Source organism: Oncorhynchus tshawytscha, linkage group LG30 (assembly GCF_018296145.1).
Source record: "Oncorhynchus tshawytscha isolate Ot180627B linkage group LG30, Otsh_v2.0, whole genome shotgun sequence".
In the NCBI taxonomy this organism is placed as follows: domain Eukaryota; kingdom Metazoa; phylum Chordata; class Actinopteri; order Salmoniformes; family Salmonidae; genus Oncorhynchus; species Oncorhynchus tshawytscha.
In genome coordinates this window covers 4,076,778-4,178,366 of record NC_056458.1, presented here as the reverse complement: position 1 = coordinate 4,178,366, position 101,589 = coordinate 4,076,778, and the positions used below count along the sequence as shown (strand labels likewise).

Here is a 101,589-nt window from a genome sequence, read left to right as displayed (position 1 = left end):
AACTACATGGATAGAGGTTACAATACTGATGTCTAAACACTACGGGACCATGCAGCGGTCATTCCGCTCAGGAAGGAGATGCGTTCAGTCTCCTAGAGATGAGTGAAAATCAATCCTAGAACAGCAAAAGACCTTGTGAAGATGCTGGAGGAAACGGGTACAAAAGTATCTATATCCACAGTAAAACAAGTCCTATATCGACATAACCTGAAAGGTCGCTCAGCAAGGAAGAAGCCACTGCTCCAAAACCGCCATAAAAAAAAGCCAGACTACGGTTTGCAACTGCACATGGGGACAAAGATCGTAGTTTTTGGACAAATGTCCTCTGGTCTGATGAAACAAAAATAAAACTGTTTGGCCATATTGACCATCGTTATGTTTGGAGGAAAAAGGGGGAGGCTTGCAAGCCGAAGAACCCCATCCCAACCGTGAAGCACGGGGGTGGCAGCATCATGTTGTGGGGTTGCTTTGCTGCAGGAGGGACTGGTGCACTTCACAAAATAGATGGCATCATGAGGCAGGAAAATTATGTGGATATATTGAAGCAACATCTCAAGGCATCAGTCAGGAAGTTAAAGCTTGGTCGCAAATGGGTCTTCCAAATGGACAATGACCCCAAGCATACTTCCAAAGTTTTGGCAAAATGGCTTAAAGACAACAGAGTCAAGGTATTGGAGTGGCCATCACAAAGCTCTGACCTCAATCCTATAGAATATTGGTGGGCAGAACTGAAAAAGCGTGTGTGAGCATGGAGGCCTTACAAACCTGACTCAGTTACACCAGCTCTGTCAGGAGGAATGGGCCACAATTCACCCATCTTATTGTAGGATGCTTGTGGAAGGATAGCCCAAAAATTTGACCCAAGTTAAACAATTTAAAGGCAATGCTACCAAATACTAATTGAGTGTATGTAAACTTCTGATCAACTGGGAATGTGATGAAAGAAATAAAAGCTGAAATAATTCATTCTCTTTACTATTATTCTGACATTTCACATTCTTAAAATAAAGTGGTGATCCTAACTGACCTAAGACATGGAATTTTTATTTGGATTAAATGTCAGGAATTGTGAAAAACTGAGTTTAGATGTATTTGGCTAAGGTGTATGCAAACTTCTGGCTTAAACTGTATATACAGTGGGGAGAACAAGTATTTGATAACTTGCAAAATCGGCAGTGTTTCCTACTTACAAAGCATGTAGACGTCTGTCATTTTTATTATAGGTACACTTCAACTGTGAGAGACGGAATCTAAAACAAAAATCCAGAAAATCACATTGTATGATTTTTAAGTAATTTGCATTTTATTGCATGACATAAGTATTTGATACATCAGAAAAGCAGAACTTTATATTTGGTATAGAAACCTTTGTTTGCAATTACAGAGATCATACGTTTCCTGTAGTTCTTGACCAGGTTTGCACACACTGCAGCAGGGATTTTGGCCCACTCCTCCATACAGACCTTCTCCAGATCCTTCAGGTTTCGGGGCTGTCGCTGGGCAATACGGGCTTTCAGCTCCCTCCAAAGATTTTCTATTGGGTTCAGGTCTGGAGACTGGCTAGGCCACTCCAGGACCTTGAGATGCTTCTTACGGAGCCACTCCTTAGTTGCCCTGGCTGTGTGTTTCGGGTCGTTGTCATGCTGGAAGACCCAGCCACAACCCATCTTCAATGCTCTTACTGAGGGAAGGAGGTTGTTGGCCAAGATCTCGCGATACATGGCCCCATCCATCCTCCCCTCAATATGGTGCAGTCGTCCTGTCCCCTTTGCAGAAAAGCATCCCCAAAGAATGATGTTTCCACCGCCATGCTTCACGGTTAGGATGGTGTTCTTGGGGTTGTACTCATCCTTCTTCTTCCTCCAAACTCGGCGAGTGGAGTTTAGACCAAAAAGCTCTATTTTTGTCTCATCAGACCACATGACCTTCTCCCATTCCTCTTCTGGATCATCCAAATGGTCATTGGCAAACTTCAGACGGGGCTGGACATGTGCTGGCATTATTTTAATCCATGACAGCGTAGTGTGTTACTAATGGATTGCTTTGAGACTGTGATCCCAGCTCTCTTCAGGTCATTGACCAGGTCCTGCCGTGTAGTTCTGGGCTGATCCCTCACCTTCCTCATGATCATTGATGCCCCACGATGTGAGATCTTGCATGGAGCCCCAGACCGAGGGTGATTGACCGTTATCTTGAACTTCTTCCATTTTCTAATAATTGCGCCAACAGTTGTTGCCTTCTCACCAAGCTGCTTGCCTATTGTCCTGTAGTCCGTCCCAGCCTTGTGCAGGTCTACAATTTTATCCCTGATGTCCTTACACCCTCTCTGGTCTTGGCCATTGTGGAGAGGTTGGAGTCTGTTTGATTTAGTGTGTGGACAGGTGTCTTTTATACAGGTAACGAGTTCAAACAGGTGCAGTTAATACAGGTAATGAGTGGAGAACAGGAGGGCTTCTTAAAGAAAAACTAACAGGTCTGTGAGAGACGGAATTCTTACTGGTTGGTAGGTGATCAAATACTTATGTCATGCAATAAAATGCTAATTAATTACTTAAAAATCATACAATGTGATTTTCTGGATTTTTGTTTTAGATTCCGTCTCTCACAGTTGAAGTGTACCTATGATAAAAATTACAGACCTCTACATGCTTTGTAAGTAGGAAAACCTGCAAAATCGGCAGTGTATCAAATACTTGTTCTTCCCACTGTAAATGCTTGGGTCATTTTCAGTCACTCACAGGGCAGATATGCCATCAGTTTCCTCCTCCACCTGTAGCGATACAAGATCAATTAGATGTGATAATTTATTAAAGAATAATAAATACATAGGCTACAGTACAATTTCCTAAGGACATGTTCTCTCACCGTAGCCTCTACAGCAGTAAAGGGACTCTGGCTCTGTCCGAGCTTGTTGTACCCACTCTTCTCCACAACCAGAAGAGAAAGAGAATGTCCTCCCTCCTGAACCAGAACCATCACATCCTCCAGACAGTTCTCCTCCATGTTCTGTCCGTTCACCTCCCTCACCACGTCCCCTACCAAAAGTCCTGCTCTACTCCCAGAGCCCCCCAGCACCACCTAGAGGACCCAAAACATCTAGGTAATTTTCATATTAGAAAGCCAACTGTATCATTTCACCTCTTTAAAGGCCCAATGCAATCAAAATCGTGATTGTCCTGTGTTTTATATATATTTCCACACTAAGAGATTGGAATAATACTGGGAAATTGTGAAAATTATGATAATGCAGTTTTGGTGTAAGAAAAGGCCACCCTGAATTTCTGCCTGTTTTGGTGGGATGGAGTTTTGGCCTGCCTGGCCATCACCAGGCAGTATAAGTTAATAGACCAATAACAAAGAGAGTTTTAAACCTCTCTGCCATTAACAGCTAGTTTTCAGGTTACATATCCCTCCCATTAGTATTGTCCAATTTAGGACCCTCACTCAGACCACTCCCAGACAGTCCTAGCAAAATTGTTGCTTGAGAAATTGTTCTTTGCTAAGAAGCTATTTTCTATCCAGAAATTATTTGATATTGACATCAAAACAGCTGCATTGGCCCTTTTTACCTTACATTGGGCCTTTTTTACCTTACATTTAATGAGAAATATAATTATTCTCAGCTCTTTGTAAGTAGAATAATTCAGTGCAATCTCTGGTTTGAGAGAAAAATGTCAAATTCACTTGTGATCCTTGAGCTGCCTTGAAGTATCACAGCACAGCTGAAAGATATATGGCAAATGGAAATACAAAATGGATGATGTTGAGAGATAGATGGGAGGGGTTGAAAGGAGCTGAAGGGTAGGACTAATAACAAGATAACCAATGTAAAACATACAGGGTATGTAAAATGTATATAGGTTCAGAAATGTTGTGAAATAGCAGTTACAAATAGAAATCAAACTGGATGGACATCAGAAATAGAGGAAGGACTAAAAACAAAACAAATATAACTAATGTAAAATAGATTGTGTCTGTAAAATGTGTATAAGATATATAAATTGAAGGTAGAAGCCTAAGTGTTTATTAGTTTACTCCAATTGGGGGAAGGGTGGTAGGGTTTGCGGGGAATAATAAAGGTATATTCTTTAAAAAGTATGTATAGAGGTATGTGTATGTATATATGTGTATATGCATGCATACGTGTATGTATGTGGATATATCATTGACTACAGCTCGGCATTCAACACCATAGTACCCTCCAAGCTCGTCATCAAGCTCGAGACCCTGGGTCTCGAACCCGCCCTGTGCAACTGGGTACTGGACTTCCTGACGGGCCGCCCCCAGGTGGTGAGGGTAGGCAACAACATCTCCTCCCCGCTGATCCTCAACACTGGGGCCCCACAAGGGTGCGTTCTGTAAATGTAATGATGTAAATATATCACTAGCCACTTTAAACAATGCTACCTTATATAATGTTACTTACCCTACATTATTCATCTCATATGCATACGTATATACTGTACTCTATATCATCGACTGCATCCTTATGTAATACATGTATCACTAGCCACTTTAACTATGCCACTTGGTTTACATACTCATCTCATATGTATATACTGTACTCGATATCATCTACTGTATCTTGCCTATGCTGCTCTGTACCATCACTCATTCATATATCCTTATGTACATATTCTTTATCCCCTTACACTGTGTATAAGACAGTAGTTTTTTTGGAATTGTTAGTTAGATTACTTGTTCGTTATTACTGCATTGTCGGAACTAGAAGCACAAGCATTTCGCTACACTCGCATTAACATCTGCTAACCATGTGTATGTGACAAATAAAATTTGATTTGATTTGATTTGATATATATATTTGCCCAAAAAATATATGGGGGATTGGAAATGATGCAGACAATTACATTGATGGAAGCATGAATCTTTTGGCAATTTTAAGCTGATCCACCCCTTAAATTATTATTATTTTAATTTTAAAAAGAGCTTTGCACACCTGGATTGTTTTTAAAATTCTTAATGCTCTGTCAAGGTGTTAGGGATCATGGCTAGACAGCAATTTTCAAGTCTTGCCATGGATTTTCAAACAGATTTAAATCAAAACTGTAACTTGGCCACTCAGAAAGTTCCTGACACTAACATCCACTGTTTTTTATGGTAAGCAACTACAGTGTAGATTTGGCATTGTGTTGTAGGTTATTATCCTACTGAAAGGAGGAACGCTCTCCCAGTGTAACGGGATTCTTCTGTTGAAGGAGAGGCGGACCAAAACGCAGCGTGGTTATTGTGATACATCGTCAATGAAGATGAAAATAGAACAATATACAAAAAAAGAAACCGTGAAAAACCAAAAACAGCCCTATCTGGTGTAACAAACACAAAGACAGGAACAATCACCCACAAACCCCAACACCAAACAGGCTACCTAAATATGGCTCCCAATCAGAGACAATGACTAACACCTGCCTCTGATTGAGAACCATATCAGTCCAAACACAGAAACAGACAAACTAGACACACAACATAGAATGCCCACTCAGATCACACCCTGACCAAACAAAACATAGAAACAGGGTGTGGGTGTCAGGGTGTGACCTTACAAATGTTGTATGTTATGGGGGACAGAGGAAGGGGTAGTCATAAAAAATCATGTCAAACCCGATTATTTCACACAGACTGAGTCCATGTAACGTATTATAGGATTTGTTAAACAAAATTCTATTCCTGAACTAATTTAGGCTTGCCTAAACAAAGGGGGCGAATACTTGTGCAATGAATATATTTGAGTTATTTTACTGTCCTTTTTATTAATTTGTACAAATTTGTAGAATTTTCTTTTCACTTTGACATTATGGAGTATTTTGTGTAGATCAATGACAAAAAAAAATCTAAATTACATATATTTCAATCCCTCTGTGAGGCAACAAAATGTGAGAAAATCCAAGCGGGGTGAATACTTATGATACCCACTGTACAAGTTAGAATGAAATGTTCAGTCTAGGTGCCTTTTTGGCCAAGTCTCTCTTGAAAAATAGGTATTTTGACAACAATGGTAAACCTGTTAAAATCAGGGTAAAATAAAAGCAAAATATATGTGTATAATGATCAATATTTTAGGTTAAATCCTCCTTAAAAGTTGCTATAGGTCATCGACCATCTGACCTTTGGGTGTATCATGTCATCCACAAAGCCCGCATTGACCTCCAGGAGTCGATCCCCGTCTCTGAGACCGCCGCGCTCCACCACCCCGCATGGCGTCACATGTCTGATCACACGACCAAGGCAGCCCTTCTCCACACGCAGGTGGAAGTTGAAGGACTCACCCTCTTCACGTTTAAGAACGCAGAGATGCAGTGTGGGCCTCAAGCAAGGCTCTACAGGGTGACAGTTATATAGGAGAAGGAACAGTGAACATACATTTAAAGTCTATAGTCTAAAGTCAAAGTCTATCGTATATCATCTTTTCCCCCAAAATTCAGAAAAGGTGAAAGAATTGAGGTGTGTAATGACAAACACTAAAGGGGTAGCTTACCTGCATCATCTGAGATGACCATTGCTGGGTTGTCTATTCCCTCCTTAGGATTGAAGGTTAATTTCCTTTGACATAAAAGATAATAATTGTATTTTTCAGAATTGAGTGATCAAGTTGCAAATCACCACTTCACGAGCCATTGAGTGAAATTTCAGCAGTACAGTATATGGCCCCATTACGTAAGTGCAATCTGTGACCATTTATCTGCACTTGTGAAGGCTTGAGGCCAAAGTCATAAAGCTCTCAGTGTCAGAGAGAGAGAGAGAGAGAGAGAGAGAGAGAAACAGAAAGAGAGAGTCAGAGGGAGTGTGAGAGAGAGAACAATCTTAAAAGTCAGCAAATCCAGGCTCAGAGTTTAATGTGTTACTGTGTTTCCACAGTCTTCAGGGACAGACTGTGCAGAACAGCACTATGAACTGCTATAAAACTTAGTTTCTATTCAGCCAAATAAGTAAACTCATGAGTAACATAAACTTGAATGTTTCCAATTCAACTGATCACTTGCTTAGGCCAACACATGTATTTATTCACATGCAAAAACTGTGGAATATTGGAAAACACTAAGGGTAGATTGTGAGGAGGAGAGGAACAAAACTTACTCTGTTAGCTCTATGACCTCCAGAAGACCTGAAAGAGAACATCAAGACACAACAGTCAGTTTAATAGTTTATAGCAATTGTTTATCTCATCAGTGTGAGGCCAGCCACAATAAGTACGTTTCTTTATGTGAATCTGAAGACAAAATACATTTGGTCAACCTTAACCTTGCAAAAAACAAAAAATCTGTGAATCCTAATTACCTACTTTTCCTGACATCCATTTACACATTTCAAACTGGTTGACCTGGTGTCTACCCACTGGGCACACACTGGTTGAATCAATGTTGTTTCAACGTAATTTGTCAACTTATTATGATGTGGAAACAATGTGGAAAATACATTGGATTTGAAAAAAGTAATAATTGAGGGTGAAATTTCAACCACAGGATTGTGTCATCATTGTAACCAAATTTTCAACATAGATAAACCTTGTGTAAAACATGTTGAAATTGTACCTTTAAAACAATGTCAGATCTTCAACATTATATCCACTATCAGAACAAAAAACAATAGACTGGACAGCACCTCCTACTAGAGAATTGATCTACCTACAGATACCCTCTTGTCTATTTATGTCACTGACTATTACCAATGTGCTATCGTGAGAATGAGTGTTGAGAGGTCTGCACTTAAAAACAAAATAGATTATTTGTTGCTATCAACATCATTACAAAAGGTAGGTTTATTCAACCCAGAATTCAACTAAAAATAGACAATAGACGCACATAAATATGTTGGTCACAATTTGATGTTTTGAGAAAGAGATAATTTTTTTCTATCTATTATGTTTTTGTATTGGTTGTGTTTTTTGTGTGTGTTTTTTTCTTCAGATACCTCCAATGGGAACAATGTTATCCAGTGTGTATCACTAGGGAGAGCTGCAGGGGAATTAGGGTTTAGAGTACCCTCTACAACAGCAAAAAAGAGGAAGAAACTGCCTGATTGATAAACAAACTTATCTCCTTTGTCTTCTTTCACCCTGTGTAAAACAGGACTTTATTATCTGTAGTGGGATCTCATGCCTGGGGCCTGTTACAGATTCTTGGGTGCTTTTCCGGGATTGGCTTCACCTGCTGGAGGATGCTGATCCAGTGATACAGATATCCGGGACTGTGTGACCTGTGTAGCCGTGTGACCTGCTTGAGGGATAAAGCGAGGCCATGTCGTATGGTGCAAGGAAGGGCCTGCGTTCACTGACAGTGGAAGAACTCTATCTGATCGCCAAGGCCGTCGGCCCAGTACCAGACAAAGACCAGTCGAAGCTACAGAAGGATGACAAAGAGGGTTGTTTTAAGCATATCCATGCTTTCATGTACAGTAAGACCTTGCTTGATTCTGAGGATGGGGGAATGGTTGAAATGTGGGTTTTGAATGATGCAATCGAACTAGCTATACAGAGTCGTAAATCTTGTAACTTCACCTGATAGCCAAGTGGGTAGTGCTCTGTCTGAAAATATACCTCCTTCGCCCACCAATGCAGCTGACTTTGTTAATGTAGACAATGACACATCAGATACTGAATACCAGATAATGCTTTCTAGCTATGAGGAGCTAGGCAGGAAACTCCTCCAATGTAGAGTTAGCCCTACCACACCCACAGCTGAGAAACATAGCTCTGTACATGATAACTCACCCCACAGTAGCCTTCACTCACACCGTTTAGTCTCCCTAAGAGATCTTTTACATGCAGTGGAGAGAAGTCAAGATTCATGGGGGTTGAATAGGCAACCACGCATCAGACATAGGCTACAATAATGTGTGCAAACAGATAGAAGAAGGGATTTAAGAGAACTGCAGTGAAAATTAGATAGTCAGAAGCGTGTTGTGGATCAAAAGGCCTGGACATTTCCAGGGACTTAGACAAACATAGCCATATTCGCAGGGAGGTGAGACAACTCCTTTCTGATAGCAAAGTGTCTGACGAGTAATACTAAGGCATGTGATGAAAATAACCAGTAGCAAGAACGAGAGGCAGCATTGGCTAGGCCCGATAATCCCCCCCTAACCAATACATGCTCATAGCATACAGCTTGGTGATAGCCATAGTAATGAAAGCTGTATCAAAGGGAAGGAGGTTGCTAACCATAAACACAAGAGTAAGACCATACATCAGCTCAGTGCACAGGTTGAAGCTTTAACCAGCATGATAGACTCCCCGACACAGTCAAAACAACCAGAACATAAGTGCCAATGTTACACGAGCCAACAGTCTGGGCCCAGAAGAGAGAAACCATACGGTTCCCCCAGATATGTTGAACAGGGTGTACCGAACTGTGACCACTGTTTCTTCTGTGGTGAAGAAGGACATAGAGCAGTAGGCTGTCTAAAGAGACTTAAGCGCTTGGGAAAAGGGAGCCGGTCACTGTGCAGGAACAACCAGTGATTGAGCCGCAGCTACAGTCCCAACCAGGTGGTTTCACAGGTGGCAACCTCAAAGTATAAATCACAGGAGTTCAGTCTCACAACGTGAATCCTCCAAGACATCTGGTGTAAAGAAAAGAGGCAGGACGGGAGGTGGATCTCCCAAAGTATACTCACAAAGCCAGCAATCCGCAGAACATGACAAAGTGGCCCAGCTTATAGGAAAGAAATTCCTGCCCCGATGTAACATGTATGGCTTGGCAGTAAAGCGACCCAAGTTAGGCCATGCCTGTAAATAGTACAGTGGCTTGTACAGTGGCGTGCGAAAGTATTCACCCCCCTTGGCATTTTTCGCATTTTGTTGCCTTACAACCTGGAATTAAAATAGATTTTTTTTGTGGGGGTTTGTATCATTTGATTTACACAACATGCCTACCACTTTGAAGATGCAAAATATGTTTTATTGTAAAACAAACAAGAAATAAGACAAAAAAATGATGTCAAAGTCTGTTTAGAGCCACCTTTTGCAGTAATTACAGCTGCAAGTCTCTTGGGTTATGTCTCTATAAGCTTGGTACATCTAACCACTGGATTTTATTTTTTTTGCCCATTCCTCAAGGCAAAACTGCTCCAGCTCCTTCAAGTTGGATGGGTTCCGCTGGTGTACAGCAATCTTTAAGTCATACCACAGATTCTCAATTGGATTGAGATCTGGGCTTTGACTAGGCCATTCCAAGACATTTAAATGTTTCCCCTTAAACCACTCGAGTTTTGCTTTAGCAGTATGCTTAGGGTCATTGTCCTGCTGGATGGTGAACCCCCGTCCAGTGTTATTCTATATACCGATTAAAAGTGTTATTCTATTTGTGTATTTGTGTGATATAGGATTTGTGCGATTTAGTTTTATTTGTGTGTTTTTTGTTAGCAATAGGGTAATAGTGTAATAATTTGATTCTCTTTTTTATTTGTATTTATAGACTACATTTTGTTTCTATTTGTCTTTGTTACTACTTTTTAAAATGTAAGTCTTATTTTTGTATATATTTTTATATTGATATAGTTTTAAATGTTATGATTATTATTTTTTTGGTGGGGGGCGCTGAAGAGGGGATTCGCCCAGGGAGCCATACAAGCTAGAACTGCCACTACTCCACTACCACATATCTACAATACAAAATCCATGTGTACGTGTGTATAGAATGCGTGTGTTATTATGTGTATGTGTTGTGGTGTATTGAGAAATGCATTATGTGTTCATGAGTTTAGCTTTAAAATGGTTGCAAATAGCCAATGGGATTTGTATGCAGGGGCTGAGTTATTTGAATTAACAAATGACAGTTCTTGCATTGAAGTGAGTGGATTATGAGATGCATGGGCGGTTAAAGTTCAATGACGTATTGGGGACTTGGGCTGAAGACACTGTAGAGAGTGGTCGACTGGAATGTGTTAACTTAAGGAGCACATTAAATAAATCTCTTCCGTTTATTATAAGCACGCTTCGGAGTCTTCAGGAAAAGAACCCAGAATTTTAGGATGAACAACTGGTGAAATCCTCAGACTACTGATGACCAACCGAGTGAACAAGCTAAAAAGTTAGCTAGTACTAGTAAATTAGCTGGTCAGCTGGAAAGTAAAGACGCGTGGACTAATGAGAGCCATGACACTTTTCACTAGTGAGACCGGTTTGTGTTTTCAGGAGGATAACGAGAGCTTCAGCACAATTGAAAAGCAATTTTTGCTGTTTTTGGAGGCCAACAGCTGATGACCGAAGAAGAGCAGAGGTTACTCTGGGTCTTCCATTCACATTCCATTCACTTACTTTTCTAAAATCTTCCTCTGATTTGTCATCCAAAGGGTCCCAGCTATAACATGTAGTGTCGTTTTGTTAGATAAATATCCTTCTTTATATCATCCAAAGGGTAGGACCCTTCCCTTTTGATACTAATAGAGGTAATGCTACATTTCACTTTAACCTCCAGCTTTCTCCAATAACTGAATAGGCTGAGCTGAGTAAATTCTCAATCATTTCAAGAACTGCTGCTATTGAATACAGATCGCCCCGTGATCAATTTGATCGATTATTAACGTGTACTAATACCTAAAGTTGGCTTACAAAAGTAGTTTGAAGTGTTTTGTCAAAGTTTATCGGCAACTTTTTTAATTAAAAAAAATTACGTGGCGTTTTGTAAAGCTGCTTTTTCCTGGATCAGACTCGCTTCATAAATGGACATTTTGGGTATACATGGACGGATTTAATCGAAAAAAAGACCCAATTGTGATGTTTATGGGACATATAGGAGTGCCAACAAAGAAGCTCGTCAAAGGTAATGAATGTTTTATATTTTATTCCTGCATTTTGTGTAGCGCCGGCTACGCTAATTCCTTTGTTTACATCTTTTTCCGGTATTGCGGGGGGGTGCATGCTATCAGATAATAGCTTCTCATGAAACTCAAACTTTCATTAAAACACACATGCAGGGTACTCAATTAAAGCTACACTCGTTGTGAATCCAGCCAACATGTCAGATTTTAAAAATGCTTTTCAGCGAAAGCATAAGAAGCTATTATCTGATGATAGCACCAGCAGTAAACAAAGGGGTTAGCATATTTCAACCCTGCAGGCGCTACACAAAACGCTGAAATAAAATATAAAACATGCATTACCTTTGACAAGCTTCTTTTGTTGGCACTCCAATATGTCCTATAAACATCACAATTGGTGCTTTTGTTCGAATAATTCCGTCCATATATATCCAAAATATCCATTTATAAAGTGCGTTTGATCAAGAAAAAACAGCTTACAAAAAACACAACGTCACTACAAAATATTTCAAAAGTTGCCTATAAACTTTGCCAAAATATTTCAAACTAGCGCCACTTTTCAATTCTTGCGCAACTCTCAACAGTGCACCCAGTTCCTAGTTGGCCTACTTCTTCATTGAACAAAGGAATAACCTCAACCAAATTCCAAAGACTGGTGACATCCAGTGGAAGTGGTAGGAACTGAAAACAGGTTCCCAAGAAATATCCCTTGGCAACAGAGAGGGGAAAAAAAAATCTGAACAGTTAGGCCTCAGGGTTTTGCCTGCTACGTAAGTTCTGTTATACTCACAGACATGATTCAAACAGTTTTAGAAACTTCAGAGTGTTTTCTATCCAAATCTATGAATAATATGGGCACGCTAATTATCCAAAAGGGAAAATCCTGCCCCCTAGCCCCAAGAGGTGAACTGGATGAGAGTGCGCTGTTTGAGAGCGTTGCTTAGAAAACGCGCTGTTCCCCGCCGATACTCTCCCCCTGTAAGCCCTTTCAAGATGTCCTGTCTTCTGGCACGCTCTGCCTTGGAAATCTGCTGTGAACTCTGCAGGTCTGATGTGAATGTCCTGTCCCCAAACAGTGAAACAGTCCTTTGACGTTTCCCCCTCTGGTCTGACATCCACTGTTTCTCCTTGGAGGATCCGGGTTGATGCCCCTCCCGTATTGTTGTCAACTGATCGGTTCTCAACTGAGACGGTGTCTGCTGGAATTTCTGCATAATCTGGGCTGCGCACTCGAAGTTGTTGACAATGTCCAATACTTTTGCCGATGTTCAATTCTCCCCGTATTCCGTGCAGCTCTCATCTTGCCCTGCAGCTCCTTACTGGCAACTCCATGAACTAGCTGATCCCTCAGCTGCTCCTCTAGTGCAGCCCCAAACTCACATGTAGCCGCAAGTCCCTTTAGCGATGCTATATACTCAGCTAACATCTCTCCCGCCAACTTTTCTATTCTGAAAAACATACACTACCGGTAACTATTTCAGAACACTTACTCATTCAAGGGTTTTTCTTTCTTTCTTTTTAAAAACTATTTTCAACTTTGTAGATATAGTGAAGACATCAAAACTATGAAAAAACACACATGGAATGAAAAAAAAGTGTTAAACAACTCAAAATATATTTTATATTTCAGATTCTTCAAATAGCCACCCTTTGCAATAGCCACCCCCAATATCCAGTGCCACCTTCACGCACCAGCCCTCCGGTGGCTGCTCCCCGCACCAGGCTTCCTGTGCGTGTCCAGAGCCCAGTACTCCCTGTTCCTCCTCCCCGCACTCGCCCTGAGGTGCGTGACCTCGGCCCAGTACCACCAGCGCCGGCACCCCGCACCAGGCCTACAGTGCGCCTCGTCTGTCCAGAGCTGCTAGTCTCCCATCTGTCCAGAGCTGCTAGAGTCTCCCATCTGTCCAGAGCTGCTAGAGTCTCCCGTCTGTCCAGAGCTGCTAGAGTCTCCCGCCTGTCCAGAGCTGCTAGAGTTTCCCGCCTGTCCAGAGCTGCTAGAGTCTCCTGCCTGTCCAGAGCTGCTAGAGTCTCCCGCCTGTCCAGAGCTGCTAGAGTCTCCCGCCTGTCCAGAGCTGCTAGAGTCTCCCGCCTGTCCAGAGCTGCTAGTCTCCCGCCTGTCCAGAGCTGCTAGAGTCTCCCACCTGTCCTGAGCCGCCAGAGTCTCGCTCTCCGACTCTCGCTCTCCGACGAGCGTCTGTTTAGAAAGTTTAGATGCCAATCACCATATAAATTCAAAGATGAAAAAGCCCGGAAGGAGGAGAGATGACTAGAAATGATTCGGTGGACCGTTTTATGTGTGGATTAATTGTCGGAGTAGAGGACCTTGTGCATTTCAGGTAAAGTAACAACTCAATGTTTATATCCCAGGACAAATTAGCTAGCAACAGCAAGCTAGCTAAAAAGGACAAATTAGCGAGCATGTGCAAGCTAGCTAGTTAAATTGCCATACATATTTAATGCTTTTCGATCTGTCAGAGTTTGTTTTGATATTTTAACCTGCGTGGCGTGATCGCGTTTGGTGTGAGGGGACAAAATACATTTATGCACGATGGTGCACGCGCGCAGCTGGTTTGGGTTCCGTGTTATGGAACAGGTCTTACAGGGTTTACCTGGATGACTTTCTGGATGACATTCTTATCACAGGGAAATCGGCAGAGGACCACTTACAGAACGTAGAAGCTGTGTTACAGAGGCTGCAAGAGCATGGGTTAAGAGTAAACAAGTGTGCATTTTGTCAGTCTAGTGTCACTTACTTAGGTCACAGGACAAACTAACAGGGACTTACATCCAGTGCAGGAAAAGACTGAAGCAAAGGCTCCAGTGCCAACTAATGTGACAGATCTCAGAGTATATCTGGCATTACTTACCTACTATGGCAAGTTCATGGAGAACCTCTCTACTCTCATCAAAACTATGACAGAGCTCTTACAGAAAGATAGACATTGGGTGTGGTCAGAACAATGTCAGCAGGCATTTGAAACAGTGAAGATGCATGGGGTCCTCCTCCTCAGTGTCTGTGCACTACAACCCACACATGCCAGTAATATTGGCTTGTGATGCCTCACATATGGGGTGGGTGCTGTCATCTCACATACAATGCCTAATGATAGTGAGAGAGGGGGGGGGCAGCCATGGTTGAAGCAGTTTTAAGTGTGGTATATAAAGACTCTCAGTCCAGTAATCAAGGCTGTTGGGCTGACGGTTTCATTATTGCAATAATTAATCAATATTAAATAAAGATGATTGGTTGAAGAAATTACAAAGTCTCTCTCAGTACTGAATTTACACAACATTTTTGGCAACACGGAGGTGATCTGCAACTTCACTTGTTGACCGCTCCTGAAGATCTGGGTAAACTGTGCACTGGGGATCAGAAATTGAGATCTCAGGGTAAACCAAACTCATTATTGAGCAGCTGGACCCGCCTATGATCTGAGAGGTAGTGGGCACTGGTGGATACCTGTCACGCCCTGACCTTTGTTATCATTGTTTTCTTTATTATTTTGGTTAGGTCAGGGTGTGATAAGGGTGGTATGTGTGTTTTTGGCTTGTCTAGGGTTTTTTGTATATCTGTGGGGTTTTGGTATGTCTAGGTACATATAGGGGAGGGTCTGGGTGGGCGTCTGTCCGCGGTGGCGGCTCTGGTGCGGGACGGGGACCCCACTTCACAACAGTTTTTGTCCGCCTCCTCAACTGCCCTCGTGGCCTCTTACGAGCGACAACCCTCACCGCCGACCTCCAACTGGGGACCCTCACCACAGGTCCCGAATGGACGGGAGTGAAGGGCGATTCTGGCATCGCCTGGCTGACTGACGGCTCTGGCGGCTCCTGGCTGACTGGCGGCTCTGGCGGCTCCTGGCTGGCTGACGGCTCTGGCATCCTGGCTGGCTGACGGCTCTGGCGGCTCCTGGCTGACTGGCGGCTCTGGCGGCTCCTGGCTGACTGGCGGCTCCTGGCTGACTGGCGGCTCCTGGCTGACTGGCGGCTCTGGCGGCCCCTGGCTGACTGATGGCTCTGGTGGCTCCTGGCTGACTGGCGCCTCCTGGCTGACTGGCGGCTGCTGGCTGACTGGCGGCTCTGGTGGCTCAGGACTGACGGCAGACTCTGGCGGCTCAGGACAGACGGGAGACTCTGGCGGCTCAGGACAGACGAGAGACTCTGGCGGCTCAGGACAGACGGGAGACTCTGGCGGCTCAGGACAGACGGGAGACTCTGGCAGCTCAGGACAGACGGGAGACTCTGGTGGCTTAGGACAGACGGGAGACTCTGGCAGCGCTCGAGAGGAGGAAGGCTCTGACAGCACTGGAGAGGAGGAAGGCTCTGACAGCACTGGACAGGCGAGAAGACGGCACCTGTAGGGAGAAGACGGAGAGACAGCCTGGTGCGGGGTGCTGCCACCAGAGGGCTGGTGCGTGGAGGTGGCACCGGATAGACCAGTCCGTGCAGGCGCACTGGAGCTCTTGAGCACCGAGCCTGCCCAACCTTACCTGGTCGAATGCTCCCCGTAGCCAGGCCAGTGCAGCGAGGTGGAATAGCCCACACTGGGCTGTGCTGGCGAACCGGGGACACCATGCGTAAGGCTGGTGCCATGTATGCCGGCCCGAGGAGACGCACTGGAGACCAGATGCGTAGAGCAGGCTTCATGGCACCTGGCTCGATGCCCACTCTATCCCGGGCCGATACGAGGAGCTGGAATGTACCGCACCGGGCTATGCACATGCACCGGGAACACCGTGCGCTCCACCGCATAACACGGTGCCTGCCCGGTCCCTCTCGCTCTCCGGTAAGCACGGGGAGTTGGCTCAGGTCTCCTTCCTGACTTTGCTCCCCCCAAGAAAGTTTTGGGTCTGCCTCTCGGGCTTCCAGCCCCGCTGCCATGCTGCCTCCTCATACCGCCGCCTCTCCGCTTTCGCTGCCTCCAGCTCAGCCTTGGGGCGGCGATATTCTCCAGCCTGTGCCCATGGTCCCTTGCCGTCCAGAATCTCCTCCCAAGTCCAGGAGTCCTGCGAACGCTGTTGCTGCCTGTTACCACGCTGCTTGGTCCTTTTGTGGTGGGTGTTTCTGTAACGATCGTCTTCGGGAGAAAGAGAGGAGGACCAAAGCGCAGTGTGGTAAGTGTTCATGATGATATTTAATAAAAACCCAGAACACTAAACAATAAATTACAACGAGAATTTACAAAACCGAAACAGTACCGTGTGGCCAAAACACTCACATGGAAACAAACACCCACAAACCAAAAGTGATACCCAGGCTACCTAAAGTATGATTCTCAATCAGAGACAACTAACGACACCTGCCTCTGATTGAGAACCATACTAGGCCGAACACAAAAACCAACATAGAAAAACAAACAGACTGCCCACACCAACTCACGCCCTGACCATACTAAAACAAAGAATAAAATAACAGAACTATGGTCAGAACGTGACAGTAGTTAAAAACTTTGGGTTGCTGATTATTATATTAGTATAGTCAATGCTAAAAGAATGTAACACTTGTGATTGTGTCCACCCCCTCCAGGTGTCGCTTATCATCCCCAGTGTATATACATGTATCTCTGTGTTTCCTGTCTCTCTGTGCCAGTTTGTCTTGTTTGCCAAGTCAACCAGCATTTTTCTTTGCTGCTATTTTTCTTTCCCAGTCTCTGTTTATAGTCCTCCTGGTTTCTACCCTTGCCTGTCCTGACTCCAAACCCGCCTGCCTGACCACTCTGCCTGTTCTGACTACCAGCCTGTCTTTCCCCTTGTACTGTTTTGGACTCGAATCTGGTTTCTGACCCCTGCCTGGCCTGACCTTGAGACTGTCTATCATCTGGTATTGTTTGGACTCTGACCTGGTTTATGAACTCTCACATGTCCCCAAACTACCTTTGCCTACTCCCTTTGTTATAATACATTTTGGAGCTCTACCATCTGCCTCCTATGTCAGCATTTGGGTTTTGCCTTGTGCCCTCATATGCTGATCCCTATCTTCGTGCAGGGTGCCAGTGTGATGATTGTCCTATTTGCTGGTAATAAATCTTGTGTGTGAAATACATTTTTTATGTTTCATTTTCTGATCCAGATTGACTGTGTTTGGATAACAAAGGTCTAAAACTCAACAAGCAAAGGTTGTTTACTATGTCAGGCACAAGAATATGTACTTAGTTTGTTTAAATTCATGTTTAACAAGAATTCATGTTTAACAAGAATCATGTAATACTTACTCTTACATTTTTCCAGAAGAAGCTTAGCTTCTTGAGAGGGAAATGTGAAGAAAAAGTACAAACTTACCTGATTTATTTGTTTATTAATAGTAAACAATTATATACTTACAATGGGGCAAAAAAGTATTTAGTCAGCCACCAATTGTGAAAGTTCTCCCACCTAAAAAGATGGGAGAGGCCTGTAATTTTCATCATAGGTACGCTTCAACTATGACAGACAAAATGAGGGGAACAAATCCAGAAAATCACATTGTACGATTTTTAATGAATTTATTTGCAAATTATGGTGGAAAATAAGTATTTGGTCAATAACAAAAGTTTATCTCAATACTTTGTTATATACCATTCGTTGGCAATGACAGAGGTCAAACGTTTTCTGTAAGTCTTCACAAGGTTTTCACACACTGTTGCTGGTATTTTGGCCCATTCCTCCATGCAGATCTCCTCTAGAGCAGTGATGTTTTGGGGCTGTTGCTGGGCAACACTGACTTTCAACTCCCTCCAAAGATTTTCTATGGGGTTGAGATCTGGAGACTGGCTAGGTCACTCCAGGACCTTGAAATGCTTCTTACGAAGCCACTCCTTCGTTGCCCAGGCGGTGTGTTTGGGATCATTGTCATGCTGAAAGACCCAGCCACGTTTCATCTTCAATGCCCTTGCTGATGGAAGGAGGTTTTCACTCAAAATCTCACGATACATGGCCCCATTCATACTTTACTTTACACGGATCAGTCGTCCTGGTCCCTTTGCAGCAAAGCATCCCCAAAGCATGATGTTTTCACCCCCATGCTTCACAGTAGCTACGGTGTTCTTTGGATGCAACTCAGCATTCTTTGTCCTCCAAACACGACGAGTTGAGTTTTTACCAAAAAGTTATATTTTGGTTTCATCTGACCATATGACATTCTCCCAATCTTCTTCTGGATCATCCAAATGCTCTCTAGCAAACTTCAGACGGGCCTGGACATGTACTGCCTTAAGCAGGGGGACACGTCTGGCACTGCAGGATTTGAGTCCCTGGCGGCTTGGTGTGTTACTGATGGTAGGCTTTGTTACTTTGGTCCCAGCTCTCTGCAGGTCATTCACTAGGTCCCCCCGTGTGGTTCTGGGATTTTTGCTCACCGTTCTTGTGATCATTTTGACCCCACGGGGTGAGATCTTGCGTGGAGCCCCAGATCGAGGGAGATTATCAGTAGTCTTGTATGTCTTCCATTTCCTAACAATTGCTCCCACAGTTGATTTCTTCAAACCAAGCTGCTTACCTATTGCAGATTCAGTCTTCCCAGCCTGGTGCAGGTCTACAATTTTGTTTCTGGTGTCCTTTGACAGCTCTTTGGTCTTGGCCATAGTGGAGTTTGGAGTGTGACTGTTTGAGGTTGTGGACAGGTGTCTTTTATACTGATAACAAGTTCAAACAGGTGCCATTAATACAGGTAACGAGTGGAGGGCAGAGGAGCCTCTTAAAGAAGAAGTTACAGGTCTGTGAGAGCCAGAAATCTTGCTTGTTTGTAGGTGACCAAATACTTATTTTCCACCATAATTTGCAAATAAATTCATTAAAAATCCTACAATCCTACAAAAATCCTACAAATATATATACACTCATAAAAGTATATAGATATAAAAATAGAGTGAGTGTCAATCTAAACCCTGTGTGTGTGTGTGTGTGTGTGTGTGTGTGTGTGTGTGTGTGTGTGTGTGTGTGTGTGTGTGTGTGTGTGTGTGTGTGTGTGTGTGTGTGTGTGTGTGTGTGTGTGTGTGTGTGTGTGTGTACACCCCTATGTGAAAATGTCCAAATTGGGCCCAATTAGCCGTTTTCCTCCCCGGTGTCATGTGACTCGTTCGTGTTACAAGGTCTCAGGTGTGAATGGGGAGCAGGTGTGTTAAATTTGGTGTCATCGCTCTCACACTCCCTCATACTGACTGGTGACTGGAAGATCAACATGGCACCTCATGGCAAAGAACTCTCTAAGGATCTGAAAAAAATAATTGTTGCTCTACATAAAGATGGCCTGGGCTATAAGAAGATTGCCAAGACCCTGAAACTGAGCTGCAGCACGGTGGCCAAGACCATACAGCGGTTTAACTGGACAGGTTCCACTCAGAACAGGCCTCGCCATGGTCGACCAAAGAAGTTGAGTGCACGTGCTCAGCGTCATATCCAGAGGTTGTCTTTGGGAAATAGACATATGAGTGCTGCCAGCATTGCTGCAGAGGTTGAAGGGGTGGGGGGTCAGCCTGTCAGTGCTCAGACCACACGCCATTCACTGCATCAAATTGGTCTGCATGGCTGTCGTCCCAGAAGGAAGCCTCTTCTAAAGATGATGCACAAGAAAGCCCGCAAACAGTTTGCTGAAGACAAGCAGACTAAGGACATAGATTACTGGAACCATGTCCTGTGGTCTGATGAGACCAAGATAAACTTATTTGGTTCAGATGGTGTCAAGCGTGTGTGGCGCAACCAGGTGAGGAGTACAAAGACAAGTGGCGGTGGGATTGTCATGGTCTGGGGCTGCATGAGTGCTGCCGGCACTGGGGAGCTACAGTTCATTGAGGGAACCATGAATGCCAACATGTACTGTGACATACTGAAGCAGAGCATGATCCCCTCCCTTCGGAGACTGGGCCGCAGGGCAGTATTCCAACATGATAACGACCCCAAACACACCTCCAAGACGACCACTGCCTTGCTAAAGAAGCTGCGGGTAAAGTTGATGTACTGGCCAAGCATGTCTCCAGACCTAAACCCTATTGAGCATCTGTGGGGCATCCTCAAACGGAAGGTGGAGGAGTGCAAGGTCTCTAACATCCACCAGCTCTGTGATGTCATCATGGAGTGGAAGAGGACTCCAGTGGCAACCTGTGAAGCTCTGGTGAACTCCATGCCCAAGAGGGCTAAGGCAGTGCTGGAAAATGATGGTGGCCACACAAAATATTGACACTTTGGGCCCAATTTTGACATTTTCACTTAGGGGTGTACTCACTTTTGTTGCCAGCGGTTTAGACATTAATGGCTGTGTGTTGAGTTATTTTCAGGGGACAGCAAATTTACACTGTTATACAAGCTGTACACTCACTACTTTACATTGTAGCAAAGTACCATTTCTTCAGTGTTGTCACATGAAAATATATACTCAAATATTTACAAAAATGTGAGGGGTGAACTCACTTTTGTGATATACTGTATATACTGTACTCGATACCATCTACTGCATCTTGCCTATGCCGTTCTGTTCCATCACTCATTCATATATCTTTATGTACATATTCTTTATCCCTTTACACTTATGTGTATAAGGTAGTCATTTTGGAATTGTTAGGTTAGATTACTCGTTGGTTATTACTGCATTTTCGGAACTAGAAGCACAAGCATTTCGCTACACTCGCATTAACATCTGCTAACCATGTGTATGTGACAAATAAAATTTGATTTGATTTAGAATGTGTTGGACTACATTAGTCACCTTCGTGAGCGCCTACACCAAGCCTGTGCTCTCACAAAGGAAGCTCTGTGTTCCTCACAGAGGAGTATAAAAAGACACTATGATAAACAGGCTGTTTCTCGTCCACTACAGCCAGGTGACCAAGTACTGGTGTTATTGCCTGATCCAGGATCTTCGTTTCTCTGGTCCTTATTTAATTGACAATAAATTAAGTGAAACTGATTATGTGCTTCAAACTCCTGATAGAAAATGCCAATCTCGTGTGTGTCACATTAACATGTTGAAGGCATACCACACCCGGAACAGCGGAAGGTACTACTGTCTCTGCTTCTGCTGCTATGATAGTGGGCTGTCATATTGATGATGTTGATGGAGACAGATTAGAGTTGCGCAATACTCCGCAGCAGTGCGTTAGATTGCCCAACTCAGAAATGCTGCTGTCTCTCTATCACTATCTGGTTCATTTAACCAACGGACTGGCTGACGATATTGTGAGGCTACTACACAGTTTTCCATGTCTCTTTAATGATGTTCCTTCTCGCACAAGCGTGTTGGAACATGACATTAATGTTGGAAATGCTGCCCCTATCAAGCAACACCCATATCGTGTCAACGCTTCTAAGAGGAAGATAATGATGGATGAGGTGAGATATTTGTTGGAGAATGACCTGGCTACGCCAAGTTCAAGCCCTTGGAGTTCTCCTTGCATTCTGGTTCCTAAACCTGATGGTACGTCCAGGTTATGTACAGATTATCGAAAGGTAAATTCTGTCACAATGCCAGATTCGTTCCCGTTACCCAGACTGGACGACTGTATCAACACTGTTGGTGCTGTAACTAAGTTGGACCTCTTAAAAAAGGTTACTGGCAGGTTCCGTTAACCTCACGTGCTTCTGAGATTTCTGCCTTTGTGACCCCAGACAACTTCCTACAATACTCTGTCATGGCTTTTGGGATGCGGAATGCACCAGCTACTTTCCAACGACTGGTTAATGCCGTATCTAGTGATTCATTCGTCTGAGTGGTCAGATCATGTTGACTCTCTAAGGGTAGTATGCGAACGTTTGGCAACTGCTTCTCTAACCCTGAACTTGGCAGTGTAAGTTTGGGAAGGCTACTGTTACCTATCTCGGCAAAGAGGTCGGCCATGGACAGGTGCGCCCTGTTGATGCCAAGGTCTTGGCTATAACTGCATTCCCGCACCTACCACCAGACGAGAGCTACGCTGCTTTTTGGGGATGGTTGGCTACTACCGTAGTGTCTGTAAATATTTCTCTGCAGTAGTTGCTCCATTGACCGATTTATTCAGTCCGGCAAGATCGTTTGAGTGGTCCTCTGATTGTAAAAGGTAGCTTTTGATACTGCGAAAACACTCTTATGTAATACCCCTGTACGGATTTTGAACAACAGTTTAATTAAACTTGAGGTAGATGCTAGTGCCAGAGGGGCTGGTGCTGTTCTACTGCAGCAGGACAAGAGTGGATCTTCCTGTTTGCTATATTTCACGAAAATTTAACAAATGTCAGAAAAATTATGCAACTATCGAACAAGAAGCTCAAGCTTTGTTATTATCTCTGCAATACTTTGAGGTATATATTGGTTCCAGTGCCCTACCAGTGATTGTATTATACTGATCATAACCCCTTAGTGTTTCTCCACCGGATGTACAACCAGAACCAGCGTCTTATGTGTTGGGCGCTTATTGTGCAAAATTATAATTTGGAGATTCGCCACAAAAAGGGTTCTGATAATGTATTGGCAGATGCTTTGTCTCATGTGTAAATATGATAATTTTTGGTATGTTTTGTAAATACTGTGGTTGCAATCCCCATGGGTTGCTCTTTTAACAAGCGTGGCAGTGTTATGGATACAGGTATCCTGTGTGTGTGTATCCTGTGTGTATTTATTTTCTCTCCTTCTCCCCTCCTCACAGGTGGCAATCATCATTCCTCAATCAGTCATCAATCAGAAGACACACCTCCTCCTGTTTCCATTACCCAATCACATCCCCTTTCCCTTGGTTTAAAAAATCCATTCAGTTGTTTTCTCTAGAGCTCTTTCTCTCTGTGTCTCTCCCTCCCTCTCTATTTGTATGCAGAGGTCTCGCTTTTGGTTTTGCAACTACATTTAACTTTGTCCGTTATGGTGTTTGACTGTTTGTTTGATGGTGGGAAAGGGGGTACCAAGACAAGTTGCCCATGGGCACACACTACCCATAGGTAAACTTTGTCTAAATACACTAGTTAGAACTGGGTGGACCACCCACTGTATTTTTGGTTAGTTAGCTAGCTGTTGTTGAAGCAGGTAGACTAGCTTAGGGGTGTTTTTGAATACTTATTTCTTTCCTTGGGTCCAGCTCAGCCCCTTTTCCAGCTCCCCTTTACCGTGTGTTTAAAAATAAACCATGAGTGTCTGACTGTAAATTTAGTTGTCTGTGGTTTTTCGTTCTCACATACTTTTTCATTACTATATGAGTTATGTTATGGGTCTCGTTACCATCCACCTTAGACTGCCGGGCCAAAGGGATTCGTAACAGTCCCCATGTGCAGTGGCAAACCGTAGTCTGACTTTTTTATGTTGGTTTTGGAGCAGTGGCTTCTTCCTTGCTGAGCGGCCTTTCAGGTTATGTCGCTATAGGACTTTGATGTAGATACTTTTGTACCTGTTTCCTCCAGCATCTTCACAAGGTCCTTTGCTGTTCTGGGATTGATTTGCACTTTTCGCAAGTACGTTAATCTCTAGGAGACAGAACATGTCTCCTTCCTGAGCGGTGTGATGGCTGCTTGGTCCCATATTGTTTATACTTGCGTACTATTGTTTGTACAGATGAACGTGGTACCTTCAGGTGTTTGGAAATTGCTCCCAAGGATGAACCAGACTTGTGGAGGTCCACAACTTTTTTCTGAGGTCTTGGCTGATTTCTTTTGATTTTCAAATGATGTCAAGCAAAGAGGCACTGAGTTCGAAGGTAGGCCTTGAAATACATCCACAGGTACACCTCCAATTGACTCAAATGATGTAAATTAGCCTAACACAAGCTTCTAAAGCCATGGCATAATTTTCTGGAATTTTCCAAGCTGTTTAAAGGCACAGTCAACTTAGTGTATGTAATCTTCTGACCCTCTGGAATTGTGATACAGTGAATTATAAGTGAAATAATCTGTAAACAATTGTTGGGAACATTACTTGTGTCATGCACAAAATAGATGTCCTAACCGACTTGCCAAAACTGTAGTTTGTTAACAAGAAATTTGTGGAGTGGTTGAAAAACAAGATTTAATGACTCCAACCTAAGTGTATGTAAACTTCGAACTTCAACTGTATATAGGCTAGTGTTCCATCAACAGCTGTTGATCAGACAAGTTGTTGCTTGAAATACATTTCCGGTGGCAGCAGGGGGCTCCCTTACCCACAAACTGCTGTCGTCTGATGCTGAGGATGATGACATCAGTAGTTCAAAGACATACCGGTATCTGCCAAAATAAAGGAAACAGTTGAGTAAATTTAAGGATACAAAGTATACTGAAAGCAGGTGCTTCCACACAGGTGTGGTTCGAGTTAATTAAGCAATTAACATCCCATCATGCTTAGGGTCATGTATAGAAAGGCCCAGTTTCCCATTATTTTGGCTACCATGGATAGAATAAGAGATCTCAGCCACTTTGAAAGAAGGGTCTCAAAGGGACATAGAGTGTGTAAAGGGTTGTGTTACGGTGTGTGTGTGTCAGTCACCAGATCTGAACCCGATTGGGAGATTCTGGTGCGATGCCTCAGATAGTGTTTTCTACTACCATCAACAAAATACCAAATTATGGAATTTCTTGTGAAAGAATGGTGTCACATATTCTTTCCTATATTAGATCGGACATTTATGTATATCCTCTAATTAAAATTTTAAAAACTCACCAAAACATGAATATTCAAACAAATCTTATCTTGGAACAGGTTATAAATAATTGTCTTTATTGTAATCTTTTGAACTGCGTTCAGTACACAGAACTTGCATTGTTGAAGTTGATAGAACAATTACATCAACAGAATGATAAACAAATAAACACAACAAGATAAGACATTATAGTAAGACAAAAATAAGTTTTGGTGGTGTAAACGGTCTGTTATTCCACTATAAATAATCAATATCCAGCAGCATCATTGCCCATCATACCAGTGCAACACTCCGAAGGATAATCAATGATCATCATTAGCCATGCATGAATACAATGCAAAATTCTGCACCGACTGGCATTTCCCAAAACGTGTCATATGCGGAGCTTAACACAATGCAAACATAACATGAAAGATTTTCTGGCTGAGCCACAGTGGCACGTCACATTCTTCTCGCCCTAAAATCAGTCTGCAAAGAGATAAAATGCCCTTGGATGGGTATTGCACACATAGCATGGATAGGCTACAGCAAAGAATTCTCTATCATTTGCAGAACATATTTTGGGGGGGATATCCAGCTCTTGTACAACGACGTTGGATGTGCATCTTTTTCCATACAGAAAAACAACTAAGCAGGTCAGAGACATAACATGAGCACTGTAAAAAATATCTGAGGAGGAGAAATTAGGTAAAACTGACAAAGCAGAGAGACTATTGCTATTTGTAAGAGATTCAAGACAATCTGTTCTGTTGTCTTCCTTTATTAAGAGACTAAGACTAAGCCACAGGAACAGAGACTAAATATACATTATCATTCTAATCCTGCTTTAAGGCTGAATTCACATACAGCTCCCCAACCACACTTGTAGCCTGGTCCCATACTGTATGTGAGGTAGCCAACTCTTCTTTCTTGTCATGCCAAACATAATGTATTGCATGGCAATGATAGAAGAGTTGGTTACAGCACATACATTTCTACTCAACTGGCTCTCCCTCTATAATGGAATATTGCACAATGGACTTGAAACTACGTATAATAACATCCTGGTATTTTTTTTTAACAGAAATTACAATATCGGTAAGTACTATTCAGACAGCCTCAGACTTCTGTGTCTGCTGTCTAGTTCACATCTTTGTACCCCTGCTTTAGAATGTACACCATCACTGTCAAGGAATCATGGGTATCCAGAGTAAATGTCAAAAAGAAAGAACAAGTAAAACTCTGGTACCAACTTGGGTAAATATTTGGGGAGGGAATAAGATAATACTTTAGTGGGTCACCATTCCTCTATATAATGTTTCAAATGTTATAGTTCATTATTTCCTTCCACAAATCATCATGCAACAATTAGTTGCTGACCCCTTCAAGCAGCACTTTTCACATGGATATATAAAAATAAAATAAAATACAAAAAAATAAGCAATAAACATACATCAAAAAGTGCATTTGTACATTTTCTTTACAGCATAACATACTCACTGTACAATCATGTGATTATATACTGACATTATTATTACAAGTTCTGAATACACAGGACATGGTGGTGTTATAAATCCATTGTGCCAATTATAATGAGGATTACGACGTAGCATAGTTTGAGTCAGAAATCTTTCCATAGCAATATAGTCTATTGGAAAAAAATATTTGCATTGCCTTGTGACACAGAGAAGCTTGGCTAAACATAGCTGTGTATATGGTTGTGCATGTGTGTGTGTGCGTGTGTGTATCTATGTCTGTGTATGAGTGTTAGCATATGGTCTATGTGCAAATAATGTGCATTGAAGCGAACAAAGCTCAGACCATTCCAGTGCAGAGGCACAAAAACTGCCCAGCCATTATCTCAAGTACCTAGCAACAATGGTTTTCACAACACACATGTGCCTGTCAGACTGCCAGAATGCAAAACAACAGAATAGAACAGTAATTGAATTTCTCTAGAAGAGAAGGAGTCTACATTCTTTTTAACAAGCAAAAACAAGCAGTTTACGCTTTTTGTCTTGGGTCCAAATGGTGACACCATTTGATTTGCAGGAAAGCACACATTGTCTACCACAGAGTTGGCTATTGCAATTACACAAACAAACAAAAAATAAGTCACTCCTTAAGTTCAGCCATCAAGTCCCCCTCATGTCAAGAAAAACACTGTATTGTCTTCTGTTGAGGGGGCTGCAGTCCAGTAAAATTTCTGTGAAGATCCACTATGTTTTAGAGTCCAGTTCTGGAATGTTCTCCCAATCAACTACAACACAGCATGGTTACAATAGAAACATAATGTTGAGTGTCAATGTTTGGGAAGTAGACCCACACCCTCTCTCACTCTCCTCATCTGAAATGCATTCTGATTATGGGGCTGTGTCCAGATTCTCAACACTTCTCCAAAAGTGTGCACAGTCTTGCATACTACCCTGTCACGGAGTTCACATTCTCAAGTCCACTTATGTTCAGCCATCTTTGATTTAATTGACAAAATGAAACCTGACATATTCTGTGGTCCACATCCAGAATAGTCAGGGTGGTGGGCTTACCCAAAAGATCCTGGGAAGACTATGACATCACAGGAAATGGAGACAAATTATGACATATTGTTATGGATCTTCTGGCTGTCTTTCTACCATGTCTGGTGTATACTCATTTAGAGAGAACACTGTCCAGTGATTTGAAACCCCTGGAACTCTGTGCCAAGACCAATTCTCTAATCCAGTGGGACTCAGTTCCATTGCAAACAGCCAAAGGAAAGGGAGGGATATTTTCAGAGAAGTTTCTTTAGTCCAGACCTCCCCCAGCCCTGAAGTCCTCTTCCCATGTCTCATGTTCACCACATGTCCATATTTCAACCTTTTTGTCCGGGCACAGTGTTTGTGCAATTGTCCTTTGGGATGTCTTTGGGTTTCAGTGGAAATGTATAAGGACAGGAGAAGTGTAGCCTTGCGGGTGGAAACAAACTGACACAGTCCTGTCCCATCTCGGACCAAGAGGTTTGTGTATCCTTAACCTTCGTAAATAGGACAGGAGTTGAGCTCTTGGATGCAGTGCAGTGTGGGCTGTTGGGATTGTCCCCCACCAGCTACTGTACATCTCCTCTTCATTCCATAGAGACACATGCTTTATACTGTAGTTACTATATTGGGTATCTGTTTGTTTGTGTATAGTTCTTTTACACAGTATTGTTGGATAATAAAGGTTAAATACTGTAAACAAATTGGATTACTGTAAGGACATTTTAAACTAAAATGACTTATAGTAAGGGAGGGGAAACTATAATTTGTGGTCTTAAGTTATTGTCCTTTTTTAATAAAAAGATAAAACCTTGCAAAAAAAATGTAATGTACTCTTCGTCTTATCGCTCTGCTATGACTTTGTATTTGAGCACCAGGTATGTAGCCAGTCTGAGGACCAGGAAGAACACACCCAGAACCAGGAAGTCCACATAGAGCTTAGCATCCTCCACGTCCAGTAGCTGTAGAACCTCCTCGGGCTTCTGGAACTTACACACCACCCCAGGACACTCCAGCTCCGAACGATTCATCCCATAGATGGACAGGATCACCCCCTCAAAGCCATACCTGGTAGGAGAAGTGGAGAAGGAGAAGTTGAATGAGTAACACAAACACCCTGCACAGAGTAACATAATGAGCAGGTTTACCAGATTGTTGGAGAGCATTCCACATAACCCAAGCTGGAAGACACAGCATAATATCCTCTCAACACATTATGATATTCTCTAATTGGTTAATTGAATGTCCTGCACTTGAGCACGAAGGTAGCAAAGGAAAGGATTCAAAGGATTTTATAGCCCCAACAAAGCAGACTCACCTGACATAGGACACATATGAGCTCCATTGCAGGTACTTGGGGATGGTGTCAAAGTTGACAAAGAATCCAGAGAACAGGAGCACTGGGATGGCTGTGACTGGGCCCACGAAGGTCGCCACCTGGAGAGAGGGAAGTTCAGTTATTCACAAAACAACACCACAACTCCTCTGAAGAGTGGGAAAGTGAGTGAGTCCGCGTGCAGGAGCAGACTGCTATATCATTTTGAAATTATAAAACAGGAATATCTGCTGTGCTGCGCAGGCCAATTGGTTGTGCGTGGTAGTACCGGTCTGTAAACGGCTGACCCACAGTACCTGTAAGGAGGTGGAGGCGGCCCCAATGAGGAGGCCTAGGGACTGGGCTACCAAGGCGGTAGAGGTGGACAAGGCCATGAAGAGCAGGTACCGCACTGCCTCAGGAGGCTGCTCTGTCATCCAGTACACTATACTGCAGTACATGATGGGACAGATCACCTGGGGGGAGGGAGAGGGGAGACATAAAAACAAAGGGAGGGAGGGGAGAGTGGTAAAGAGTGTGAGGGAGCAAGAGAGAAACACATACAGAGATAGATTGAATGTAGTTGTCTCATGCCCTAAGGAAGAGACCATATAGTATTATTTTCTCTTGCTGTTTTGTAAAGAAAAATAAATCAAAGTCAACTTAGCCACACAGCTCACCTGGAAGGGTATGTCCGCCATGGTTTTGGCCAGGAAGTAGGCTTTCAGGCTGTACCAGTAGTTGAGATGTTCCCTCAGAAACACTGACATCTCCAGAGGAACTGTGAAACACATAAACCGCGTATGAGTACAATATATTTCTTGTTAATAGTACAACAACTAGTGTTGTCTCAGATCTGTTTGTGCTGTCTTACCAACTCATATGGACACATCATAAAGTAGACCACGGGACCATTAGGCAAGACAGCACAAACAGATCTGAGACCTGATTGCTAGAACATGTTCACAAGGTAACATTGTTCCACCCTCCCCATGTTCTCGCTGTCTCTTACAGGTGAGGACGGTGGGCATCAGGGCAGCGAACATGAGGAAAAGCATGGAGAAGAAGAGGAAGCCAGTGTTGTTGAAGACCTTGCTGGCATCATTGCCAATGTTGAGATAGAGCAGACCGATCAGAATTCCTATACATATGTGGGACATCACTCTGAGGTGGGTTAACACCTGCGAACACACACAGAAAAGCATGCCTCAATTTAGTACGCAACATAATCAAATAAAATTTTATTGGTCACATACACATGGTTAGCAGATGTTAATGCGAGTGTAGCGAAATGCTTGTGCTTCTAGTTCCGACAATGCAGTAATAACCAACGAGTAATCTAACCTAACAATTTCACAACTACCTTATACACACAAGTGTAAAGGGATGAACAATATGTCACGCCCTGGTCTTAGTATTTTGTGTTTTCTTTATTTATTTGGTCAGGCCAGGGTGTGACAAGGGTTTATTTTGTGGTGTGTTTTTGTATTGGGGTTTTAGTAGGTATTTTGGGATCGTGGCTTAGTGGGGTTGTCTAGAAAAGTCTATGGTTGCCTGAGGCGGTTCTCAGTCAGATACAGCCCTTGGTTCACTCCAGACCTGACTGCCCTCGACCAGCACAAAAATATACTGTGGCGGACTGCAATAGCATCGAATAGTCCCCGCGATATGCAACTGTTCAGGGAAGTCAGGAACCAATATACGCAGTCAGTCAGTCAGGAAAGCTAAGGCCAGCTTCTTCAGGCAGAAGTTTGCATCCTGTAGCTCCAACTCCAAAAAGTTCTGGGACACTGTGAAGTCCATGGAGAACAAGAGCACCTCCTCCCAGCTGCCCACTGCACTGAGGCTAGGTAACACGGTCACCACCGATAAATCCATGATTATCGAAAACTTCAACAAGCATTTCTCAACAGCTGGCCATGCCTTCCGCCTGGCTACTCCAACCTCGGCCAACAGCTCCGCCCCCCCCGCAGCTACTCGCCCAAGCCTCTCCAGGTTCTCCTTTACCCAAATCCAGATAGCAGATGTTCTGAAAGAGCTGCAAAACCTGGACCCGTACAAATCAGCTGGGCTTGACAATCTGGACCCTCTATTTCTGAAACTATCCGCCGCCATTGTCGCAACCCCTATTACCAGCCTGTTCAACCTCTCTTTCATATCGTCTGAGATCCCCAAGGATTGGAAAGCTGCTGCAGTCATCCCCCTCTTCAAAGGGGGAGACACCCTGGACCCAAACTGTTACAGACCTATATCCATCCTGCCCTGCCTATCTAAGGTCTTCGAAAGCCAAGTCAACAAACAGGCCACTGACCATCTCGAATCCCACCGTACCTTCTCCGCTGTGCAATCTGGTTTCCGAGCCGGTCACGGGTGCACCTCAGCCACGCTCAAGGTACTAAACGATATCATAACCGCCATCGATAAAAGACAGTACTGTGCAGCCGTCTTCATCGACCTTGCCAAGGCTTTCGACTCTGTCAATCACCATATTCTTATCGGCAGACTCAGTAGCCTCGGTTTTTCGGATGACTGCCTTGCCTGGTTCACCAATTACTTTGCAGACAGAGTTCAGTGTGTCAAATCGGAGGGCATGCTGTCCGGTCCTCTGGCAGTCTCTATGGGGGTGCCACAGGGTTCAATCCTCGGGCCGACTCTTTTCTCTGTATATATCAATGATGTTGCTCTTGCTGCGGGCGATTCCCTGATCCACCTCTACGCAGACGACACCATTCTATATACTTCCGGCCCGTCCTTGGACACTGTGCTATCTAACCTCCAAACGAGCTTCAATGCCATACAACACTCCTTCCGTGGCCTCCAACTGCTCTTAAACGCTAGTAAAACCAAATGCATGCTTTTCAACCGTTCGCTGCCTGCACCCGCACGCCTGACCAGCATCACCACCCTGGATGGTTCCGACCTTGAATATGTGGACATCTATAAGTACCTAGGTGTCTGGCTAGACTGTAAACTCTCCTTCCAGACTCATATCAAACATCTCCAATCGAAAATCAAATCAAGAATCGGCTTTCTATTCCGCAACAAAGCCTCCTTCACTCACGCCGCCAAACTTACCCTAGTAAAACTGACTATCCTACCGATCCTCGACTTCGGCGATGTCATCTACAAAATTGCTTCCAACACTCTACTCAGCAAACTGGATGCAGTTTATCACAGTGCCATCCGTTTTGTCACTAAAGCACCTTATACCACCCACCACTGCGACTTGTATGCTCTAGTCGGCTGGCCCTCGCTACATATTCGTCGCCAGACCCACTGGCTCCAGGTCATCTACAAGTCCATGCTAGGTAAAGCTCCGCCTTATCTCAGTTCACTGGTCACGATGGCAACACCCATCCGTAGCACGCGCTCCAGCAGGTGTATCTCACTGATCATCCCTAAAGCCAACACCTCATTTGGCCGCCTTTCGTTCCAGTTCTCTGCAGCCTGTGACTGGAACGAATTACAAAAATCGCTGAAGTTGGAGACTTTTATATCCCTCACCAACTTCAAACATCTGCTATCTGAGCAGTTAACTGATCGCTGCAGCTGTACATAGTCTATCGGTAAACAGCCCACCCATTTTTACCTACCTCATCCCCATACTGTTTTTATTTATTTACTTTTCTGCTCTTTTGCACACCAATATCTCTACCTGTACATGACCATCTGATCATTTATCACTCCAGTGTTATTAATCTGCAAAATTGTAATTATTCGCCTACCTCCTCATGCCTTTTGCACACAATGTATATAGACTCCCCTTTTTGTTCTACTGTGTTATTGACTTGTTAATTGTTTACTCCATGTGTAACTCTGTGTTGTCTGTTCACACTGCTATGCTTTATCTTGGCCAGGTCGCAGTTGCAAATGAGAACTTGTTCTCAACTAGCCTACCTGGTTAAATAAAGGTGAAATAAAAAAATAAAATAAAAAGTCAGAGGCAGGTGATTATCGTTGTCTCTGATTGGGAACCATATTTAGGCAGCCATATTCTTTGAGTGTTTGGTGGGTGATTGTTCCTGTCTCTGTGTGTGTTTGCACAAGATAGGCTGTTTAGGTTTTCGCGTTACGTTTCTTGTTTTTGTATTGTTCGTGTTTATTCGTTAATTAAACATGTATCAAAATTACCACGCTGCATTTTGGTCCGACTCTCCTTCGACAGAAGAAAACCGTAACACAATATGTACATAAAGATATATGAATGAGTGATGGTACAGAACGGCATAGGCAATATGCAGTAGATGGTATCGAGTACAGTATATACATATGAGATGAGTAAATGTAGGGTATGTAAACATATAAAAGTGGTATTGTTTAAAGTGGCTAGTGATACATGTATTACAAAAAGATGGCAAGATGCAGTAGATGGTATAGAGTACAGTATATGAGATGAGTAATGTAGGGTATGTAAACATTATATTAAGTGGCATTGTTTAAAGTGGCTAGTGATACATTTTTTACATCCATTTTTCCATTACTAAAGTGGCTGGAGTTGAGTCAGTATGTTGGCAGCAGCCACTCAATGTTAGTGGTGGCTGTTTAACAGTGATGGCCTTGAGATAGAAGCAGTTTTTCAGTCTCTCGGTCGCTGCTTTGATGCACCTGTACTGACCTCGCCTTCTGGATGATAGCGGGGTGAATAGGCAGTGGCTCGGGTGGTTGTTGTCCTTGATGATCTTTATGGCCTACTTGTACTTGCTGTTCACTCACCCACACAATGTATTGATTCACTCGTTCATTTTCTTTTTAAGTTTACTAATTCATTTCAGACACACACAATGCAAGTCAATATTAAGATTATTATTATTATTATTATGTGAATTGTTTACCGTATCCCTGCATATCGTTAATAGTGTTCTTCTGAACAGAACGCAGAACTGTGACCAGGTACTGGTGGCAAAGCTGTGTTTCTCCATCGTTCCTGTGTACTGTGTATCCTGTGGACAGACATAGAGAGGACAGGACATAGGACACAATTAGATCCCTTACACAGTTGGAGTTGAAAAGACATGCAATGAGTGAATAGGTAAAAACATATGGGTATTGACTGAGTGAGTGACTCCTGAGTGATCTCATCACACTGCATGACTGGTCAGTGTGGGACTGTGATGGTGAGTGATTCCTGTCGGTCAGTGTGCCAACACTCACGCTGTGACTGTTAGAGTGGCCAGATGAGGCTGGGTCACTCTTGTCGCTGGAGTTCTTCTTGCCCTCTTCTGAGCAGAGTCCTCCCTGCACAGCCTCAAACAGCACAGAGTTCAGGTCCCCATACTCCCCAGAGGCCACCTCAATAACTAGAGACAGGGGACACAGGAAAAACAAAGAACAGAGGACAGAGTGAGTTAGTGAACTAAGAAGAAGAACCTTGATCCACTAAAAAGGACCTTGAAAAATGTTTGCATTGTCACACTCATGCACGCACGCAAGAATGCATGCACGCACGCACACACACAGGATCTTATGCTGACTTACTGAAGTCTGCAGGGTTGTGGTAGGTAGGACAGTGAAGGCCCAGGTTCTTCAGGTAAGGGATGAGGTAAGGGACAGTGCCATGGTATATACACTGGCCCTGACTGAGGATGTAAAGCTAAAGAAGGAAACACAGAGACATTCACAGTATTATTTACATATCTTTGCCTGATGTAATATCAGTCTCTGAAATATACATGGCTAATGCCTTTATGTATTATGCATGCTAATGCTTTGACATAACAACTGAGCTCGAAATATGGTCTAGAGCCTTCAAACTCAACTCTAGACCTTGAAGCCAGCTCCACTGCATTTGTTTCATTGTTTCCCTCTAATCAGAGACTGATTTAGACCTGGGACACCAGGTGTGTGCAATTAATTATCAGGTAGAACAGAAAACCAGCAGGCTACGGACATCATAACCAACAGTATAGACCTCACTTTCATTACGACAGTTAAAATAATGTTAGGCTAATGACAAAGCATATGGCAGTCAGTCCTAGATACTGTACAATACCATACATACTGTTAAATGGCATAAAAGCTTGAATTTAGTTACCTTATCAAACATCTCAAAGAGCTTGGCGCTGGGCTGGTGGATGGTGCAGATGATTGTCCTCCCTCCCTGAGCCAAGGACTTCATGAGAGAGACCACCTGGAAACAGGATGCGCTGTCCAGACCACTGAGAGAGAGATGACAAACGTTAGCTTGTGCTTGGTGACTATTCCTTTACGCAGCACAGCAACAAAGCAGATTCCCACCCAACATCATTGTTAGGCAGTATTTCCTCTGTGTCAGTGTGTACCAGGTGTGTCAGTATACCAGGTGTGTACCTACCTGGTAGGCTCATCAAAGAACATGACAGGGGGATTGTTGACCAGCTCCTGGGCGATGGCCAGTCTCTTGCACTGCCCACCAGACAGAGAGATGGTGCGGGTCTGGGCACACTCCTGCAGTCCCAGGGCCGTCAGGATCTCATCTACCTGGTGGTCAGACACAGAGAGACACATAAACATACACTACTATAAACATTTGAACGTTAAGATTTCCAGGCAATGTCTTTCTAGTCGATATGGTGTTGCCCTGTAAACCTGGGATGTTATATGTACAGTATATACAGTATTGTAGAGCAGCCCAGCCCCCGAAGTGACTCTTCTTATCAACTGTATGCAAGAAATTCCTCTGTGTTGTCATTATCTCTCCAACCCCCATTGTCTCACCTCTGAGAAGCAGGAGTTGCATCCTGTAGGTCTGATATCTGATTGGAGTTTAAGTAATAGTATTGGTCAACAACTCATTCATTGTCTGTCTCTCTTATTTGTTCCAGACCAACTGTGGTGACACACATTCTCAATTCAATTCAATTCAATTCAAGGGCTTTATTGGCATGGAAAACATGTGTTAACATTGCCAAAGCAAGTGAGGTAGATAATATATAAAGTGAAATAAACAATAAAAATTAACAGTAGACATCACACATACAGAAGTTTCAAAACAATAAAGACATTACAAATGTCATATTATATATATATATATATATATATATACAGTGTTTTTACAATGTACAAATGGTAAAGGACACAAGATAAAATAAATAAGCATAGATATGGGTTGTATTTACAATGGTGCGTGTTCTTCACTGGTTGCCCTTTTCTCGTGGCAACAGGTCACAAATCTTGCTGCTTTGATGGCACACTGTGGAATTTCACCCAGTAGATATGGGAGTTTTTCAAAATTGGATTTGTTTTCGAATTCTTTGTGGATCTGTGTAATCTGAGGGAAATATGTCTCTCTAATATGGTCATACATTGGGCAGGAGGTTAGGAAGTGCAGCTCAGTTTCCACCTCATTTTGTGGGCAGTGAGCACATAGCCTGTCTTCTCTTGAGAGCCATGTCTGCCTACGGCGGCCTTTCTCAATAGCAAGGCTATGCTCGCTGAGTCTGTACATAGTCAAAGCTTTCCTTAATTTTGGGTCAGTCACAGTGGTCAGGTATTCTGCCGCTGTGTACTCTCTGTGTAGGGCCAAATAGCATTCTAGTTTGCTCTGTTTTTTTGTTAATTCTTTCCAATGTGTCAAGTAGTTATCTTTTTGTTTTCTCATGATTTGGTTGGGTCTAATTGTGCTGCTGTCCTGGGACTCTGTAGGGTGTGTTTGTGAACAGAGCCCCAGGACCAGCTTGCTTAGGGGACTCTTCTCCAGGTTCATCTCTCTGTAGGTGATGGCTTTGTTGTGGAAGGTTTGGGAATCGCTTCCTTTTAGGTGGTTATAGAATTTAACAGCTCTTTTCTGGATTTTGATAATTAGTGGGTATCGGCCTAATTCTGCTCTGCATGCATTATTTGGTGTTCTACGTTGTACACGGAGGATATTTTTGCAGAATTCTGCGTGCAGAGTCTCAATTTGGTGTTTGTCCCATTTTGTGAAGTCTTGGTTGGTGAGCGGACCCCAGACCTCACAACCATAAAGGGCAATGGGCTCTATGACTGATTCAAGTATTTTTAGCCAGATCCTAATTGGTATGTTGAAATGTATGTTCCTTTTGATGGCATAGAAGGCCCTTCTTGCCTTGTCTCTCAGATCGTTCACAGCTTTGTGGAAGTTACCTGTGGCGCTGATGTTTAGGCCAAGGTATGTATAGTTTTTTGTGTGCTCTAGGGCAACAGTGTCTAGATGGAATTTGTATTTGTGGTCCTGGTGACTGGAACTTTTTTGGAACACCATTATTTTGGTCTTACTGAGATTTACTGTCAGGGCCCAGGTCTGACAGAATCTGTGCATAAGATCTAGGTGCTGCTGTAGACCCTCCTTGGTTGGTGACAGAAGTACCAGATCATCAGCAATTCTCTCTCTCTCTCTTTCTATGTCTCTTCCATGAGCTACGGGCCATGGCATTATTTCTCCCTCACTCTCTGATCATGCCTAGAATAATGTTATAATTCCTTTTACAAAGTAATTAAAAATACAACAATATTACCCCACTAGGGGTAAATGGTGACATGTGTGTGGACACCTGCTCGTCAAACTTCTCATTCCAAAATCATGGGCTGATATAAGCCTCCACTCTTCTGAAAAGGCTTTCCACTAGATGTTGGAACATTGCTGCTGGGACTTGCTTCTATTCAGCCACAAGAGTATTCATAAGGTCGGGCATTGTTGTGCGATTAGGCCTGGCTCGCAGTCGGCGTTCCAATTCATCCCAAAGTTGATCGATGAGGTTGGCGTCTGTGCAGGCCTGTCAAGTTCTTCCACACCGAGCTCGAGAAACCATTTCTTTATGGACCTCGCTTTGTGCACAGGGGCATTGTCCTGCTGAAACAGGAAAGGGCCTTCCCCAAACTGTTACCACAAAGTTGGAAGCACAGAATTGTCTAAAATGTAATTGTATGCTGTAGTGTTAAGATTTCCCTTCCCTGGAACCCAGGGGCCTAGCCCGAACCATGAAAAACATGCAATATATTGGCATAAATAAGATGTTAATTCTAGAGCTTGTTGAATTTTTACTCGGGAAAACAGCAAACTATGATACCACTGTGAAGTCCCGACATAAGGACATAAGAGCTCAAAATAGAGCACTTGCAATCAGAACTCCAGGCATGTAATTTCTACTTGACATGCAGAGAGATTCATTATAACAGAGCACAATAGGCACCAAAGTGATTTGTCTGTTTCGGATACAGTCCAACCTATGGGTGTGGTGTGTGCATCCATGCTGCTCTCTGGTGTGCGAGGGGACCAAGCTACCTAAATATTTTTCCACTGCAGTAACTGGGACAGGTACAGAGGTTAATCCCAAACAGCCCACAAAGTTTTATTGTGATTTCTGTAAAAGGGAAGGGCGTATGGTCAGGTGCTGTTGGAACATAGGCAGAGGAAATCCTCCTGCACATTTTTGACAGCCTGCCGGCCCTCAGAGTAGTACCAATTAGGGAAAGGGAGATACCTAGTCAGTTGTCCAACAATGTATTCAACTGAAATGTGTCACCGCATTTAACCCAACCCCTCTGAATCAGAGAGGTGCGGGGGGCTGCCTTAATCAACATCCACGTCTTCGATGCCCGGTGAACAGTGGGTTAACTGCTTTGCTCAGGGACAGAGCAACATATTTTTACCTTGTCAGCTCGGGGATTCGTTCCAGCATCATTTCGGTTACTGGCCCAATGCTCTGTTAGGTTTTGTAACTCTTGTCACAGAAGTAGTAATACGATGCAGAAATTTGGGGATTTGGGGTTTGGTAGACCATCTAGATTCTACTTTCAGCATAGGTTAGATTTGGAGCTTTCTCCTAAAACGTTGGATGCTGATTATTTGATGATGATGTGTTAATAATATCTTCCTTTGTAACTCAATCATTTCTATATCCATTTGTGATGGCTATAAAGGTTACTTTTGTGAATCTGCTTTATTTGATGTATACAGAGTGATAGACAAAATGTAATGGCTACTGTTAAGACCCAAAGAATAGTTTGTTTTAGTTTGTTTTCCTATGCGTTATGTGTGTGTGCTATGAAAAGTCATTGCTTTGTTTCTCACAAAATGGCCTTAGAAATTTCACCATTGGTATGCTAATGTTGGGTGCTATAAACTGAGATGCTAACACATTTCATTTTCAAATGTGACTCTAAATGTGAAACTAGGCGCGTGTCACTACTTCACAGGAGCGCCATTTGAACGTAAATGTTTTTTTGGCAGAAATGCCTTTTGGAACATGTGAACTTTCATGTGCCTTAAAAACAAACTTATATAACATCTGTAAATACGAATAAAATAGTTAAATTACGAGCCTAGTTGGTTTAGCCATGGCAAAATTCAGCAACCTTCCTGCTAGCCATGATTGGCTGAGATAATGAGTGGGCTGGAAATGCCCCCAGATGAGTCTGCCATGTAGCACGCTTCTGTGTATAATATGAGCTGGTCAATACGTATAGGTAATCCTTTGTAACACTGCTTTAAATATATATATATATAATGTAGTAGAACTGCATAAGTGTTGCTCTCCACTTTCTGGAGAACTGAGTTTTGAAGTCAGTGGAATTAGAGCATGATAGCTAAGGAGATGGAGAAAATTCTGCCGTTTGATTACAAATATGCAGACAGAGTTGAAAAGAGAACACATAGAAGGCTCCAGATTACATCTTCAAACTAAGGGCAACCATGGCATCCGTGACAGAGAGGGAGAAGTGTCCATACATGTAAACAGGTAAGAGAGTCTAGCTAGCTATTTTCAGATAGCATTTTCAGATATTACCCATTTCTAATTTTGTCAGAAATTCATTTTCATTTCAAGCTAATGTGTACTGTTAGCTAGCAAGCTTACGTTAGCTGGTTGTGGTAGAAAGATGTACATATAGGGAGAAACCTAATACCGTACCACAAGAGAAAGATACACTTAGAGTGCATTTGCCATTCTGGTAAAATGCATTGTCTATTGTATAGGACAGGAGGCCAGAGTAAGGCCATGAGAGCATAGGACAGCTGGACAAACCAAGGTCAGAGGGACATACAAAGGAGGGGGTCAGCCAAATGACCAACTGATGGACTATAGACATAGGACATATATTTTTAGGACATGAAGAGAAGAGACACATAGTCTACTAGTCCTAATAAGGACAGACATACCAAAGACCACACCAAGCTGAACTTAAGGGGCCCATAGGATAAGATGGGCATGTATTATTTTTGGGACATGAAGAGGTCCTGTCACCATTATAACTTGACTGAAAGCAGATATGGGCGTTGTTGGGCGTGAACAATCAGGATGCACAGATTGGGATATAATGGTGGCAGGTGGACTGAGGGAAATAACTTAATTTGCATGTGGGATGGACTGATATGTTGTATGTGTATAAATCAGAGCCAGTGCTCTGGAAAAGTGTGTGTTCCGCGGACCATTTAGGCTTCTGATATGTTTGTATTAAAAGCCTATATTGAATTCACAAGTTCTTGTAAGTGTTAAATTTTGTTACGATTCTCCACGACACTGGCTGGCTAGCTAACGTTACATGTTTGATCTGTGTAGTAATATGATTCATATCGCAGAGCCATTTGCATTGCTAGTTATAGCCTAATGTTAGCTAGCTAACATTGAATCTGGTTGGTTAGCTACCTGCAGATCCATGCAGGGTAGTAACGTTATGAGTTGGGATTATGGTTCATTGTTTAGCAAGCAGGCTACATGTCTAAACAAAAGACTTCTCTATGCAAGTAACTATTTCAATAGAATGTTTATGATGTCACTGTGACAAATGTTGATAGACATAGCTGGTAAATTCGCTCTGGCTATCTACTCTGATTTCAGAGTACTCTCGTCTGAGTGAGCCACAGTGCAGAATAACTGAAGAATTTACGAAGGCTAAACACCCGTTGAATTTGGCCGGTGTCTGTAAACGTTGGCAAAAAAAGCTTAATTAAATTGTTGCCAGCAGCACAGTTACAGTCACCAACACTCTGAATAACATAATAACAGCCTAACCAGCTCTGCTAGGGTGAGTGAAATGGTCAGTGTGAGCTGTTCTCTCATTTGTAGTTAGCAAGCCAACCAATGTTAGCCATTTAGCTTGGGTACTTGACTGCAGTTAGGTCAGATCGCTTGGATCAACCCTACTTTTCGGCCAGAGCGTTCAATGTGCTCCTCTGAATTTACTATCGGCAATCTGACTTTACAAAAGCCCAGAGCTCACACTGGCACTCCGGATTCAATTTACCGGTAGTATAAACCAGCCTTTAGTCTTAAAATCGTTGTTTTTTTAGTGAAGCCTTAGTTTTATTTAACTAGGCAAATCAGTTAAGAACAAATGCTTATTTTCAATGACAGCCTAGGAACAGTGGGTCAACTGCCTGTTCAGGGGCAGACCGACAGATTTGTACCTTGTCAGCTCGGGGATTTGAACTTGCAACCTTCCGGTTACTAGTCCAACGCTCTAACCACTAGGCTACCCTGCTGCCCCCTTAAAAGAGATGGGTGGGGCTAAAGCTTAAAAGGGTGTGATGCTGAATGGGTGTAGACAAAGAAGATCTCTCCAGTCGGTACCAAAACGTTCAAAGGCCATTTTCTCAAAAGTGAGGTTACAAGTTGATCAACTTTCAAAGCAGAATTACTTACCCATTGTTCCTCAACGGTAGTGTATGATATAACATTTTCTAGCTCTGAGTCTCTACTTTTATCCAATGTAAAGAAAACACTATTTCAAATTTTGCTACATAAGACCAAATCGAGCCAGTCGGTCACAAATTGTTTGTGAAACCAGTTGCTTGACAGTTGTCTTGATTTAACTTCAATAATTGTTCTTGATTATTTGAAAATTATGGTTCTATTGTTTATTTTCTCATTTTCAAGGTGAATCTAATTTCTCACAAAGGGCGGAGAATTTTAGTGTTTTAATTTAAAATACTGTATTTTATGATACAGTGATCTTTGATATATTTTATATTCATCTGACTGATTTGATAAAAATATATCTGCATTTTCTATTGACCAATCCAAACAGATAAAGACTATTTTATGTTAATTGTAATGTGGATTAATCTGTGATGTACCTTCATTTCTGTGTTTTGATCTTTCAAAGAATAACACTTTCTAGCTTGCTTGCAGGAAAGGTGTTACCTAACTACATTTACATGTCTAAAAAAGACAATTCTATCCGCCAAAAGGACACTCCTGAAGTGATGCTGCTAGGACCATGAACTGCTGGTCTGAAGATTGTCTAGTGACTGTCCGGTTTTGAACACTTCTGTCTGATGCAGAATGAGATGTGTTCAAGAGAGGATTATGTAGGGCAGCCCAGCCCCCGTAGTGGCTCTTCTTAACAACTGTAGGCAAGAATTTCCTCTGTGTTGTCTTAGGGGTGCCTCGTTATCTCTCCAACCCCTATTGTCTCATCTCTGAGAAGCAGAGGTTGCATCCTGTAGGTCTGATATCTGATTGGAGATTAATTTTGCAGTAATACTATTGGTCAACAAACTCCATTTTTGAATCCAAACAACTCAGATGCTTATAAAATATTTTAGATTCATTGTCTGTCTCTCTTATTTGTTCCTAACCATCTGTGGTGAATTTATCTCTCTCTCTCGGCAATGGCACAAGACATGGTTTCTTTGTTTATTTCTCCCTATCTCTCTGATCATGTCTAGAATAATGCCTTGTAATGCTTGTTAATGCTTTGTGACTTAATCTTATGCTTTGTATAATGTTATCATCCCTTTTACAAAGTAATTAAATACATTTATTGACCTTTCTGTTACTGCAACTCAGCCATTGTCTCTTGCATATTGTTAAATAATCTTTATGGAGTCAGATACACCTTTTAATAGGACAATTGACAATTGTCTTATCATGAGTCACATGATGAAATCACCAACAAATTATCATGGTCCAAACACACCAAGACAGTCGTAAAAAGATTTGGCATGGTACCCCAGATCCTCAAAAAGTTGTACAGCTGCACCATCGAGAGCATCCTGACCGGTTGCATCACCGTCTGGTATGGCAACTGCTCAGCATCCAACCGTAAGGCGCTACAGAGGGTAGTGCATAAGCCCCAGTACATGACTGGGGCCAAGTTTCCTGCCATCCAGGACCTAAATTTCACCAGAGCGTCAAGTCTAGGTCCAAAAGGCTCTTTAAAACCTTTTTGGGATAGGGGGCAGCATTCTCACTTTTGGATGAATAGCGTGCCCAGAGTGAACTGCCTCCTACTCTGTCCCAGATGCTAACATATGCATATTATTATTGGTATTGGATAGAAAACACTCTGAAGTTTCTAAAACTGTTTGAATGATGTCTGTGAGTATAACATAACTCATATGGCAGGAGAAAACCTGAGAAAAATCCAACCAGGAAGTGGGACATTATTGATGTTTTATGTTAAAAAACATCCTAAAGATTGATTCCATATATCGTTTGACATGTTTTTAAAGGACTGTAACGGAACTTTTCGAGTTTTTGTCTGGACGAAGTGCCTGCGCCTCATGAAGATGGATTACTGGGCTGAACGCGCTAACAACAAGTGGCTATTTGGACATAAATTATGGACTTTATGGAACAAATCAGTCATTTATTGTCGAACTGGGATTCCTGGGAGTGCCTTCTGATCATCAAAGGTAATTTAATATTTATGGTGTTATTTCTAACTTTGTTGACTCCAAAATGACGGATATTCCTCTGGCTGTTTTGGGTTCTGAGCGCCATTCTTAGATTATGCTTTTTCCGTAAAGTTTTTAAAAAATCTGACACAGCGGTTGCATTAAGGAGAAGTCTAACTTTAATTCTGTGAATAACAGTTGTATCTTTTATCAATGTTTATTATAAGTATTTCTGCAAAATCACTGGATGTTTTGTTATCAAAACATTACTGTACGTAACGCGCCAATGTAAACTGAGATTTTTGGATATAAATATGCACATTATCGAACAAAACATACATGTATTCTGTAACATAATGTCCTATGAGTGTCATATGGTGAAGATCATCAAAGGTTAGTGATGAATTTTATTTATATTTCTGCTTTTTGTGACTCCTATCTTTGGCTGGAAAAATGGCTGTGTTTTTTTTGGACTTGGCTATGACCTAACATAATCATATGTTGTGCTTTCGCTGTAAAGCATTTTTGAAATCGGACATGATGGGTAGATTAACAAGATGTTTATCTTTCATTTGCTGCATTTGATTTGTTAATCTGTGAAAGGTACATATTTCAATTATTTTTTTGAATTTCTCCTTTTCAGCGGAATGTTGTCGAGCTGCCCTAGAAAGGTTTTAACAGCCATAAGCCTGCTGAACAATTAATCAAATGGCCACCCAGATTATTTACATTGACCCCCCTTTGTTTTTACACTGCTGCTACTTGCTGTTGATTATCTATCCATAGTTACTTTACCCCTACCTAAATTACCTCGACTAACCTGTACCCCCGCACATTGGCTCAGTACCGGTACACCCTGTATATAGCCTCGGTATTGTTATCTTACTGTGTTACTTTTTATTTTATTTTATTACTTTAGTATATTTAGTAAATATTTTCTTAACTCTATTTCTTGAACTGTATTGTTGGTTAAGGGCTTGTAAGTAAGCATTTCACGGTAAGGTCTACAGCTGTTGTATTCGGCGCATGTGACAACATTTTATTTGATGTGAGGTATTTATAATATTATATATCAAATATTATCCCACTACAGTATATTAAATCAAACTCACCAATTCCTTTTTCACTTCCATGCTCTCTTTCATCTTCAGATTGGCAGCCACCTAATATAAGAGAGACATAACATGAGAAAATGAACCCTAGAAGGGTCAGGTCCATGCCAACCACCTTATCCAACAACATTATCTATTCATCTAACAGTGACCTCACCATCATGGTCTCCATGGAAGTAATAAGGAAACTTCACCATCATGGCCTCCCGCGTGGTGTGGCATGGCAGCAGCATGTTTAACTGTGATCTCATCATCATAGCCTACATATGTGAGGTGACATCACCATCATGGCCTACATGTCTAACAGAAGGGTGAGCTCACCATCATGACCTCCTGTGTGGCGAGATGTGGCAGCAGCATAACTAACTATGACCTCACCATCATCTCTGTGGTGATCTCACCATCAACATATCTAACAAGCAAGGTGACCTCACCATCATGGCCTCCCGCGTGGTGAGGTTTGGCAGCAGCATGTCGTCCTGCATGATGTAACAAGACATCTTCCTGAAGCTACGCAAATCCCTCGGCCGCCCGTTCACCAGGATCTGACCCTTCATCCCCGTCTCTCTGTTGCACAAACATAGAAACAGACAGTAAATGAGTGACACTTGCATCTGATCTGAGTGATCAGAGACTGTTTTATTCAATATGGTCTTCCTGCATCTTGGCCACTTTCTCAGATCAGAGAAAGTCCATGGTTTCCTATCTCAGTACAGTAGTGTAGGACTGCTATGTAACAGTTCCCCCCCACCTGTTCTCACCTGGACCAAGCCCCTTCTGACCCGTCTCACCTGTACCCAGCCAGGATGTTCATCAGAGTGGACTTGCCAGCCCCTGACGGCCCCATGATGCCGATGAGCTCCCTGCTACAGAACCTTCCTGACAGACACTTTAACAGGGCCTTGTAACCTGGGACGGGAAACACAACAGTCAGTAAACAACAACAACAGGCTCCAAACACTTGAGCAGGGCTTTGCAACCTGAGGGAAAAGAAACAAAGCAACACTCTCACAATCCATACCGACTCTACACCGCATGTCTTGGATGATCCACACATTCGCATTCTGTCAGGATTGGAAACTCACAGGATAAAGCTTGTTTAAAACTATCCTTCTCATGTGTATCTGTGTTGAGGGATCGAAGTTCTACCATGAGTGTGTTAAGCATCAATCAGAGTCCAAATTGTGTACGCCTATGCAAGTCAATGTTCTAGAATGTTGGACCGTTGGCTTTCATACTTTCGAATTCTCAGCGTCGCTCAACCTATTTCTTAAACTGTCATCACATTCAAATGAATAGAAGATGCATACACGGAACCGCGTTGGTTGGGAAAGTTAGGAAGGCGCGTGTTCGGGCTGTGCATCCCAAACTCTCCCGTCTCAGCGTTCTGTGGACTGTGATTTATGCTTTAGAAACGTTCATACACACCCGAGGGCATGGGGTTTAATAAAAGAGAGGTGATCAGATGGTAAACAAGTGAAAGGTTGAGAGGGAGGGATGGAAACAGTGAAATGGAAAAGGGATAAGGGGATAGAAAAGGAGGGGAGGGAGACAGAGGGTGATTAAACCAATAAGGAGAGGTATGGGAGGAGACATCAGGATTAAGACTGGAACAGACAGGGAGATTGAAAGGGGGGATAGAGAGATGGATCGATGAAGAGCGAGGAATATTACATCCCCAGAGCTTTGGCCAACGGTGCCACAGAGTGCATTAAAGCAGGTATATGGCTGTCTGTCAGTTTCACTGCCTATACTGTTCTGGAACTCTCTCACTAGCAACATACATTGAGAGAGCATTACATTAATTCAGAGAGCAACAGTAGTACACAAGGTATGTCTGTCATCAGTCTATACAACATTGTAGAGCCCTCTCACACTGAGCATCTATAACAAAAACACAACAAAATACAATATACAGAGTGCTTGTTCACATATCATTGGTCACAGTTACAGGCTTTGGTTTTTCCATTTATATTTAGAGGTTGGACGTTAGCACATGGGGCACACAGATTGGTTTCACCTCGTTAGTCAGTATGTGTTACACCGGCGCTCATTTGTCATCTCATTAGTGGGAAGGTGTTTTACCTGTGCTGTCCCAGGGCTCCTGTTGTCTTGAGAGATGTGGAGGTTTAACACCTTTTAGTTTGCTCTCCCTAATTGATTTCTAGACAGACAATCCTTTGTCTGATCTTCCCTGTTTCTGTTTTGCTCCACTTTTTGGTTTGCTTCCTGTTTTAAGTTTGGTGTGTTTTTTTTTGTTTTTTTTTGTCTCTTCTTGGTCAAATTTAGTGGGCGCTAATGGTGGGTGTCTTTCTGGTCCCAGTTGTTGTTGCTAGTCAACTTTCAGTGGACACCCCTGTGAGTGTCTTTTAGAACCCCTCCTAAAACCCCACCTGTTCTGTTTTGGTTGTTTTCAGTGACTCTGTTAGTTCCCCTTTCTGTTTGAGCGACAATTTGTTTTTTTCTTGCTGGGGAAGAGTTACATATCAGCACAATACATTGGCATATATGCAATATGCATTCCTTGCTCTGATGGAAAAGTAGTGATCAGACCCTGACCCAAATAGCTTAAAAGAACACCTGCTCTTTCCATGACAGACTGACCAAATGAATCTAGGCGAAAGCTATGATCGCCTTTTATTGTCGTTTATTAAATATACAGTGCCTTGCAAAAGTATTCATCCCCCTTGGCGTTTTTCCAATTTTGTTGCATTACAACCTGTAATTTAAATAGATTTTTATTTGAATTCCATGTAATGAACATACACAAAATAGTCCAAATTTGTGAAGTGAACAAAAAAAAAAAAACTTGTTTCACAAAGTACAAAAAAAAACACCAACTGAAAAGTGGTGCATGCATATGTATTCACCCCCTTTGCTATGAAGCCCCTAAATAAGATCTGGCGCAACCAATTACCTTCAGAAGTCACATACTTAAAAAGTCCACCGGTGTGCAATCTAAGTGTCACATCATCTGTCACATGATCTCAGTATATATACACCTGTTCTGAAAGGCCCCAGAGTCTACAACACCACTAAGCAAGGGGCACCACCAAGCAACCACCACCATGAAGACAAGGAGCTCTACAAAAAGATCAGGGACAAAGTTGTGGAGAAGCAGAAATGTTTTGGTACCCTTCCCCAGATCTGTGCCTCGACACAATTCCTTCGACCTCATGGCTTGGTTTTTGCTCTGACATGCACTATCAACTGTGGGACCTTATATAGACAGGTGTGTGCCTTTCCAAATCATGTTCAATCAATTGAATTTACCACAGGTGGACTCCAATCAAGTTGCAGAAACATCACAAGGATGATATGCACCTGAGCTCAAACAGGATGCACCTGAGCTCAATTTGTAGTCCCATAGCAAAGGGTCTGAATACTGTAAATAAGGTGTAAATAATGTATTTCTGTTTTTTATTTTTTATAAATGTGGTAACATTTATAAAAACCTGTTTTTTGCTTTTTCATTATGGAGTATTTTGTGTAGATTGACGAGGGGAAAAAATGCATTTAATTGTCACATCTTCTCCGGCACTCAGCGTCACCGGTCTCCTAACCACCGGTCCTGGCAACCCATCTTTACGCACACATGCGTCACACCTGGACTTCATTACTCCCTGATTTACTTACCCTTTATATAGCTCTCTTTTGTTATCAGTTTTGGTTAGGCAGTATTGGTTATGTTTTTTTGTCGGATGTTTGTCTTGTATCGTTCTATGTTCGTTAATATTAAGCTCACTAACTGCACCTGATTCCTGACTCCCTGCGTCAACATTACAGAATACTGCCTCACCAAATGGAAGCAGCAGTTTATGACGACATCTCCCAAATGGTCAGCGAACAGGGACACCTACATTGCCAACATCATGACCAGCTGGCACAACTGGAAGAGGTCCTGCACGTTCTTCAATGTCTCGACAATTCACTAGGGGCGTCACCTCAAACAAGCGGAGGACAAGTCGACCCAGTGAGACTGCACCCCAGCCCATCCAACAGTCCGCCCTGGTCAGCGATGCCCGTTTGTCCCTTCCCTCTATTCTACTCATCAGATGGGAGCCCCCAACACGGAGAGGTCCAAGGTTGCCACGGTTATTTTCCTGCTGACCGGACAGACATTGGAGTGGACTATGGCCATCTGGGAGAAAGGAGGAGCTGGGATCCTAAGAGGGGTTCATGGCTCTGTTCACAGGGGGTCTTCGACCATCCACTGGAGGGCAGAGAGGAGAGGGAGCGCCTATGCTAACTACAGCAGGATGACCACAGCGCAGTACGTGCTCACCTTTCGGACAGTGGCAGCATGCAGCGCATGGAATGAGCCAGCGCTCTGCACCCAATTCAGAAGAGGATTGCGTGATCGGTCCAGACGGAGTTGGCGGGCTAAGACGACAAACTAACCTTCTTCGTGAGCGTTGGCACCCCCATCGCCTCTCTCTCTCAGAGCCTGAACCCATGTAGGTAAGGGCCACACACCTCCCCGCGGCTGAGCAACGCCGTCAGAGACAGTTAGGGCTATGTCTTATTGTGGCCAGGAGGGGAACCAGCTTCTACGGTGTCCGGTACGTCTCAACCCGGAATCCACGAGAGCAGAGGGACGGCCCTGTGATTATCCGTCTCATGGGTTAAGCATGAGTACTCCATCACTTTGTGGCAAACCTTTTTTTGTAGCGATTTCACTAGCTGGCTGTCCCTCATCTATTGTTTCTTCAGCTCTAGTACATTCCCATGCAGCAGGGAATTTTATTGACCAGGCCCTTGCCTCCTACCTGCACATCACAAGGTCTCCTCTCCATTTCCAGTCCAAGCGTTGGACATGCGACCATTGGGACCCAACACTATTACGCACATCACAGCTTCACTCACCCTCACCGTGGGACCCAAGCACCAGGAAAGCCTTTCTTTCCTCATCACCTGCGCACCTGTGCACAACGCCATACTTCGCCTTCCGTGGATCCAACTCCATAATCCCACCCTCTCCTGGTCAGAGAGGAGGATTACCGCCTGGGGTCCAGGATGCCGGAGGAACTGCTTTTCTGCACCCTGTGGTTCAACGTCGGTGGAGGGCCCTGTGAATGTCTGCCAGCCCATCAATCAGCCCTCCTGTATCAATGGCCACGTGTTTTGGGACGTAGATGTGGACATCCGACAGGCTCTGGAGAGGGAACCCACTCCTGCCACCTGCCACCTGCCTTCCGCATCTACGCCCCCATTGGGGTAAGAGATCGGGTGCTGACCTTGGCACACATATCCCTCACCATTGGACACCCAGGTATCACCAGCACCACTCAATACCTTTCTAAGAAATACTGGTGGCCCACTTTGGCGCAGGACGATGCTGTGTCAACTCATGTCAACACATGTTCAGTGTGTACACAATTTAAATCTCCTTGGCACGCTTCAGTAGGTAAAGTCTTTCACCTTCCCTGGTCTCATCTTTCCATTAATTTTGTCACTGATCTCCCCTCCTCTGATGGGTTCATCATCATTTTGGTGGTTATGGACAGATTCTCAAAATCATGCCGTTTCATCCCTCTCTCTGGTCACCCTACCACTCTCTAGGTCGTCGAGGCACTGTTCCAGCAGGTCTTCCAGCACTATGGCCTTCCGGGGAATATCATCTTCAATCATGGCCCTCAATTCACATCCCATGAATGGAGTGCTTTCATGGAGAAGCTGGGGGTCACGGTCAGCCTCACTTCCGGGTACCGGTCTCAATCTATTGGGCAGGTGGAGCGGATTAACCAGGAGCTGGGGAGGTTCCTGATGATTCACTGCCAGGACCGGCAGTAGGAGTGGGCCCGATTCCTTCCTTGGAATGATACGCCCAGAATTCAACCCCTTGGGTTGTGCCGTGGCGGAGATCTTTGTGGGCTATACTCGGCCTTGTCTCAGGATGGTAAGTTGGTGGTTGAAGGTATCCCTCTAGTGGTGTGGGGGCTGTGCTTTGGCAAATTGGGTGGGGTTATTATATCCTTCCTGTTTGGCCCTGTCCGGGGGTGTCCTCGGATAGGTCCACAGTGTCTCCTGACCCCTCCTGTCTCAGCCTCCAGTATTTATGCTGCAGTAGTTTATGTGTCGGGGGGCTAGGGTCAGTTTGTTATATCTGGAGTACTTCTCCTGTCCTATTCGGTGTCCTGTGTGAATTTAAGTGTGCTCTCTCTAATTCTCTCTTTCTCTCTTTCTTGATCTCTCGGAGGACCTGAGCCCTAGGACCATGCCTCAGGACTACCTGACATGATGACTCCTTGCTGTCCTCAGGCCACCTGGCCGTGCTGCTGCTCCAGTTTCAACTGTTCTGCCTTATTATTATTTGACCATGCTCGTAATTTATGAACATTTGAACATCTTGGCCATGTTCTGTTACAATCTCCACCCGGCACAGCCAGGACTGGCCACCCCACATAGCCTGGTTCCTCTCTAGGTTTCTTCCTAGGTTCTGGCCTTTCTAGGGAGTTTTTCCTAGCCACCGTGCTTCTACACCTGCATTGCTTGCTGTTTGGGGTTTTAGGCTGGGTTTCTGTACAGCACTTTGAGATATCAGCTGATGTACGAAGGGCTATATAAATACATTTGATTTGATTTGAATTCATTGCAACATTCCTCCACCGGGCTGACTCCCATCCAGTGTGTTCTGGGTTATCAGCCAGCCCTGGCTCCGTGGACTCCGAGCCAGACCGAAGCTCCTGCGGTGGACGAGTGGTTATGGCATGCAGAAGAGGTATGGAACAACAAGCCCACGTGAGACAGCGTGCCGTCCCCCATCAGAAAGAGCAAGGGATCACCACCACAGTGAGGTTCCCGTGTTCCATCCTGGTGATCGCGTCTGGCTCTCCACCAAATAAAACACAATTTTATTGGCCAACTACACATGGTTATCAGATGTTAATGCGAGTGTAGCAAAATGCTGGTGCTTCTAGTTCCAACAGTGCAGTAATATCTAACAATTCCCAACAACTATCTAATACACACAAATCGAAAGTGGTGAGTGAGAATATGTACATATAAGTATATAGATGAGCGATGGTTGAGTGGCATAGGCAAGGTGCAGTAGATGGTATAAAATACAGTATATACAGTGGGGCAAAAAAGTATTTAGTCAGCCACCAATTGTGCAATTCTCCCACTTAAAAAGATGAGAGAGGCCTGTAATTTTCATCATAGGTACACTTCAACTATGACAGACAAAATTAGATTTTTTTTCTCCAGAAAATCACATTGTGGGATTTATTATGAATTTATTTGCAAATTATGGTGGAAAATAAGCATTTGGTCAAAAACAAAAGTTTATCTCAATACTTTGTTATATACCCTTTGTTGGCAATAACAGAGGTCAAACGTTTTCTGTAAGTCTTCACAAGGTTTTCACACACTGTTGCTGGTATTTTGGCCCATTCCTCCATGCAGATCTCCTCTAGAGCAGTGATGTTTTGGGGCTGTTGCTGGGCAACACGGACTTTCAACTCCCTCCAAAGATTTTCTATGGGGTTGAGATCTGGAGACTGGCTAGGCCACTCCAGGACCTTGAAATGCTTCTTACGAAGCCACTCCTTCGTTGCCCGGGTGGTGTGTTTGGGATCATTGTCATGCTGAAAGAACCAGCCACGTTTCATCTTCAATGCCCTTGCTGATGGAAGGAGGTTTTTGCTCAAAATCTCACGATACATGGCCCCATTCATTATTTACTTTACACGGATCAGTCTTCCTGGTCCCTTTGCAGAAAAACAGCCCCAAAGCATGATGCTTCCATGCTTCACAGTAGGTATAGTGTTCTTTGGGGTGCAACTCAGCATTCATTGTCCTCCAAACACGACGAGTTGAGTTTTTACCAAAAAGTTATATTTTGGTTTCATCTGACCATATGACATTCTCCCAATCTTCTTCTGGATCATCCAAATGCTCTCTAGCAAACTTCAGACGGGCCTGGATATGTACTGGCTTAAGCAGGGGGACACGTCTGGCACTGCAGGATTTGAGTCCCTGGCGGCGTAGTGTGTTACTGATGGTAGGCTTTGTTACTTTGGTCCCAGCTCTCTGCAGGTCATTCACTAGGTCCCCCCGTGTGGTTCTGGGATTTTTGCTCACCGTTCTTGTGATCATTTTGACCCCACGGGTGAGATCTTGCTTGGAGCCCCAGATCGAGGGAGATTATCAGCGGTCTTGATTATCTGATTATCAGTGGTCTTGTATGTCTTCCATTTCCTAATAATTGCTCCCACAGTTGATTTCTTCAAACCAAGCTGGTTACCTATTGCAGATTCACTCTTCCCAGCCTGGTGCAGGTCTACAATTTTGTTTCTGGTGTCCTTTGACAACTCTTTGGTCTTGGCCATAGTGGAGTTTGGAGTGTGACTGTTTGAGGTTGTGGACAGGTGTCTTTTATACTGATAACAAGTTCAAACAGGTGCCATTAATACAGGTATCGAGTGGAGGACAGAGGAGCCTCTTAAATAAGAAGTTACAGGTCTGTGAGAGCCAGAAATCTTGCTTGTTTGTAGGTGACCAAATACTTATTTTCCACCATAATTTGCAAATAAATTCATAAAAAATCCTACAATGTGATTTTCTGGATTTTTTTTCTCATTTTGTCTGTCATAGTTGAAGTGTACCAATGATGAAAATTACAGGCCTCTCTCATCTTTTTAAGTGGGAGAACTTGCACAATTGGTGGCTGACTAAGTACTTATTTGCCCCACTGCACATGTGATATGAGTAATGTAAGATATGTAGACATTATTAAAGTGGCATTATTTAGAGTGGCATTGTTTAAAGTGACTAATGATCCATGTATTAAAGAGCCCAGTGATTGGGTCTCCATGTGGGCAGCAGCCTCTCTGAGTTAGTGATTGCTGTTTAGCAGTTTGATGGCCTTGAGATAGAAGCTGTTTCTCTTTCTCTCAGTCCCAGCTTTGATGTACCTGTACTGACCTTGCCTTCTGGATGATAGCGGTGTGAACAGGCAGTAGCTCAGGTGTTTGTTGTCCAGGAACCTCCCGCTCCGCCTGTCATGTAAGAAGCGGGGCCGAGTCCCCGGGGCCTTTCAAGGTCCTCCGGAGGGTCAACGAGGTAATTTACAGATTACAACTCCCCACTAACTACCGGATCTTTTCATGTTTCCCTCCTTAAGCCAGTGGTTCCTGGTGTCCTGGCTGATGCCGTCCCCCACGACACCCCTCCGCCTCCCTTGGACATCAAGGGGAGCCCTGCCTCTGCTGTCAGATCACTCCTGGACTCCCGATGTCGTGGGAGGGGTGCTGAGTTCCGGTGGACGACAATTCTAGATCCCAACATCATCCGAGAATTCCACCTTCGCCGTCTACTCCTGCTCTCCCTCTCGACGTCGCCGGTCTACTAACCACCGGTCCTGGCCATCCATCTTTACGCACACCTGCGTCTCATCATCCGTCACACCTGGACTTCATTACTCCCTCATTACGTACCCTTTATAGAGCACTCTTTTGTTATCAGTTATCAGGCACTATTGGTTGTTTCCTGTCAGATGTTTCTCTTGTTTTCTATCGTTCTATGTTCGTTAATATTAAACTCACTAATTGCACCTGCTTCCTGACTCCCTGCATCAACGTTACATTAATCCATTTTAGAATAAGGCTGTAACAAAACGTGGAAAAAGTGAAGGGGTCTGAATACTTTCCAAGTGCACTGTATACAGCCAATACATACAGGTAGAAAAAGTGCAGTTCATAATCAACAATTAATCTGTACACTATACAGTAAACATCAGTACACTCTGTCAACTACAATATCAACTGAATACCAGCCTGCTGTCTTTTAATACAGTATTGTTGTAACGGCTCTCTTCTATCTTCTCCTCTGACGAAGAGGTAGAACAAGGATCGGACCAAAATGCAGCGTGATGATGATTCATGATATATTTTAATGAAGGAAAACCTATACATACAGAAACTACAAAACTAACGAAATGAAATAATGAAAACCGAAACAGCCCTATCTGGTGCAAACACAAAGACAGGAACAATCACCCACAAACACACAGTGAAACCCAGGCTACCCAAATATGGTTCCCAATCAGAGACAACGAGAATCACCTGACTCTGATTGAGAACCTCAGGCAGCCATAGACTATGCTAGACACCCCTACTCAGCCACAATCCCAATACCTACTAAAACCCCCAATACCACAACACAACACAAAATAACCCCATGTCACACCCTGGCCTGACCAAAATAAATATATAAACACAAAATACTAAGACCAGGGCGTGACAGAACCCCCAAGGTGCGGACTCCCGGCTGCACACTAAAACCCATAGGGGAGGGTCCGGGTGGGCGTCTGTCATGGTGGCGGCTCCGGCTCGGGACGTGGACCCCACTCCAACCAAGTCTTAGTCCCCCTGTAACGCGTCCTTTGATTGGCGACCCTCGCCGCCGACCTAGGCCTAATAACCCTCACCAAGGACCCCACTGGATTGAGGGGCAGCTCGGGACTGAGGTAGAAGCTCGGGACTGAGGGGAAGCTCGGGACTGAGGGGAAGCTCAGCACTGAGGGGAAGCTCAGCACTGAGGGGAAGCTCAGCACTGAGGGGAAGCTCAGCACTGAGGGGAAGCCCAGCACTGAGGGGAAGCCCAGCACTGAGAGGAAGCCCAGCACTGAGGGGAAGCTCAGGCAGGTAGTTGGCTTTGGCAGATCCTGGAAGAGTCTGGTTGACTGGCAGATCTGGAAGAGTCTGGCTGACTGGTGGATCTAGCTGCTCTGGCTGCTCCATGCAGACTGGCAGCTCTGGCTGCTCCAAGCAGACTGGCAGCTCTGGCTGCTCCATGCAGACTGGCACTCTGGCTGCTCTATGCAGACTGGCAGCTCTGGCTGCTCTATGCAGACTGGCAGCTCTGGCTGCTCTATGCAGACTGACAGCTCTGGCTGCTCTATGCAGACTGGCAGCTCCATGCAGACTGGGAGCTCCATGCAGACTGGCAGCTCTGGCTGCTCTATGCAGACTGGCAGCTCTGGCTGCTCTATGCAGACTGGCAGCTCTATGCAGACTGGAAGCTCTGGCTGCTCCATGCAACCTGGCAGCTCTGGCTGCTCCATGCAGACTGACAGCTCTGGCTGCTCCATGCAGACTGACAGCTCTGGCTGCTCCATGCAGACTGGCAGCTCTGGCTGCTCCATGCAGACTGGCAGCTCTGGCTGCTCCATGCAGACTGGCAGCTCTGGCTGCTCCATGCAGACTGACAGCTCTGGCTGCTCCATGCAGACTGACATCTCTGGCTGCTCCATGCAGACTGACATCTCAGGCTGCTCCATGCAGACTGACAGCTCAGGCTGCTCCATGCAGACTGGCAGCTCTGGCTGCTCCATGCAGACTGGCAGCTCTGGCTGCTCCACGCAGACTGGCAGCTCAGGCTGCGCTGAACAGGCAGGAGACTCCAGCAGCGCTGGAGAGAAGGAAGACTCTGGCTGCGCTAAACAGGCCGGAGACTCCGGCAGCGCAGGAGAGGAGAAAGGCTCCGACAGCGCTGAACAGGCGGGAGACTCCGGCAGCGCTGGAGAGGCGAGGCGCACTGTAGGCCTGATGCGTGGTGCTGGCACTGGTGGAACTGGATAGAGAACACGCACAGGAAGCCTGGTGCGGGGAGCTGCCACTGGAGGACTGGTGTGTAGAGGTGGCTCTGGATAGACCGGACCGTGCAGGCGCACTGGAGCTCTTGAGCACCAAGCCTGCCCAACCTTACCTGGCTCGATGCCCACTCTAGCCCGGCCAATACGAAGAGCTGGTATGAACCGCACCGGGCTATGCACCCGCACTGGAAACACAGTGCGCTCCATAGCATAACACGGTGCCTGCCCGGTCTCTCTAGCCCCCGGTAAGCACAGGGAGTTTGCGCAGGTCTCCTACCTGGCATAGCCATACTCCCTGTGAGCCCCCAAGAAATTTTGGGGCCGACTCTCAGGCTTCCATACGCGTCGCCGTGCTGCCTCCTCACACCAGCGCCTCTCCGCTTTCGCCACCTCCAGTTCTTCCTTGGGGCGGCGATATTCTCCAGGCTGAGCCCAGGGTCCTTTACCGTCCAGTTCCTCCTCCCATGTCCATTTCTCCAGGTGGTGCAACCTCTCCCACTGCAGCTGCTGCTGCTCCTGCTGCTGCAGTTGCCTGTTACCACGCCACTTGGTCCGGGTGTGGTGGGTGATTCTGTAACGGCTCTCTTCTATCTCCTCCTCTGACGAAGAGGTAGAACAAGGATCGGACCAAAATGCAGCGTGATGATGATTCATGATATATTTTAATGAAGGAAAACCTATACATACAGAAACTACAAAACTAACAAAATGAAATAATGAAAACCGAAACAGCCCTATCTGGTGCAAACACAAAGACAGGAACAATCACCCACAAACACACAGTGAAACCCAGGCTACCCAAATATGGTTCCCAATCAGAGACAACGAGAATCACCTGACTCTGATTGAGAACCTCAGGCAGCCATAGACTATGCTAGACACCCCTACTCAGCCACAATCCCAATACCTACTAAAACCCCCAATACCACAACACAACACAAAATAACCCCATGTCACACCCTGGCCTGACCAAAATAAATATATAAACACAAAATACTAAGACCAGGGCGTGACAATTGTATAGTATTGTATCCCAGTATTGTATGGAGAAGCTGTGTCTCTCATATAGAAGCTGAATAGGTTATTCAGTTCACAGAGATTATTTAGAGTCTGACTGTGACTGAAACCCTCTGGCAATATTACAGGTCACCTTCACCACATACATACACACACACACTTCTTCATCCCCAGCACATTCCTCCTGTTGTCTAATGGCTGCCATTCCCATCCTCACCCCTCCTCCCCCGCCCCTGCAGTGTATTACATCCATTGGATACACCACAGACAGACAGGGGAGCAGCCCCCTGTCAGAGAAATAGCTCTTCCTCTGCGTGTAGCGCATACTAATGATCTAGCCTACTGCTGCGGGTGGAGTGTCTAACCCTGTGTTGCTGATGTCGCATACTGATGTGGTTATTCACCCTCACATTGTCTGCTGTGTCATAGAAAGAGGTGAGATGACTTTCTTCCATATTGTTTATGTCACATACAGTAAGACTCTTGCCCATTCACGCAGCGAGACACAGAGACACGAGACACATGCACAAACACAGACACATGCGTGGGCACAGACGCACATACGCACCCACACACCCTTCTTCCACATCCCTTACACTGCTCTCATGTGGCTATGGGCTCAGGGTAGTCTGGAACTTTCAGTCTCTCTGTGGTACAGCACAGGAGATCATAGTGCATCACACAGTCTTCAGTCCAAGCAAGCCTGATTTCAAATGTGTCCATATACTGTAAACAGGATTATTAGGGAAGTCGTTCTCGTTGCAAAGCATTTAAATGTTTGAAACAAAACTATTATATTAATCTGACTAATAATAGTATTATTGTGTGCATGTAACCATACTCAATATGTCTAGATGATTTAGTGCCAGTAGTTACCTACAAGCTGAAATTCCACAGGCCTTGTGAATGAAGCAGAGCCGTTGTGGGACGTGAGGAGTGTAGAAATGACCAGGTGTGTGTATGCGTGTGTGGACCAGATAGCAGGAAATAACAGAAGGAAGAGCTCCAGACACCTGCGGGGGGGGGGCTGCATGACAGGACCCATTCTAGGCTCTCCTGTTCAGAACGCCATCCACCCCCTCTCCTCAGCTTCAAATGACTCACACACACACACTCCGTGCCTGAACTGACGTTACGTCACCTGTAATCTTATTTATCCTCATCCTTCCTCCCAGGCATAAATGGGCATCACAGGGATGGCGACTATAAAAATGAATGAGAAGGGGTGGCTGCCATGCCCCACCTGACCCTCACATCTCTGGGTCTTTACTCCACGCGAGAGCTGACCAATCAAAGCAATGGTGCTCTCACTGATTGACTCTACATATGCATCCTGTTCCACTTCATGTGAACCACAAAAATCCTCAGATATTATGGCTCCTTTTCAGCCTTCATGTTCCGAGTTCTCTCTCAGCTGAATCTCAGAAGTCATCTGTTATTACAGCTCCCTCTTCACCTCTTCATTCTCTCTGAGAATCACACAGACTCCTGAGATATTACGGTCCTCTCCCTGGGCCCCTCTCCACAGCCTCCTTCCACCCTTCTGCTGAGATCTTCATAATAACTATTGGGTGCAAAAGCATATCCTGCAGCACAATGCTCTGCTCCACACCATCACATTATTGCTCATTCTCATTCTCTCTCTGCTCATTTTGATGAAGGAAAAATGTTTAGGTGGCTCAAAAAGGAAGAACAAAAAATATTGCTCAGTCTAATGACTAAGCCTATTAGAATATAATGACATTTGAACCAAATGAAAAGTAACAGGTAGTAGAGCCTTCTAGGGATGCAGTGAGTCTGTGAGAGAGATACGAGGCAGTGAAGGGTTAAATAGGGCTAATGCCAGGAAGGTTTCAGTCAGTCAGACTCAAAATAGTCTCTGTGTGAACTGAATAACGTACAGTATTCAGCTTTTATATGAGAGACTCAGCTTCTCCATACAATACTGTACAATCCTATATTAAAAACCACTAGTAGAACCAGTTGGCTGGCCTTCAGTTGCTTTTGTAGTTGATGGCATGTACTGATGTGTATAGTGTAAAACATTTACAGATGAATCATTGATCGCTCATGAAGTGCACTTTTTCAACCTGTATGTATTGCCTGTATATATCCTTGTCTATGCTTGATTGTGTTTTGATTATGTATGCACACCCTCTTGTATTTCCCCACAGGGACAACACAGTCATTATCTTATCTTAGGCATCCACCTATGCATATCTATATCTATGCATATCTATGTTACTGAAGGGGTAAATAGTCTCTCAATGAACTGAATAACCTATGCAGTCTCCATGGGAGACAGACACCACTTCTTCATACAATACTGGGATAGGCTACAATACATGTAGCTACACATATAAATAAGGGCACAGACAACAGACATACCTTTACATGTGTATATGGATAACAGGGAAAGGCTAGGAGAGGTTAGCTACATGCAGAGTTGAACAACAAAACAGTGGGTAAAAACCACTGATTGAATGGAGAATGCTGATGTAACAACGTTTCAATTCAATGCATGAACAAAGGGGTTAGTTATCGATCAGACCAGCCTTCAGTCAGGAATCTCTCTCTCTACCCCATTTCCCATTTGGACCCAGACACACAGGCGCATACGCACACATGCTCATTCGAATGTGCACATGCAGGCTCTATACATACGTACGCACACACACGCATACACACACTGTCTCCCAGTCTGACCATGTGATTCCATTACTGTCTGCCCCTTTTGTCTGTACTATCATTACTACTAGACATGAAGGTACTGGACCACTTCCACCACACTGTCCCTAATGGACATCAATAACATAAAACCAACAACAGCAGTGATGGAATGTGAATCTGACTTACTGCAACACCATGCTTCATGTTCAATGATTGTGGTTGTGTTATCTACGAGTGGAATGCACAGAGCCCCTCTACAAACACAGTGGAATACACATCTACCCAACACCCATAATGGACATCAATAGAACATGAGATAAACAACAGTAGAAAGATAGGATGTATGACAAAATCAGACATACTGTATTATTATGCGCCAGGTAGCCTATAAATGAAGAACCTGTAGAGGACACAAAGACATGGTGTAGGGGTTTGGTCTAAGGAGGACGTTGTCCTGACAGAGAAGTATGGCCAACCAGAACCATTGTGTGTCATTCTGGAGACTCCAAGGCTCCGAAGTTGCTCATTAATCAGGCTGGTGGGTTTAAATGCCATTAATATTTAATGAGCAGATCAATCATATATTGGGCCTGTCTGTCTGCCTGGTGTAGCCCATAACCTGGGTGTATCATACATCGTGAGATGGGTTGGAGGGGGGGGCTGCTAGTGTAAATTATTTATTGTGTCTAAACTCTGCTGAACACAGCACAAATATACAGCAGCCATACAGCCTGGTAGGACAGACGCGCGTGTGTGTGTGTGTGTGTGTGTGTGTGTGTGTGTGTGTGTGTGTGTGTGTGTGTGTGTGTGTGTGTGTGTGTGTGTGTGTGTGTGTGTGTGTGTGTGTGTGTGTGTGTGTGTGTGTGTGTGTGTGTATTGCATACAGATCATTGGTCCTTCGAGCTGGACACTCCAGACACACAGAGAGAATAAGAAGAGTTCAAGGAGTAAGAAAATCTACCAAGATAGCTTTGGTAAGGTGTTATAATTCACTGTATCACAATTCCAGAGGGTCAGAAGTTTACATACACTAAGTTGACTGTGCCTTTAAACAGCTTGGAAAATTCCAGAAAATGATGTCATGGCTTTAGAAGCTTCTGATATTCTAATTGACATAATTTCAGTCAATTGAAGGTGTACCTGTGGATGCATTTCAAGGCCTACCTTCAAACTCAGTGCCTCTTTGCTTGACATCATGGGGAAATCAAAAGAAATCAGCAAAGACCTCAGAAAAAAATTGTAGACCTCCACAAGTCTGGTTCATCCTTGGGAGTAATTTCCAAACGCCTGAAGGTACCACGTTCATCTGTACAAACAGTACGCAAGTATAAGCACCATGGGACCATGCAGCCGTCATACCGCTCAGGGAAGGAGACACATTCTGTCCCTAGAGATGAACGTACTTTGTTGTGAAAAGTGCAAATCAATCCCAGAACAAAAGCTAAGGACCTTGTGAAGATGCTGGAGGAAACAGGTACAAAGGTATCTATATCCACAGTAAAACAAGTCCTATATCGACATAACCTGAAAGGCCGCTCAGCAAGGAAGAAGCCACTGCTCCAAAACTGCCATAAAAAAGCCAGACTAAGGTTTGCAACTGCACATGGGGACAAAGACCGTACTTTTTGGAGAAATGTCCTCTGGTCTGATGAAACAAAAATAGAAATGTTTGGCCATAATGACCATCGTTATGTTTGGGGGGAAAAGGGGGAGGCTTACATGCCGAAGAACACCATCCCAACCGTGAAGCATGGGGGTGGCAGCATCATGTTGTGGGGGTGCTTTGCTGCAGGAGGGGCTGGTGCACAAAATAGATGGTATCATGAGACAGGAAAATTCTGTGGATATATTGAAGCAACATCTCAAGACATCAGTCAGGAAGTTAAAGCTTGGTCACAAATGGGTCTTCCAGATGGACAATGACCCCAAGCATACTTCCAAAGTTGTGGCAAAATGGCTTAAGGACAACAAAGTCAAGGTATTGGAGTGGCCATCACAAAGACCTGACCTCAATCCCAAAGAACATTTGTGGGCAGAACTGAAAAGGTGTGTGCGAGCAAGGAGGTCTACAAACCTGACTCAAGTACACCAGCTCTGTCAGGAGGAATGAGCCAAAATTCACCCAATTTATTGTGGGAAGCTTGTGGAAGGCTACACCGAAACGTTTGACCCACATTAAGCTATTTAAAGGTAATGCTACCAAATACTAATTGAGTGTATGTAAACTTTTGACCCACTGGGAATGTGATGAAAGCTGAAATAAAAAATTCTCTCTACTATTATTCTGACATTCTTAAAATAAAGTGGTGATCCTAACAGACATAAAATGGATTTTTCACTAGGATTAAATGTCAGTAATTGTGAAAAACTGAGTTTAAATGTATTAAGCTAAAGTGTATGTAATCTTTAGACTTTTAGACTTTAGACTTCAACTGTAGAAACATAAATTAATCTATATGATATATACAGCCATCACCAAATAAAGATTCTCATTACTTGGCCATCATGCTCTGTGATGTTATCAGGGTCATGTCCATTAGGGATCAAATGAAAGAAAACTGACTGAAACAGGGAGGGACAATCTAAACTTGTCCAATAAGAGTCTGGAAGACATTTTGCTACAGTGCGCCCTAACAAATATGACCCTGTTGTATTGTTTTTGTAAGGGTGGTGTATGGGTGGATGTATAGCTCAGCTACCTATCTATCTTTAGTATGTGTGGTGTAGGGGTGGTGCATAATGTCTGGGTGGTGTGTGGGCTGCAGTACCTCTCCTCCTCCAGCAGGGGCCCTCTCTGATGGTGTACGACAGCTCAGTGAACTCTATGTCCACAGCAGAGCGCCGAGGCAGGTGGGAGAACCGCTGGGCCTCCGTAATGTGGTTCTCCACTTTCTTTAGGTGGGTGAGCAGCGGGGCCTCCGTGGGCACACCCACACCCCCAGGGAGTTTGGTCTCCTCCATGGGGATGCTGACAGAGACAGACGTCTCTAACGTCCTCTCAGCCATACTAACAGACTGGAAAAGAGGGGGGAAACTGTCAGTTACTTTAATACTACAGATATCATGTAATTATTACACATGTTATTATTGTAATGAGTGTGTATATGAGATGAGATTCTACAAGTAGGTTACCCAGCAAACTGGGAACATTCCCAGAACATTGCCTAAAATTCTCATTAAGTTCTAGTTAGAGTTTTATCTAACATTAGGAAATATCCTTGGAATATTCTCCTAACATTCACTAAAATGTTGTGCACAACATCTGTAACAACCACCACAGAACATTCCCCAAAAGCTATTAGGTTTCCAGAAAATATAATAACAGTCATGTTTTCTCAGCAAACCAAAATTGGTTCTGTGAAAGTTCCCAGAACATTTGTGAGGTTGCGGAAAATGTTCTCTTAAACCAAAAACTATCCAGTCATGCTGATGATTATACGTTTGTATAAAACATTCACCTCTTCTTGCAAGAACATTCCCAGAATGGAGATCCCAAAATATATGTTCCGAAAACACAAAAGACAGAAGAAATGTGTTCTAGGAATGTTCTTGCAACATCAGGTGACTATTTTTTATACTATAGAAGAAACAATGTAGAATCATCCACACAACTGGACAGTATTTGTGTTTTGGGAACATGCCTTTAAGGATGTCCCCACAATGTTCTCACCAGACTGTTCCAACAACCTAATGAAACATTCTGGTAACCTTTAAAGAACAGATTAAATGGGTTCTAGGAAAGTTCTTGCAACACCAGACAAATGTTCTATACAAATAGTCTATAGTCATAAGCATGACAGGACAGTATATGTGTTATGAGAACATTTGCTGCGACCTACCAAAAGTTCTGTGAACTTTCACAGAAACAATTTTGGTTTGCTGGATATTCTGTTAAATCCCAAAGCAAATGGGGCAGAATAGATCCATGTTATGTTATCATACCATGGGATATAAATAAACCCAATTCTCTGCCATTGGCTTGGAGGTTTGAGTATTGAAATGTAATGAAAGTGATAGATTATCAAGCAATTGAGTGAATGATGACGTAACAAACTGACATTGATTGACTGTCAAAAACAAACTCTGCCAGGCCTACTCCATAAGGACATGACCTGGACAATCAGTTTGTAATGTAGGGATGGTGTTGCTCTATATAAAGCTGTGAACAGCGATGATGAGACAGTGGAAACAGTGTTGTAGTGATTGCAGACATGCTAGACAAGCTCTTAGAGGTCCGATGGTTTTGGCGGTGCTAATGTGATTAGGGCTACATACGTCCCAAATCACACCCTATTCCCTATATAGTGCACTACTTTTTTACCAGAGGCCTAATAGGGAATAGGGGTCCATTTGGGACACAGATTTGGTCTAGTTGTATAACGTTGTAAGAGGTTTTATTAGGTCTACAGCATAGACAGGCTGGATGTGGGGGATCTTATTCCCGGACGGTACGAGGAGTGGAGGATTTGGTTACAGACTAGCAGAGCCTTATAGTGCTGAAATGGCTCATTCACGAGAAACCTCCTGGCCTACATGGAGTATCCCCCCTCCCCCACTGCTCGAATCCTGACTCCCCACTCACTCTGGCCTGGGCAACGTGGAGGAGACACGTAGCACCACACAAGCCAATTAAGAGGAAATACACCAATATTTCACATTAGCTTTCACACACACACTTTATACTACCTGTACACCTACGCTTACCACACCACAAAAATAAAACTTTTCTGGGGTACAAAATCTGAGTCCTTCCTATCGAAGGTTGGTTGGAACACGACACCTGTCTGTTTTGTTCTGCTTCCCTTGTTTTGCAACTCGCATATCAAACCTGCTCTATTGATTCTAGCTCCTATGAATTATTCTAGGGGGGACTTGGTTTCCCTACTACAGCATGAAAGGCAGGCAGGCAGAGCAACACCAACACTATTTATAGGTTGCACATTGTCACAATATTTTTGTTCATGTTTTTTTGGAAGACTGACTCCCGACTGAACGTTCTACTCAAGCTGTCTGAAGCTCATAGCTAGGCAGTCATAATATACAGTACACTACAGTGCATTCGGAAAGTACTCAGACCCCTTGACTGTTTCCACAATTTATGTTACAGGCTTATTCTGAAATTGATTAAATCATGTTTTCCCCCTCATCAATCTACACACAATACCCCATAATGATGACTCAAAAAGAGGCTTTTTGAAATGTTTAAACTGCATTACTAATACAAATGGAAATATCACATTTACATTAGTATTCAGACCCTTTACTTAGTACTTTTTTGAAGCCCCTTTGGCAGCGATTACAGCCTTGTGTCTTCTTGGGTATGACGCTACAAGCTTGTATTTGGGGAGTTTCTCCCATTCTTCTCTGCAGATCCTCTCAAAATCTGTCAGGTTGGATGGGGAGCGTCACTGCACAGCTATTTTCAAGTCTCTCCAGAGATGTTCGATCGAGTTCAAGTCCAGGCTCGTGCTTGGCCACTCAAGGACATTGAGACTTGTCCCAAAGCCACTCCTGCGTTGCCTTGGCCGTGTGCTTAGGATCGTTGTCCTGGTGGAAGGTGAACCTTCACCCCAGTCTGAGGTCCTGAGCTCTCTGGTGAAGGTTTTCATAAAGCATTTCTCTGTACTTTGCTCTGTTCATCTTTCACTCGATCCTGACTAGTCTCCCAATCCCTGCCATTGAAAAAAATCCCCACAACATGATGCTGCCACCACCATGCTTCACCGTAGGGATGGTGCCAGGTTTCCTCCAGATGTGACGCTTGACATTCAGGCCAAAGAGTTCAATCTTGGTTTCATCAAACCAGAGAATCTTGTTTCTCATGGTCCGACAGTCCTTTCGGTGCCTTTTGGAAAACTCCAAGCCGGCTGTCATGTGCCTTTTACTGAGGAGTGGCTTCCATCTGGTCACTCTACCATATAGGTCTGATTGGTAGAGTGCTGCAGAGATGGTTGTCCTTCGGGAAGTTTCTCCCATCTCCACAGAGGAGCTCTGGAGCTCTGTCAGAGTGACCATTGGGTTCTTGGTCAACTCCCTGACCTAGGCCCTTCTTCAACGATTGCTCAGTTCGGCCAGGCAAGCCAGCTCTAGGAAGAGTATTGGTGGTTCCAAACTTCTGGATGGAGGCCACTGTGTTCTTGGGGACGTTCAATGCTGCAGAAATGTTTTGGTACCCTTCCCCAGATCTGGACCTTGACGCAATAATGTGTTGGAGAGCTATGGGCAATTCCTTTGAATTCAAGGCTCGGTTTTAGCTCTGATGTGCACTGTCAACTGTGGGACCTTATATCGACAGCCTTTCCAAATCATGTCCAATCAATTGAATTTACCACAGGTGGACTCCAATCACGTTGTAGAAACATGTCAAAGATGATCAAGAGAAACAGGATGCACCTGAACTCAATTTCGAGTCTCATAGCAAAGTGTCTGAATAGTTATGTAAATAAGATTTTTTATTTTTAATACATTTGCAATTTTTGCTTTGTCATTATGGGGTATTGTGTGTTGATTGATGAGGGGTAAAAAATATTTGATTAATTTTAGAATAAGGCTGTAACATAACAAAAGTTGGAAAAAGTCAAGGAGTCAGAATACTTTCCGAATACAGACATGGGGCTTTACCTGTAAAGTACCGTCTTTCTGCAGGTTCAGGTTTCTGTCTCAATGGGTTAGGAGGTAGAAATGCAGCAATTTATTTGCTCAACACCTAGTCCTGTTACAATATGTAAAGGCCCAGTCAGTGAGTCATCAGAGTATACTGTAGGTGCGGCTGGCTGCAGCCCCTTATGACTGCCTAGCTTCAGACAGCCTGATTTATCCACAAAGAGCTTTATAATAAGTTGCAGTGGGAGAAAGCACAATTACAAGCAATGGACGTATACTTGACAATATATTAGAGGTAGTTTGAAGTGTGTTATTTTGTATCAAGTCAATAGGAAGTCGCATAGGCCTAAGCTGCCACATACAGTTGAAGTCTGTAGATACTTTTGTACCTGTTTCCTCCAGCATCTTCACAAGGTCCTTTGCTGTTGTTCTGGAATTGATTTGCACTTTTCGCACCATGGTGTTTATACTTGTGCACTATTGTTTGTACAGATGAATGTGTACCTTCAGGTGTTTGGAAATTGCTCCCAAGAATGAACCAGACTTGTGGAGGTCTACAATGTTGTTTCTGTGGTCTTTGCTGATTTCTTTTGATTTTCCCATGATGTCAAGCAAAGAGGCACTGAGTTTGAAGGTAGACCTTGAAATACATCCACAGGTACACCCCCAATTGACTCACATTATGTCAATTAGCCTATCATAAGCTTCTAAAGCCATGACATCTTTTTCTGGAATTTTCCAAGCTGTTTAAAGGCACAGTCAACTTAGTGTATGTAAACTTCTGACCCACTGGAATTGTGATACAGTGAATTATAAGTGAAATAATCTGTCTGTAAACAATTGTTGGAAAAATTACTTGCGTCATGCACAAAGTGGATGTCCTAACCGACTTGCCAAAACTATAGTTTGTTAACAAGAAATTTGTGGAGTGGTTGAAAAACGAGTTTTAATGACTCCAACCTAAGTGTATGTAAACATCCGACTTCAACTGTAGTTGAAATGATACACAGCAGTGCAGCAGTGTACAATGATACAATGTAGCATCAGCTACATAGACCAAGTCTAATTAAAGCTAACATATCTCACAGCAAAACTGCAAGGAGTCAACACTGTATCACATCAGTTTCTTCCCTGAAGGTAGAGTTGCCCTTAAAACAGATGTAATAAAGAAAACTCCAATCTGCATTGTGTGGTGCTGTTATAGGCCTACTGTAAAGTATCAATTCTGTTTAGCATGGCTCAAACCTTACATCCTAGATTGAGGAAAAGGAGAAAACAAACTGACCATGGCCTCTATTGATTGACATTCCATTAGTGAACTTCAATTAGCACACTGCTTTAAGCCCTAGAACTCGACCGACCATTAGAACACTGCTTTAAGCCCTAGAACTCGACCGACCATTAGAACACTGCTTTAAGCACTTTAACCCGTCCGACCACTAGCACACTGCTTTAAGCCCTAGAACTCGACCAACCGTTAGAACACTGCTTTAAGCCCTAGAACTCGACCGACCACTAGCACACTGCTTTAAGACCTATACAGATCCCTGACAAACCAATGGACTCAGCATTTTTACAAAACAATTTGTATCCATGTTTCCTATATAGTGTACAACTTTTTTTTATCAGAACCCTATTATCACATTATGCTCTGCAGAACCCCAACGAACCATAACGGGTTCATCCCAACATAACCTGTGTATCCCAAATGGCACCCTTTCCCAAGAAGTGCACTATAAAAGGAATAGGGTGCCATTATGGACGCAGCCTGGCAGACCATAATGGGGTCTCTCTCTGTGAGATCAAGGCTGCCCTGTTCTTACCTCTCTCATGCATTGCCCTGCTGCCTGGCCAAGTGATGGAATTGGGAGGTAATAAGGTGTCACATCTAAAGACATATGGTGAATGTCTTTCGTCTGTAGCCTTAGCTGATACATTGCTGGCAGTAAGGAATCCAGTGCTTGTCTGTCCTAATGAGTAATTACTTGGTAATAGCCTAGAGAAATGGCACAGGTTCTCTCTTTCAGAGGCACCTGTTACTATGTTCCCCATGATGATGTAAACAGTAAACCATCTATTGAATCTGTGTTCTTTGAGCTCTCTACCTCTCCACAAGAACAAAAGGCTAAACCTAAATATGGTTGTGCTGTACATGGGCTAATATGAACATACTGTACAATCAAGAGGTGTTTGCCAGGAGGGTGGATGGAGTGAAAGAAGAGAGGTTGTCCCATGCTGTTCCATGCATTACATCACTAATACATGCATTATCTGAAATATATTGCTATTCCACGAATGCACACAGGCCTACATGCAAGCATAAACACAATACACACAAATATAAACAGCTCATTTTAAATTCTTCACATTTACAAATGATGCATTAATTAATCCAACATACTTTTTCTTGAGTGTTGACTTGACCAACAATAGAGCACTCCGTTCCCATTTATGAAGAGCACTGCTCAGTTCATCCCTTTACAATGAAACAGCAGACCCAGCAACAAGAGATGGTGCCCAACGAGTCAGTCCCGTGCCAGGCAAAGATCGTCACTGTGTTCCAGGCTCCATGAATGTTCGGTTCGGTTACGGCGCGATGGAGAAGGATGAGGAAACGATGTTTCCCCCCCAAAAAAGATCACTCGATGCCTGCTAGGCTACATAACGTCCTGCACACAATATCTACCGCAATTATTGTCGAAATTATCAAATCCCCCTTCTGGCCGGAACAAGTGTGGTATGATGAGTGTCAGAGATTAATAATTGAACAAATGCTGCATCTTTAGTCAATCAATCAGGAGTGCGTTCGATTTCTGACAGGTTATAGGCTAAATCAGATGTGTTTTACTTATTTAATTCCCATATCCAGAATACCTATCTCACAAACGTCCTTGCCGCGGTGTTGATTATATTTTCTTTCCTCCGTCTAGTCTCCACGTCCTCTTCTGGCTTGCTGCAGTAGCTCAATAGCACGCAGTACCGTTATCTTGCCGGTCAGTGCCTCTCTGGCACGCCCGTCGGTCTGTGTTTCAGGGCGTTACTGGCAGGTTTTGCGAGGAGATAGTCCACAGGAAGCCCAGGCTGAATGCTTTAAAGAGCCATGATGATGTGATTATTGTGTTTTATGTGTAGGACACATATGGATCGGGCTTATGGGTTTTCACCTGAATGAAATCAAAAAGCTTTGATAGACCCCACACAAAGTTGTATTATGGGGTGCCAACAGTAGTTTAGAAATGCGATTAACATATTACACAGCATAATAACACTTGAATATTTGTGCAATTACAAACATTTATCGCCCTATTTTTACTATTCCTTATTGGGCATAACGATTTGGAATGATTTGGCACATAGCCTATAAGGATTGACGACCACGTCGTAGCCTATGCCTGTGTGTTGCCCATAGCTACAAAAAAATCCGATTGAAAAGTCGATACACCAATCCATTGTTTGTTTATTTCATCTTAGTGATGTAAGCAATACAAACGTACGCTGTAGGCTATCGAATGCACCCACCGATGTGAATTTATCCGCGCGCGGTCTCTTTAAAGACCGCACCTGCGCATCTGTCTGGTGCTGATGCTGCAGTGCCCGGGTTATTTTCGGTGAAACAGTCGGGGTTACTCCCGTTCAAATAACGCCCTAAAAATCACTCCGTGGGAAGAAACCAAAACATATTTGGTCTGTGTTTTTTTCGCCAGCCAACGTTGAATATTAGCCTATAAGCAATTATGTCATGCTCGTCTTGAGCGGGGATAAAGTACTTTACGCGTGTGGATGCTTGCAAAGATACGGTCTTATTCGTCTTTAAATAGTTAGCCTGTTTAAAAAGATAGTGGACCATCACAATTATCATTGTGTAACTAAGTCCAATGATACGAGTAATGGCTGCAATTGCAGTTATTCCGTACAATAGCCCTATAATTAAATAAGAAAATATAAATACAATGAATAACCATTCTAGACATTTCTGTTTAAGAAAATACTAGGCCTACTCCCCTCTTCTGGTGTAATTTGCTGTGACTTTGTGCATCATAGATAAAGTCAGTAATTGGTCTAAGATGAATATATTCATATGGAACAGCTGACCTATAAAGATGCACTCCTTACATTTGCATAGGAACGATTTCATAATACCGTTTTTTTATAGCGTTGGTGCAATTTTCACAAGTATGTGGTACATTGTCAAACTCTTAGTACAAAGCTCAAAACAGATTATCAAAAAGCCAATTGTTGAAACTAAGGACAGTATACATTGACTAAGGACATTACACTAAATCAGTCACTTTTTTTCACCAAAACTAATCAGTGTTATCTAGAAATACATGTTTGACATTGCAATACATGTTAATATAAAGTAATTGCCTTTCACAATGCAATGCTCATATTACTTTTGATATGATTCTCTCTTTTGTTAAGACATTTCACCATTACTTAATCTGACTGCTCTTGATGATCACTTAAACTTTTGGTAAACCTATAGATTTTACAGATACATATTTCTACAGATTGAGAGCTAAATAATGAAAATGTCAAATAGAAACATGAAAAATATATACACATACTTGAATGTACTTCTATGATTATGACTTTACTTCACAGTAAGTAAAAAAAAAAAACTGATAGACAAGATATACTATATACAACAGATATACTGCATGTAACAAATCAAATAAAAGTTTATTGGTTGCGTACACAGATTATCTGATGTTACAGCAGTTGCAGTGAAATGCTTCTGTTTCTAGCCCCTCTACAATGCAGTAATACAACATCCAAATCATCCAGAAAGTCCAAAACAAATAATAAATGCATCCCCAATACACAGAGTGTTCAAAAGACAGTGTTCTTTCTATGACTGATCAGGTAAAAGCTATGATCCCTTATTGATGTCACCTAAATCCAATTCAAATCAGTGTAGATGAAGGGGAGGAGACCGGTTAAATAATGATTTTTAAACCTGGAGACAATTGAGACATGGATTGCATATGTGCGCTACTCAGAGGTTGAATGGGCAAGACAAAACACTTACAGTGCCTTCGGAAAGTATTTGAACCCCTTGACTTTTTCCATATTTTGGTAGGTTACAGCCTTGTTCTAAAATGTATGAAATTGTCTTTTTCCCCCCTCAATCTACACACAATATCCCATAATGACAAAGGAAAAACAGGATTAATTTTGTTTTGCAAATTTATAAAGAAATAAATGTAAATATCACATTACCATAAGTATTCAGACCCTTTATTCAGTACTTTGTTGAAGCAACTTTGCCAGCGATTACAGCCTTGAGTCAAAAAAAAAAATCTAAATCAAATTTATTTGTCACATACACATGGTTAGCAGATGTTAATGCGAGTGTAGTGAAATGCTTGTGCTTCTAGTTCCGACAATGCAGTAATAACCAACGAGTAATCTAACAATTCCAAAACTACTACCTTATACACACACAAGTGTAAAGGGATAAGAATATGTACATAAAGATATATGAATGAGTGATGGTACAGAACGACATAGGCAAGATGTAGTAGATGGTATCGAGTACAGTATATACATGAGATGAGTAATGTAGGGTATGTAAACAAAGTGGCATAGTTTAAAGTGGCTAGTGATACATGTATTACATAAAGATGCAGTAGATGATAGAGTACAGTATATACATATACATATGAGATGAATAATGTAGGGTATGTAAACATTATATTAAGTAGCATTGTTTAAAGTGGCTAGTGATATATTTTACATCAATTTCCATCCATTCCCATTATTAAAGTGGCTGGAGTTGAGTCAGTGTGTTGGCAGCAGCCACTCAATGTTAGTGGTGGCTGTTTAACAGTCTGATGGCCTTGAGATAGAAGCTGTTTTTCAGTCTCTCGGTCCCTGCTTTGATGCACCTGTACTGACCTCACTTATGGATGATAGCGGGGTGAACAGGCAGTGGCTCGGGTGGTTGTTGTCCTTGATGATCTTTATGGCCTTCCTGTGACATTGGGTGGTGTAGGTGTCCTTGAGGGCAGGTAGTTTGCCCCCGGTGATGCGTTGTGCAGACCTCACTACCCTCTGGAGAGCCTTACGGTTGTGGGCGGAGCAGTTGCCGTACCAGGAGGTGATACAGCCCGACAGGATGCTCTCGATTGTGCATCTGTAGAAGTTTGTGAGTGTTTTTGGTGACAAGCCGAATTTCTTCAGCCTCCTGAGGTTGAAGAGGCGCTGCTGCGCCTTCTTCGCGATGCTGTCTGTGTGGGTGGACCAATTCAGTTTGTCCGTGATGTGTACGCCGAGGAACTTAAAACTTACTACCCTCTCCACTACTGTCCCATCGATGTGGATAGGGGGGGTGCTCCCTCTGCTGTTTCTTGAAGTCCACAATCATCTCCTTAGTTTTGTTGACCGTTGAGTGTGAGGTTATTTTCCTGACACCACACTCCGAGGGCCCTCACCTCCTCCCTGTAGGCCGTCTCGTCGTTGTTGGTAATCAAGCCTACCACTGTAGTGTCGTCCGCAAACTTGATGATTGAGTTGGAGGCGTGCGTGGCCACGCAGTCGTGGGTGAACAGGGAGTACAGGAGAGGGCTCAGAACGCACCCTTCTGGGGCCCCAGTGTTGAGGATCAGCAAGTGGAGATGTTGTTACCTACCCTCACCACCTGGGGGCGGCCCGTCAGGAAGTCCAGTACCCAGTTGCACAGGACGGGGTCGAGACCCAGGGTTTCGAGCTTGATGACGAGTTTGGAGGGTACTATGGTGTTAAATGCTGAGCTGTAGTCGATGAACAGCATTCTCACATAGGTATTCCTCTTGTCCAGATGGGTTAGGGCAGTGTGCAGTGTGGTTGAGATTGCATCGTCTGTGGACCTATTTGGGCGGTAAGCAAATTGGAGTGGGTCTAGGGTGTCAGGTAGGGTGGAGGTGATATGGTCCTTGACTAGTCTCTCAAAGCACTTCATGATGACGGAAGTGAGTGCTACGGGGCGGAAGTCGTTTAGCTCAGTTACCTTAGCTTTCTTGGGAACAGGAACAATGGTGGCCCTCTTGAAGCATGTGGGAACAGCAGACTGGGATAAGGATTGATTGAATATGTCCGTAAACACACCAGCCAGCTGGTCTGCTCATGCTCTGAGGGCGCGGCTGGGGATGCCGTCTGGGCCTGCAGCCTTGCGAGGGTTAACACGTTTAAATGTTTTACTCACGTTGGCTGCAGTGAAGGAGAGTCCGCATGTTTTGGTAGCGGGCCGTGTCAGTTGCACTGTATTGTCTTCAAAGCGGGCAAAAAAGTTGTTTAGACTGCCTGGGAGCAAGACATCCTGGTCTGTGACGGGGCTGGTTTTCTTTTTGTAAATCCGTGATTGACTGTAGACCCTGCCACATACCTTTTGTGTCTGAGCCGTTGAATTGAGATTCTACTTTGTCTCTATACTGACGCTTAGCTTGTTTGATTGCCTTGCGGAGGGAATAGTTACACTGTTTGTATTCGGTCATGTTTCCGGTCACCTTGCCCTGATTAAAAGCAGTGGTTCACATTTGGGTATGACGCTACAAGCTTGGCACACCTGTATTTGAGGGAGTTTCTCCCATTCTTCTCTGCAGATCCTCTCAAGCTCTGTCAGGTTGGATGGGGAGCGTTGAAGCACAGCTATTTTCAGGTCTCTACAGAGATGTTCTATCGGGTTCAAGTCCGGGCTCTAGCTGGGCCACTCAAGGACATTCAGAGACTTGTCCTGCAGTAACTCCTGCGTTGTCTTGGCTGTGTGCTTAGCATCGTTGTCCTGTTGGAAGGTGAACCTTCACCCCAGTCTCAGGTCCTGAGCTCTTTGGAGCAGGTTTTCATCAAGGATCGCTCTGTACTTTGCTCCATTCATCTTTTCTTCGATCCTGACTAGTCGCCCAGTCTCCGAAAAACCGCCATGCTTCCCCGTAGGGATGGTGCCAGGTTTCCTCCAGATGTGACGCTTGGTATTCAGGCCAAAGAGTTCAATCTTGGTTTCATCAGACTAGAGAATCTTGTTTCTCATGATCTGAGAGTCTAGGTGCCTTTTGGAAAACTCCAAGCGGTTTGTCACGTGCCTTTTACTGAGGAGTGGTTTCCGTCTGGCCACTCTACCATAAAGGCCTGATTGGTGGAGTGCTGCAGAGATGCTTGTTCTCCCTGACCAAGGCCTGTCTCCCCCGATTGCTCAGTTTGGCTGGGCAGCTAGCTCTAGGAAGAGTCTTGGTGGTTCCAAACTTCTTCCATTTAAGAATGATGGATGCCACTGTTCTTGGGGACATTCAATGCTACAGAAATGTTTTTTTTACCCTTCCCCAGATAAGTGCCTCGACACAATTCTTTCTTGGAGCTCAACAGACAATTCCATCTACCCCATGGCTTGGTTTTTGCTCTGACATGCACAGTCAACCTTATATAGACAGGTGTGTGCCTTTCCAAACCATGTCCAATCAATTGAATTTACCACAGGTGGGCTCCAATCAAGTTGTAGAAACATCAAGGATGATCAATGGAAACAGGATGCACCTGAGCTCAATTTTAAGTCTCATAGCAAAGGGTCTGAATACTTAAGGTATTTCCATTTTTTATAATTTAGCAAAAATGTCTAAAAACCTGTTTTCACTTTGTCATAATGGGGTCTTGTGTGTAGATTGCTGAGGATGAAAAAATAATACATTTTGGAATAAGGCTGTAACTTAAGAAAATGTGGAAAAAGTCAATGGGTCTGGACACTTAGTGCCTTCGAACGGGGTATGGTAGTAAGTACCAGGCGCACTGGTTTGGAGTATGTCAAAAACTGCAACGCTGCTAGGATTCACGCTCAACAGTTTCCTGTGTGTATCAAGAATGGTCCATCACACAAAGGACACGCAGCCAACTTGACAACTGTGGGAAGGATTGGAGTCAACATGGGCCGGCATCCCTGTGGAACGTTTGACACCTTGTAGAGTCCATGCCCAAAGGATTGAAACTGTTCTGAAGGCAAAATGGGGTGCAACTCAATATTACGTAGGTTTTCATGTATCCAAAATTAAGCTGCTAAAAATAAATAAAAAAATGGGGGTGGGTCACACCACTTTACTAAAATTGCATTGGCCAATACAGTACTCTAATACCATAATACAGTATATTCCATTTACGTAACACACACTTATATCCAAAGTGACAACACTCCACATTTTGGTATGTGACCCCAATACATAAGTACCATACAATAATGTAAAATACAATATTGATGTAAGATGTATGACTGCCATCCCCATAAGCGTACCACTCTCCTTCAAGCCATGGATGAGGCATGCAATGATTTTCACCCAGACCTATGTGTGGCTTGGAGTCGCCATGCCAAAAGGTTTTACCCCAGGTGCATGAAAGATGAGGATGCTCAAGACAGGTTTGATGCAAACTAGCACCTGCTAAACATTGTATTTCATTTGATTACATTGTGAAAGGTGTCTTCAATGATCACCCCTGGGATAGAAATGGAAATGTGATGTTCAGTCAATTTTAAAATGGGTAGTGCAAGTACATTGCCTAATGTGAAAACAGTGTTTGTGAAAACAGTGTAATTTACAGTACTGTAGCATACTACATACATTCAAAGTTATCTTATATTTTTTCCTATTACATTAATGGTTGTTAAAATAATTAGTCATTATGTTGTGTTTTGGTGATTAAACCAATGTATTTCACAATAGGATTATATTGTGGCTCAATGGTTGTGTGGTATGTCTCCCCCCCCAAAAATGAATGCACAATGAAAGCTTTTGAACATAAGACTGGCTGCGTTACAAATGTTATAAGTTTGGAGTTTTGTCCTAAGAGTTTTGAAAATTCACCACATACTTGTGAAAATAGTACCAAGCGATAAAAAAGAACTAAGAAACTGTGTTGCACCAGTTTCCAAGCCTTTAATGTTTTGGTGTTGGGACTGCAGCAACACCATGTGGTTATTATAGATATTAACACAGTCATGGGTTATTTTGAGATTGTTGACATTGAGCACAACACAGCAATGCTAGGAAAAGCTTTAACAATAATATATCATGTTTTGGCCAGTATTGAAACTCTGGATTCTGGAAAACTGCAGAAAAACATGTTTCAACAATACAGTCATTGCAAAGCCTTCAGAAAACTGCTAATTTAAATAAGGATATTAATGCATTAGAATAGAGCATAAAGCTCCCCGAGGTTATATCTGAGGAAGGATTAAGTCCACTTAGTGTCCACTGTCTCCAGGCTCTTTACCTTTATATTGTATTCACCTCATATTTCACCATGCCATCTGAGGGAACACAGGATCAGAGGGCGAAGATAGATCATTACTCAACGTCAATGCAGATTTCTGCTTTATTATATCAATGACAAGCTAACATCACTTTCTATTCACAATATGCTTGAAGAATGGCCTTGTGAAAAAAGTTCTTAAATGGAGCAAAAGGGAACATTTGAAAGAAAAGCTATTTTCTTAGGAGTCTTGATTTGTCATACGCGTGAGTTCTTAAAGAGCGTGTTGACCTTATTCCACAATGCCTTTTGCTGAATAGATAAATAAGAAACATAAACTATGGCAACATGGGGCTGGAATGTGCTCAAACGGGGATCACTGGAGTCAGGTACAGTTGAAGAAGTGCTCTTGTGTGTGTGTGTGTGACAAAGCAAGAGACATCTGGATTTGAGACGCAGGTAGTATCATCATAATGGCACCAGGACTTACAACTCTCCTCTCTGTGGCTCTTCTGCAGCTGTTGATACTGGGGACACTCGCACAGGGAGGTGAGTTCCAATTATATTTATTGGGTGCTCTGACATATTACAGCTATAGTGCCACATTCACATCTATATATTGTGTTGCTGTAGGTCATGTCCTGCAAACAGTATCGCTCATGTCGGTTGATTGAATATGAAAGTAAATGTCAGCGTACACATTAAACTGTCACTAATACTACATAATGCTATTACATGTCTTTTAATTTACGGTTATCATGGTTTCATATTGAACACTAAAGAGTACATACCCACTTGAAGGGTCATAATAAGCCTTCATTATCTTGGGTTCTTGTTGCATCTTGTAGGTCCAGTGAGGGTGGCAGTGCCTATCAGGCTGTCTGTGTGAGAGTGAGCTTGTCCAATGGAGAATTGGTTGGTCAGGTCTACTCCAGCTCGGTGGTGGAAGGGGGAGTACTATTGGGGCCCATGAGGAGACTGGAGGACCCAGACCATGACTTTAAGTAAGGAACATTGGTCAGTATTAGCATCATTATTAACACTAAACACATTTAAATACATTTTATTTGACAGAGAAGTCTATGTAATCTCTTGTATCTTGTACATTTTCAGGCTTAATTCGTATACATTTTACAATGACATACTTCCAGAAATCAAAGTAAATTTCTCTTATCAAAATGTTGTACGGTATGGTCAGTCATCATAGCCTATCCTGCCTTGTTGTGCATGATGAACTTACACTTGTTGCTCTCCATTTAATAGGTTCACAGAGAAAGAGTTACCCAGACTTTGGGCTGCCCCTGGAAGCGTGTGAATTGAGTGGCTGGAAATGAGGCCAATCAGACCTCCTGGGAGCTAGTGTCAGAGTGGATGCAGGTTCTTGCGGGTCTAAAACAGTGCTTATGAATCATCTCTTATTCTTCTGTTCTCCCAGTATGTACAACACTATTCCATTCTGTGTGTAATAAGCAGTTGTTAGCATAGCATTACTCAGACAAAATAATGTTTGACTTGGTCATGTTCATTTCATTGCAGGAGTTGGCTGCTACAAACGCAAAGAAAACAAACATATCCTGAGGCTCAGCTCTTGATCTAAACAAACATAATTAAATAGAATGGATTCAAAATAGAATGAATCTAGATCCATGGTCTAAACACAGAGTTGGATTTATAAGACAATGACAAATCATCAACAACTAACATTGTTAGTGAGGAAGCACCTTTGACTTTGGACAACCATCTACGTCTGGGTAAGTCTTAAGCAATACAGACAGTCCAACCAATGGCTGTAACACAAGGACAAATGAAGACACACTTTGTTAATATTGTATATCCCCATCCATTTGAGTTTGAGTTTATTTTTATTTTTACAGGGACAGTGCACATTAATCAACGTTTCAGTAAAAGTGCCGGTTTTAGCCAGCCGGCTAATTTTCAACCGCAGTCCCTGGGCAGGTTATTAAAAACAATTACAATATAGACAATAGCAACATAGAACAAGCAAGACATAGCAACATAGGACAAGCAAGACATGGCATACAGACAGAGCAACATAGGACAAGCAAGACGTAGCATACAGACAGAGCAACATAGAACAAAAAGCAGCAAGACAAAATTCATAAAAGCAACAAAGTGTTTCCACACCTCACAAGCTACAGACAACAGACAACATGGAAAGCGGCAACACACAGCTAGGGACCATGTTCACAAATCTGATTGACCTTTAGCCATGTCTTCAAGCATTTTGTGAAAGTGTGATATGTGGTGCAGTTATGTGTGTCTGATGGCAGTGTATTCCAGACATGGGAAGCTCTCACAGAGAATGCAGATTTACTAAAGGTGCTTTTCCTTAGGGGAACTATACAGTCACCTCTCATGGCAGACCTTGTGGATCTGCTGCCATATGTCTGGGTTTTCTGTTTAACAAAAATATTGAGTGGAGGGGGAGCCAGGCCATTAAGGATCTTGAATACAAGACATGTGTCGGTGTATTGCACAAGATTTTCCCAACTCAAGAGCTCATGCTTTCTAAGGATGTGACAATGATGATGGCTATTGGGCTTCCTATCAAGCACTTTGAGAGCCTGTTTGTAGACAGACTGAATAGGTTTTAATGTTGTACAGCAAGCTTGGGCCCAACTAGTCAAGCAGTATGTTAAGTGGGGGAGTATCATAGATTTGAAGTACAGTTTTGCTACCTCTGTAGTCAAACAATTTCGTATAAATCGGAAATTAGCTAGGTTGAATTTGGTTATTTGAATTACCTTTTTCACATGCTTTTTAAAAGAGAGGTTGGAATCAAGTATGATGCCAGGGTACTTAAAATCGGATACCACCTGGAGCTTCTCCCCTGACACATAGACATCTGGCTCAGTAGCATCTGTTGCCCTCTTTGTGAAGAACATGCAAACAGTTTTTTCACATTGAGATGCAGACACGAGTCACTGAGCCACTTTGTAACCTGGACCATTACAGTAGTGAGTTCTTGTGCAGCTTGTTGTTTGCTCTTTGCATGCACATATATCACTGTATCATCTGCATACATTTGAACTTCAGACCCAGTACAGACAGAAGGCAGATCATTAATGTACAGGCTGAACAGGAGGGGCCCCAGTATTGACCCTTGGGGCACGCCCACATCATAGCTACGAGTGGGCGACAGCTCATTGCTCACTCTGACACACTGAGTTCTGCCTTCAAGGTATGATTTCATCCATCTCAAGGCATCAGGGGAAAAGTTGAACTTGGACAATTTTGTGATGAGAATCTCATGGTTAACAGTATCAAAAGCCTTCCTTAGGTCCAGAAACACAGCCCCAACAGCACCCCCTTTGTCCATCTTGGACTTCACATTTTCCAGAAGAAAGCAGTTGGCCGTTTCTGTGGAGTGTTTCGCTCTGAAGCCAAACTGCATGGAGTGTAATGTGAAGGGGCTGTTGTTGAGGTGGGCAATCCGTTGTTCTGCTACACACTTTTCAACAACCTTTGACACCACAGGTAGTATACTAATGGGCCTGTAGTTACTCACGTCGGCAGGGTCGCCTGATTTAAAGATGGCCGTTATTATGGCCAACTTCCATACCCTTATCCCATATCCAACACCCCGAGACCAATAGATGTGTTGGTGACCTTAGTAATGGGGCCAATGAGTGACTCTTTGTAGTTAAGAAAGTCCAGCCCAAACACATCTTTGGCTTTAGAGTTCTTTAGTGAGCTAATCACCTTGTTCACCTTTGACTCAGAAACCTTCCTTATGATGAAGACCGGTTGAGTGTCATTCACTAGCACTGAGCCCAAGAAACCAGTGGAGGGGTTCTGTGTCAGTACCCTGACAGAGTCAATAAAGTAGGAATTGAAGGCTATTGCTATTTTGACTGCATCCTGTGTTAGATTGTTATTCACCATGATTTCTAGTCTTTTTGCAGTGTTACTATGGTCTTTCCCTGTTAACTTTTTTAGATTCTCCCATATCAATTTAGAATTTCCCTTTGCTTCACCAATTATGTTAATAAAAAAGTTTGCCTTGGCCTGTCTTGATTTCTTTCATCACCTTATTTCTCAACATGGTAAACCTACGTCTGTCATGCTCTAATTTAGATTTTAAGGCTATTTTTAGAGCATAATCTCGTAATTAAGAATTAATAATTTAGAAATACACATTGCATATTATGTATTCCAAGCTATCCCCACATGCAGTACAGTAAACATGCTGTTAGATAGTTAACCTGGTCCTCCTCTCTGACTTCCACCGAAACCTCTACTCTCCTTTGGGCTGCGGTGGGTAACAAGATTAAGGTCTCAGCTCAACAACTAGCTCATTCTAGGTTCCAGGACAGATTGAATGAGCAGGTTGAGCTAAAGGACAACTCGTTAATCCCAACAGAACCTCTACACTAGGAGAGGCCTCCCCCTCTATCGTCAAAACGGTTAATATACGCTGCATGATGAGTCCTTTATGTAGTCAGGGAGTTTGTTTAGGAAACTGAGGAAAAGTAGTGTCTTTACCTCCACTGTGTTCTATACGTTAACCCTATGAGGTTGTTGAGGTTAGGACCGCAGTCTCTCACAACAGACTGTTAGTTCCACAGAGATGTCTCGCTAGGTTTCCCTTTGATCCTCCTTTTGACAGCAGATGAAGCAGCAATAGTCCGACGAGGATTCGAGCATTCCGATTGAGATTCCAATGAGGATCTGTGATGTTAGGCTGTTCACCGATATCCTTGTGATGGTTTTGGAATACATATTCTAGTCACTCAATAGTGGAATTTGTCCGTCTTTTAACCTAAAGATACTTAAAGATAAAATACATTGTGGGGAAGTGTTTGTTGTGTGGGCCAAAGATTTTAGAACTTGTGAAATATGAATGGGTTAACTTAAGTTGGATATCAAATTTAATAAACATGTTGTGAACAAATTATTAACCACACTCTAGAGTACACATTTTTCAAGAACTCAACAAACTCACACCCATTCCACCCATTCATTGAAACGAGCTAATCTTCATTGCCTGCTAGTTGACATGCCCAGTTATTTAGCTATCATCAGTCAATGGACTGTACCACTCAAGGGCGTAAAAGTTTACTACTTACCACAGGCGATGTGGCAATCACACAGGCACGTGTCACAGCGGGTGAACCAGCGCTTCCAGTCAGGATTCATCTTCCTGCAGTTGTCGATGCCGTAGCAGCCCTGCTTAAGAGGCCCCATGTAGGACTTAAGGGGACAGGTGGAGGAGCAGGTAGCTGTTTCTAGCTCCTTCTCAGTGATCTCCACGCGGCCCTGATGACACACCCCTGGCCCAGGGAGAGGGGGGGGACAGGGGTAGAGGGGATGGGGTGTGGAGGAGCAGAGACATGAGGTGTATGTGAGAGAAGGAAAGAAAGGTAAAGGACTTAATATAGTACGATAGTGAGTGTACTAAAAATGTGTTCCCTGAGGTGTTAAGGCAAAATTAATGGTGATCAATAAGCCTGTATGAACAAAAACAGGCTACTCACTGAGACTACTGTGAGCTGGCTACATTCACACAATGACATCGAATGCTACTTCTTCACACCTACAGGGAGTAGTGACCTGTAGTGGAGACAAATTAGTTGGGTCTTTGATCACTATTGAACAAAATGGGCAACTCACTGAGACAGGAGGGTTTGGGGGTCCAGCCTCCATTGGACTGGCAGGCTCGGGCAGGGTCCCCCACCAATAGGAAGCCAGAGCGACAGGCATACCGGACAACTGAGCCCACCCACCAGTCGTTCCCGTACACCATCCCGTTATAGTCCACATCAGGCCTCCCACAGTTCACTGAACCACACAGGACAGAACAAACACCATAGAACAAGAGCAAACAGGACAAACACCATAGAACAAGAGCAAACAGGACAAACACTATAGAACAAGAGCAAACAGGACAAACACTATAGAACAAGAGCAAACAGGACAAACACTATAGAACAAGAGCAAACAGGACAAACACTATAGAACAAGAGCAAACAGGACAAACACTATAGAAAAGCAAACAGGACAAACACCATAGAACAAGAGCAAACAGGACAAACACCATAGAACAAGAGCAAACAGGACAAACACCATAGAACAAGAGCAAACAGGACAAACACCATAGAACAAGAGCAAACAGGACAAACACCATAGAACAAGAGCAAACAGGACAAACACCAAGAGCAAACAGGACAAACACCAGAACAAGAGCAAACAGGACAAACACCATAGAACAAGAGCAAACAGGACAAACACCATAGAACAAACAGAGCAAACAGGACAAACACTATAGAACAAAGCAAACAGGACATAGAACAAGAGCAAACAGGACAAACACCATAGAACAAGAGCAAACAGGACAAACACTATAGAACAAGAGCAAACAGGACAAACACTATAGAACAAGAGCAAACAAACACTAGGAACAAAAACACAAACACTATAGAACATAGAACAAGAGCAAACAGGACAAACACCATAGAACAAGAGCAAACAGGACAAACACCATAGAACAAGAGCAAACAGGACAAACACCATAGAACAAGAGCAAACAGGACAAACACTATAGAACAAGAGCAAACAGGACAAACACTATAGAACAAGAGCAAACAGGACAAACACCATAGAACAAGAGCAAACAGGACAAACACTATAGAACAAGAGCAAACAGGACAAACACCATAGAACAAGAGCAAACAGGACAAACACCATAGAACAAGAGCAAACAGGACAAACACTATAGAACAAGAGCAAACAGGACAAACACCATAGAACAAGAGCAAACAGGACAAACACCATAGAACAAGAGCAAACAGGACAAACACCATAGAACAAGAGCAAACAGGACAAACACCATAGAACAAGAGCAAACAGGACAAACACCATAGAACAAGAGCAAACAGGACAAACACTATAGAACAAGAGCAAACAGGACAAACACTATAGAACAAGAGCAAACAGGACAAACACCATAGAACAAGAGCAAACAGGACAAACACCATAGAACAAGAGCAAACAGGACAAACACTATAGAACAAGAGCAAACAGGACAAACACCATAGAACAAGAGCAAACAGGACAAACACTATAGAACAAAACAGAGCAAAAACAGGACAAACACTATAGAACAAGAGCAAACAGGACAAACACTATAGAACAAGAGCAAACAGGACAAACACTATAGAACAAGAGCAAACAGGACAAACACTATAGAACAAGAGCAAACAGGACAAACAGAGCATGCGCAAAGTAGAGAATAATGACTAATATACTGTATGAGAAGATAAAGATAGTACAATGTATTTCCTATTTTAGTTTGATACATTTCAGTGTACTGACAAATTCATTCATTTCCTGTTGTTAAGGAAAATACAATTTGATAGAATTTTTATGTAATTATGATGAATGTGCTACACTACAGTGAGAGAGCACGGTACAGCAGATAAAGGTTACATGTGGGAGTGGTACCTCTGCAGAGGGATTTATAGCCAAACCAGCAGCAGTCAGAGTCCCCACAGCGATCCTTCTTCAGTTCCTGGTGTCTCCCCTTACAACCTCCCATACAGATGGGGGCTGTGCCTGACCAGTAGGTGTCATCCACAGGTTCTGGCTCTGGAGTCACCTCTGTCACACCTGAATCAATCATTTCAATTTCATCAGATTACATACATCCTGGAGCTGATTTAAGTCACTTTGGATAAGACAAACCGCTAAATGACTCAAATGTATGTACTGAACCAAGGGTAAACCTCACGAAAGTTATGCACTTTCATTCAATAACCATCACAAGTAATACTGTTCTAGTAAAATATCTTACCGCTACCTTCCTCCTCCATTAACTCAGGCAGCTGTGCGAATACCCCGTGTGAGGACCCCAGGAGCAGAAGCAGCAGTGAGTACAGTCTCATGGTTGCCTGTCTTCTGTCCCTCAGTAGCAGTCTCTACAAGCAGGAGAGGTAAACAACTCAGTTCTGAACCAAAGAAAAAGCATGCATGGATGTTAATGAGTTTCTCTTCAAACTTCCATTTAAATCTCCATAAAAAGGCACAGAAGCATGCCAAGTAGTCTTCAGGTGTTCTGCATGAACTCTATCTGCAGTAGGGTCCAGAGATAGCGACAGAGTAAGGAAGCAGAACACAGTGAGTGCTGCTAACACTAAGCTCCTAGGACTGGTTAATCTTTTAAACACAGCTAACAACAACCCATCCACTACTACCACAGATATAATACTATGTGCTGTGCTTACACAGAGCCATAGCATGGGTTGCAGATATATTCATGTACATTATACAGTTTTGTATGGATGTGCAATTGTAGTGTATAAGAAAAGGAGGCGAGAAATAACAAGATATTGTTATAAGAATGGCTTTCGAGTGCATTGCAATAGCTGCACGACTAGAGCAAAAAGTATTGATTCCATCTCTGCCGTTGAATAGTGTGGCAACAATCAAGAGCCTCAACATCCTATTTCAGTCCTGTACATAGCCTCTCTGTGTCTGCCAGTCTTGTCCATCATTGGAGGAAGTGTCTGACGGGCAACAAGCCGGATGCAAGAGCACCACTAAGTGGATTAGATTCTAGGCCAGAGAATGCTCTCTTTCACACCATGCACACACAGGCACGCACACGCAGTAAATCAATTTCTGTGGGATAATTAAGCGCAAAATATAGATAAGTATTATACACAACGTACTGCTTCACTTGATAGAGAATCATCAGTTCACATCTACATGCAATGTTCTGAAATGTGCATCAAACTAAATATACATGCTCTAAAAAGGTGAGTGACAGCAATGCAAAATACGATACAAGCCAATAAAAAGCACAATCTGTTTATTGCCCAGGACCAAAAAACAAATGTCAAATCAAACAGCTGAGACGTATAATAAAAAGCAGGGTCAATGAGTTAGCCAGCTAACTTAGATAAACAACCAGCAATAACTATTTATTTTCTGGTTATTTTATTTTAACTTGAATCAATTGTATTCAACACATTTTTGTTGTAGCCCTGGACAAGCACACCCGATTCAGCTAATCATCAAACCTTCAATGAGTTGAATTAGATGAAATTCTCCAGAGCAACAAAATTGTGCGTTGTTTGGGTGTATTCGAGGACTGGAGTTGGAAAACACTGAATTAAGGCGTCCTCATGCTTCCCAGCCAAAACAATTTGGAAGAGTTTATGCATATATTAAGATGACATTTTGTGACGTTTTAGAGGCAAGCCGAAGTTCGGAGCCGAAGTTCACACCCCTTTGTCTGTGACTGGTCAACAGTATAGATTCTTGAATAGTCTGTTGTCATTCAACGAGAGACGACTCATTTTCAAGCACATTTTTTCCTTTGAAAAATACTTCACCAAACATCTTAGATATAGAATTGCACGACTAAGATCTCTCCGTCAAAAACATCAAGATTAATTACAGATTTCTTGAGTCATCTTAGATTAATTCTGATTAGACAAACAGTACTATTGTCGCTTTTTTTCAAATTTTTCAAGCAAAGGTCATTTAAGGGTGTATGCGAGCACACTCATTCGGTTAGCCAAGTTTGGCTAGGTGCCAGCCGAACTGAAGCATGCTGACGCCTTTAGACCAACACATTTCAACCCCCCCCAAAAAAAAATATATAACAAGTTATATAAGACTACTTAGTCAGCTGGCTAACTCATTGAACCTGCTTTATAGTATAAACCTATGAAGTCCATTCAGCTCAGCTCAAAGTTGTTCATAATGCAAAACATAGCAACTGTCTTGGTCTCCAACAATGGCGGATCAGACGTTGGAAAACAACTCTTCAGTCCAAGAAATCACATCCACAATATCAACTCCATATCTTCTGACAGAGTGCTATGAGGAGTGTGGGCCCTGCAGTGAGGGCAGGTAAGGCCAGTCCCGCTGGTTAAATCCCAATATTTAGGAGCCACTGTTCACTTCAATCAATACTATGTGAATCCTTGAAGAGTTCCCCCTCCTCATACTCAGTAGACAGGTATGCTAAAAAAACGGTAAAGCTCTCCCGTCCTTCCCTTAGTCCTGGTGCCTCTGTGCTGTGTCACTGCTCACTATCTCAGAGGAACAAGCCATTAGATGAGCAGCATGTCTATGTGAGGGGTTGTAGTGGTTATACCACCTGCATGCCCAGCTGCTGAGCAGTGTCCTGTAGCTGCAGGATCACAGTGTCCTCCTCTGCCTGAGACGAGTCCCCCCCAGTCAAATCATAGAACACACCCTCCTCCTGCTCCCCCTCCAACAGCACCCCTCTCAGCTCCACCTGTACCTCCGTGGAGTGTGCTACTACCCTGGCATCCTCCCCAGGCCCCAGGATATCTGTCCGGGCTGCGTCCTCCCCCTCCCCCTCGTGGCCCTCCGGTCTCTCTCTCATCAGTTGCTCGGTCAGCTCCACACTCTCATAGCGGATCAGCTGCAGACGCATGAAGCCATCCTCATGCTCCCTATACCTGGGAGAGAGAAGGAAGACGGAGGTGTTAGCCACAAGACCAAAATCATGCCCGAACGATGCTCAAGACTTTCTCATTCACCTAGTAATGACTCTGGAGTCTAACTACTTGCATTGAATGAGGCCTTGTTAATACAAACCATCTCCACATAAACATGCTGTTAGATGCAATCTCAACCACATGCACTTTAGAATTGGTTGTCCTAGTATGCTGGCTATAAATGTTACGCTTGCTATGTTGGTACCTGAATCGGGGGTGTCCAGGGGGCCATTTGAACTGGTGCTTCTTGCGGAGGTGGGCAGTGAGGTTGTTTCCTCTAGTGAAGCACTGCTCACAGACATGACACTTGTAGCGAGCCACAAAATCTCCCTGAGTCGTCAACACAAAAAGCAAACATCTTAGAAAATAGGTCACGCATAGTTTTGGAATGGATCACAATTAATAGAGTTGTTTTTTCATGGCTGACACAAACCGTACCGGGCTGGCTTCATATAGTCCTTTTCAGCACATTTCCACCAACTGTGATGGACGCATGACCAGACCAGGCCAGCCCAGCACAGTGCAGCAGTATAAAAAGGATAAACATTTGTAAATATCCCTAACTCACCTCATGTACTTTCTTGTAGTGGTTCTTGATGGAGTGCAGTGAGCGTGTGGTGTAGTCACAGTTGGTGAAGTCACAGCGGTAGGCCGGCTCAGTGCTGTGGGTGTCCAGGTGTTTACGAAGGTCGATCAGGTTCTTACAGCTGAGGAGAGATACACACACACCACAGGAAAGACGGGTTAGGATGGGTTCTGCCCACACTATCGTTAACACTTGCACACACTAAACAGGTACTCCTTCAATATAATTCACTTTCATAATATTGATAGAGTATGGACATGATCTCTGTCAAAAATGGATGGTATTGGCTTATATTACTGACCGGGAGTCCTGGGCATTACCTAACTATTTGCCTAATTTATTAACCTACCTGTACTCGCAGTATTCACAGCTATAAGGCTTCTCGTTGCTATGGCGGAACTTTATGTGGTTCCGCAGTGATGAGGGGGATGGGCAGGTCATGTCACACAATGGACACTTGTAGTGATTTACTAACAGCAGAGAAGGAGAGAGAAGGAAAAAAAGATACAGATCAGAGCACAGTATTACTGGGCATCAAACGACAGCAACGTGTAATAGAAATACAAAGGGAGTTCAAGGGACTGACCATGATTCCTCATGTGGTCCCTCAGTAGTCTCTCTGTTGCAAAGCGTTTGGAGCAGTGGGAGCACTGGAACCTCTGACCTAGGAGACAAGGGACCACAGACACACAGTTATAGTCAGTCATTAAGTAAATGTGTTACTGTGTTATACTCCACAATGTTAGCAACGCCATTAATCCAATCCACCCCTGACCTTCCCCTCTCACCCTCGATGGTGGTCTGCCGTCTGATGTGGTCAAAGAACTTGGTGTTGTTGGCAAACATCCCTCCACAGATTGGGCAGGCCACCACCTTCTCCCCAGTGTGGCTCCGCAGGTGCTCCCGCAGCTTAAAACGCCCTTTAAACGTGGCCTCGCAGTCTGGAGAAAAGTCAGGGGAAAATAAGTACAGGTGATACTCTCAGTAGCAGTTACACTCTGGTTCCATGTCACATGACATCAGTAATAACCTGATTTTACCTATTTTATCCACCCTCAATTCCAAAATAATCACAAAAAACACATCCTTCAACTGAAACACACAAACACCTCTACTTCTCCATGAAAAGTTGTAAACTAGCCTGTGTTAATCACTGTTGACATTTGTACAGGGGTCAGTGGACTCACCCTTCCAGCCACAGCGCACCAAGAGCTCCTTATCAGCAGAGGGTACATCCATACACATACTGTGCATCTCCACATGGCGGTAGAACCACTCTGGGTTGGCAAGGGAGGGATGCTGCAAACGCACACACACAAAAACATGTTACTCTCATAGTAATGAACTTATTAAGACCAACAAATGTGTGAAAACTTCACCACTTAAACTGATATGCTTAAACCGGTCCACTTGAATAGATATGAGCCCATCTAAATGAAAGAGTTGTGTGTGTTTGACTGTTCACGTCCCTGGTCTATGCCCGGCTTAATGCCATGTCTGTCTGTCCACAAGCTTCACATCTAAGCTAGATATAACCCACACCAACAGTGTCTCACCTCACATTGCTCCCACTGGCAGATGAAGTTGTCTGTGATGTCAGGCACGATGTTGCGGTTGTGGAGGCCAATGGTGCAGGTGCCGATGCTGGGCTGGGCCTTGAGTACCCCCTGGCCCCACTGCTTCAGCTTGGTGTGGTAACAGTGGAAATAGACGTGGCGCTTAAACTCCTCGGCACTCTCCACAGAGCAGAACCCACAATCTTTCCATAAACAGCTGTGCTCCTCTAGTGACATAAAACGAACAAGATACATGCATATGGCATTGTACAACATGAGTGTCTTCCACAATAGCCTTTGATAGCTACTTTATCTCAAATAAAAAATAAGGTTAGACTTTTCCTCTCTTATGCATTGTATCTCTCACACAGAGCGTCACTCCACGTCGGAGGTACTGAGTGGCTGTGAAAAGAGAGTAATCCATGCTCCCCTTGCCCGCTCACCAAATGAGTAATTTCCCCCGTCCTCTATGTCCAGCGCCTTGAGGTGACCCTCCACATGCTCGCAGAACTCCTGCATCCGATCGAACGACTCTTGGCAGGACCCCCACTCACACGCCAACTCCAGCAGTGAGTCCTCTTTTCTCGCCCGTTTGCTTGCAGGAGGCATCGAATCTCACACTATACGTTCACATGAACGATCGTGTCTAACGCAAAAAGCTAACCTTCTATGAAAACGAAAATGTCCTTGCTAACAAATGGTAGCTAAGCTAGGAATTAGCAAATGAGCTAACTCACGGCAGTAGTATCCACGTGTGACAACAACGTTATGATGTCGTGTTGAAAAGTAATGTAGCTAGCAAGAAAATATTTTAATGAAAAATCGAAAACAGAATTGCTCAATTATTTAGACTAGAAAGAATAACCAAATATACAGTTGAACTACCCAACCTGGATGTTGTTGGACAAATGTTTCGCAATGAGTTACAGAGCTCCTATCAGAAATCTTCACCTTCTTCTTCGTTGGAATTGGGTTGGCAGGTCGCATTCTACATTCAAGGTGCATACATCGCCAGCTAATGTACTGGAGTGTAAGGCCAGTCAAGGCCTAACTGCATTAAATTCTCTTCATTAGTTCTGTTCCACTACACCCCTTCCGTCCCGTTTCCTCCCCCAACTCAGTGGCGACCCATCATTCAGGGCATGTGGGGTGTTTTGACGCCCACATTTTAATCAATAAAATATATTTTTGGGGCATTAATACATGTCACATATCAGTTTGGAAACCATGTAAAAAATAATATATTTCATTGAGTTAATAAAACCATTTTTGTTTTCTTGAGTAAGGCAGCTCCAAAATGCAGGTGTTTCAGCCAAGCTCTGTGATTTCTGTGGTGGTGGGGCAAGCCAGCAGAAAATACGGAGCGTTGCGCCATGATTGGCTCAGTGCTCAGTGTCATGGGGACACTACAGTCGTGGCCAAAAGTTTTGAGAATGACACAAATATGAATTTCCACAAAGTTCGCTGCTTCAGTATTTTTAGATATTTTGTCAGGTGTTACTATGGAATACTGAAGTATAATTACAAACATTTCATAAGTGTCACAGGCTTTTATTGACAATTACATGAAGTTGATGCAAAGAGTCAATAATTGCAGTGTTGACCCTTCTTTTTCAAGACCTCTGCAATCCACCCTGGCATGCTGTCAATTAACTTCTGGGACACATCCTGATGGCAGCCCATTCTTGCATAATCAATGCTTGGAGTGTGTCAGAATATGTGGGTTTTTGTTTGTCCACCTGCCTCTTGAGGATTGACCACAAGTTCTCAATGGGATTAAGGTCTGGGGAGTTTCTTGGCCATGGACCCAAAATATCAATGTTTTGTTCGCCGAGCTACTTAGTTATATCATTTTTGCCTTATGGCAAGGTGCTCCATCATGCTGGAAAAGGCATTGTTCATCTACAAACTGTTCCTGGATGGTTGGGTGAAGTTGCTCTCAGAGGATGTGTTGGTACCATTCTTTATTCATGGCTGTGTTCTTAGGCAAAATTGTGAGTGAGCCCACTCCCTTGGGTGAAAAGCAACCCCACACATGAATGGTCTCAGGATGCTTTACTGTTGGCATGACACAGGACTGATGGTAGCGCTCACCTTGTCTTCTCCGGACAAGCTTTTTTCTGGATGCCCCAAACAATTGGAAAGGGGATTCATCAGAGAAAATGACTTTACCCCAGTCCTCAGCAGTCCAATCCCTGTACCTTTTTCAGAATATCAGTCTGTCCCTGATGTTTTTCCTGGAGAGAAGTGGCTTCTTTGCAGCCCTTCTTGACACCAGGCCATCCTCCAAGTCTTCACCTCACTGTGCGTGCAGATGCACTCACACCTGCCTGCTGCCATTCCTGAGCAAGCTCTGTACTGGTGGCTCCCCGATCCCGCAGACGGTCCTGGCACTTGCTGGACTTTCTTGGGCACCCTGAAGCCTTCTTCATAACAATTGAACCACTCTCCTTGAAGTTCTTGATGATCCGATAAATGGTTGATTTAGGTGCAATCTTACTGGCAGCAATATCCTTGCCTGTGAAGCCCTTTTTGTGCAAAGCAATGATGACGGTACGTGTTTCCTTGCAGGTAACCATGATTGACAGAGGAATAACAATGATTCCAAGCACCACCCTCCTTTTTAAGCTTCCAGTCTGTTATTCGAACTCAATCAGCATGACAGAGTGATCTCCAGCCTTGTCCTCATCAACACTCACACCTGTATTAACGAGAGAATCCCTGACATGATGTCAGCTGGTCCTTTTGTGGCAGGGCTGAAATGCAGTGGAAATGTTTTTGGGGGATTGCGTGGCAAAAAGGGACTTTGCAAGTAATTGCAATTCATCTGATCACTCTTCATAACATTCTGGAGTATATGCAAATTGACATCATACAAACTGAGGCAGCAGACTTTGTGATAATTAATATTTGTGTCAGTCTCAAAACTTTTGGCCATGACTGTACGTCACCTCGAAGTTTAAGGGTAAACTATGGAAATTCTAGCCCTTTGGGTGCTGCCATAGAGTTACATTAGAAGTGCTCATCCAAGAAGGCTCACGGTCATTGATAAAGAAGGCTCACGGTCGTTATATGATAAAATTAAGTCAAATCACGTTATATGTACAGTAGCTTTGATTGGACTGCAGTCATTATCTTGAATTAAGTTGACAATCTACTGGCGAATCCTTTTCAGTCCTTGTCGTATGAATATAAATAATGAAGAGAAATTACAGATAAAATGTATTGGTGCTCATCGGCCTTTGGACATAAACATTACACAACAAGTTGAAAATGGCAAATTCAACAATGCGTGGTTTGGAAGGAAGTGAGCACAGCACAACAAGGTGAGTACAAAAATGTATTGCATGCTGCTGGATACATGATGTAATATGCCAGGGATGTATGTACAGTTGAAGTCTGAATTTTATATACACTTAGGTTGGAGACAGTAAAACTAGTTTTTCACCACAATTTATTGTTAACAAACTACAGTTTTGGCAAGTCGGTTAGGACATCTACTTTGTGCAGGACACAAGTAATTTTCCAACAATTGTTTACAGACAGATTATTTCACTGTATCACAATTCCAGTAGGTCAGAAGTTTACATACACTAAGTTGACTGTGCCTTTTAAAACAGATTGGAAAATTCCAGAAAATGATATCATGGCTTTATAAGTTTCTGACATCATTTGAGTCAATTGGAGGTGTACCTGTGGATGCATTTCAAGGCCTACCTTCAAACTCAGTTCCTCTTTGCTTGACATCATGCGGGAATCAAAAGAAATCAGCCAAGACAGAAAAAAATGGTAGACCTCCACAAGTCTGGTTCATCCTTGGGAGCAATTTCCAAACGCCTGAAGGTACCACGTTCATCTGTACAAACAATAGTACGCAAGTATAAACACTACGGGACCATGCAGCGGTCATACCGCTCAGGAAGGAGATGCGTTCTGTCTCCTAGAGATGAGTGAAAATCAATCCTAGAACAGCAAAAGACCTTGTGAAGATGCTGGAGGAAACAGGTACAAAATTATCTATATCCACAGTAAAACGAGTCCTATATCCACATAACCTGAAAGGCCGCTCAGCAAGGAAGAAGCCACTGCTTCAAAATCGCCATAGAAAAGCCAGACTACGGTTAGCAACTGCACATGGGGACAAAGATCGTCCTCTGGTCTGATGAAACAAAAATAGAACTGTTTGGCCATAATGATCATTGTTATGTTTGGAGGAAAAAGGGGGAGGCTTGCAAGCCGAAGAAGACCACCTTCAACTGTACGTAGCGTTAGAAATAAGGTTCATGAAATCATATATTTGCCATTTCTCAGACTCACTTTGATAATTCATTTGATAATACAGCAGTAGTAACACATTCCTGTCTCTTCTGTAGAAGAGACAGAAATGCTTATGGGGGAGGTGTTGCTGTATATATATTCAGAGCCATATCCCTGTCATGCTTAGAGAAGATCTTATGTCAAGTGTTATTGAAGTCTTGTGCTTTCAGGTTCACCTGGCACATCTAAAGCCTTTGCTTTTGGATGTTGCTATAGGACACCATGTGCTCACAGTCAGCATCTAAATAATATGTGTGAAATGTTTGATAGTGAATGTGATGCAAACAGGGAGGTCTACTTTCTTGGGAACCTGAATATTGACTGATTTTCATCAAGCTGTCCATTCAAGAGGAAGCTTCTCACTGTAACCAGTGCCTCTAATCTGGTTCAGGTTATTAATCAACCTAACCAGGATGTTTACAACACTACAGGAACAAGATCATCCACATGTACTGTAGAACTTTATTCTGAAGCTGTATCCATACAAATTGAATGTAGTGATCACAATATAGTGGCTATATCCAGGCAGGTAATTTGGCTACCCAACACAAGTGTTAAAGCAGCCCTTTACTGGTTCTAACAGTAGACATATCAGCTTGATGCCAGCGCTTAGCAAAATGTTTGAAAAAATTGTGTTTGACCAAATACAATGCTATTTCTCTGTAAACAAATTAACAACAGAGTCAGCATGCTTATAGAGAAGGGCACTCAACATGTACTGCAATGACACAAATGACTGATGATTGGTTGAACATTTTGATAATAAGAAGATTGTGGGAGCTGTACTGTTAGATTGTGGATTCAGAGCTATCTATCTAATAGAACTAAGTTTTCATTAATGGAAGCTTCTCTAATGTCAAACATGTAAAGAGTGATGTACCGCATGGCAGCTCTCTCGTCCATCTAATCTTTTCTAAAAAAAATTAACCAATGACCTGCCACTGGCATTAAACATAGCATGTGTGTTCATGTATGCCGATGACTCAACCGTATACACATCAGCAACCACAGCTAATGAAGTCATTTAAACCCTTATCAAAGAGTTGCAAGCTGTTTTGGAATGGGTGGCCAGTAATAAACTGGTCCTGAACATCTCTAAAACTAAGAGAAAATCATTCCCTAAGTTCTAGACTTCAGCTGAATCTGGTAATGAATGGTGTGGCTGTTGAACAAGTTGAGGAGACTCAATTACTTGGTTTTACCTTAGATTGTAAACTGTCATGGTCAAAACATATACTGTCGATTCAATGATTGTAAAGATGGGGAGAGGTCTGTCGGTAATAAAGAGAGGCTCTGTTTTTTTGACTCCACACACTCCACAATGCAAGTCCTGCAGACTCTAGTTTTATATTTTATCAGACAGGCCACCAGGGGTCTTTTTACAGTCCTCAGGTTCAGAACAAATTCAAGGAAATGTACAGTATTATAAAGAGTCATGAGTGCATGGAACTCTTCTCCATCTTATGTAGTGCAAGTGAACAGCAAACCTGGTTTCAAAAAACAAATAAAGCAACACCTCACGGCAGAACTCCTCTCCCCCATGTGACCTACTTGTTGTTTGTATGTACTGACATGTATGTGTAACTGATAGATGCACACACTCTACATTTTAACATTCTCAAATATGTCAATTGTAAAGTATTTTGTCTGTCATGTCTTTTTCGTTATGTGTCGGACCCCAGTAAGACTAGCTGTCGCTAATGGGGATTCTAATACATCAAATCAAAATCACTTAGACTCTAATTCTAAATGTAATTTCACCAACCATGCTGTTGGTGGCGGTGACGCGCCATCCTCTCTGGCACAATTCGACCTGTCTGAGCTCATGTCTCACAGTGTCTGTGGCATGAGACGGTATCTGCTGGAGACAGACCCTATCGGGACCGCCTGCCTGTCTACCTTTCGGACAATGACTCCCAATGTCCCAAAGCCCAAGCTATGTTAGGGCAGAGTCAAAACCATCTCGTCATTATATACAGTATTTCCAAAGACAGTACCAAATATTTTTATAACTAACCCAAGATGGGCCACAGCCTGTCGTTTCAAATGGGAACAAATTATTCATATTGGGCAGAACAAGCAAGGAGGGGGGCAGAGCCAAGCACGAGCTAGCGAGATCCTATTGGCGGTTCTAGCACGTATTTGCTTATTGTCGTTAGGGAACGCCTACTCTGTGAAGTGAGCATGTGCAATAACTAAATTCGCCCTTGCATTCCTAAACAACGTAGTTTTTTACAACTTTGGAAAAAGGTCAAATCTACGAACTGTCCACTCTGTTCGTAACCGATTTGAGTTTTGGGAACAGAAAACTGTGTTGAGATAAAATGTTTCATTGATGAAAATATTTGCATAATGTTGACCAAAATCAATCTCCATCTTCTCCCACTGCCGGCCACTGGGCTTCCTCTCTCATCACCATATTTGGTAGTTAGTGGAAACAACAACTGGATGCTTCACACTATACATCCGGTGAAATATCTGGCTCATTGTTCTGTGACAGTACTGTTCATAGTCAGTAACCTAACATAGCAGGCATAGAAAGACGTCTCAGCAGAGTTCCCAAACGGAAGTTAGGTTGAAAATACTATTTCCCTGAAAACCCGGCAACATCACTTTCTGCCAGTGCGCTTTCTGTCCAATTGACCTAACGTAGCACGTCTTTCTTTCTGATCCTGACTAGAGAAAAATAACTGTCAGGGGAGATTCTCTTCTGCACTGTTCAACCAATTCAGTAAATGTAGAGGATGAGTTAAGCTGGAGTGTCATCAAAGATGATTTGAACATTTGAACATCTTGGCCATGTTCTGTTATAATCTCCACCCGGCACAGCCAGAAGAGGACTGGCCACCCCACATATGCTCTCTCTAATTCTCTCTTTCTTTCTCTCTCTCGGAGGACCTGAGCCCTAGGACCATGCCCCAGGACTACCTGACATGATGACTCCTTGCTGTCCCCAGTCCACCTGACCGTGCTGCTGCTCCAGTTTCAACTGTTCTGCCTTATTATTATACGAGCATGCTGGTCATTTATGAACATTTGAACATCTTGGCCATGTTCTGTTATAATCTCCACCCGGCACAGCCAGAAGAGGACTGGCCACCCCACATAGCCTGGTTCCTCTCTAGGTTTCTTCCTAGGTTTTGGCCTTTCTAGGGAGTTTTTCCTAGCCACCGTGCTTCTACACCTGCATTGCTTGCTGTTTGGGGTTTTAGGCTGGGTTTCTGTACAGCACTTTGAGATATCAGCTGATGTCTGAAGGGCTATATAAATAAATTTGATTTGATTTTGATCTATTACATTGACAAGATAGTCAAGTGACCGCTCTTACAATGGAAATAAATGTCCTCAAATATGGAAGGCAGGCGGGAAGGAGGATAGAGACGAGATCAGATTGGACCATTCTAGCCAATGAGTGGGCAGATATGTGTAACGATGTGCGCTGAGAGTCGGGAGTGAGTGTTTTAATAAATAAACGCAACATAATACAAAACAAGGAACACTAACAGCGCACAGACAAGAAACACAAACAATAATGCCTGGGAAAGGAACCAAAGGGAGTGACATACAGTATATAGGGAAGGTAATCAGGGAGGTGATGGAGTCCAGGTGAGTCTAACGATGGTGACAGGTGTGCGCCATAACGAGCAGCCTGGTGACCTAGGCCCGACACCGACCAAAATGACAATCCCAGGGATCAGGAGCGGACCGGTCACCTTTGCTGAGGCGCAGAAAACTTAGCAATCCGGCTGAGATGCGGGACCATGGCGACCTAGAGCGCCGGAGAGAGAGCATACGTGACGATACCCCTCCCTGGCGCGTTTGGCTCCAGCCGCAGGACGCCAACCAAAGGGACGATCCCGGGGATCAGGAGCGGATCGGTCACTCCTGCTAATGCGCGGGAACCTGTCGCCGGCTGGGGGGCAGGAACCTGACAGACCGGCTGAGGCGAGGGAGCCTGGCGATCCGGCTGAGGCATATGAGAGCCTTACGAGCTGGCGGACAGTGGTTCCATATGATTTTCTACAGTGGCAGCTTTACATGGAATGCAGTGTGTAATTGCTTTTTCCAACATGTCATCTATGACTGGAAACCAAACCTTCTCTCTCAGTAGCTGTTTTGTTTTGACAATGCCTAGATGTCCTGTGTGAGCTTGGTTGATTGTTTTTTTCTTGGAGAGAGATTGGAAGAACGAGCAGTGTTCCTCTCAGGATGACGTTTGCTTGTGTATTGATTGTTAGTTCATGTTTCATGCGAAAGAGTGCTTTTAATGTTTGGAAATCAGCATCTTGTGTGTCATGTGGTGAGCTGAGCCTTTTCTTTGTTTCTTCTTGCACCTTTTCTAAAGTCATAACTTTGGGAACTGTGTTGTCAATGATAACGTTCACATATTCCTGCCATGTGAGATGTTCTTTGTGGGGTTACCTTTGCGATGGGATGTCTTGACATGTAGTCGACGGGGTTGTCTTTACCGGCTTTGTACTTCACAGTGTAGCTGTAGAGTTGTATTCTCAGTCTTCATCGCTCAAGTCGTGCTGGGGGTGTGGCTTTTGGGTTGTTGAAGATAAGCTCTAGTGGTTTATGGTCTGTGATGACCGTGAAGTGAGATCCATAGAGAAACAAGTGGAAGTTTTCGCATTAACAGATGATCGCCAAAGCTTCTCTTTCGGTTTGTGAGTAGCACTGTTCAACTTCTGAGAGCGCTCGGCTGGCATATGCAATGATATGGGCGTCTTTGTCACTTGTAGGGTTGTGCTGACTTAGTATGGCACCTAAACCAATTGGGCTGTCGTCAACTAACAGTGTCGACCTCTTGGCTGGGTCAAAGTAGGCTTTTCTTGTGAGCTTGCAAAGAGGCTGTGCGGTTGTTCCAAAGTCTGGTATGAACCGTGAGCAGTATTGTGTCATGCCCAGGAGATTGCGAACTTCCGAGGCGCTGGCAGATTCTGTATGGCTTTGATTTTCTTTGGATCCGCCAAAATGCCTTGCTCTGAGAAAACATAGCCATAAAACTCAAGTGTTGTGTTTTGCTCTATTTACATTTTCCTTTGTTCAGCGTGAGATTTTTCTCTCTCAATCTCTGAAACACAGCTTTAAGACTTTGCGTTGTGTTCATCTTGAGATCTAGGATGTCATCACTCATGTTTCTCACGTTGGGAATGCCTTGTAGCACTTGCTGTATTGCATTTTGAAACACCTTGGCAGCTGAATTTATGCCAAAGTTCAGTCTGGTGTATCTCTAGAGGCCAGTATGTGTAGTGAAGGTTGATGTACCTTGAGTCTGGATGTAACTTGGCATTTTAGTGTGTCAAGCTGCTGTTTAACCTTTTCTCTCACGTGAAAATGAATCCTCCTGTGTGGTTGCACAATGTGCAGCTTCACTTGAAAGTCTGAGTTTTCCTATACCTTGGAAGAGGTCCTGGTATTCATTGGTAAACTGGCTTATGAATGAACCATCAGCTGGTTCACTTGGAGTGCTGTCGTGGAAATTTCCTGTATTACCAAACCATGAGAGAGCAAACCACACACAAGTCAGAGTTATCATAAAGTCCATCTTTAATTATATGAGCTTCACCATAGCCCTGTGACTCTCAGATCAATTCAGTGTCCATAAATTAATTATATGAGAGTGCTTACAAAACAGTTCTTAGTATCATTTATAACCAAGACACATCTAGCCAGACAGCATTGGCTATAAATTATCCTTCAGTTTGGTCTCCTAAACTGAAGTTCCTATCTTGACCTTGGTACCACTTAGAACCAAAACATTACCTCATCCAATGGCATATATCAATTGTCAATTCTAGACACTCCCATCAACAATACAACCCCTCCTGGACAAGCTCACGGAGAGAAGAGTGAGTCTCTAGGTCAAGATAAGGGCAACCTCATAGGGAACATACAATGGTACCAGACACTGCCATCCTCCTCTCCCCAATGGGAAAAGTAGGGAATCACTGGCACGAAGACATTGTGGAGCCAAGAGATAATTGGTTCCCCCTCAATCATCCCTTCACATGGTTTAAAAGATACGTTTACATATGAAGACAAGCCTGACCTCTCCCCTCTCTGGGGCCCAAGTAACTTTCCCACATAAGCATACTTATGAAAATTGATAAAACATCTTATTTATCAATGTTACTTAAAGGATTCTGATTCTGCTACCACAGTGGATAGGAAGTTGATTATTTTTTAGAAGTCCAAGGTCTGTAGTAGTGAGCCAGAGTCACCTTTGATTACATAGAAAGTGGTATCTACCGTCTTAGTCTTGGTGCGGACTGGTGCTGTGAATTGTCCTCTCAGTGGAAGTGGTTTGGATGGGCCATAAAAGCAAAGATGTTTGCATTGGCCTGTTTTAATTCACAGCTGGGCATTAACTTGTCATATGTGACATCATCAACAATGTTAACACTTGCTCCCGAATCAATAATAACATCCACAGTTGTATTCATAATGGTAACTTGGATGTGTGGTTGCAATAGTTTCTGTAGTGTACACACAACATACACATAAGCATCATCATGAGCTTGGTGAGGTGTCTTGTGTTTGTGTCTTATTGTCATCATGTGACTGCACTTTATGCACTTGTGTTTCGGACACCATTGAGTTAGTTTTTCAGCAACTGAAGAAGTGGACTCTGTGGTTTGTGACCTACAGCATTTTAGAAAGTGATTCAACTTCCACATCCTTTACATATTTTTTTCACCTTGCAGGGCAGTTTGTTTGTCCTCTGTCGTGTGGGAATTTTCCTCTGAGGTTATTGCATGTTCTGTTTTTGACGTTTGTCACTTTCATTTATGTAGCCCTGGCTTTTGCTATATTTTTTATTTTGTACAGCGCACACTGAAAGTTATTTTTGTGATTTTGATTGAACATTCTCCATGCTTGCAGCTTGTTTATCTGACATTTCTTGTGCACTGCCTGTTTCAAGTAGTTGTTGGAGAGCCATTGAATCACCCTTTAGCGTGGAACTGCAGCTTATTATTATCTGTGGCTTTATTTCTTTACCGTTTGCAAACTCGCATGTGGATGCTAGTTATCGCAATCTTGTGTGGTAAGCGTCCAAGGTTTCATTTTAATTTAGTCTTGCATGTCTTAAAACATAGGTTTCATATTCTGTGTTGACTTTTGGACATAAATATGCATTGAGCTGTATCATAGTCAATAGCTGCTCTGGTATCTTGCAGTGTGTCAAATATATCGTACACATCCGACCCTGCATAGTGTAACAGTAATGTCCTTTTCCTTTGTGTTATCTGCGATGTCTAATTCCACTAGAACATTGTTGAATATTGTTCTGATTGGTGTTTATATATTGGAGAGTTGAGACCAAATCACGGACGCTGGACAGAGTGGATTTCAGTTGTAACAAAAGACAGTTTTAATGAGTCAAAGATATCTTGTCCCGCAGTTTTACGTGCACGGATCTAGTTCATATAACTCGGCAAGGAGTCAGGTGAAAAAGAGGCCTTATACAAAGGTTACATTCATTTTTATACATAGAATAAAGTAGGTGGAGTCTTGTCGTTTTGGTCTTCTGACTGGTCACCAAGGGTTGGAGGCGGGCCTTGCTCTAGCCAGAGCGGGCCCCATTGGTGCATAGCAGAGTCTTGTTCTCTGAGCTCCCTGACCAGTAGAGGGGGTCAGTTTTATGGCTGGGTGTATGTGTTCTTGCGATGGAATGTCTTTGTTTCCTGGGGTCGGGAGACAACAAAGCTGAGGGATAGTGTTAGGGGGGTAGTTTTATTGCT

The 101,589-nt window shown here is 43.3% G+C and overlaps 3 protein-coding genes across 3 annotated transcripts; all 3 read right to left on the bottom strand.

Annotated features, from left to right (window-relative positions):
- Positions 1–25,372: 25,372 nt before the first annotated feature.
- On the bottom strand, positions 25,373–69,722 carry abcg4a (ATP-binding cassette, sub-family G (WHITE), member 4a). Its single transcript, XM_024394813.2, has 15 exons — positions 69,079–69,722; positions 62,843–63,089; positions 45,580–45,697; positions 45,223–45,355; positions 44,789–44,839; positions 35,433–35,578; positions 35,154–35,277; positions 34,598–34,712; positions 34,274–34,419; positions 33,955–34,062; positions 30,135–30,303; positions 29,803–29,903; positions 29,440–29,598; positions 29,126–29,244; positions 25,373–28,875 (listed from the first exon to the last, which is right to left on the bottom strand). The coding sequence occupies exons 1-15, from the start codon at positions 69,124–69,126 to the stop codon at positions 28,650–28,652; spliced, it is 2,010 nt and encodes a 669-aa protein (XP_024250581.1). The 5' UTR covers positions 69,127–69,722; the 3' UTR covers positions 25,373–28,649.
- An 11,142-nt stretch (positions 69,723–80,864) lies between these two features.
- On the bottom strand, positions 80,865–85,585 carry si:ch211-117m20.4. Its single transcript, XM_024394815.2, has 5 exons — positions 84,700–85,585; positions 84,351–84,515; positions 82,521–82,688; positions 81,977–82,180; positions 80,865–81,678 (listed from the first exon to the last, which is right to left on the bottom strand). Exons 1-5 carry the CDS (start codon positions 84,788–84,790, stop codon positions 81,665–81,667), a joined length of 642 nt encoding a protein of 213 aa, XP_024250583.1. The 5' UTR covers positions 84,791–85,585; the 3' UTR covers positions 80,865–81,664.
- A 114-nt stretch (positions 85,586–85,699) lies between these two features.
- On the bottom strand, positions 85,700–90,585 carry LOC112228985 (histone H4 transcription factor). The gene is made up of 9 exons (XM_024394814.2): positions 89,968–90,585; positions 89,525–89,751; positions 89,156–89,267; positions 88,757–88,909; positions 88,555–88,632; positions 88,318–88,438; positions 87,951–88,089; positions 87,588–87,712; positions 85,700–87,343 (listed from the first exon to the last, which is right to left on the bottom strand). The coding sequence occupies exons 1-9, from the start codon at positions 90,131–90,133 to the stop codon at positions 87,007–87,009; spliced, it is 1,458 nt and encodes a 485-aa protein (XP_024250582.1). The 5' UTR covers positions 90,134–90,585; the 3' UTR covers positions 85,700–87,006.
- Between the last annotated feature and the right edge of the window lie 11,004 nt (positions 90,586–101,589).

What these genes read in the sequence shown, in the direction of transcription:
- LOC112228985 (XM_024394814.2), bottom strand. Translation starts at nt 90,133, where the DNA reads ATGCCTCCTGCAAGCAAACGGGCGAGAAAAGAGGACTCACTGCTGGAG. An exon ending in CGGGGGAAATTACTCATTTG is followed by an intron (nt 89,752 to 89,967) that starts GTGAGCGGGCAA and finishes TTATGTCACTAG; the next exon opens with AGGAGCACAGCTGTTTATGG. An exon ending in GGACCACATGAGGAATCATG is followed by an intron (nt 88,439 to 88,554) that starts GTCAGTCCCTTG and finishes CTCTGCTGTTAG; the next exon opens with TAAATCACTACAAGTGTCCA.
- abcg4a (XM_024394813.2), bottom strand. Translation starts at nt 69,126, where the DNA reads ATGGGAACGGAGTGCTCTATTGTTGGTCAAGTCAACACTCAAGAAAAA. An exon ending in GATGCCCACCGTCCTCACCT is followed by an intron (nt 29,904 to 30,134) that starts GTAAGAGACAGC and finishes TGTGTTTCACAG; the next exon opens with TTCCTCTGGAGATGTCAGTG. An exon ending in TGGCGGACATACCCTTCCAG is followed by an intron (nt 29,599 to 29,802) that starts GTGAGCTGTGTG and finishes CCCTCCCCCCAG; the next exon opens with GTGATCTGTCCCATCATGTA.
- si:ch211-117m20.4 (XM_024394815.2), bottom strand. Translation starts at nt 84,790, where the DNA reads ATGAGACTGTACTCACTGCTGCTTCTGCTCCTGGGGTCCTCACACGGG. An exon ending in CTATAAATCCCTCTGCAGAG is followed by an intron (nt 82,689 to 84,350) that starts GTACCACTCCCA and finishes TGTGTGGTTCAG; the next exon opens with TGAACTGTGGGAGGCCTGAT. An exon ending in CCCCAAACCCTCCTGTCTCA is followed by an intron (nt 82,181 to 82,520) that starts GTGAGTTGCCCA and finishes TCCCTGGGCCAG; the next exon opens with GGGTGTGTCATCAGGGCCGC.